This window comes from Thunnus thynnus, chromosome 21, assembly GCF_963924715.1.
Source record: "Thunnus thynnus chromosome 21, fThuThy2.1, whole genome shotgun sequence".
NCBI lineage: Eukaryota > Metazoa > Chordata > Actinopteri > Scombriformes > Scombridae > Thunnus > Thunnus thynnus.
The window spans coordinates 9,842,991-9,966,831 of NC_089537.1; the positions used below are offsets into that span (position 1 = coordinate 9,842,991).

Genomic DNA, 123,841 nt, shown 5'->3' on the forward strand with positions numbered 1-123,841 from the left:
AGCCTCCCGGTAGCTTGGATTACAGGCGCGCGCCACCGCACCCGGCGAGATACACCTGCATTCACCGGAGTTTTGGGATTTCACAATGGTGACGTCACCAAGAAACTGCAGTGTTGAAGGTTCATCAAGCAGGTCAACAGTTTCCCAAAGATCACTCACTGATAATGTTACAACTTGTCCTGGTTTTAGTCCTGTTCAGGAAGTAGGCTACATGTATGAGTCTCACATCATCCAGGTTTCTGATGGTCTGTGCCGGAGTGACAAGCTCTGTCATTTCTGCATTAAGGTGGCACCTATTCTTATCTGCTAATTAGTTGTCGATGCCCTGAACACGTTTATGTTATGTTATGTTATGTTATGTCAACTCGTTATGCCAAACCGATCTTTCCCACACTGTTTGAAAGCAGCATCACTCCGTTTGAAACTTTCAAAGACACCAGAGAGCGAAATAACCCAAATACTGTATTACTGTAGGCCTATCTACTTATTACTGCTCCAATATAAAGTAGTCCAAATGGCCTGTTGGGTTTGTTTGTCATTGTCATGGGTGTTAAAATGAGCCATTTTTAATGCACCTGTAGACCTCAAAGAATTACTAATCAATATCGTCTTAACATAACATACACTTTCCACTTAAAATCATTATTAAATAAATATGAATCTCTTAATTTAGACTGCAATTTGATTGTGCCATGATCTATGTGTTTCTTAACTAGAGCACAGTATGTCTGTGTCAGTCAGCTGAATCATGACCAAGATGTTTTTAGGGTAAAACAAATGTCTCACTTTCTCAGATTTATAATTAAATAATGTTAATATGATTTTAGATGAGAACATGCAGGTTATTGACAAATCATTGTGATCTATTGGTGTAATTATCACAATTTAATTTTTATAATGAAGAGTTTACCTATTCTTGTACAACTAAATAAAAATCTGTTGTGCACTAAAAAAAAAAAGTCAATCCAAATTTAGTTTGAAATACTCACCTAACAGATTCTGACCAATGGATCCAGTATATATGGGATTTTAATTTAATATTTGAAACACTAAAATGTATCAAATGATTAAATGCGGAACTCATTTTGCTGTAAGTTATCACTGTACTTACAGCTGCTTTTTGAGAATTTTAGGTAGGATTTTATTTTCATAAGAGGTTTATAATCAGTTGTTTGCATGTTCATTGAGAACTTTATCAATCATGCACCCAACATTACTCACTGTCCAACCCATATTCACTGTTTATATCTAATTGTTTAAACAGTGATGAAAGTGTGAAAACAGCATAGAGGTCAATATAAAACTAAATAACAGCAGAAACATGTGTATGCTGATCATGGTTTCAACTCTACTTGTTTAACTTGTTTCTTATTCAAGATAACTTCATCAAGGATTAACAAATCAATCCTCAAACTGCCCTCAAAGACTATTTTAGTCTGATAACAGCAGTCAGCCTCAATTTGTTTAACCACATTTGAAGAACAGGGACCAGGCGCCATAAAAGGTTGGAGACATTTAATCCTAAATAAAAAGTATTTAGGTGATCTCATCAGTATAAACTGTGAGCTCTTATCTCAGTTACTGCTCGTGAATCAACTCTAAACCTGAAGCTTTTATACAACGGGATTAACTTTATCATGCTCGTCTTGTCTCTGGTTCGACGCCCTGACATGCCTGTTAGATAAGGACCTGTATTACATAAGAACACTCCCTTTATGGGCAGAAATGCATCACTATGAGCAGTTTCCTCTTTCTCTATTATGAGGTTAAACTCTTGCACAGAAATATTCCTTTCAACTCTGTGTATTTGACCTTTTTAGACCTGAAAACAGAAGGAAAAAAAAAAACCTCCAGCGAGAGCTCGTCAGCACATGCTGAATGAATTAGAGAGAGAGGACTTGTCGAGACTTGCAAAGAACTCGAGGAATGAAAACTGGTGCACAGTTAAACCACTGGAAAAATAAAGACAAAATAATGCAACACTTATTTCAGTTGTCATTTATGCAAGGGAAACAGTCAGCAAACTACAACTTGATAGAGGGCTTTATTTAAAAAGTTTATATTATAAAATGTAAAAATTCAGCTGAACCCGATCATGATGATAATTGCAAAGACGTATCCCTTAAGAGCTTCCAATGTGCTGCCACTTCACATCTTTACATGACAGAAAAAAACATTAGACAACCGCTTAAAAAATTTTTTCTTCCCATTAGAGATGTTTAAGTCTAGCAAAACTGGAAGTTCACATCAAATACAGTGGATAGTTATTGCTTTGGTTTGCTTGACAACAGGGTTTTATACTGTAGAGTTGAGACATGCAGCACGGTGATCTAGCTGACAAAAGAGGGAGAGAAGGGGGAAAAGGAATATGCTGGTATGGCTCTTTAATCGTCCTTATCCTTGGCACCGTGCTTTAGGATGCGTGTGAACTCCACATAGTTGAAGTTACTCTTCTTGTCGATGGGGGCCTCCCTGAAAAGCTCGTCCACCTCCTCGTCTGTAAACCGGTCACCCATTGTTGTGAGCAGTTCTCTGAGGTAATCTTCCTGGATGAAACCTGCAAGGAACAGAGTCAAAATGAGACAAAAAGACACCGAATCAACATTAAAATCATCTCTTGCAGAAGTTTATTTTAAATAATTTACAATTATTGTCTCTGAGTATTTTGTGGTTTCTGTAACACTTTCTTTTCCAATCATCTGGTATCAGGATATACCACTTGAGCAACAAACCTTCACAGTTGGGAGGAGGACTTTTGTGCTGCTCGAAAGTAAAGAAATCACAAGCTCAAGTGCTTCTTACCTGTCCCCTCTTCATCAAAGCAAGCAAATGCATTTCTGATCACATCTTCGGGGTCTGTGCCATTGAGCTTCTCTCCAAACATGGTGAGGAACATGGTGAAGTTAATGGGTCCAGGAGCTTCCATCATCATGGCCTCCAGGTATTCATCAGTTGGGTTTTTTCCTAGAAAGACACACAATGAACGTTGAAAACCTGCTACATAACTACAGACGAATTAAAACTACAGTGACATTAACAGATGAAAAGTGCACACCCAGACCAACAAACTGCAGACCACATACAGAAAAGAATCTGCTCACTTTAACTGCCTCTGTCATTTGATTATCTAGTGTGACATTTTAGCACGCTATGCCTTCATATGTGAGAAAATATCAGAGCTTGTCCTGTACAAAAAAATGCTCCTACTCACCCAGGGAGGCGAGCATGTCGTGGAGGTCCTCTTTGTCGACGAAGCCATCACGGTTCTGGTCGATCATGTTGAAAGCCTCCTTGAACTCCTGAATCTGAGACTGGTCAAACATGGCGAAGACATTGGAGGTGGCGCGCTGAGGGCGCTTCTTTGTGGTCTTTCCCTTTGCTCTTTTGCTTGACATCTTGACTGTGTTTTGTTTCTGTTGGAAGTAAAACAACACAGTTAGATTATACATCCTGCAGCCAGGGACTTACTCCTTAAAGAAGACAAACATTGTCAGATGCTTTTATGTGTAACATTAAGACAGTTCTTCCTTAAATAGTGAAAAGACTAAGATGTACAACACTATAAGGTTTCTTATCAGTGTAAAACATCCTTCAATAGCAGGAAAAATACAGAGAAAAAAAGAGGAAACAGTCTTATCAGAGGTAAAGCGGCTGATGCTGAAACTCAAAATAAGATTTCGTCATTCGTGTCCGTAACTCAGTTGCAGGGCAGTTTAATTCTCTGGCAGTGAATCCCCAGTGTGGTGTCCCTTTCTGAGCTATAAATGGAAATGTTCCTCATCTTTCTAGGTTGATCAGCTCACTGCTCTCACTGACAGCAGGAAAATTACTGATGTGAGGATAGATTCCCTTTTCAGGAAATGTTTTAAATGTACTTATATGCTGTCCCACATTCACACCTTTGGCTTGACTGACACTTAGTGCTTTTGCTGCTTGCTGGTTATGGAAATTGGACAGTGACTACTAACTAGAGCTCGGACATACTGTATATTGAGACATTGTTCAATATGGTGATATGGTTAGATATCATCTGGGCCACTGGTTATTATAAAGGGCTCCATTTAAGTTCACTGATGATATAGGGCTGCATTTTTTTAAGAAGAAAATTTCCAAATTCTCTGATTCCACCTTCTCAGATGTGAATATATTCTGGCTTCTTTAGTCCTCTTTGTGATGAACTAAGTATCTTTAGGTTATGAACTGTTGCTCAGGACAAAACATTTGAGGACGTCATCTTTGGCTTTGGGAAACAGTTCGTTTTTTTCCTTCTTGTTCCTACAGTTGGACGTTAGAGCTTCACTGTGCAGATTGATGTAAAGTTTGACACTAGAAGGCTGTTTTCATCTTCATCTATTTAAAGTGGAAGTTATTTCTGTGCTCATTGAAAAATGCATTTTTTTAGGGCTGGGCCTACAAGCAGGATTTGTGACATCACAAATAGTTTGGAAGCCGATCCTGAGGATGGACTATACAGTGAAGTAGGAGACATCTTGTTTTCAGCAGGAAAACTTATGAAATAAAGTAAATTTGGATATTCATAGACTCTGGAATTTTTAATGAGGGAGAAGGAGTAGATACCATTTTGAGGATTTTAACAAGATAATTATACTTTTTTATGTGGGAAAACTATTGATTCAAGCATTTTATATGTCTTAATACATGACTGGAGGGGATCTTTAAACATTTTGGCTCACTGGTTATTTTAAAAGCTCAATTTCAATTATACAAGGTGCACTATTCTTAAATAAAAATTTCAGGTAGAAAATTGTTTTTCCACATAGGCAAATATTTTAATTTGAAAGTAAAGATCGTCATCGTAAATGAAAAAAATGTGATTCAAATATTTATTTTCGCTATCGTTACATTTGTTTTGCCAAGTGTTGCACACTTTGCAACTGAATTGACTTATTACAAAGTGGATTTTCCTCATATTAGTGTATTTTAAAGGTCTGTTTTTTTTTTTACCTTGCAGGTAACACTTAATATAAACTACGCACAGTATTTCAATGGTTGCGGCCTGGTTTCGGGCCACATTAACGGTTACTTAATTGTGTTCACACAGCTGTTAAATTAACTTACTTCAATTGAAACACCGAGCAGCTACTGAAATTACCCAGCTTCACAGTTCACATTTATATTTTGCATAGCTGAGAATTACACGTTAAAATTGCCCACAAGTTTGACAAATTTATCGTCAACATTACGTTAGCGTCACGGCTAACAGTTAGCCGTGTTTCGATGCAATAAAAGAAACAAAAATGGCTCGCTGGCATGTTAAACGCTTTAAATGTTGGTAGTGGCGGTGTGGTGTTATTATAAATGCTGAAGTAAACCATTAATATACATACAAATAGATCAAAAACACAGTCTTACCTGACGACAACCCGAAACTTATCAGCTAGCCCGTCGCTGCTCTTTTCTCAACCACCGCCCTTCACTTCCTGATGATAATGTTGGTTCCGTGCAGAACAACCGGAACAAACCAACTGTCAGGGAGGGGGGCGTTGTCAAGCGGGAAATCATTATTACTCGTTAGAAAACAACTCATATGTTAATTTCGACCTAATTACGTAACACTTATATTTTACTTTACTATTATACGCCCAAAATAGACGCCCAATGTTTTATTATTCTTGGTAATAAAATTAATACAGTGCTCTTACACCCCCGAAGGAGTAAACCTAATTTCACTCACAGTCCCTTGCCTGCGTTGAACATTCCTGGATATGTCCATTTAAGGGAAGAAAGGATACGCTCATCTTTTGCATTGTGCAATAAAGACAAAGTAAAGTTTAAATGATCCCTATGGGAATACATGGGTGTCATAATCAATATGGCAAACATATAAGGAAATTGTTATTGAGCATTTCGTTTCCCTTGTGTGATAAATGATGCTAAGGAGATACATATTGACTATTTGTAAGGGATTACTCAAATACCTGTATACGCATCTTAATTTCATGTTATGTTTTTTTGTAGTATGTGACAGTTGTCTTAACCTTTTTATGTTGTTTGTATTGCTTTTATTCTTGTCACAATGGTTTAAATTTTCAACTTCTTTGACAGGTCTCTCTTGAAGAAAAAAAAGTAAGGGATGGGTTCAGTACTTAAAACAATAGTCCAGTGCCCAAATGAACATTGAAATAAGGTTTTCTTGCCATAATCATTCCTCCTGTTCATACTGGCCATTAGAAGATCCCTTCATAATACACTTACAATGTAAGTGATGTAATTAAAAGTTTATCTGAAGCTAATGTGAGGCTTCAGACACCAAAATCAGTCAAATCAAGTAGATATCTTTCAACATTACAGTCTTTTTAGTGCCAAAGTCCCTCTTTTTGTTACTGTACTTCCACCGCAGCTCAACAGGGAAACATTGTCCGATGAAACACAAAGAGGGAATTTGATGCTAAAAATACTGTGATCTTCTAATGGTGGGTATGAACAGGAGGAATGATTACAGCAAGGATAACCTCTTTCAATGTTCATAAGGGTACCTAACTGTTGTTTTAAGACAGACTTAAAAAAAAACTGTGAACATATCCTTTAATCTCAATGAGACTTTTACCTGGTTAAAAAAAGGGAAAGGGATAAAAAGGAGAAGACGGCTATACAGTATAACCAAAACAATAAGTTGAAAAATGTTAGTAGGATGGATAATTATAGATACTGACAGACCAGCATGGGTCAGACAACAGTTGGTACACACAGTCAGTGCTGTAAAGGGGGGATTACAGCTGCAGGGATTCAAAGCAAGATGTGGAACTGATGAGTCACAGGTTAAAACGAGTAACCTTTGTCTTTTTCCGGGAGTCATATCACTTTCAAAGTAGATAACGAAATGAAATGGGCATCAATGTCATTTATAGTAAAACTATACTGTATCTAATCAAAACAGGCCACCAGTCTACATTGTCCAAAGTAAAAATCATCAAATCATCATCAAATGAGGAGACACAAACTGTACAGTGTTTGTTTTTAATGGGAGGCACAGTAAATACAGCTGGTGATAGGATGTTGATGAAGTAGAAATAATAGATAAAGATTAGTTGTTTCTTAGAACTCCGTAAGTTAAAACTGTTTACTTATTGTCAGGTACTATAAAAAGAGTGAGATGTCATTCCTTTCTTTTTTCAGGCCGCCTTGTTTTGTTATTCGACTCTCATTTCAAGCGAGAGCCTGTTCGTGTGGGTAAACTATATGTATATGAGGCCACAGAGGGTGAATCAACAGTGGTTTAATGTTTAATTTAGAGAGATAAAACTGTGTGATTGATGAAACACAGGATTTAATACAAAGGAAATGAATCATTCGGTAAACTGGGAGCATTTGCAAACAAGTAACAGAATGATATCAGGTCTGAGCCTGATGTATTTAAATTTAAACCTTTCATGCTCAAGCAAATTTACTCAGGATTTTGTCATCTTTGCCTTTACTCATATAAGGTCCTGCTGAAATCAATTCTGCATTACGTAAAGGTCCTCATCATCCAAGGCCAACCTACTCTGTTTTTTTCCCTTATTTGTCTGGTTAGACCCCTTTCTCAAGGCTCCATTGGCATGTAAGAACTGTGCTTGATTGACAGCTCCCTCCCTCTATTGTTGTACAAATGAAACTGGGGCAACACCTGTAAGTCTGAAGTTTAATTAACCAGAATAACTGAAAACACCTGTGTAGGTGTGCCTTTAAAACTAGTTTTGTTGTGTATTTTAGTGTCATTTTAACCACTAGAGTGTGCTAGTGTCATTGGAAACATTTCATTTGCCTTGTGATATTGTACAAGACTAATTCTTGAAGTAATGTTGGTTTGTCTTGTGTGAGCTCAGTAAATTTGTTCAACTGTTAACTTGAATGTTCATAGAGCATCAGTATGTGGAAGTGAAACAAAACAGGATATAAAAATAGTCCTAATGCATCCCATGAGACCAGCATATAGCTGGAATTTCCTGGACAGCTGAACTCATTGAGATGAACACTGTTCATTACAGCCATAAATGCAGACACAAACTGGAGACAAACCAACCAGTAATGTATGTAAACAGGATGGACAGAATATTAGAAACCTTTCAAACGTAGTCCAGTACATCACCAGTATAAGGCCTTCAAACTACCACAAAGTTTCAACAAAACTGAACATAACTGTGTCACAACTGCAGTGTGATTGTGTTTTATTGCATTAGATTATACAGATGTGCTGAGTATATGTCCAACTATTCCTGTTATAACCTTAAATGCAAAATTCACTGCTGACCATGGTAAAGCACTACTGCTAAAATAGATTTATGAGGTATATGATACTCTTGAATACCATGGGGTACAATGGGATAAAGTCGTCTGCTATCACGTTCCTTTAGATACGCAGTTGAGTTTTCATAATGAACTGGAAAGTTTCAAGGAAAAGACTCATCTATATGAGCTATGAGTGACAGCTGTTTGGTAATTGGGGTTTATGATCAGATTAGAGTAAAGCCCAGGATGTGTGCGATAAAAGCTACAGAGAAACTGTAGGCTATTCTTTGACTTTCAGTCATATTCACTAATCCTGTAGGTTACTGCACTTTAAGTGTCTGACAGGGTAATGATGGCCTTTGTGATATAAACATAGTGTCATATGAATATTATTGTTACACAGTATGCTCAGTGAACATTGTGTCACTTGGATGACCTCTCAGGGAGACCATCTTTTTACAGTAGATGAAAGGGTTTAATGCCCAGTTGTGCTAAAATTAAATCAATCAATAACATAAGAAGACATTTTCCTTGCCAGTGGTTGACTGAAATATGCTGATTCATTTTATTGCTACAAGTAAGATGAGAGGATTGATATCACTCTCATGTCTGTATGATGAAAATGAAGCTACCGCCAACAGCCAGTTAGCTTAGCTTAGCACAAAGACTGGAGACAGGGGGAAACAGCTAGCCTGGCTCCATCTAAATGCATACAAAATCCATATACCAGTGCCATTAAAGTTCACCAATTAACACATTTTAACTTGTTTGTTTAATCCACACCAAAAATAAAGGCATAAAAAATATTATCTTATGGTTTTTTGGTGGTTATGTGCCACCAAATGACACCAGTGACTCCAGAAACTCACTGCGTGTATGTGGCCAAGAAAAAGTTCCTGTAACCCTCTCATAAAACCACAATGAGTCATTTTTACACATGAAGTGTCACTTTTTTGGACATATTAAACAAGCAAGATATATTGTATTGACTAGTGAGCATTAGTGGCGCTCCAAGGCAGATTTTGATGCATTAACACAGCCAGGCTAGCTATTTCCCCCTCCTGTGTCCAACCTTTATGCTAATTGCTAAGCCAATGTAGCTTCATACAGACATGAGAGTGGTATCCATCTTCTAATCTAACTCTCAGCAAAAAAGCATATGTCTCAAAATGTCAAACTGTTCTTTTTAGTAAATATACAGTTAAAGTGCACTTGAATTAGGCCACAGAAATAAAGGTTTTGGAGTCAACTGAACACAATATCATTGCTGCTTTTCTGACAATTGGTGTCAATTTCTTGCTTTTCAGTTAATCGTAACAGTTCAAAGCAGTCATGTTGGTAAATGATTTAGTGGCTTGTGACATGTTCCCATTGTAAATTTTATCCCGTATTCATTAGACAGCATGTTGACCTTGCTTCATCTTGTATTAGTTCCCCGCAGTGTTTAATGGTCACTGCCGTAACATTTTAGGTATGTTGTCATGCTGACTGCTGTGTCAGGTGGGATACAGTGATGGATGAGGGCCAAAAGGACGAATGTTCAAAACAACAGCCTCAGAAGTGTTCAGCGAAATGATATTTCTGCCATGGAAACTTATCAGGTGTTTGTGTGCTGTCAATTTCCAGAACAATGTCCAAACATCAGTGGCAGCCAAATGAAACATGCTGCCAAATAGCCTGTAACAAGCTTTATTTAAACAGGAATGTCCTTTCTATTCATAGTAACTTAAGTAAATTTATCTTTATTTGTCATAATATCTCGTTAGCTGCTGTCACTAGCTAAACTACATTGGAATGCGCTAGCTAACGTTTGCCTGCTAGGTTAGCTAGCTAGCATGAGCTCAGCATCTATCATTGACGTAAGCTAAGTTAGCTAGCTATATTAGCTAATAACATTGTCTTATATAATTTCAGATGCACTTTTAAACTATCTACAATCACCATCTGTCACAACTGGTGAGTGAGTGCAATGTCAATTTTGACATTCCAGATGGTAAATAATCTAATGTAAATACTACATATAATGCTATATACAATCTAATCAATGAACTTGTTGCTATTTCCTCTGTATATCTATAGAAACACTTAATAAACATCTCAACAGTTGGCTACATCCTCTGATGATGAGAGCACAGCACTGACAACTGATTACAACTTGTCACTTTTCTCAGATGTGTGAATACACGAATACAAGCATATGCACAACTTTAATTGTCATCTTGTTTAATTGCCACCTCACTGTACAGCTGTAATTGTCTACACACTCCACATTGTCTAAATCAGTCGATTCAAGTAAATTCCTTATAAAAGATTATATTATGACCTGTGTTCATGTGTGAAGCTTGTGTGGACATGAGGTGAGAATAAGTGTAATAAGTGTATTATATTCCCTGCAGAAGCACCAGATACAGCCTCCTCTGCCCAGCCTTTGGAGCCGCACACACCAGCTGCTGCTGAGACAGATGAGTGAGCCTGGAGTGAAGCTCGCCTAGGGCACTGAACGTGCTAGGGCCGGCCCTGACTTCCACGAATGAGAGTGAGACCGGGAGAGGCAGAAAGAGAGAGTGAAAACAGTAACTGGCATTTGTTTCACGTGAAGTAAGTAACAATAGCATAGCTAAAGTTAGCAACAGTCACAGCTGAGACTGCTGTGGTAAAAAGTCAAGATAAAAGCAGCTGGAGGTTAACAAGTGATGGCATACTGTACTGTGTAGGCCAACAAGAACACATTTAGTTGAAATAACATTATTATATTGAATTAAATATATGATTGTAAAACCACCACTTGACATATTTGGGGAAAAGTTGAACTGTGAGGTGCTTTTGTACTCTGACATTGATTTAAAGTATGTACAGTCGGCTTTGTCATTTTCATAACTAGTCAACTGTGAGTAGGCTGTAACAGAAATGCAAATAAACAGGCAAACGTATGAATAAATGTATACACGAATGAAGCAGTATGAAAAAACAAATACTAAAAAATATATGTTCATTCATTCATAAATACTGTACATTTTAAATATTTCATACATTAATAAATTGGATTTAAAAAAGCTGATAAGGCGCATTAACAGATAAAAGAGTGACATGAAATTAAAAACAAAACACAAACAGTTAAAAGACTTTTTACCTGTTTACCTGCATATCAGTCATCAATGCTCATTGGCAAAGACCTGCATCCATAAATGTGTTGCACTACTGGGAGTTGACTTCCACCCCCAACACTCTGCTCTCAGCTATATTTATCTCCACCCTCACCATACAAGGCTGTGACTGCTGCTTGGACACTCTGGCGAGGGCCAATATTATTTTTGTTGTGTAGACTGCAGCCCTGTAAGCACCTACCTGTAGGTTTTGCTGGGATCTCAAGCTTTAAGTGTGGAGTTGCACCATCTTTTCCTTTAAAGCTTGGAGTCTGAGGCTTTTTGTTGGGGGTAAGTAGCTAGCTTTTCTGCAGGGATACGATGTGAGAGATGTCAGGTTGTTGTCTAAGCATGCTGAGAAAGTGCCTGATTGCCTGAATATTATGTCATGTCTTGCCAGCTGATGTTGCAGGTTTCATGATGGTAAAAAGTTGTTTTCTTCTTCAATCAAGGAAATATGATGCAGTTTTTGGCTATAATATTTTTAATATACTTAGACTGGCATCATTTGGATTACAAGATTTCTCTACAATATAATTTTCTTATGAGCACAGTTGATTTTTTTCCATCTTGATAACTAGATTAACTATCCATGTTCAAGTTCAAAGAACATGTTGAAGTAAATGAAAGCATGGCCAGCTTGCCAATGCAGTAGATTATTGATTCTTAAATGAGTTTTAAAAACTTTTATTCAATGAAAGGCATTATGAACCTACAGTGTATCATGATAACAGTCAATCTACCTGCTCTTGAACACTAACTTACCAGACAGACAAACAGATAGGCAGGAAGAAACTTGGAAACTAAGACTTGGTACCGGGAGCGGCCTGCAGCATGTCTGGATCTATACCGTTCTACCAGAAGCACCATCTCCACTATGACCGTGGCTACCGTAGCAAGGAGACAGAGGCCACTTTGAGCCAGTACCAGTCCAGCAGCAGCAGATACTCTGCTAGCAGAAGCGCCTCCGCCACCAGCAGGAGCGCCTCTGCCACCAGCAGGAGCAGGGGGTAAGGGGGAGGAGGATGGAGGAGCATACCTTTATGAATCCACCTCTCTGTCACAGGAAAGCCCTGCTGTCCCCTTAACACCATCTCCTACCCCCCACCCAACCCCAACTGATCAAGTTCACCTCCATTTCCCTTGTTGGATCACTTCCCTATCGCAGCTTTGGGATCACTTTTCCTGCTCTGCTGCCTTATTGACAGTCCTCACCAAGTAACCATTCTCTCCCCGCCAAGTTGTCTTTTACTTTCATCAACCCTCACACACACCTGAGGATTATCGCTCTTTATACTGGTTGAAAACAGCTTTAAGTCCTGCATGTTGTTTCATGCATGTAGGCTAAAGAATGCCCTGCATGCATATATACAAACTCCTAACTTTAACACAACTATCCCTAAATAATTCAAGTGTTAATGTTGAACATTCTTTTGTTTTTTGCTCCTTTCATTTGTTGGATAAGCTGCTGTTATGTAATGGCAGAGTTATGGCACATAGACTGAAATAGAATATTGACCTGTGCATACCACGTTGGAGGGAAAGTGAGAAGTGACAGTGAAGTTTTTCTGTCTCATCGACTTGAAAACTGAACCCCTGTGTTATGGATTTAATGTGCATTGATTATTGCATTGTGGAAACTTGATTGCTTCTCATTATTTCCAATAGACGTGAGGAAAGATGTTGTTTATTAGTGGTCAGTTATGTTGCCCAGATTTATTGAAGGCATTGGTCAGCTGTCTAGTGTTTCTAATAGATACTATACATGGATCAAATTTGATTAAGAGAGTTTTAAGTTACAAAGTACACAGGGAGCCATAGTTTCATGCATAAAAATGGTATCAATTAATATGGTTGTATAGCTGATTTCCCAAACTCTGTGATGACATGGATGATTGGACAGTCTGGTAGCTTTCTACATGGTTTGTCATCAATTTAGGTTCTCCGATATTTACAGAAGGGACTCTAATGAGCTTTTATATCCCAGGAATAACAAAACACCCACTTTCCAGTGATCCTATCTTTTACAGTGCCTGTCGAATCTTTAAATACACCGGTCCGGTGAGTGTGAACAGGTCATGGGGCTTAAGTTTTACTAACACTATCTGATCTGTGCCTTTACACTCTCTGGCTGGTGCTTTGCTCGGCAGCCCATCAGCCACTGGATCTGTGCTGAGGCGAGGAGAGGATGATTGTGATGATGATTTAACAGTCAGGGTGGTTACAATAATGCCGTTACTGCAAAGATGCGGCTGCATTTATGTTTTATGTATCATAATCTTTACTGGAAGTCTCTCATATTATAAATCATCTTAATACAAGTTTTTTCAACCCCCGATCCTGCAAAGTCAAGAGGATATTAATGTCAGAGACAAAGGACATTGGCCCAGATAGATAGAGGAAAAATGAGGTCAGCTGCCCTGTCACCTCTCTTGCCCCTGCCTCCTTATCAGGTCCTTGTTATCTCATACCGTGAACCCCCAGCCCCAACCCTTCAGTGCTGCAGATAGCGTTGTCACAAACAAACCGTGTGGCGTCTGGCCTAAAAGCTACAATTGACATCCTGGAGGGAGATCTCACATTGAGCAAATATTTTCTTTTCTTTAAAGAGAGTCCATAGAAGAGGTAGATATAGTAAGATTTAAGATTGTTGTATGTGGTGAATTTGGATTTGTAAGGGGTATGTGAGTTGTTTGGACTATAATTTTGGGTGTACTCTCATATTTATGACTCTGGTGTGTGCTACCGGTGCATCATATTGCATTGCAGCAAAAGTGTTGTTTGGGACTTTTAATGAGTGAATAGTTATTATTTCCAGTGGTATTCATATCATCTTCATCAACAGAATTCTTGTAGGGTTGCAAAAATGTTTACGACAAAACTAAACCGCTGCACTACTTTCCCATTGAACCCTAATCTACAGCTCATCTCCCCCTGACCTCAGCTTTATCCCCATATCATGATGTTATGTTATTAGTTGCACTGTCTGGCTGGGTGCCAGGCTGATGGTATTCTGTATGTCTCAGACTTAAACTGTCTTCACACTCTGGGCTGGATGAGAGCAGACTGAGCCCTGTAACCAAGAGAGCCAAGCCAACTTACTTGGCTTTGGATAAAGAGAACCAAATCATCGGCTATGTAGTGCCTATCTTCAGAGGCAGGTAATAAAATCTTTACCGTATAAATATAGAACTCCAAGAATGTTTTGCTTCATCTTGAAGTTATTTCAGTTTTAATGCTTTGCCTTACTCCCCAATTCCATCCCTGGCTCCGCTCCGCTGACTCCTAGTCAAGAGTTTGCTACAGGATTATCGGATACAGAGGAGAAAAGGGTGAGGGACACTGCTGCATACATGGCCCGCAGGGATCTGTTCACCAGTGGTCTGGAGATGGAGAGGTCAGAACAGACCTCCAGGAGGGAGACCATGCGCGAGTCGGCCGAACGCATCTCTCTGAGCAAAAGGGTCAGTGGGGCAATGCTAGCTACTTTAAGATCATACAGGAAGGCACAGTCTTTTATAACTATGTGGATAATTATTATTTCTGCATCACTAAATATCAATGACTGTTGTCTGCTGATTAGTGATACTACAAGTGTCTAGTTTAGACACTGGTGTTTGCTCTGATGTGTGCTTCACGACGTCACAGATTGGCATAACATCACTATAGAGCTTCTTCATAACATCAGGTTTTTCTGAGTAGTGACACCACAGTAGACATTGTCCTTCATGACGTCACATGTTGACTTTCGCCACTTGTGACACCACAGAAAAACCATCACATGGCATCACAGATCGGCTTTTCCTGTTTGTATACCATTCATGACATCACATATTGGTGCTTGTGGCATCACAGTAGGCATCATCATGAATGACATTTCTTATAGTTACATCACAGGGGACCGCTCTGCTTGATGACATCATAGATCGTTGTTTTTTTCCATTCTTGTTGACCTTCTCCTTCGATATCACAAACAGACTTTTTGGACTCGTGACATCACAGTAGACCATTTATTCTCCCTCATGACATTATAGATAGCTTTTTATGACTCGTGACATCACAATGAAAAACCTCCGTCTTTTAAACTTAATGTTAGGCCACAGAACACAAATATGTTATATGCATTCTGGTGTAACCGAGCATTATCAATTGGAGCAGTGTTTACGAATGCCAAGTGGTTGTGGCTAAGTGGTTGTTATTACTAACCCCTTACACAAGGGAGTTATTTATGTCCCTGGGTGATTATGTGAAGTAGTACCCGACCATTCATTGAGCATTATAAGAGCCACAAGTGACCCCCCCCCCCCACTGTATTTATCTGTCTTCACTCTGCCAGATAGCCATACTACTGGGTGATAAATTCCTCAGGAGATCGTGTTTCTTGAGACACAGAGTCCCATGGGTGTTGTCATATTATGTGTTGAGTGGCTCAATGCACAACTAGAAGGGACCTTAACGCTCCTTGCTATTCATAGGACATGATAAACAACACACACTCACACTGATAACACGTGTTACATCGAGAGGTGCATACAGCTTGCATGTGTGAAACAAATAAAAGAGTATTTAGGGATATTGCTCAACTTTTGTATGTTAAAGATCTGTTTTTGCCTCATGCATGTATTGTGGATTTATGGGGAATGTTTTGCATTTATTTGTCAAGGGTTAAACAGTTTACGGTTGGCTATAGTACGAGTGTCCCTGCTAAATTACTGTTCCGTCTCTAGATCCATGAACACGGGGAACACTTCAAGCGTATGAACGAAGACAGCCTAATGCACGCCCCGAACTTTGTGATTAAACCTCGCTCCCACACCGTGTGGGAGAATCAGTGTGTGCGGCTGCATTGCACTGTCAGCGGCTGGCCTGACCCACGGGTCGTCTGGTAGGTTGCAGACACACATTGCCTATAACATAAACTCATGTCTGTCCTTTCTGTCCTCTCAACATCCTGCTGATTCCTTTGAGCGCCATCTAGCTTCCATGGCTTTATTTCTCCCCTTGTGATTCTGTTTCATCCTTGTCAAGTTCTTTCTGCTTCCTTTCGTCTGTCTTCTTTCATGTTCTCTGCCTCCCACCACAAGGTACAAAAACAATGTGACAATTGACCCACTTGCCCACCCTGGCAAGTTTAAACTTCAGAGCAGTTACAACGTGCACTCACTGGAGATTAACAGGTAGGTGTAGCTTCTCCTATTCACAGTACTCAAAATAAAGTATTCTCAAAAAACCACTGCCATCTTGTGCCGTAGTTTATCATCGATATAATATCACTTCTTCATTGTCTGCACACAATTGCACACAATTTAGCTTGCATAGACTTCTTTAACTTGTCACTCCTCTGTCAGTCCTTTCCTTTCCAACCAGCTTTAACCTGAAAAATTGCAGTTCTCAGGCACTGTCACTTGAGTTGAACTCAGGCAATATGATTATTTACCTCAAGAAAAGAGGAAAAGCATGGGCAATGTAGTGTCCATGATGCCTCCCATAAGTTTCTGTAGGGACAATTTGAAGGTTATATTTATCTTTGACAGTAATTGAAGCCAAAAAATCAAAATTTTGGAGAAAGAAGGAAGCCTGGGAGGAGATGAGGTGGGATGAGCATGCAGCAACCACCACAGCTAACTCTAATAGGTTGAGACAACTGTCAGTTAAGCAAATACACCCCAAAACATACTTCTATTTAAGGTACTGTCACATTACATTTCTGTTCAACAGAAATGTTCCCACACTCAGCCCTAAAAAAGGAGTTGATGTTGGAAATAAAGAAAAACTGATCATAAACTATAAAGAGTGTACGAGATCTATGCCACTGTTTGTAGTCTGGTAGTGTGATAATGTACTGAAGTGGTGATGTAATACACTAGAATAAAAACTTTACCATTTCCAAACACACTACAGCAGTGTTTCTATCAGCTTAGCACATCCGCTCTGTCAAGGCTGAAAAAAAGGTGAACTCTGACCTGCAAATCTGCCAAATCCAGCTGGAGATGGCCCCACAACAGGAAACGCATGCTTGAATCTGTCTGTCCTCCAGGCTTCAATAGAAACAATGTGACCATATCTTTATGCCTTAGTCCTTAGTGGGACAATAATTCTTCAAATCAAAATGAATTAAGTATTGAGATACTGACATGGGAAAAAAAGAGACAGCATCTACCCACATTAGCATCAGCTTAGAGAACAAGTAGAGAACATATGTTTGTTGAACCAAAACTGTTGTCTTTATGTGTGATTTGTTGAATTTTGCCTCGGTCCCTGCCTGACCTGCTCAAACAGACTGACACTAGAGGCCTCTGAGCTGGACAAAGACCAAAATCATTTCCCAGGCTGCCGCACATAACTAAGAGCATGTCTACAGATAGTCTAGATCACATTTGAACTAGGGTACAAAATTAGCACCAGCCACCAGCCAAATGCTGGTAAAATATGCAAGTGGCTGGTAGATTTGTTTCGCTCACCAGCCAAAAAGACAATGGTAACCTATATATCCACTTGGCCGGTGGACAAAAAAGGTAATTTTGCACCCTTTCAACAAGCCATTTTTGACTATTTCAACAAGCAAGAGATAACAAACACTGTTATCTTGAATTTTGTTCACATTACAGTACAATACGCCTGTTAACTGTTGGTTTCCATAATGCATTTCTCACAACAGATGCTTTCATGTACAGAGGCCCACAGTACTTGGTTCAAATGACATCACCAGTGGAGTCTATTTATTGCCAGAGTATTCCTGGCCAGGAGTTAAGGAACGCTTTACAGTTGAGGCTCACATAGTTGGTATTATTTACATGGTTGAGAGGGCTGAGGTTGAGGTGGGGGAAGGGCACTGTACATGTGAATCCTGAAGAGATAGAATGTGCGTATCATGGACATTGATCATCTGACGTTCTCCTCTTTCAGATGTGATTTCGATGACACGGCGCAGTATCGCGTCTCTGCTATGAACTCCAAGGGAGAGCTGTCTGCATTTGCCTCCGTCGTCGTGAAGAGTAGGTTTCACCAAGTCTCGACGCCACACCACAAACCCAGTGCTCACATACAAATCCCCCACAAGCTCTCCCAACTGTTTTCTCATGACCACATGTTCATTTAAAGTCACAAAACAAAGCCTGTTATGTTGAGATTATCTTCTTCAGCTCACCAGTGTGTCAAGTGTCCAAATGCCTTTAAAGGTTTCAGAGATAGATACAGTTATTACAGACTATTTTATGGCATAACGTCACTGTCTTTTGTTTGTGTGCAATGCTCCTGTAAAGTTGTATGTAATGTCTCATTTGATTTTTATATTTTGTCAGTATAATGCTGCATATATAGTTTGTCATTATTCTATTATATATAATATTTTATGCTTTATTAATATGTATTTATAGCAAATGCTGCTATTCTTCACAGGGTTCAAAGGGGAAATTGATGAGTCCCTGCCAGCCCCTCGACGTAAGTGTGAATTTATTATATGCTTGCATTTATTTTTCATTATATCCTGCATTGTGTATTTAAAGCTGCATTAATCAGATGGCTGACAAACACCCTACTCGTGTTAAAATTGTTATGGCTAACTTGTTAGCAAACAGTTGCTTGTGTATCCAGCGGACACAGAGCATTGTTTAATTTAGTTTTTTTTCTGGTCATCCTCTGAATGTTCAACATTTCTTCTTTTTTTTTACCATGATTTGGTCTCCACCAAACTGCTAACTTTGTCGCTAAACAGCTAACCGCTAACTTTGTCTGCTGGCTAGGTACTGTACCATATGGGGTTAGCTGAGCTTGTTTGCTTGAGACAGCTACTGTATCTGCTTCTGCTGGAAATTTGGTGTTGAGACTGAACCAATAACATTACATGCACCATAAAGTTTAAAACAATTAGCTAAAAGATGCTTAAAAGAATAGAGCTGCAGAGTTTTAATGTAAAAATAATTCTCAGTGGGTTTGTCACTTACATTACATGCAGTCATTTGATTCAGTGGCAAAATAAAAATACTGATTGATGCAGCTTTAATTTTATCATCATGTATGTATTTATTTGTCAAAATTAATTCTACATCATTAACATTATCTATGCTGTGTTGTGCATTGACCTGGGGCGGGGTGGGGGCTGGGAAGACAGTGGGTGCTTCTGCGCTGACGACTTTTTTGTTTCCTTGATGCTGCGGCGGCAATGCAGGGGACGTTATTGAAGGTAACAGGGTCGCAGAGATCTGGTTTGAGAGAGTTTTGGTGTATCCACTGACTATGTGTCCGTGCATGATCACTCTTGTCTGTTCAGAAATGTAGAATTCACAGTTTTTCTCCTGGTTACTCTGGAAAAATCTCTAGATTTTTCAGCATTGTTAGGTTGAATACCAGCACTCTGTGTGCATAAACAATGTTGTATTAGTATACAACCTTGCAAAGGTATGTTGTCATGTAGTTTAGGAAGTTTACAAGGACTGTGCCAGATTTTTATGATCAACTGAGACATTTTTGAGATGAAAATGTTCTCAAAATGCATTTGTGTTATATGAGAATAGATACATTACCACTTGATAGTGTCTAACATAATTAATAGTGCTTTGGAAGTAGTACAAGTAGCACATTTTTACAAAGTATTTTTTAATTTCATTTCAGAGATTATTATATAATCCCGGCTATATGTTGATATTTCATATGTGTACATGATTAACAACACAATAAAGATCCTAATCACACTTTCACATCAAATTTAAACTAATTAAGCAGTTGAAATCAATGAATCTTGTTTTGTTTATCTTACTTCAACTGGGTTTTCATGTGTCTGTTGTGCTTCACTGTTGTGCATGATATCAAGTTGTCAGCACTGTAAAGTACTTTCAGTGTCACTCTTTTGGTTTGTTTCTGTTCCTGTTGTTCATCTTCACATGTGATACATCTGATCCACCTCCTCTGTCTGACTGCAAAGTTTTGATCTAGCATACTGTTCATGTTTCTTTTCTGGGTTTTTCTGTGGATATGAGTATTGATTGTGATCATGCTATGTCTCCATTTTTTCCAGTCCAGTGTGTCATTTTCCCACTCGATATGTCGTCGTCCCACTTGTCTGAATTTGCAAAATTAACTGCTGTGCGATTGCAAACTGACTCTGCTATCTCATGTTTTGTCTGTAGACGGCCCAGTGTCTGAGTATGGCATCACCTTCAAGACTCACATTGTTGATACGTTCGGCGTATCATTTGGAAGAGAGGGTGAGACCATGAGTCTTGGATGCACGGTCATCATCTACCCTCACCTGCACCGCTACCAGCCAGAGGTCCAGTGGTACAGAGACCGTAAGTAGATTGTTTGTCTCTTGTCTCAAACAGGAAGATCAGTGTGGGGTCTTTTGCTTTTGGACTTAATTCAGTTGAAAGGCAAACTGTTTTTGTCTGTCTCTGCTGCACCGTACTGTATATTTAACTGAGACAATGGGGATGTCATATATATATATAATATTGTTTGGGATAATTTCAGCTCTAAAAAGTATGTACTTCATGAAATCTGCAAAGTTATTATGTCTAAATTAAGATTTTATGGTTGCATATTTTCTTTTTATAAAAAAGGATTATATTAATGATTACCACTACTACCTTCTTTCTTTTTCCAGATGTTCTGCTAACTGAATCTAAATGGAGCCACATGCACTGGAGTGGAGACCGAGCCACACTGACGCTCACACACCTGAACAAAGAGGACGAGGGGCTCTACACCCTGCGTGTCACCACCAAGTCTGGATATGAAACCTACTCCGCCTACGTCTTTGTCAGAGGTGGGTTCACCTTCCCTAAAAGTTCTGTTGTCATTACAAAGTCCTGCAATATGTAATTTGAGTGGTTAAAGTTTTTACATTTTATTAACACAATATTTAATTCAGATTTATTTCTCTTTTTTGTATAATTTAGCTTTCATAAATTAGGAGCAACTCACTATAAATATGCCTCAACTCAACTTATATATGTTAACATATCTAAGACGACTACCTGCAGACATTTTCGCTGCAACTCTAGTCAGCGCAAGCTAAATTTGGCCTTGATTCCTCCAGCTTTGTTTTTGTTAAGTATGCCAAAGGTCAAAGACACAGCAGCGTGTCCTCTGGCACCTGATGACAATGCTACATTTAATAGTCAAGTGTTTAGTAGTCAAAGTTTTTGAATATGAGTGAGAGGTTTTAAATAGGGTATCTCTAATAGAGACGCTGTCGAGTGACAACTCCCCGGCATCCGTTTGAATACCATGGAAAAAATGGTCAGTGAAGCTTATCTTTGATACCTTGAGAGACAATCTGACCTTTCCAGCCTCGGCTTCTCCAGATGAACCACGTTGAGTATGAACATGCGAGAAAATAGACCCTGTTGTTCCACTGCTACAACTCAGGGACGCCCAGTAGAGAAGACGCCAGGTACAGCCAGCGTCTCCATAACAAAACGCTATATGAGCCGGGCTGAAGCCGGGCTATTCTCAGAGAGCTCAGCTATGGAATGGCTGGCTGTGAATACAGAAGATATATCTGCTTCAAGGAGAAACAATAGGCTGCCCAGTGTCCTTCCTGATCTTTCTAGCTATCTTTATGAGCCAACAAACTCTGCGATTCAACTTAAAAAAAAAAACAAGGTATAATTTAGTTAATAAGTTTGAATGTAAGTGAGATACTGCCTTTATGGTTGTAAATATAGGCTTCATATATGCACATCCTGTTTATATCCATTACTTTAGTGGAGCCTTTGCTAGGTGCCTTCGCTTTATCCACAGACTGAGCTATGTTTCTTTAAGGGTCACCTCTCTTATCCCCTTTCACTCTGGGGAGGGCTACTGCTAATTCTGTCCTCACGCCGCCGATTGCTGCGGGCTTGTGTTTGACTTGAGGTACCAGCGACATTCCTGGCATCGAGCCCTGCAGCTACACAGTTCACCAAGGGGCACAGCTCGCTTTAAAACAACCAGCTAGAATCAAACTGTTTTAGGTAAAACTTAGGTAAATAAATATGAAAAAAACCCCAATGGAGCACAGTTTATCTGTGTGTAAGACAGACAGAACAGAGTAAGTATATTGACCAAACTGATGGTTTCTTTACTGTATGTGTTAGATTCTGATGCTGAGGTGGAAGGAGCTCCAGGTGCCCCTCTGGACGTGTGCTGTCTGGATGCCAACAAGGATTACATTATTGTTAGCTGGAAGCAGCCAGCTGTGGATGGCGGAGAGTCCATCCTGGGTTACTTTGTGGACAGGTCAGTCATCATGTTACTGCCTGTTACTCCTTCTAAACATTTGAAATATGTATCTCAGCAGAGGTCATCTTGATAGAACCTGTCCAAGAGTGGAGGGAGTAGGAGAATCACAGATTTATAGTTATAGTCTGTGACATTTTGCTTTTCTCTCCTAAGTTTTTTACAGAAGTAATTTAATCTATATGCCCACTTCATAAAGAATTGATATTTGCTAGATTTTCCTGCAAGAAAAATGTTTTTGTCATTTGTTAAAAAAGCATAAACATAAACTGGATAAAGGAAAAAGGAAAGATGAAGGAAAAGTGATTGTCAAAAATCAAGTGGTATGAAAAAACAGCTTTACTTCAATTCAATTCAATTCAATTCAATTTCATAGAGCAGGTCTAGACCGTACTCAAGCCTCTGCCCCATTTGGCTGCACTTCTTACACATATTATTGCCCCACAGTGGCAATTATTTTAAAATAAATCAATAAAAACCTAACTATATTGTAATATGTGTACAGATGTGAGGTTGGAACCAACCACTGGTGCCAGTGCAATGACACTCCAATCAAGTTTGCCCGTTTCCCGGTCACTGGCTTGGTTGAAGGTCGTTCTTACATCTTCCGTGTGCGTGCGGTCAACAAGAGTGGCATGAGCCATCCGTCCCGCGTGTCTGAGCCGGTGGCTGCCATGGACCCTGCCGACCGCGCCCGCATGAGAGGTACCACACCCTGAGCTTTACCCTATGCCTCGCCACAAACACCTTACCAAACTCCTGTCCATATTTAAAAAGCTTAATGAACTGAAGTAAAGTAGTAGAACAGTAGTATTAAAAGTGGATTAACATGAGGGTTAAGGTACTGTATTTGTTGACAACAGCTCCATAAAACAGTGATGAAATTGTTGTTTCTTTACAGTTTTATTTAGTCTGTTTAATTGTTCAGTAATGCTATTTTACATACATATTTTTCCTCTTACTGAATAGGTTTGGTTGGTGTTTTTGACATTAAAATGGATCAAATAGAAATAGTGAATATTGGAACAAAATATAGAAATGTTAATACTTACAGATAATAAAAAGAATACCACTGATCATCATTTCCTTGCTGTCAGGTACTTCTGCTCCCTGGACCGGACAAATCATTGTGACAGAGGAGGAGCCTGCAGGTAGGAACTCCCAGAAACCCAGAAGCCCATTTTACTGTTGCTCAGCTGCTGTGTTAAGGTACTTAATCCTTAATCTTTCCACCATCAGAGGGCATTGTTCCCGGAAGACCTCGTGAGCTGCAGGTTACAGAGGCAACCAAGAACTATGTGGTGCTGAGCTGGAAACCACCTGGAGAGAAAGGCCTTGAGGGTGTCATGTACTACGTGGAAAAGGTAAATTTCATCTCCTTCACATCATATTTTTACATGTTACCTATTAAAGGAAAAATCCACCCTAAAACATCTTTTGTTGCAGTTGAATTTGTAACACGTCGTTTTGGTTTGGATGACTATTTGACCCTTTTTTTCTTTGTTTTTGTCAGTGTGTGTCTGGCTCAGACAGCTGGCAGAGGGTGAACACAGAGATCCCAGTCAGATCTCCTCGCTTTGCATTGTTTGATCTCGCCGAGGGAAAATCCTACAACTTCCGTGTCCGCTGCTGCAACTCCGCTGGCGTCGGCGAGCCCTCTGACCCAACTGAGGCCACTACAGTTGGTGACAAGCTTGGTCAGAAAACACACATACACACACACACACAATCACACACATACTGTGCAGCAATATTACAGTTAATGACCCAAAAAATGTAAAATGTTCTGGTCCACAGATATCCCCTCTGCCCCAAGCAAAGTTGTTCCAACAAGAAACACAGACACATCAGTCGTTGTGTCTTGGGAAGCGTCCCATGACGCTAAAGAGTTGGTGGGATATTACATTGAGGCCAGTCTTGTGGGCAGCAATGTCTGGGAGCCGTGCAACAACAAACCTGTAAATGCTACCAGGTAGAATTACCCTTCATTTTATTTACTGAGGATTATATTGACCCAAATACTGTCATATGTTAAAATTCTGCCCCCTTCTTGTAGGTTTATCTGCCACGGTCTGATGACAGAAGAGACGTACGTGTTGAGGGTGAGGGCCGTGAACGCCGCAGGGCTCAGCCAGTTCTCTGAAGAGTCTGAGCCTGTGAAGGTGAAGGCTGCAATTGGTGAGTAAAACGGAGGGTTCATGTCTGAATACAAAGAGTTTATGTAGAAGTTAGAGGATGCTCAGAATCATAGTTCATCCTGTTGTTTAAAGTCAGATTTATGGCTTAAAGTGAAAAATCGCCGTGAAGAAATCTCTTTATTTTAAAAACAGCTGTTGGTGTTGTAGCGGCATTTCTGAGTCCATTTTGTTGTATATTTGTTAAACTTCCATGGATTAACACAGATAATATTATGTTGAGATATGCTGTATATTATATTTTGCAGAAATATTTAAGTTTTCCGTTGTGTTAAAAGTGATATCAGTCTAAAATAACAGCAACAATTTTACAGTAAGTTTTAATAATCATCATTCAGATGCAGCAGATATCACTTTCTTCACTGTAGCATTTTCAGTAGATCGTGCAGAATGCAATGCAGGCAGAACAAAATTATTATTTTAATGAATGGACAGCTTTTCCAAATAATGACACACCCATTTTACTGTAACTTACGCCTGAAGTATAAATGGGTGAGGCAGTTTTTAATTAAAAACATGAAATTTAAACACAAAATGACTTGTGGAATGCACTGAACAGCACTATTCAGTGCTATTTAGTACTGGCCCTCAGGGTGGGATTTTCTTGGCTTAGTTTTTTTTAAATGTTATACAGGAATTGCCATTTTTCCTGATATGTTAACATTATGTTATGGATTACGTCTGTTCTCTTGAGACATGTCTTCAGCTCTTTATATCACCAGCATCTGCACTCCCACACTTTCTCCACCATGGTTCCACTCCGTCACCCTGTCACATTATTCTACACTGTTGTGTGCTCCACCTACCCACCACCCTGTCCAGCCACACCTATCCCCCCCCCCCCCACTCCTTCCCTCTCCTCCTCCCTGCACAGCCTATCAGGGTCAGGACTTGTAGACTTCCTCTAATTTGGGTCAGTGCGATCCAATTCAGTGGTCGTTACAAACCAGCCCAGTATCACACACCACCACCACAACCACAACCACCACCTCTCATTTCCCTCACCTATCCTGGGCACGAGACGTGTCGGCAACCCCATATGGTGCTAAAGGTACCACCACACAGACCTCTCCCACCCCACCGGTACCCTTAAACTGCACTGAGTCTCTCAACTTCTGTCTTGGCAACTAACCTCGCAGTAGTATCGTTCTGTTTGAAATGACTACACTATCCAAGGAGGGTTACACTCATTCACTACACTCATTTAGTCCTTAATAATCTTATCATTTTTTGAAATCTGAGTTACACACAGACTAAGGACACATAATGCACATACTAGGGCTGAAATCCGTATCATGATATTGATTGGAGAATTTTATGCAATATTGATTTATATAATTATATTGGAAATGTATACAAAAAAAAACACAAAAAAGCCAATGTAACATTTAAAGGAACAGTATGACAATTTGAGAAATATGCTTTGTTGCCCAGAATTAGATGAGAAGATTAAATGAAGTTACAGCTAGCAGCTGGTTAGCTTAGCTTAGCATAAATACTGCAAACAGCCCAAAGGTTAAAAAATATATATCTACCAGTGCATCTAAAGCTCACTAATCAACACATTATATCTTTTTTGTTTAATTCATACAAAAACCTAAGTCTAAAAATGACAAATTTGTGGTTAATCAGGGAGTTATGTACGAGACTATTTCGTGGCCAGGTGCAGTAACTTCCTGCAGTCTTGTTGTCACCGTTAGATTGACAGGCTTCCAGTTACGCTATGCTATGCTAAACTATGATAATAGCTCCTAGCTGTATGCTTTCTATTTACCAAACAGATATAAGAGTGGTATCAATCTTCCCCTATAACAATGGCAAGAAAGCGAATAAGCGTATTCCCCAAAATGTCAAGCTGTTCATGCAGTGAATTGTAGTTTACTGTTATCATTACATTAGAAAACACTTTTCAAAGACGTAAAGAAAAGTACAACTAATTTAGTTCAGACTAACATGTACTATACAGACAGACCAATACTGCTGCTATCATTTGTCAGAAATGCTCTTTATGATCTTATCTGTTCTTGTTCCCTAAAACCACTCTGCATTATTACTAACTCACAGCTTTGTGCTGAGCAGCATGCTCTCCTTATGAAACACACTTAGTAAAAATGCCAATCTATTTTTTCTACAGTCACATATTAGCAGGAAACACATTAACTTCTATTATGTTGAATTACAAAGAACAGAATATTTTGATAAATGTCTCGGACATCCATGCTGAGCACATTTCTACATTATTGTTACATTTATAATGAACTTTATTTCACATACCATATTTTGTACAGCAGCTAAAGCTCAAAAGGCTTTATATTAAGACGAAACAGAAAAAACTGAACACAAAAACTGAATTTTATGATATGATATGAATTAGATCACAAGGTAATGATATTAACACATCAATTATTTAATCTTTTGAGTTGAAATCTTAGAGGTAATGAAATCTGTTGGCATCATTACTAAAGCACGCTTGGTGCAAAGCCTGCACACCCACACTCACTCACTGGATGTTCTCTGTCACACGCCTGCATGCTTTCATAATCCCAAATGATGCCTGCTCGCCTCCTCACATGGATGTCACTTGTTGGTCATCTTGTCTTCATTTTTCACACCCAGTCAGATGAAGACATTTTACTGAATTTTAAAGGCTGATGAACTGAATATTTGTTTCTGTCTTTCTGTTTCTGCTTGTCTTCTCTTTGCGATTGAGATCAGAGACTTGTGAATGTATGTTTTGCCTGTTTTAAAAAGCCTCTTTTGCTTTTCTCTGCTAACTCCTGTAGGGGGCGGCATCCCTCATGGTGTGTTGCCGGAGATGGGGCCGGGGGGTAACGTGGGCCAACTAACTGAGCACAGGCCACGCTGGACGGGCAAGCATGAAACTGTCCAGTCCCCCCCTGACACAATGCAAAAGCGCAAAGCTCAGGCTGACACTGAAGCCAGGCAGGGGGCCAGGGCTACTAGCTCGGGCCTCGCAGACCCCACGGAGAGTAAAAACAAAGGGGGGAAGAGAGGCGGTGTGTCCTGGGCCCCTAACCTGGCAAAAGACCTGTCTGTGTCAGGCTCAGTTTCTGACTCACTTACTGACATAGTCACAGCTGCACACTTAGACCCCGTCAGTGCTGAGGTTCAGGATCAGGCTGTAAAGACAGCCGGTGAGCCTGAGGCCACGCAGGCACGTAAGTTCTCAGTAGATGCTTCTGCTAATCGGAAGACAGCGAGGCCCAGGAGAGAGTCGGCAGGTGAGCACCGGTGTGAGATGAAAACCTTTTTGTCAAGTCCAAAAAAAACCCCCCTCCACAAAATAAAACACTATTTCCCACCATCACTTAGGATCCATGATTTCATCTGAGAAGAAAGTATTGGTAACACTTTCTTTTACAGGTTCCTTAATTTAATGCTATTTTTGGAAAAGAGTCATTTACGGGTATTTCACAGTTAATTTTAGGTAATTTTACAGAAAGGGTGGTGCAATTTGGTAAAAATTATATGAAGAACAGAACTGAAAAAGTTAAGTGAGTTTAGTTGGTAAGTGTCCACTCATTGTGTTTGGGTTCATATGTAGTTGTTAATTTGCAAAAAAATGCGGAAAAATAGAAAATTGCAGAAAATACTCAGTTTTCAGTGTGTAGTTTTGTGTGTTAAAACAATATATTAGCATATTAGGTTGTTTCTAAAAAACAATTTTGGTAACACTTTATTTTACTTTTTTTTTTTTTTTTTTCAAAAATGTCCTGAAGCTGTGTAACTGTTAATTCTTATGATATTTCTTTGAAAGGGTTATGTATTTTGATAGTATATAGGAAATGCACTCATTATATAGTTTTTAAGAAATAATTTAATATGCTAATATATCATTCAAAATATATTTTCTGTCAGTTAAAGCACTGTTAAGATGATCAGTTATTGTTATTATCCGGTTTATTAAAAATCTAATTTATTACAAATTTTTGCAAATTAATAACTACATATGAACTCAATATAATGAATGGCTACTTACCAACCAAACCACCATAACACTCCCCCCCCCCCCCATTTTTCCCCCCATTTTTCTTAATATAAATAATATAATTTGTACCAAATAGCACCACCCTTTCTGTAAAATGTCCTAAAAATGAACCATTAAATGCCTGCGAATTACATTTAAAAAAAATCAGGAAAGTAGTATAAAATGAAGCAAAATAAAGTCTTAACAAAGTATTCTACCCCGATGTTGTCATGTAATGAAAGAAGGATTTCCTTTGATATATCAGTTCTACAAGGTTCAACTTTCACATTCACGGGCTTTTGACTTCAAACATTCAATAAACAGTAGGTGAATTGCTCTACTGGCATTCTTCTTGTAAAGGTAAGTCACTGTAACACACTTCCTAATTTAGATTTAACTCAACACAGTCACGCTTAGATGTTTCACTGGCCTCTACTTTCACACAACCTCCTCACTCGAGGCCTGGTATCAGTCACCTGGCACCTCAGGACCTGCCATCACTCGGAGTACCAAACAGCATATTAACACACAAACACAAGTATGTCATGGCAGGAGTCAGCTAATCACACACTGTGCTTGAGAAGTGGGTCATCCAACAAACACAAGAGCAGGACACTTTGTGACCTGAGACCTTTTTAGTAGCAGACTGTGTGCTTCTCCAGATGTCGCCCTCTTGGACACAGCTTCCCACCCCGAAATAGGGGAGGGTATCAAGTTCACGTGACTATTTGTGTTTGACGGCCTGATTTATTATTGCCATGTTACATGATCCTACATAAAAGCCCTTTGATTCCAAGTCTCAGAAATCACAGTGTCCTTCTTTGTTAGAATATTTTTACCACAAATACAATATGATGTATAACTGTTTTGCAGCTTTCTAATTAATGCTATAAGGGAACTGAATCGACATTTTAGGAGACACACTTGTTCGCTTTTTTGACAAGAGTGAGATCTAACTCTTGGCAAGAATGCAAATAAATGCTTTTCCCAAAACCTCTAACTGTTCCTTTAAACAAAACAATAATACAAAAACTTTATATGAAAGGTTAAAGGTGCAATTCTGTTACAGCAGACATTCACTTGCTTAACACACATACACAATCCAGTGGTGACAGGTTTTCAGTAATGGCGTACTGAAGCTCGACAGCATCTACAAAGCTACAGTAAATTTATGAAATACAATTTTATAGCAATTTCATATAACGAGGATTATGGGAATAATGGAAAGTATCACGTCATTACTTCAGAGCTTCAGTTTCCCATTACATCACAGTTTCCCTGCTGAGGCACTATGGTGTTAATTTGAGTTTTCTGTCATCTCAGCCTCCCCTACTCCACCCTATGGCATCAGTGTCCTGGAGTGTGTGCGCGACGCCATGGTGCTGGCCTGGAAACAGCCGACCTTCATCGGCGGCGCTGACATCACCGGATACTTTGTGGATTATCGTGAGGTCATCGATGGAGTGCCGGGAAAGTGGCACGAGGCCAACATCAAGTCTGTCAGTGAGAGGGCCTATAGGGTGAGTTGACATGAGATACCCTCCTTGACACACATGTAGGCGTCCATTGATTGTTTCGTCACTGAGCTGTTGTCTCCAGGTAACTGATCTGAAGGAGAACAAGAAGTATCAGTTCCAGGTGCGAGCAGCCAACATGGCGGGTGTCGGCATCCCGTCGCTGCCCAGTGACACCTTCCTGTGTGAGGAGTGGACCATTGCCGTACCAGGTGCAGTTAGACCACCGACTGAGAGCTCGTTTTCATGAACAGAAAGCCCTTTGTGAAACACATGTTGAAATATTTTAACATACAAAGTACTTTAATTTAATACTGATGTGACAGTTACAGTCAGAGGTGGGATGAAGTCATTATAAGTCTCAAGTCTTGGCTATGAAGTCCTGCCTGAAGTACCAAGTCAAGCTCAAGTCCTGACTTTTGAGTTTCAAGCCCTTAACGTACCTTTTCCTCCTGCTTGTGCAACGTGATTGGCTCCTATCAAAATTGTTGAAAGTACATCCATCACTGCACACTTTTATAATGAAGTCTAGACATTGATAGTAAACTCAAATCCCAGTTCCAAGTTTTTTATTGGGGTTTTTTTTTTTTATTCCTGACTAGAGTCTGTCTCAATTTGAAACCTCTGGTTACAAAGACATCGGGTGAATTTTAAGCAGTGGTGGAAGAAGTATTTAGATCCTTGACTTAAGTAAAAGTACCAATACAGCAAAAATACTCCATTACAAGTAAAAGTCCTGCATGAAAAATCCTACTTCAATAAAAGTACATAAGTATTATGAGCTTGATGTAGATAAGTATGGCAGTTTTGTAGTGGTTTGGTCCCTCTGACTGATATATTATTACATATGACATCATTAGATTATTAATACTGAAGCATCAGTGTTAGAGCAGCATGTTACTGTTGTAGCTGCTGGAGGTGGAGCTAGTTTCAACTACTTTATATACAGTTAGCTATTTTAGTCCAGTGGTTCCCAACCTAGGGGTCGGGCCCCTTCAAACGGTCACCAGATAAATCTGAGGGGTCATGAGATGATTAATGGGAGAGGAAAGAAGAAAAAACAAAGTTCTGATACACAAATGTGTTTTCAGTTTTTGAACTTTTTCTCTGATTTTTGATTTTTGGTGAAATATTGGAACATTTGAACATTTATTGAAATGAAACCATTTGAGAAGTTTAGAGGGAAAAATCACTATTTGGTGGAGCCGTTAACAACTCATAAACATCTGAAATGTGACCCCGACCACACACTGCTTTTTGTAAGACGTCAAAAGCCAAAAAGGTTTGAAACCACTGGTTTCATCTTTAACAATGTGTTATATTTTTAAAGCTTGTTATATTATCCATTGTGTCAAATCTTCATCTGAAAAATAACTAAAGCTGTCAAATAAATGTAGTGGAGTAGAAAGTACAATATTTTCCTCTGAAATGTAGTGAAGTGGAAGTATAGTAAAGGACAAGTACCTCAAAATTGTACTTAAGTAAATATACTTAGTTACTGCAACTGTGAGACATTTACTCTTTGGACCACAGGACCTCCTTATGATCTCGAGATTAGAGAGGTGCGAAGTGACTCTCTGGTGTTGCTATGGAGAGCACCCGTGTACCAGGGCCGTGATCCAGTCAACGGGTTCTACATTGACATCAAGGAAGCGGACGCACCAGAGGAGGCGTGGAGAGGCGTCAACACCAAGGCTACCGAGAAGACATTCTTCAAGGTTGCCATCATCCAAACACATTATTAAAATGTGGTGACGGCTGGTTTGTAATGTTGATTTTCTTTCATCTTGCAGATTAAGAATCTAAAAGAGGCAGAGACGTATGTGTTCCGTGTGCGTGCTCAGAATAAAGCTGGCGTTGGAAAAACCTCAGAGGTCACAGACCCCGTCCATGCTGTGACCAAACCAGGTAGGAGAACGTCTGAAGAGCTGATGAAGATAATGATGATGCAAATGAATGCTGTAACACCACTTTTTTCTGGTTTCAGGCACCACAGAGATCGTTGTGGATGTTGATGATGACGGTGTCATCTCCCTGAACTTTGAATGCTCTGACTTGAACGCCGACTCCAAATTTGTGTGGTCCAAGAATTACGAGGAAATCACAGATTCAACCCGCATGACTATGGAGACCAAGGGAAACATGTGAGATTATATTTGTTAAATTGAGACTCTGATTGATGCTCCGTGACGTAATTTATTAATCAAATAATGTGTTTTCTCTGCAGGTCCAAAGCCATTTTCAACACTCCTGGGGAGGAGGACATTGGTATTTACTCTTGTTTTGTCACCCACACTGATGGTGTTTCAGCCAGCTACACTCTCTCTGAGGAAGGTAAGTGATAAAGTCCAGAGAATGAACAATGAAAAACACATGTTTCAAGAAGTAAATACAATTTTCTTGCAATAAAATAACTTCAGTTATTGCTTTTTTTATCTAAAAATCAGTTTCCCCTTCCTCTCACAGAGTTGAAGAAGCTGCTGGAGATCAGTCACGACCACAAATTCCCTAGTGAGTGTGACTGCAGCACAAGTCATTCTAGCTTTTTAAAAAAAAAGTTTTTAAGTATGTCATGAACTGGACTGTTTTCTTGAGCTGGCTCTCTCTCTCTCTCTCTCTCTCTTCAAACTAGTTATTCCTCTGAAGTCAGAGTTGGCTGTGGAGCTGATGGAGAAGGGCAGAGTTCGCTTTTGGCTGCAGGCGGAGAAGATATCAGCTAACGGCAAAGTTGATTACGTGTTCAATGACAATCTTCTCTCACAGGGGGAGGTCAGTAAGAAACAAAGGAAATTAACCCTATAATTTCCATTCATAATATATCAAGGATCCCTTTTGTTTCAGCTCAACCCAGACTGAAAAGATCTCACCTAAGAGTTCAGAAGATGTTGTCCTTGTTTTACAGAAATACAAGATGCACTTTGACAAGGACACCGGCGTGATTGAGATGATCATGGAGTGTCTGAACCCGGAAGATGAGGGCACCTTCACCTTCCAGTTGCAGGATGGGAAAGCTAAAAACCAGTCCAGCTTGGTACTGATAGGGGATGGTATGTACAGTCGTACAAAAACATCCTGAAGATGCTCCTAATCCAAAAATCTATCTTCAGTGAGAGTTTAGTTTCCTTTAAATACTATTTTAGAGACTAAACCCATGGAGAATCAGTGGATTTTACTCACTTTTTAGCATAGAAATGGAAAATACTGAAAGTGCTGCAATATATCATCTGTTGACAATTTCACTGCAAAAATATTTGTATGATATCATCCTTCCAAAAGCTGTCAAGTTCAGTATGTACAAAAAACAGCACCTCTAAGTTCTGGACACTGGAGGGCAGTAAAACACATAAGAAAGCACATTGCAACAGGACATCCAAAACAAAATACATGTTAGCACATAATCTAACCAAAAAGTATCACATGTTCAGGTAACTTAATGTCTAGTTTTTAACCATAAAAGCTTTTTTTCCTGCAGTGTTCAAGCAGCTGCAGAAGGAATCAGAGTTCCAGAGGAAAGAATGGTTCAGAAAACAAGGTGTGTGACACTCAGTTAATAGACTTACATCTAAATTAGCATTATATGTTTTGATTCTTGTCTTTATAACTGCCACATCTTGTTCCAGGTCCTCACTTTATCGAATATCTGAGCTACGAGGTGACACCAGAATGCTGTGTTGTATTGAAGTGCAAGGTGAGACTGAGCTTTACAGGATTTTTCCCACACAGCTTGTAGTTTCCAAGAGATACTATTTAAGTATCTTAATTCTCAAAAAAACATCCTTCTGCTGTGTTGCTTTTCAGGTTGGCAACATGAAGAAGGAGACGGTCGCGCTGTGGTACAAAGACGGACGCGAGCTCAAAGCGGACGAGCACCTGAGCTTCGCTGAGGGAGTGCTGACTCTGGAAATAGCTCAGGTGAGGAAATTATGACGATACATATATAATATATATATATATATGTTTATATATATGTGTGTGTGTCAGTATATATTTCTGTACTGTATAACTGTCTCTGAATTCATTTGCATATATGACTGTAAACGGTGGAATCCTTATACAGCTCTGTTTATGTCAATACTCCAAAAATATATGGATCCTTCGTCCACAAGTTTTTTTAAGTAAGTTGTTGTGAAAAAAACAATCAAAAGGAGGTTGCCGGATCATTTACATTTTACTAATTTCATCAGTGACTCCTGATGAGCAGTGATCTTATTAACCAGCATTCATTTTCTTCAATGTACCAGTCAAAAGTTTGGACACATTTTCCCACTCCCTTGAATTTGGACACCCTTGTGTGTCCAAACTTTTAACTGTTAATGTAAATTTAACATATCATACGTTAAGACAACTAACAATATCATATGCTACACATGATTAAATCACTACATTTTTTAGATGCAGTTATCACTTCCTCTCTCTGTGTTCTGTCTCTTTGCTGTTTTAATCTGCTCTTTCTCTCTCAGATTTCTTATTAACCATCTCTTCGTTCTGTATCCCCTCACTCATTCTCATCCCACTGTATTGTCCCTAAACGTCTGTCCGAGTGGCGTACAGTGACATGCCATCCTCCCAGGTAAAATAACATATAAACATGATGTCACATGTGTCCCATTTCAGCGTGGCTCCACTGCAGACACAGACGACGACCAAGTTTGGAGAGCAGCAAAAGTCTGGATCAGTTATCTGTTGTCATCATAAGTGACCGTTTTTGCCGTTTTGCCTGAGAATGCTCATTTTAGATCGATGTTTGTTTGTTTGTTTGTCTGTTTGTTTGTTTGTTCGTTAGGGTTGCTTTTTTGCTTTTGCGTCATATATGTGTTTTCTGCAGCACCCTTAGCAGATGAGAAAAGCTTGCCCTTTTCACATGAATAGAAATCATATTCCTTTACAAAATAATAGTGATGATCTGTGTTGTTCACGGCTTTGAGTTTGACGTTACTCTTCATTCTGTCAGATTTCCAAGAAGGATGCCGGCATATATGAGGTTGTTCTGAAGGATGACAGAGGAAAGGACACGTCTACGTTGAATTTGACAGATCAAGGTAACCTTGCAGAGTCACCTATTAATAGTCTCTTAATGAATGTAATCAAATATTTCACTTAAGATGATCGAATCTGTCTTTCTTCAAGGTTTCAAGGACTTGATGAATCTAGTTTTCAGTGTTATCGGTGAGTATAAAAACTGTTGAATCATTGAACATTTCTCTCTCTCACACAGAATATAGTATTTCAATCATCTCTCTGTGGTTTTCTTTACTTGCAGCCAATTCCTCCACACCGCTGAAGATCACAAGCACAGATGAAGGCATAAGACTCTACACCTTTGTCAACTACTATAATGATTTGCTCCAAGTCACATGGCACTACAAGTATGTTCTCTTGTTTATATTTATATGTGTGCAAACGTGTGTACATTTGTGTTGAAATCAATTAGTAACATCTACTCAAACATCTCAACATTGCTCCATAATCTGTGGATTATGTGTGAGCATAGTAAACACAGTCCTACAGCAATCTTGTGCCATTTATTCATTCAAAAACAAATAATCAGGCCATGCAAGTGTGTTCAGACATGTTTCTTTGTCTCCGTGTCTGTATTTTCTCTCTTACAGGGACTCAGCCATCGCCTTCTCCGACCGTGTAAAGAGCGGTGTGGTGGGAGAGCAGCTGTGGCTGCAGATCACAGAGCCCACAGAGAAAGACATGGGCAAGTACGCCATTGAGTTCCACGATGGAAAGGACGGCTTGAAGAGGACTGTTGATCTGTCTGGTAAAGGTGAGAACATGTTTGAAACTTCTCGCTAAGTGACACTTTACCGTTATTTCTTAAGCAGCCAGGTTCCAGCATACATCAGAGATCTTTTAAGACATTTAATGACCTTTAATAGGCACATAGCGCACTTTTTTAAATCTTGTTTTGTGGTGTTTTACATTTTATTATCACCTACCTGTGTGTACAAACTCACTTTGTGAGTTAACTAGATTCTGTTTCTTACAACCTGTTTTTTGTTTTTCAGCATTTGACGATGCTTTTGCAGAATTCCAGAGACTCAAGTGAGTTACAAACTGTTTTTATTATTAATAACTGTTATTATTAGCTTTATGTAGCCACAAACACAGCATGCTTTACAACATTACTTCTGCTTTGTGTTACTGTTTCAAATAGACTGTTTTTAGATTTAGACCTTCTGTTTTTCTGGTTTGAGGAAATACATTGAGGATGTTAGAATGCAGATTAAACTTTAACATTCACTTCTGATTTTCAGCACCTTTAATCTAATTGTTGTTTCCTCTTTTTTTGTCTTCAGAGCTGCTGCTATTGCAGAAAGAAGTAAGTGATGAATGTTTTTACTGTGGTTTCAACATTCTCTCTATTGTTTGGCAGTTTTTAGGCCTGGATGACCTATTTTTTGTATACTGTTTATCAAAGCTGTAGTTTGTATTTGAACTAAAACTAAACACACAGCTCATATAAACCTCGTTCTTTCCAACTAATGTCGTCTTCCAGTAGATTTTACAGTTAATTTTAAGACTTTTATTGGTTACTTTTAAAACAAGAAATGTAAACTGTATATAAGAGCTTTTATCATTTATCATCTTCGATAAAGACTCAATTTTCCTGCCTCAAGTCTGGATTAAAATGCTTTTTATCCTCTTTAATGACATGAAAACACTGGAAACTAATTTTTATGAACTCTCTTCAAAATCAATAAGCTAAAATCATAATTTTGCAGTTTTGATTTCTTGCTTTTCGTCCAGTACAGTTGTTCACTTTGTGTTGTTGCTTTTTTGTACTTCTTTTTAACTTTATGTAAAGCCATTTTGTTTTTGAAAGCGCCATCGATACGTAGTTGGTTTATTGTTGTTATTGACGTTATTGTGTTTTTCAGACCGTGCTCGAGTAGCAGGAGGTCTGCCTGATGTGGTCACCATACAGGAGGGCAAGGTAAACCTTATAGAAAAACCTTGTCCTCAAGAAAAACACTAAACTTGTATCTGTCCTCTCATGCTGCCTAAATATTATTGCAGTTAATGTATAATATTATTGGTGTGTGTTGCGTGTTATCCTCCCCTCAGGCCCTCAACCTCACCTGCAACATTTCGGGCGACCCCGTGCCGGAGGTCACCTGGCTGAAGAACGACAGGGAGATCACGTCCGACGAACACATCATCCTCAAGTTCGAATCGGGCAAGTTCGCCAGCTTCACCATCACCGCCGTGAACACGTCGGACTCTGGCAAGTACAGCATCCTGGTGAAGAACAAGTACGGCACGGAGAGCGGGGACTTCACCGTAAGTGTCTTCATCCCTGAAGAACTGGGCGGCAAGAAAAAGTAAAAGCGGTCCAAATCTTGTCATAAATATGTATAAATGAAAAACGCTGGAAACAGTTTTAAAAAAAAAAAAGGGCTTGAGGATGTGTTAGATGTTTTGTGTAGAAATAAATTAACTTAAGAGGTGCTGAACAATCTGAACATGACAACAGTTCAGAGAGGAATCCAAACTGTGGTTTAGAGTTGTAACTTAAAGACACAAGTGGAAATCTATACCGTATGTACACATTTGGTCCAATAATGATGAATCTAATGTCAGCTGAACGTCATAAGACACTCAAAAATATTACTGGTGCAAATTTAGTTTGTGTTTGTGTAAAGCTATGGCATGCAAAGAGGCAAATGTTGGCATAAACTTCATTGTTTGCTTCAGGAAAAGAAATGAAACGTTACTTTCAACAAAAAAAAAAAAGCCAAAAGTAATAAAGTTATGTTGTGTTGATAGGATGCAACTCTCAGTCAAAGAAGAGAAAGATGTCTATAAAGAGCCATGTGGATGTATTTACACGTTCTACCTCATTTTCTACAAATTCTGTTGACTTCACTGCTAAAAATTCTCAAAAGCACTCAATAGTTTTAGATTTATAAATGTGTTGTTTTCCTGCATTTTCTGCAGCAATCGGTTTCATTTCATGTCATTAACATAAAGGAAACATTTTGGAGAGACTCAAAACATTCTTGAGACACAGAAGGTCATCATTAACAGTGATTAGTCATCTTAATCCCTTCGGTTAAGTCGGCATTGTTGCATGTAAATCCTCAGGACGGTGCGTTCAAGTGCTTGTGGGAATCTAGAGCATCGGGAGGTTTTTAGATTCTGTAGCTGAATTTTAATGCAACAATACCTGAAATCAAAGGAAGCAAAGTCTCTCTGGAAGTCACATGAACTGATCTAAATACCTGTGTTCTGCTTTTGGGAAATAAAACAGTAGAAGTGTTCAAAATTTGTAGAAAATGGGGTAAAACGTGTACCTTAAATGCAAATGTGCCATTTCATCAGGTTTTACATTGAGTCCTGTTTTATTGTTTGTTCCATTCACTTCACTTTTAATGTCGTGATCATGACATCACCTCCACTGTCTCCCTGTATGTAGTAAAGATCCCACTGTCTAGTCCTTATTATCGATGTAATTCACCATTGTTATGACCTCCCCTTCACAGTCATCCATTAATGATTATGATGTCCCCCTTTATTTATTTTGATGATAATGATGTCACTGCAACAAAGACTGTTAATCGGTTATTGCATCACTTCCTGTTCCCCTGTTTCTTGATGACACTAATAAAAACGAGCATGTACTTCCCCACTTCCTCCTCCTCCTCCTCCTCTTCCTCTTTGAGTTGTCTCACTTTGGTTTGAACCCTGTGCCCGTCCACCATTTCACCATTCACTCTCTCGTTTCAGTCGACTCTTCCCCTTTTTCACTCCCAGTCACGATTTCCCGTAGACTTGGAACTTCCCCCGAAGATCAACCATCAGCATGGAGAGAACCCCCCTCCGCTGTAATCCAACCCTGATCCACATATTTGTTGTTTTTTTTTTTAGATTACTTGAGGTGCGCTTGATTTATGGTGCCCCGAGTAAAAAAAAAAGATGGAGATAACGTGTTGCCTTAAAGGATAAATTCACAATTTCTCAAGTCTATGTTAAAACAATTATCAGGTGCCCATGTGAAGGAGCAGGTGCAGTCGAGGGATTGCAACAAAAAGAGGGAATTTGTCTTTCTTTGAGCTTCATATCATCTTCAGATAAACTTTTAAATACATTTTTTCACAGAAGGGGGACTGTGGATTTACACTGAAAAGTGCATTATGAAGGGATCTCTTAATGGTCAGTATGAACAGGATGAATGATTACAGCAAGAAAAACATATGTCATATGAGCACCTGACTGCAGTTTTAGGACAAACATAAAAAAAAATGTGATCCTTTAATCCTTTAAGAGCAACAAAATCAAGCTCTCCTTAATGTAATTGAGAGAAAACTAATGCTGTTTCCTCTTGTTGTGTGGTCACCAGCATCCAGTGGTACAATCATAGAGTAGAAATATATCAGGATTATTATATTCTTATCATTTTGGCTTCTTTTTCTCCTCTCAGGGCTGAGAAAGCCATGTAGTACTTGATGATTCTTAAAGACCATTTTACACTGTTAGACAACATGTGGATTAGCAGGTCCAGGTTTACTGACTGGAAAGTACGGATGACGTGGACCAAGAATGTTTTTAAAGTGTCTCTAGAGCACACAAAGAGTTAAAGGGGCTCACCGCTGATGTTACATGTCAAAGTCAATTTACTAGTGATGAGGAGTACTGGTCAGCCTGTGGAACCAGTTACATAATATCGTTTGCTAGATAGTCATGTGACACTACGTCAATAATCTCAGGCTTAGAGATTACAAACAGTAGACCTACGTTACAAACTGGGGGTGTTGAAGCAAGCAGGGTCTCACTAAAGATGCTATCGAGTTGCATAATGTGAAGTAAAGGATCGACCCATTAAAGCTGCTGTAATCAATATTTAGACATATTAACAATAGATCAGATGACTACATGTACGTGAAGGGTGTCACTCGCAGTGATGAAGCCAATGATGAGATTATTACATTACGTATCACGAGCATTTCTGCATCTTTCAGCTCATTGTTTTGGTTTTATGGCCCCAAACCTTACTGTTTTAGTCGACTCTCATCAGTGTTGTTTCCAGCTGCAGCCGACAGCTAAAGAGGCAGATATTTCCCTCAGGAGTTGGTGAAGACCTAAACAGAGCCATAAGGAGATTAAATACAGGATTTACAATCATTAAATGGATACAAACTGGATGACAAATGAATGTTTATGTTGCACAATACCTGCTGGATGTGTAAATAGGCGACTATTGGTAACAAGTTTGCAATATCAACGTAAAAATGTATAATAGAGGCCAAATAATTAGATAATCTAGGTATGGAGTCGAGATATCTTGGCCTCTGGTACATCAAAATTTTTATTATGTCTGTTTAAAAAACTGACTCTTGTAAGTCCCCCAACTTCAAATCAGCAGAATATACTCATCTCACTTCCTCCACCTCTTCACTTAAGTGTTAACGTGACAAATCTGGACTACTGTATGTGTGATAAGTCCTAATGGCTGCTGAGGAGAAGAAGAGAGAGAGTAGTTCAACCATGTACATAGCAATGCAGCAGGACATGTTCAGCTGGTCTCTATAGCTTAATTCAACACAATTATAAACAGAATAGATAAAAAATCATTGTACTGTATTTTGAGGGACACTTTAAAAATAATTTGTAAATCACATTTTGATATTTTCACTGCTTAATGTCATGTGAATTAATGAGTCTGCTCAATTTTATGAATATGAACATTATACAATACAGACTGTTGTCAGGTAAAACATATCGAATAATCTGATTGAAAATGGGAACGATATTTAATAAGCAGCAGTATCATGTTTGTACTGTAGTCAGGTGGATTACTTTGGCAGTTGTTGTGTCAGATCGATGGAAGACAGTTGAAGAAAAAAAAACACCAGATCAAAAAACTACCTTTTGAAGATAAAAATCAGGAGTCAGATTTCCAAGCAGCAAATTGTTCTTTAATGCGGGCAATAAAGGAGAGCAATTTAGCTAATATATTATGAACCAGGTCTCTCTGAAGGTTTTTTCCTTCAGGGCGTAGTTTTTATACCCTTTGGTCAGCATAGGTCACACCTATCGTCCATCCTCCTTAATTTTTGGCCAATTACTCTATTATTTTTTATCTCCATCACTCGTTGTTGGTCAAAACTCTTCAAGACAGGTTTTGAGCTGTCGTGGATATGTACTGGCATATTCAATTCTATCTGGTTATGTCCAATTGTTTTATATAAGTATTGGGGATCATTTTACACCATTATTGTCAAGTTATTCTAGTCAATTTACACCCTTATTTCTTGATCTCCTCCAGAGAGTATTTTTAAAAAATGCAGACCCAAGCAAAGTGACATGTAATACAAACGCACTCAATTTTCTCCAGTGTATGATTATGATTCTTTTACCGTGCTTCTATGCGTACATCGTGATTAAATGTGATTCATGAGATTACAAATACATCATCAATATAAATTTAACACACTGGCACTTATTGCTTATAAAACTTATAAAATCAATCTGCATAGCTTAATATTTTCTTTAAGCACACCGATGACATTTAATGAAAATACACCACACAGTCAGTGGTAGGTCTGACCTCTCTGAACTTCCTGGGTAAGTAGTGGGCATCATTATTTGGCTGTCGGTGTGCTGGTTGATTCTGATTTCAGATCTTTATGACATGGTGAGGTCTAACTCCTAACATGTCTCCTCTCAGCTGGAGATCACAGAGGGAACTCCTGACTTGGGGGTAACTTCATATTGCACTGATGCAGACGGAAATGTGGTGTTCGGCCCAAACACCCCAAAGGAAAAGATGAAAAGTTCAATAACTGGAACGAAAACGAAGAAGAGAAAGGGTGAGAAGGCCGAAATGTAATATGTGTTTGTGTGACGTCTGAGATATCACAGTAACGATGCCGCTTTTTGTTGCCTTTGCAGAATCTGTAACTAAAACACCTCCTGCGGAAAAGATGGAAGACAACAAGGAAAGCAAAAACAAGGAGTCGGGAAAGAAGAAAGAAGAGAAGATTACAGCCGCTGTGTCTGTTCAACCAAAAGGTTCAGATTCAGAACAAAAAGTCGCTGAACAGCCTGCAGGCACAGCAAAGGACCCTGAACCAGCAGCTGAGACACAGCCAGAGAACACTAAGAAGTAAAACTGAGCAAGTGTAGAGAAAAATATACTCAAATATTGATATCCACAATGTTTGAAGTGGACTTTTGTGTCTAATGTGTCAGTTTTTATAACCTAGATCTTGTATTTTCTATAAATGATAACAATATTCCACATTTGTAGTAATGTATTTATATTGGAATAAGTAGGGGAGAACCGGGTCGAAAGTAACACAGCGATTTTTCTCCGAGCCCATACAAGTGTGGTATGCCTAATTGCGTCAGCACATACAGAACACACCACTTAACAGAACTGCGAAAGATTGTGCGGATACGTCGTACTTTTGCAGAATTTTACCCGAAAAAGCTGTTTTCAATCACGGTAAGTAAATTCACGAGTCTGTCCTCTCACAAAAAAAAACACCCTGTAGGTCGTAAAATTCAGTCACCACAAAAGGACCTTCAGTTACATTTGAGTGACAGACGCCAACTAGTGGACGTAGTAATTATGACCTGGGGAAGTGATGCAGTTCAGATGACGTTTATATAAAGGTGAGTTCCTTATCAGGAGGAGGCGGGTCGGGTTTATGGATAGGTAAGTGTTAGATGGCAAAAAGTGGCAGAAAAAATCCAAATGTGCATCATTGACTGTATGCTCCAAAAATGAAATTTAATATTTTTTTTATTAAGATGAAGGACATAATTTGCCATTACATATTAACGAGGACATTGTCAGACATTTTTAATAAAAACAAGAAGAATATAAACAATTCAAGTTTATATTGTTGCGTTACTTTCTTCTTACATCCCAACTGACGGGGTTGAAAGAAACAATGCACAAAGTCAAATTATACCAAAGTTGTTCCTCATTTGTGCAAAATAGCACTTGGTATTGGTCTGGTATTGATCCGATATTGATGGAACATGCATGTGATCACAATGAAAATGAGTTTCTGTCTGTAACATTATCTTTTAAAATGAAAAGTGTTACTTTCGCCCCGGTTCTCCCCTATATATCTTACAATGAAACTATATTTTGTACTTTATCCAAGTCTGTTACAGTAATAACACCACAAATATTAGATTGTTTCTATTCTTTGTATGTTATTGTTTTGAGTATTTTGTTTACTGTGTGTATCTTTTTCATCACATTTGCTTGAATAAAAGAGCGGGTGACATATTCATTGGTTTAATTAAATTGTCGCACTAATTGGGGTAAAATGCAGGTGGATTCAGGCCGAGGAGGACGAGGCGGTCACTAGTTGGGGGGCAGAACAAAGCAAACAGGAGAAATTCTTGGGATGAAACAAAGCAGAAATAATTCAATTCAACAAGAGAAAGTTGTAGAGTGAACAAGATCTCCTAAAAATCAAACAAAATAAATTAAATTGAAAGTGAATAAACAATCATTTGAAACCAAAAAAAGTGACCCGAAAGACAACATTTGTTTACAGAATTATTCACTTTTCTTTCACTGAGTTTCACTTTTCAGTTTCGTACCACTTGTTGCTTGTCCAGACCGCTGACCTGTTTCTCCAAAAGTAACTGACCAATAGGGATGCAGCCCTGCAACACAAAAAATATAAGAGAAATCCTTATATTTCAGTGAAAGAAAAGTAATGTCTTGTTTAGTTTTATTGTCAGTTTTTGCCTTTGAGGTCATTTTGTGGTTTTAGATTAATCTTACTTACTTTTTTGGTTTGATTCGTGGGAGAGTCATTTTGAAACAAATCTAATCCCACACGTTTATTGAGGTAATTCTTGCAAAACATTTCATTGGGAAATAAGGCCTAATAAGTAGGCTTGGCAGCAAATACTTGCAGCGTACTGAGAAGTGACAGATTGAAAGACAAAGTATATACAAATGGACAAACAGAAACATTATACAGACCTTTCAACATGTTTTAATGCCAAATACTTCAAAATATTAAACAATCATGCAGATTGTGTGAAGATAGATTCTTCTTCCGCTCCAGAGCCGGAGGACGGTCGACTCGCTCTGTTCTTCCTTACATCCGTTTATTAGGGAAGCCTGGCAGCACAGTGTCACAGTGTCCTTTAGAGCAGAGCATTCAGGTTCAGTGCAGTGACCGAACCTATGAAAATCCTCCACCACCCGCAGGGCTGCTGCTCTGTAGCTGACAGTGACCTCTGACCTCCAGATGGAGAACACTGAGAATTCATTTCATCACTGGGACGAATGAAGGGCCACTTTAACTGGCTGGACTCGATTTCAGGGTATAAACAATGGAAATATTTAGTTAATAATTATGCTCTAATAGACAATGTCTTATTGTGCTTTTTGTTTTACTGTATCTACACCAATCAGATGTTTGCTTTTGTTAGTCTTGTAGCCTCTGGAGAGCAGATTTAGTATCAGAACCAGTCCCTGCAAGTTAAATAGATAAAACATGAGGGGAAAAAAACGGCTCATGAGATCTTATCAGGTGATATTTCTGACTGGAGGGAACACTTCCTGATTTCTCTACAGCACAAAATAACACCAAAAATTCCTGAATTTTCACTGAGTTTTCTTTTGAGGTTTAGAAACATAATACAGTTCATAAGGGTACTTTCAAAAGACACATTTACAACTTCGTATCTCATAACTTTACTTTAAACAACAGAGAAAAGTTCAGAAACCTGGATCAAGTTTTCTGTTACCACAGTATCCTGGTTTCTATTGGAGGACTCTCCATGTAGCATCCAGGTCTCTGACACCAGGATATGATGTTTACATGTGCAACATATAACCGGGATCCTCCAAAAACCTGATCATAACAGATACTCATGTAAACACACCATTGATAAGTTAAACCTTTCATACAGCATGTCTTAGTAGTAACTGCAGGCAAAAGTGATAATTTCCAATAACTAAATAAATAATTATGATTCTATCACATTATTTTGGCTCCTTACTGAGGCTGTGTTTAAAAATAAGTCACAAGATTGGACTACTATCTATTTTTCTTTTACTTATAAAGTGATTCTGTTATATTATAAGTAACAATTAAAGATACTAACTCATAATTTGAACCTGCATTGTTGTCATTGAGCAGGAAATCATTCCTCATAAATCCCTAATAACTTTTTTGATGAACTTTTATTTAACAACAGTTTATGGTGGTACAATATACCATAACTCCTGAAACAGGATAACCACTACAAAGAATGTATTTATACACATATTTATACCTGCATGTGTCCACAGACAACAACTAAAGTCATAAGTATTATAAAATTAAATGAATAAAATAAAAATGAGGTCTATTCAGGAGTTCAAACAAGTAATTTTTGTAAATATTATATCATATATATCTATTATATCATAGCCTGTTACAGCTGTATGTATTCCCTCTCCTCTTCTTCTCAGGTCTTCTACACTTGATCAGTCCTCGCTGAGCTGCACCTGGCTCAGGATAGGAAGTGGTTAAATGTTTCAGGTTCCGGTTGCAGGGAGATGCTTCTGGTTTGTGGACTGCTGGTCTTTCTGCCTCTCAGTCTGGGATTTTATTTAGTGTTGCTGTTGTCTTTTGACTGTCGTTTGTGCTCTTTATTTAGTGTCTTGGTTGTTTTGTGTGTCTTTATGTTAATAAATCTCATGGTTTGGGTGTTTTAAAAGGTGTTAGAGTTTTACTTTGAGCTGACGAAGGGTGGAGCGTAACATAGTCTACACTTCAGCATGCTTTCTTAAAGTCAAATAACTCCCTCTAAAAAAGCTGAAAACAGAGGACTGCTACCATGACTCGACATCTAAACTTGGCCAACATAGTTAAAGTCCTCCTCCACTCAAAAATGTTTTCTTCTTGTTCCTACAGTCGGATGTCTGTGCTTCACTGTGCAGAATGATGTTTATGCAGAGTTTGTTTTCACTTTCATCTGCTGAAAGTGGAAAATTTCTCTGTGCTCGTTGAAAATCAGATTTTAAGGGGTGTAAGCCTGCGAGCATGATTTGTGACATCAAAACTAGTCTGGAAGCCAGTTTTGGTCCAATATTTAACTAACACAAGTGTGATGTGGAAACTTGAATCCTCCAGGGCATAAACACTGAGAATAGACCTCACAGTTAACTAGGAGACTGAATGAAATATATTTGTATATTCATAGAGTCTGGATTTTTTAACGAGGGAGAAGGAGTGGATGCAATTTTAACAAAATAATTGAACTTGTGTGTGTGTGTGTGTGTGTGGAAAAAACATATCAAACACAAACTATTATTCTAAGTTGAGTATTTTATAAGCATCTTAAAATATGTCTGGAGGGAATCTTTAGACATTTCCACATCAAAAAACCCCCCCAAAACAATCAAAACCTTCATAATTAACCTGAATAATTAACTTGGTCATCTGTCCTCCTGCTGTAATCACGCGCAGCCTCGGAGCTGCAGGTCACGTGATGACGGCTGCCTGCACACAGCAGCAGCAGCAGCAGCGGACTGACTGAAGGTGTGACAGCCTGCGGATGAGCCTCAACTCCGGCAGGTAGGAGGATTTAATCAGCTAGTCTGCTCTCTGTCCGCATTTAACGGTTCTCGAAAACATAAAATGTGGCAGATTTCGTGTGAATGTGTCTTCATGTCGTCTCTCTGTGCTCTGCCGAGTCCTTGAAATGTTTCTGAGGAGTCATTTAGCTGCTTGTGCGGAACTCCTGAGTCCTGAATATCGATTTTGGAGTGCTGTGATAGCAGATATAATCAATAAGCACAATATGTGTCTTCTCGTCAAGGTAAACCGGCATTTATCAATGTTGTGACGCGTTATTGCTATTTATGAAATTGCAGTGCTTCTCATAAATGTCTGTTTTGTCAGCAGGGTCCCTAAACGCCTCACAGGTTTATGGGAAAAGAGTTTGCTTTACTGGAAGATTAAATGTCCAAATTTTAGATTTTTTTTTTATACCAGCATCACACAGTTGCATCTTTGACTACGTTCATGGCAATATCATGACTTTTATGACGTAATAGCGAATGTTTATTTACCCGTATGCCTCATGTTTTACCATCTGATTGTATTAAACAGCATTCTGTCAAATAGAGCTGCAAAGATAAGTTGATTAATCGATAAGTCGACTGACAGAAAATCAGTTGGCAACTATTTTGATAATTGAATAATCATTTTAGTAATTCTGGAAGAGGAAATGCCGGAAATTTGCTGGTTTCAGCTTCTCAAATGTTAAGATTTGATGCTTTTCTTTGTCATACATGATAATAAACTGAATATCTTTGGGTTTGACACTGTTGGTCTTACAGAAGAAGACATTTGAAGACGTCACCTGTGACTCTAGGAAAAATGTTTAGCCATTTTTTTTACTATTTACTTACATTTAATAGAGAAAACGACTAATCGATTCAATCAAGCAAATATTTGACAGATTAATTGATAATTAAAATAATCATTAGTTGCAGCCCTACTCTCAAATATAGAGACATTAGATCTGAGAGATATATGATTCATACTTTATCATATCATAATGAGAGTCAATATTCACTGAGATTTAAGCTGTTGTAAAATAGTGATATACTTGTCATCTCCCTTGTGAGTCTATTACCATTATCGATTCATCTGCCACTTATTTTCTTAATTAATTGTTTAGTCAATGAAATGCTAAGATAATCACAATGTCTAAGCTCACGATGATGTCGTCAATTCATCTGTCCAACAGTCTAACACCTGAAAATATTCAATTTTTTTGTCATATATGTCAAAGAAACACATTAAATCGTCACATTTGAGAAGCTGAAACCAAAGAACGTCTGGCGTTCTTGCTTTAAAAATGACTGAAATGTTTCCTAATAGATTTTCTTTGGATTGACTTAATCAATTAATTGACTAATCGTTGCAGCTCTAAAGTGAATGCTGTGATATACAAATTACTAATGAATGTTTTCATGTAGTGCTGAGATGAAAAGCTGAAGTTTTAATCGTTAATTGACAAAAAATTGATCGCACTGTGCTGATAAATGATCTTTTATCAAGCTAAACTACCAATGATACTCTGGTTCCAGTTCCTCAAATTTTAGGAACTGCTTGTTTTCTTTGTCTTTTATCATCGTCAACAAGATATCTTTGTGTTTTTGATTGTTGGTTGGACAAAAGAAGCCATTTTTATTTGCCATTTTACTCTAGAAGCATGTTTTTTTTCCAATTTTATAGACTAAATGATCAATTATGAATCAAAAAATATTAGATAAATTACTCAAATAAATATAATTGTTAGTTGCAGCCATAGCAGCATTATCAATATGCAGTTACTGAGTCAAAACATTGTGGTATGTGGTCTAAATTTTTCAGTATTGGTCACTTCAGTGGTTGTGGTTGAAATGAAAACCTGCAGTCTCGGTGGCACGGGGTTGGTCAAAACAACAACCTGCTGACGCAGAATCACGTTGGACACTTGGACGTAGTGAGCAGGAGAAACGTGCCGAGACAGGGAAAGCTAGATTCATCCTAATCTTGTAAACAGGATTAACACCTCTTAAGATCTCACCCCATACAGACGAGAGAGTGTCATGGCTGAACTGGGCTGTGGCTCATCAAGCAAGTATGGACAGTTTCTAGTGAAGCCCAGAGAGGATCTAAAAAAACAGAGCTTAAGGTTTTTAGTCCCCCTCATTCTAATCATATTATATCCAAGGAGATGGCTGCATTATTGTGTTAATATGAAGCTGTAGAGTTGATGTCAGTACATCCTCATTCCTGTCAATGAGGAAGAAGCACAGTAAACAAGTATTGTTTAAAAATGAAAATGAAAGTAAAACAGCGTCTTGTAATAGCATCCTTCCTTCCTTTTGTTTGTGCAACATGTTTGAAATGCAGCTCAAAGAAAAATATCATACGTTTTGACCTTGACAGTCCATTCTTAACCTTGGAACAATAAACAGTCTTGACTCAAGATCTGCTTACTCACCGTTAGTGAACCTTTTCACCGCATCACATGGTCTTCATCAGCAGATGACGTTTAAAGATGTGTAAAGTTTAAATTTTTCTGAATAATTTTAGAATTTCTCTCGTTAAGTCAAGTCAATTTTATTTAAATAGCACCAAATCACAAGTTATCAAGTTCAACTTATCTAAGGGCACTTTTCACATAGAGCAGGTCTAGACTCTTTTTTTGTAGCGACTGTGGTTCAGGCGGTAGAGCAGGTCATCCACTAATTGGAAGATCAGTGGTTCGATTCCCGGCTCCTCCAGTCCGCATGTTGAAGTGTCCTTGGGCAAGCTACTGAACCCCAAATTGCTCCTGATGGGTGTGCCAGGACCCTGCGTGGTAGCTTGCCGCCATTGGTGTGTGAGTGTGTGAATGGGCGAATGTGGCTTGTAGTGTAAAAGCACTTTGAGTGGTCGGACGACTAGAAAGGTGCTATATAAGAGACCCAACATTCCTCCATGAGCAAGCACTAGGCGAAAGCGATGAGGAAAAACTCCCCTTTAACGGGAAGAAACCGGAGTGTAGGTGAGTGTCCGTCTGCCTTGATTGGTTGGGTTGAGAGAGACACAGAGAAGCACAGCAACAACAACAATAACAGCAATAATAATAGAAATATGACTAATAATAATAGTGGTAGCAGTGGGCAAAGATGACTAATAAATCGTAATTATCGTCCATGTTGGCTTAAAAATTTAGCTTGATAGTTCATCTGCTAATGAAGACTGGTTGAAAGCTCCAGAACAAGTGAGTAAATAGATCTTGAGATGAGATTGTTTTGTCAAATACATTTATCAAGGAACAAACTTGTATAATCAGTGTAGTTTTATGATACATGCATGATTTATCTTTTTCGACCCGCGTATTATGTCTTGATCATTTTTAGGGCTGCAACTAACGATTATTTTCTCGATTGTTTGTTTTAATAGTTCTATAAAAGGTCCGAAAATTGTGAAAAATATTGTTTCCCAAAAGCCGAAGGTGCAGCTCTGATTATTTTAATGCGTTTCAAGCCCTCACTTTGACTTACAATGGGAACAGAACATTATCACACCACCACATCTGTACTCAGACTTGGAGTTTTAGAGCAGAGAGGTCTGAATGAAGTGCTGTGGGAGTTGAAGCTCTTACTAAATTTGGTGTGGTGTCGTGTGTGTGTGTGTGTGTGTGCAGATCATGCAGACAGTGTGCAGTCAGCTCACTAGTGAGACCTGGCTATCACGGCTGATGGCCCTCATCTAGACACTTCTGCTTTGTCCATGTAATGAGCAATGCACTTTCACTCTACAATGTGCTGTGTTATACAAGGGGAAACATACAGTACATGAACACAGTGTGCACAATAGAACACTATTATCTGGTACCATAATACACAGTATGCCTGCAGTGAGTTAAGTCTGTTTGTACTTATAATTCAGTTACAGCTGTGACTTTATTATCGCATCACACTCTGTTGGTCCAGAGTGAAATATGGTGACAACTGTTAATTGAATTGCCAGGAAATTTTGTACAAACATTCATGGTCTCCAAAGGATGAATCCTACTGACTTTGGTGATCTACTGACTTTATAACGTAGCTCCGCCAATTGGCCAGATTTAGGTTCATGACCTCTAAAACAACTGACCTAATTCCTGTCAGCCTCAGCTGCACCTCAGCTCAGGTTCATGCCATGACATACTGCAGCATGCTTACATGCAAACAGGCTCTACTGTCATGCTAAATGTTAACATGTAAGTTTGAGTTTTGGCAACTGTTGATCTTCATATTTTTTCAGATTTTATAGTTTAAATGATTAATCTGTTAATCAAGGAAATAATTATATTAAAGGACAGGTTCACAATTTTTCAGGCGCTCATATGAAGATTGAAACAATTGCTGGCTATAATCATTCCTCCTGTTCATACTGACCAGTAGTACATCCCTTCATAATGCATTTACTATGTAAGTGACTGGGGACAAAATCCTCCTTCTGTGCAAAACTGTATTTAAAAGTTTATCTGAAGATGATATGAAGTTTCAGCCGTCTGAGTTACTCAAATAAAGTGGATATCCTCCACAGTTTCAGTCTTTTTAGTAAGAAAATTCCCTCCTCGTGTCTTGACAGTGTTTTCCTGTTTAGCTGCCGTGATCAGGGATCTTAACAAAAAGAGGGAATCTGGCTCTAAAATATGGCTGGGCAATATCAATATTATGTCTACATTGTGATATAGACTAGATAAAGGCTTCATTACAGTAAACTGATGTAATTTTCTGAACTTAACAGATTGCATTATGTCCACATTACTGATGATTATTTATCTAATTGTGTAAATATTTTGTGGAAGCACCACTAGTCATCCCGACAATATTATCGCAATATCGATATTGAGGTATTTGGTCAAAAATATAATTTGATTATAATTTGTCCATATTACCCAGCCTTACTCTAAAAAGACATCAATTCTGAAAGATATCTACTTGCTTTGACTAGTTTGGAAGGCTTGAGCTTTATATTAGCTTCAGATAAACCATTTTTTAACAAGAGACTTGTGGATTTTGGTCCCAATCACTTTTTGTGCATTATGAAGGGATCTTCTAATGATCAGTATGAACAGGAGGAATGATTACAGCAAGAAAAACATGTGTCAGTGTTCATTTGGGCACCCGACTGATGTTTTAGGACAGAGTTGAAAAATTGTGAACCTGTCCTTTTTAATATGTACGCTCAAGTTTTCTTCTTCTTTGAGTTCTGTATGGAGACTTTTCCAGCACAGGACGGCGGTGATGGCGGGGCCGGTGCTAAGAGAGGTTATGTAAGAGTTTTAGGGCTCAGGCTCGGTGTTATTTTTCCCTCAGAGAGTTTATGCTCAGTCAGAGGGGTTAGAAAGTTTGTAGGAGCGGTGGTGCATGGCACAGACAGGGAGGAGAGGAGGCCTTACATCTGCTCAGACCTGCTGCTCTTGTTTTGTCCTGCTGGGGTGTAATGGAGCTCTCAGGGAGGTTTCCCGTAGAGCAGCAGGGCTGGCGGCTGCACCTGAAGTCCTCCTGGACTCTGGTGAGTTAGGATGCTGGTTAGATTACATGGAGCTTTTCTTCCTTCTGTTATAACAAAAACAAAATTTATATGACCTGTTTTTTTTTTTGTTTTTTTTTTGGAAAGTGCAGTGTTGATCTCTAATGTTTAGGTGAGAAATGTGAATCTCTCTACTCTAGTAAACCTAACCCTGACCCCATCCTAACACAGACTCTATTTCTAACCCAAATACTGAACTAGAGCTGCAACGGTAAGTCCAATTAATCAATTAGTCGATCATCAGAAAATTAATCAGCAACTGCTTTGATAATCAGTTAATCGTCTTTATTTCAAGTGAAAATGCCAAATATTTGATTGTTCCAACTTCTCAAATGTGAAGATTTGCTGTTTTTCCTTTTTATATATAACAGTTAATGTTGAATATTTCAACATTTCAGACTGTGAGTCAGATAAAATGAGCAATTTGAAGACATCATCAACATGTGAATGCCATTTTTTCACATTTTTTTTAACATTTCATAGACCAAATGATTAATTGACTAGTTGAGGAAATAATTGTGAGTTGCAGCCCTACACTGAACGTCTGTAGATCACCACTAATTGAGGGGCGATATGAATTGAAAAAAAAAGCATGTGGTTAAATCGTACTGTATAATTTTATTTTTTGATATCAATATATATTGTAATAAATTAAATTCCCTAGAAATTCCAATATATGACCCAATGGAAATAGTTTTTTTATTTGAATCCAGTGAATTAAATACCTGACAAATGAATGCAACAATCCTGTAAATCCATATTAATATAAAGCTCATTGATTCGCAACATTATCCAAAATGCTCTAAGACAATCACACATGTTAAAGTAAAACAGAATATGAAAATGAAACCTTAGTACGACTGTACAATAAAATTTCAAATGGTATTGTGTCATGGCATTTATAGCCCAACCCTGCTTTATGGTGTAACATTGTTCCATTACACCATGTTGAGACTCAGTGTAGTCACATGATTGTCATGTGACTACAGTGTGCAACACTTTTTTGGTACAGTACGTTCTGTTTATTCACAGTTAGATTTTTTTTGTTATTCTCAATGAAAGATGATTTTCAGTGTTTTTTCCGTCAGTAGTTTTGCTGGTGCAGTAGCTGCCAGTTTTAGAGACCAAAAGGTTTCAAAGTCCATCTAGCTGGTATGCAGCTCTGATTCAGTCAGTGTAAACCATTGTCCTAAATACTGAGACGCATTGCTAAAGTGTCATTGTTCAGATTGTAAACACACACACATTAAGTCTTTGTCTGTAAGTCAAACATGCTCCAAGGTGCAAACGGTGATTACAGATGCTGTAGCCAAGGTGAGCACACACACAGTGACACTCTGATGATGGAATAAGAGTGAAAAACAAAGATTTAATCTCAGAAAATGTGGCTTTCATCTTTTTTTGTGTCCTGTAGAAATCCAGGAAACACTTAACTTTGATCATGGGCTGGTTTTGCATGAGGTGAAAAATAAGAAAAGCTATGTTCAAGTGTAATATGATACAGAAAACAATTTAAAATCCAGTTAAGCCAGATTTGGATAAACATTCAGCAACTGTTGATTGATTTTATCAGTCATCTCAATAGCAGTGTGTACGAAAGTATTGTGGTGTTCATGTGTGGTTGACACTAGACTCGAGAGCTAAACTTTGTTCCTCAATTTTGCATGAATCTTTTTCTTTTTTTTAGATTTACTTATTTTTGTGAATTTTATAATGGTCCTTTTGCACAAGAAATACTTTTTTTGTAATGAGTGAGTGACTTTCTAGAAAGGAGAGTAATAATGAGAAGAGTATCAGCTCATCATCATGACAGAATGAGGTCCTGCTTTCTATCTTTTCATCTTTGTGAAAATTGACGTGATTTTCTCGGTTCCTCTTCTCTCCTGTACGTGTTTTATATTAGTTTATGCACCAGCTGAGAATCTGTGAAATGATTTGAATGGTCAGAGGAGATAAATTCAACATGTAAGTAATTCATCAGTATGTTTTTCATAGTTGGAGATAAAAAAAAATTGGAAGGAAAAGATGTCAAGGCGAGCATGTTCAGAATCAGAAGGATACAGTCTGCTTGTAAAATCTTGGTGCATCAAACACATTTCAATATTTCCTGCTGTCACTGAAATGGTAACTAGTACACTCTTAAGTTCATCTGCATAAATCAATTGCTGATGAGACAGTTCAGAGTGAAGATCAGAAAGCTGAAAAATCAGTTTTAATTCTGACCTTTTAACATTTTCTGTTTACATATATAAACCATATGCTGCTTGAATGTGTTATCTGTCATGTTTTAGCTGTTTTCTGACTCCTCACATGTTGACCTGAAATCTTTCTGAATCATTCTGGTGTCTTATCTTAACATGAAGTAATAACAAAATTCACAGTCACCTAATGTGCAGTTTAGGAAAAAAGTATACTGTCACAATTGTGGCCACCTAAGTTCTTAATCTGCGCCATTTGTGCAGTGAAAGCTGTTTATTGTTTTGTAGTACTTTTGCAGCAAATGAAGCATGGTGTATTGTGCGGGATAATACTTTGAGCCGTATTTGGATTTTGGATAGATTTAGATATTAACTGTATGTGCTCTACTGTCCAGTTATGAAGCTCAAACTTTAGTTCATCTGCCCTTATTTCTGTCTTTATTGTTGATGGATCATATTGAGGAAACAGTCAGGTTAGACCTCTTCTACTTCAAATTTAAGTGTCTTCCTTTCACATGCTCTCATAAGAATTAAAGAGAGGACAAACCTGCTGGAAAACACACACTGTCCTCTCTGCTCTGGTCTGCTGCAGCCTTGTTGCTGCAATCGAGGGCCTGATTAAGTCTTGATCAGCTCAGGACTCTTTTCAGGAAAATGGGACAGAGCCGCTGTGTTTAGGGACCAGCATGCATTTCCGTTGCAGACTATTCTGAACAACAGGAGCGCTTACTACAGGGACAGTGGCCCAGTAAAAGCAAAAAAAAAAAGTAGTGTCTGGTTTTATTCTGCTGTTCTACTTAAAGATAACGCAGAACTTCTTGTGCATAGATTGCTGACGTTGCATATATGTGTTATTTTTGCCGGACAGGTGGACACCATGAACTACGTGGGGCAGCTGGCGGGCCAGGTGCTGGTGACAGTGAAGGAGCTCTATAAGGGGATTAATCAGGCCACTCTGTCTGGCTGCATCGACGTGATCGTGGTACGACAGCCTGATGGGACGTTCCAGTGCTCCCCTTTCCACGTCCGCTTTGGAAAACTGGGGGTTCTTCGCTCTAGAGAGAAAGTGGTCAGTGCACGAGAGCTAAAGCTGCACGTTTGTGTCTGTAATGACAATCTGATGTTATGAATAGTGTTTACATTTTTTTGTTAAGGTTCAGTTTTCCAGTCCTTTCAACATTTTAAGTGAAGTGTGTGTTCTGAAAGAAATATTTTAGTGGAAAGCAATGTCACAGATAGTTATGAAGGATTAAATTATAATATAACAATGTTTGATTAATTAAGCAACCCTAGTAAACCTAAAAATACAAGGAAAACTCTCTTACTTTATTGAAATATCATCATTATATTGAATTCCTACTACAAACATGAACAACAACATGAAATAAAATTTGGTTGCACTTTCTAATAAGGCATAAACCATTTATAAAAATACATTTTTGGGTTGCCAGGTTGTGAAAGATCCCTCTAGCTCTTCAGTTTATCTGTGATTGACCAGGAAAAGGGATTTTCCACAACCTGGCAACCCAAAAGTGTTAATTAATGGCTTATAACTGATCTATAAAGCATTATTAAAGTATATATTAACCTTTAATAAAGGCATTAGTGACAGATTGTAACCCTTATTTTGAACGGTGACTTGTTAGAAGGTGGTACCAGGATATTTTCTTCTCTTTTCCTCTGAAGCACTATGAGCACCACCAACTAATCCACTCTCTGCTTCTCACAAGAGCAGATTGCCCTTTCTCTCTATTTATAGGCACAGTGTAGTTGTCACCAGAGGAGGACTAAAGGTGGGGAGCTCAGATTTAGCGTCTTACTCCCAACATGTAAAGATTCATCCCATTCAAAAAAAGTGTCTTAGAGAAAAGGTTTAGCTTACAGGAAAGCCGAGCAGTGCAGGAAGTAGAGTCTGTGGTTTCAGTGATTCTGTAAATCATTTTGACACTGTTGAGAAACCAAGCAAAACCTTATCTTGACCTCATATCAAATGTCAACGTCTTGCACACACTTCCAGTAGATTTTGTCTTAACTTCCTTTCCATTCTGATAATTTAAAGGTGGAAGAAAGCTTTTTTTTTGTGCGCACAGCTCACATATTTGTACTTGTGTTGTTGACTTTTTGTCCTTTTTAACAACCTAATTCCACCCGGTTTTGAGTTAAAGCTGTTTGTTTAATTCAGGGATAAGAGCTGTGGCATATACAAGCCTTCACACAAGCTGCTCACTGTTTTTCTGTGGATTAACTCTAATTCTTCAGGTAAATCTGTGACAAACATGAACAATAAGTACATTAAGTGCTTTTTGTTGTAAACAAACCTCATTAATGCCTGTTAAAGGTGAGGTGCAGTGTGTAGAATTTAGTGGCATCTAGCTGAACAGACTTGACAGAAATGGAATATAATATTCATAAGGATGTTTTAATTAGTGTATAAGCACCTGAAAACAAGAATCATGGTATTTTTGTGAGCTTAAAATGAGCCCTTTATATCTACATAGAGAGCAGGTCAGGTCCTCTTCCATGGAGCCCACCATGTTGCACCGCCATGTTTCTGCAGTAGCTCAAAACAGACAAAGCAAACACTGGCTGTAGAGAGGGCCTGCCATGTTTTTTGTGAGATTTGCAGCCACCAATCTGCAACCTCACTACTAGATGCCACTAAATCTTATACACTGCGCCTTTAAAACTTGAGGCCCACTGAGGAGAGCGTGGTGACCTGGTACATAGTTAAGTGTTGTACAGAGTGTGTATCTCACAGAAACGTGTTGTCTTGATTCTGCAGATTGACATAGAAATCAATGGGGAACCTGTTGAGTTGCACATGAAGCTTGGAGACAACGGAGAAGCCTTTTTTGTCCAGGAGACAGAACAGCACAATGTGAGTTTTGCACACTGTGATGGATGTGACAAGGAATTTAATTTTGCTTTTAATATTTCTTGGACCTTTCTTGCTTAGCTTAGCTTTCTTTTTTTTTTTTAATATATATAACACCAACACAGGAGATCATCCCAGCCCACCTGGTGACCTCGCCCATCACCACAGAAGAACCATTGTTCAGGAGCAGAGAGCCCAGAAATGGGGGATCATCAGCGGAGAGCAGTCAGCCTCTCAGTCCAGAAGAACCAGCCTCTGGAAACCTGCAGCCCTGCTCCAACACAGCCGGCAAGAAGAAGAAGAGACGCAGGAGGAAGCACAAGGCCGAACACCGGAAGGAGGAGCAAACCACACCTGCAGGCGGGGAGCTGGAGTTGTGTGAACTCAGTTCAGACGAGGAGCACAACACACACAATGGACGGTAAGTAGACATGTTTAGTTCGTTAGCTGGATTCTGATGTGTTGTGATTTTCTGTAAACTTTAATTTCATCGTGTCATGTCTTAAGGGCATCTTCACTCGCCACGATGAAGGACAATACGGACCACAGGCAACATTCCCCCCCCACCGCCCTCGAATGGGACAGCTACCCGTTCTCAGACGGAGACTGGTCGCCCTGCACGGCGTATGGCCCACTCACTCTGTCCACTCAAATATTTACACAGCTCATACAAGCAGAGAGTTACAACAAGAAATAATTTTCTCCTTTATCAAAACAAACAGGACAAGGTTGTAAAACAAAGCACTCCCACAGCGCCGTTACAGCTGACTCAGTGGAAATGTGGTTTTTGCTTACAGCAGGGAGATGTCTGGGCCCATGTCGCCAAAGAGTGATTCCGAGTTGATGGTGAATCCTGCAGAGAGCATGCTCAGGGCCGACTCGCACATGCAGTGGAGCTGGGGAGAGTTTCCAGAATCCACCAGGGTATGACTCATATCTAGCATCTCAGAATCTGGCTTTAAATTTTCTTATTGAAAGTCCCCCAAACACAAGCAAAGAATTGCCAGGCTGCAATGAGAAAAGAGACATTTGTGAAGATTGTATCTTCAATGAGGATATGAACAAATCTAACTAATACACATATATTGAAGGATAATCTTGTGTTGTTTTGTTTTTGTTATCTAGGTCAACAAAAAGGACAAGTCGAAGACGTTGACCATCACTCCCTCAGAGAATACACATTTCAGGGTTATCTTGAGTTCAGAAGCCATGGAGGCAGAGTCAACGGAGAGAGAGAGAACAACGGATCCAATCTGCAGCATCGTCAAACCAGAGCCCCGGACCGTCAAACCCGATCAGTGCAGCTGCAAACCGCAGCCCCCTGAAGCTTCATCACAGCCCAGTTGTTCTGGGCACGACACAAGCATTACTCAGCACAAGCCAGACCTTTCAAATTTAAGCTTTTCATCTGAGCCATGTCCCAGTAACTCCGACCTCAGCACGAAAAACGTGCGGAAGACCAGGTGGACGTCTTCGCCGCCCAGCCGCAGGGACAGCAACTCTGCTGCCAGCGGAGTCAGTGATGTGGCCGGAGACTCAGCAGCTGTGTGTCCAGACGCAAGAGCCTCCACCAAACCCACCGACTCCCCCACCAAGAGGAGAGGTAACACTACTTCCTTCATACCTCGCTCTGAAAATGTGATTTGTAGTAACGATTCATTGCAGCGCAATTGCAAATAACTTCAGAATGTCTGACAAACAGGAAGCTGCTAGTCATTTCTAATGGTCAGTTTTGCTTTCTGTGGAAAAAAAAAAGACTTCTTATGAGATTAATTGGACTTCAAAATAGGTTAAAATGTTTTATTCTGTGTCATAAAATGTTTAAAAACTGTATAGAAGTGTCTGATGATTTCAGTAGTTGAGTGATTCTTATTTTGCATCTTAAATGACGGGAAGGTCTTAGAATAAAACTCCAGATCACTATAAGTGATGACAATCTACACCCAACCATGTAAGTGAATGTTAACAGGAAGGATGTGGTTTTTTATGTGGGCCTAAGTTCACGCTCTCTGTCTGGGGCTGCTCTGCATTCACATGAGAAGTTAAAAGTACAGGAAGTGAAAAAAAGTCAGTCGTTTCTGAATAGACTTCTCTTCTCTTTCTAAAAAGGTGTGAGAAAGAGGAGCCAACATCAGGGACCTGAAGATATTTACCTGGATGATCTGAATGCACTCGAGCCTGATGTTGTTGCTCGGTACTTCCCGAAAAGGTGGGATGCCTTAAAGAGTGAAGTCATATTACCTCTCCAAACCCTTTATCTCAATTATGTACAGTCTTCAATACTCACACCTCGCCCTAGCTGTAAATAGAAGCATGGACTGGCATTAATGTGCATTTTTGAAACAAATAAAAGTGGCTGCATATGTTTATACACCTCAGTAATTCTGCTTTGTGAAATGGGACTAATGTACCTTCCTGTCTGTGTTTCAGTGAGTCTGAGCAGGTTCCTAAGCACTGGGTCGAGACGGGGAGGCGCTCTGGATCCCAGTCGCCTCAGTCGGTGGGGAGCGCAGCAGCAGACAGCGGCACAGAGTGTCTGTCCGACTCTGCCGGTGACCTACCTGACGTCACCCTGTCACTCTGTGGTGGAGTTAGTGAGAATTCAGAGATTGCTAAAGGTAGCTATTACCTGTTTGCAAAAGTGGTGAAAGTGTTTTCTTCTTAAAACAAAATGCATAATGGAAAGTACATATTGAAAGACAGTAGCAGCACCTGAGTGAACTATATTACTCATACAGGATGTTAATGGTTTGTATTATGGGGATGTTGTTCATTTTAACAAGAAGTGTGCATCACATATTTTGAGTTTCCTGCTTCACTTCTCCTGATACGGGCCTTTTTATGTTCAATTTGTTCCAGAAAAATTCATGGAGCACATCATTACCTACAACGAATTTGCAGAGAATCCAGCAATTATTGACAATCCCAATTTGGTGGTTAGAATTGCAAACAGGTAAGGTTTCATACTCACATATACAGTGTTGTGCAAAAGTTTGAGGCACTAAAAGTAAAGTGAGGATGCTTCCAAAAATAATGCTATGAGTAGTTTTCATACAAAGTGAAGGATGTTCTTCTGTGGATTTAGGCTGTCCCAGTTGACTGACTCAGATGTTGAGATCAGGGCTCTGTGGGGGCCGTACCATCTGTTCTGGGAGTCCTTGTTCTTCTTGTAGGTGAAAGTAGTTCTTTATGACTCCGGCTGTATTTTTTGGGGTCATTGTCGAGCTGCAGAATAAATTTGGGACTGATCAGATGCCTCCCTGCTGGTATTGCATATTGGATAATAATCTAAAGTGCCTAAAACTTTTGCACAGTCCTGTATATGATAAAATACTCCCATCATAGTTTTACAGTTGATTCATTAATATGCCGTAACCTTTGCAATATGATCACATTATATTCAAAACAAACTTATTTTCCAGATATTACAACTGGACACTGGCAGCACCGTTGATCCTTTGTATGCAGGCTTTTCAGAAGAACCTGCCAAAGGTATCTGCTGATCTATTGTGTTTATAGTGCACCATGTAATCCTGTACTGTATGTGCACATTGTGTCTATTCACACATGGACCGTTTATCTGAATGGCAGGCTACAGAAGAGGCCTGGGTGAAGGACAAAATGCCGAAGAAGTCTGGGCGCTGGTGGTTCTGGAGAAAGAGCAGCGTGAAGCAGGTAGTGAAACTGTGTGACTCAGACAACAGTCTTTAAGTAATCTAGTGAGTCACACTTCCATCTGTGTGTTTACAGCGTAGTGGAGGTCAGTGGGAATCCTGTACTGTTTGACTAACTACAAAACATCTCTGTTTTGCATTATTGTGTAAAGACTTTAGTTATGAAACAACCTTTACATCATACCTTTTCAGTGTTCTTTGCTTTTTAATCTTAAAGATCTATGTCAGGTCATAGATGGCCAATATGTCATGTGCTTCCTCCTCTCCTCAGTCATCATCAGAGACCAAGTTAGAGAGACAGGAGTCCCTGACCAGAGAGAGCCCTGCCCTCCACCAGGCCCCAGAAACACAGTGAGTCAGCAACAACGCTCTGGCTTCCTCACAACACTACAGTCACACACCAACACAAGCAGTGTTGGGTAAACATGTCCCACAGAGGCCGGATTAGCATGTTAGTCAGCGAGCAGTGCTGTCATTTCATGTCTCATAGACTCATCCATTAAGAGTCCAGGACAAAGACTTTAAATATTGTTTGAGAGCTTCTTTGGGAGCTTCTACATAAAAATCTGTGTCATACACTGTTGAGGATGCTTTCAATTTCAGCCTAAAAGAAGTCTAAAACATAAAGTATATTTACTGCTGCCCTCTTGTGGCTGTAAATGATTTTGCATGGGGGGTTTTTGTCCTACAGTTGACACACATACTGTAATCTAATAACAACATGCACATTAAAATAGAAGTCCTTATCTTTTCATTCTCATTATTTTGATGTAGATTTTGATGTAGATCAAACTGGTCTCAGTTGCTAAACATGTTGACTCATGATCCCATCCATATGTGCAAGCATGCAGTTTGATCCTGTATCTTCTTTCAGACTGTCCTGCAGGCAGAAAACAGCTGAGTGGTCCAGCGACGACGAGACTAAAGAGCTGAACGCTGAGGCGCCTGCTCTGACGCCTACTGAGCGTGTGCAGACAGAAGGCCCGGCACCGGCCCTGTGTCCCTCTTACAAGAAGTCCCTGCGCCTGTCGTCCGACCAGATAGTAAGACCACTGAGCACTGACATTGGTAGTGTGATTAAAATGAACTAAAGACAGAAATGGTCTCATCAGTCAGCTATTTTTGCGATGATGTAACGTTACACTGAAGCCCAGTGAAAAGGTTGACCTGAGGGGAAAAAGGAAACAGCTTTTCTCTTTATTTGTGTATTTTTTTGTGTGTGCAAACAAACAGTGAGATCATATCTTGGACTCCCGGCTAGATATATGATATTTCTTAGCGCTCTATAATGCTGATAGTTGTGAAATCTTATCCAGATGAATTACAGGAAGATCAGACACAGAAATAGATGACAAATGGCAAATATAGTAACTCACACTTGTACATTATTTTTACTTTACTTTGGTCTGTAGTAAGATATCTTGAAAATTAAATGAATGGCCAGATTTCTATGAAACTTGCAGCTCCACAGTATGAATCCTAGTGTCTTTGGTGAAAATATTAAAGTCCAATGGGCACATTGCTATCAAAATGACTGATCACATTAATACTACCTAGAGGAGGAACCTTTTACATCTTGGACAAATCGATGAACTTTAATTTTCCTTTTATCCTCTGGTCTCACCTCCAGGATAAAATAAAAAGGCTGATCATTTTCTGTCTCTTTCAGGCCAGCCTGAAGCTGAGGGAGGGGCCGAACGATGTCACCTTCAGCATAACCACTCAGTACCAGGGGACGTGTCGGTGCGAGGGCACCATCTACCTGTGGAACTGGGACGACAAGGTCATAATCTCTGACATCGACGGCACCATCACCAAGTACGGAAAATATTTTCACCTCCTCAGTATTATGTGTTTATTCTCAGGCAGCTACTGCACTGTCCTCTTCTCAGGCTTGTCAGTTGCTGGTAGACTAAGTCTCAATAGAAATCATGTTTATTTTCTAACGAGGTTGATAATTCTCTTCCTGCAGATCAGATGTGTTTGGTCACATCCTGCCTCAGCTTGGGAAAGACTGGACTCATCGAGGAATTGCAAAGCTTTACCACTCAGTACACGAGTAAGTCTACATGATCGCTGTCCTGTTGGCATAAAACACGACAAACATCGGAGAGACTCAAGTGAAGTGAAAGATTTAATCTGTTTAATGAATATCTGACCACCACAGGAATGGGTACAAGTTCTTGTACTGTTCGGCCCGAGCAATCGGCATGGCTGACATGACACGAGGATATTTGCACTGGGTGAACGACCGGGGGACTCTCCTGCCTCAAGGACCCCTCATGCTCTCCCCGAGCAGCCTCTTCTCTGCCTTTCACAGGTACAGTAGGAGATCTGTTCCCCGAGCAGATGCTGTGTGCTGTTTGAAGCTCTGCTTTTTTCGTCAGTCAGTATCATAATTAAGATGTTGACAGGTCTTTGGCTCACATGGCAGCATTTTTACTGACTTCAAGCAGAAATGTCTAGAGGTAATTTATCACGGTGCAGATTACTGTAAATCCATCCTTTGCTTGTCTGGCTTGTCACATCATCCACTGTTGAACAGCTGCAAACTACACTGCTGAAGAGCAGTTTTGAAGCCAAAAATCTCAGCACACCGGTTGCATCATTTGAGTCACTGATAATGATGAATAACCACATCAGAGACCTGCAGTTTTTATGGTCCTTTTGTTTTACAGAGCAGTAAACATTTAACTAATTTAAATCCATTCTAAGCTTGTTTTAAAGGCAACTCTAGCACCAGCAGCAGGTCAGAGGTTAAGTCTGTAATCCTTTCTTTGTAATTCTCCTGTTAGAGAGATCATAGAAAAAAAGCCTGAGAAGTTCAAGATCGAATGCCTCACAGACATCAAGAACCTGTTCTTCCCAAACAAACATCCCTTCTACGCAGCCTTTGGAAACAGAGAGAGTGTAAGTAGAACTGTTTTGCTTATTTGTTGCCATTTTCAGTTTGCGGTTTTACCATCACATGCTTTTACGTTCGTATTTCATCACAGCTAGTTATATATAACTTGCAACAACAAGTTAAATGTATTTTTTTTCTGTGATTAAGGATGTTTTTGCCTACAAGCAAGTGGGTGTGCCAGTGTGCCGGATCTTCACAGTGAACCCTAAGGGGGAGTTAATCCTCGAGCAAGCCAAAGGCAATAAAACATCGTAAGTATTAAAGCATCAGTGGAGTCTTTTGTTTTTTGTTTTTTTGTCTGTCCGCTGTTTCTCTCAGACAAATGTTTATTGTTCCCGTTTTGCTGGTTTTTATTTTGCAGATACAGCCGGCTGAGTGAGCTGGTGGAGCATGTTTTTCCTTTACGAAGCACGCAACACAACGCCACCTTCAGCTGCCCAGAGTTCAGCTCCTTCTGTTACTGGAGACAACCGATCGCTGAGGTGTGTTTTGAGGAGCTGCTTTAACTCACACTGACAAAAAGAAATTACTTGAAATCAACATAATCCAGAGCAACAGATTTTTTTTTTTTTTTGCATAAATGACTGTATGCACTGACTTAAAACTGTTGATAATAATTCATTGTTAGTTTTGTAGGCTACTGATGTATTTTGATATTGCTTTAGACACATTCCACTTTAGTGAAATGTTTGGGATAATACTGTATCCCATATAGGGTTAGGGTTAAGTGCATCATCATCATCTTCTCATTTAGGGATTCATGTACTTGGAAAGTATCCTTGCTGCTTGAGCTACACATAACAGGTGTATTTGAAGGCTGTCTGAGCACTTTTAAAAGGTATTTGGTGTGAAAAAAAATAGTGACTTGAGAACTATTATCGTCATCAAACAAACAGTACAAAGTAATATTTAGTGCAGCTATGTAGTCGTCTCTTTAAGGCCTTATTCACTGTATGGTCTTATTTAATGTATGGAACGCTTACATCTTTACTCCAAAGCGTAAGGATTTTGCACTATTTTGCTCTGGAAAAAAATGTGAAATGATTTAGCTTAATTAATAATGATATCACTGCAATATGAAAATGTAAAAAAAAAAAAAAAAGCACTTTCTGAACTGTAGATACTGCTGCTATTTATACCTGCACCAAGCATTAAGCATTTTTTCCAAAAACAAGATTTAGTTAGTTAGACTTAGAAAACTATTTTTGATGTGTTTTGAAACTTATCTTTGCAGATGTTTTTTTTGCCAATTGTGAGAACTACAGTATCTTAATCTGTTTTTGCCTCATCTTGCTTTTCTTCTGCTCAAACTCATTAACAGCTGCTAGTAAAAAACATTTATGCATTCTTTCTATGAAAGTGATATACTGTGTGAAGAGATCACACATCCAAATATAGTGTTTTGCAGTATCTTCCTAGTTTTGCATAGTTAAATTTCACTTTTCGATGAACATTTGCTGCTGATTTACTTGTTTTCTGCAGATTGTTGTAAATAAACTGTTTATATAAACAGTATAAGCACAAATATGTTTCAGATGACTGTTTGCAAAAACAGTTTTGTTAAACAGTGTGAGCAGTGAGCTCAAAACGACTTATTTATCATTTTATAGTGTACGAAAATTGTAGCTCAACTGTAAATGAACTGTATACATGGTATATTTACAATATGTATTGTATTAATAAACTGTCCAATCAAATATCTTTTGTTGGATGATGCTTTAATAAAAGCATAAACTATTTCAAAGTACAATCCAAGATCCTGTTGCATATTATTTTTAGCACCAACAAGAAGAGGAATGTGTGTGCGTGTGTGTGTGTGTGTGTGTGTGTGTGTGTGTGTGTGTGGTAGGCGGATCAGATGATTTTATTGCAAAATATGGATTTGTAAGATCGAGGTCATAAACAAAACTTTAAAGTAAAAAATATACAATAATTGTAATGTAAACACACTATTAGTACCGATGACAGAAATAATCTCACTTATTGTTTGGAGACGGTGTGTTTTTTTTCTTCTTCTCTGATAATACAACGTTTTACCTTAGCAAAGGCCCGATGAGGTTCACCATACTCCACTTATGGCTTTATATGAGATCTCAGTTGTCTTTGAGAGGAGCTGGGCTACCGTTTTGACGGGCTGGAGTAAAGAAGGACGGCGCTGAAAGACGACAGGATCTCAGAGGAGGCGGAGATGGCGAGCTGTCCGGCGGTCATGACCAGTCCTACTCGGTCTCCTCGCCTCAGTGAGAGAACCAGACTCAGCGAGGTCGAACTGCTGCAGTTACATCGTTCATGTGACATCGGTGCTGCCGCAGCTCCAGACAGGAAACCCGTTGAGTCCAACCTCTGGATGCTGCGGTTTGACACCGAGAGGACCGCCTCGACCTTCTCACCTCGCTGCGCTGCGAGCACTGCGGTCACCAGGTAGCGGCCGTCTGTGGGAACTGTGAAGATACCTGAGATCACAGAGTCAACTTAGGTTAGACTTATTTAAACCTACTTTATGAAACAGAACCTGAAAATGAGCCCAACTTACTGGAATAAGGCTGGTTTAACTGTTAATCTGCCTTTATAAGACGCTCCCCAGAGAACGACTGGCCAATCAGGTCTGAGTATTCAATATTATATTAGATGGCAGCCACAAATTGCGAGTTAAGACTTTCAGTTACCTGTGGTAGGATCATAGTGTCCTCCATCATTGACCAGCACCTTGTTGAATCGAATTATTCCAACCTCTCCATAAAACGGTGGAAGAGTCAGACCAGCTGAGAACGACACTTTGTCCCCTAAACACAGGAAATGCAACAATAACCACTGGCAAACATTACAGTGATCGAGAGAACAGCTTGAAACATGAATAAATTCTGACCTGAAGCTGTGTTGGGTTTCTGTGGTGATAGTCTCTGGGGCATGTTCACATCTGCTGAGCAAAAGAGAATTGTTTCATCCATTCTTGAAACACTTGGTTGCAATATGGCATTTAAAAAAAAGGAGCATTTACCTGGCATGAGAGGCTTTCTGGTTTTCAGAGGTTCAGTGGGTTTTACTGGGGAAGCTATGAGATACAACAAAAAGATGAGAAGATTGAAACCCCTCTTGAAGACATGCAGAACAGTGTGTCTAAATGTCAGCGTGTCTCACCTGGAGCTCCAGCAAAACCTTTAACGGGCATCATGCTGCCGTCCATCCCTTTAGGCAACTTGGACGAGGTCATCTTGCCGGGGGGACCCGCCTCTCCGGTCTCCATCACAGGCGGCGGTGAGAGGGAGGCTTCCCCGGGGCCAGCCGGCACTGCGAGGCCCTTACTTGAACCCTGAGGATGTCCCGTGTCCTCCACACCACCCTGAACACCTGAAAAAAAGGCAGACAAGGAGTGAGCGATGGGGGTGAGGCTGCAGGTCAGAGAGAGACAGATGCACGGACAGATGTTTTGAGGTCAGATGTGTTAACAAACCAGCTGGTTACACAGAGACTCTTAAACTTCACCCCCTATCAATCTGTGAAAAATATCTCCCACATAAACCCAGTCGAAAACCTTTAAAGTATGACTAGAAGAGGCAAGCCATGAACAGAAGTCCTCTTTACATGCAGGTCAAATTGTGACCAGTTTTCATTAAGATAATTTTCTATTTTTAGGCATCTCCACTTTACTAAAATCTACTATAATTATATAGGTTTTTTTCAGTAATGGATGTTTGACAGAGCATGTTAAAAAGAGGTATAAAGTATATCATTCACAATGGCTGATTACCATTAATGTGTGTCAGTACGAGGGTCCCAGTATTGTACATGCTGGTTCACATGAATCATTTACTGATCTGTCAAAAGTCTGTTGAATTATTTTCAACTGATGATAGAAACTATATTTTAATTATCCTGAGAAAATGAGGATGAGTCGATCAAAAGCACAATTTGGCAACTATTTTGATAATCAATTAATCGTGTCAGTTTTTTGTTTTTTTTAAGTAAAAATAGTGGAAAGGTCAAAATGTAACATGTTTTCACGCTTTCCAATGTGAGGATTTGCTGCTTTTCTCTGTTTTATGTTATTTTAAACTGAATATATTTGGTTTCTGTACTGTCGGTTGGACAAAACAAAATATTTAAAGACATCAGCTTTGGCTCTGTGAAGTTATGATTGACATTTTTTCACTATTTTTTTGACATTTCATAGACTAAACAAACAATAATCATCAACTTAACCAATAGTGAAGATACTTGTTGACTAGCAAATGAAAAATTGAAAAGCTGCGACTCAGAGAAAAAAAATGACGATAAATCTTAAATTAAAACCTCAACAGAAACAGAAACTTTAAACTAACCTTCAAAGTAGCAGAATTTTCTGGAGGGAATTTTTTATATCATTTAAATTATACTACCAGGTGCTACTGGTTTTGTTTTCCACCTCCTGTATTTCCCATGAAGCAGCTCCACACTAATTTTTTCTCATCTCAAACTGAAGTCTTCACTCAACATGCTTCAAAGTCTAAAACCGACTTGTTAGCACCGACAAATATTGACCAACCTCAACGGAATAACACGTAATTATATTATATTGTATGTTTTACTTTCACTTTAAAATTACCAATGAAGAAACATGTAATTGAGTTTATGTTTACGGGTTGAGTTACTGGCAACTCTCATTAACAGCTAAACAATGAATGATCACCTGAACCATAAACTGGGAAAATGACAGGCTGCTGCCCGCTCTAACATCATATGTCGACCAGCTCTGAATTACATGTGCAGCTGCATTCCTGAGAACCGCAGCTGAGACAAACCCTGGAGTTTATCAACAAATCAACCCTCCTGGCTGGGGGCACATAGCCGGCGTTACTCTCCGGGCTGCAGCAAGACAACAGGCCCTGACTCTGCTGCTCCAGAGGGAAAACCAGCAACATTTAAAAGGCATACCAGCATACCAAGGCATGGCCACATGTTCAATCACCAGACAGTTTGTCCCCTCACCCCAGGGAAAAGGGTCATTTACTACTGAAGCCAGAGAAAACATGTGGCGGGGGGGGGGGCGGGGGACCTGAGTGTAACCGTAAAACAACGCAGGGGGTATTTTCTGCGTCTGCGTGCACATGTGCGGATGTTTTACTGGTCTGCGTTTGTTAGCCGTGTCGCTCCTCATATAAAGCGAGGTATGTGCCGCAGTGAACGCAGCTTTGATGATTCAAAACTGATTTCAGACCGAGTGCCACAAGCAGAAAAGAGGCAAGCGCAGGGTGGATGTATGCATGAGAGAGTGTTTGACATAATGAAAGAAGTGAGCTGTAAACAAATGCAGCTGGATCTGCCCACAAATTTACATCGTTCCACCAAAAGCAGCATGGGAAACCCTCGCTTTGTTATTAGTCACTCACCCCTCCACAGTTCCAGGATAACACACTCCCTTGTGTCACTTTCAACATTACAAACCACATCATAATGACTACACAGCAATGTGGTGTGTGTTGACTTTATGAGTCACTGTTAGCCCAAAACACACCGGGCTCCTTAAAATTTTTGTTTTAGGAATCAATAAATCAAGTCTCAGAGTTCAGAGCTCATGGGACAAAATAAAGATTGCAAACTTGTCACAAATCATGTAACACCTACTCTGTCAGGACAACAGAGTATAAGATGAGCAGCCACGGTTACAGCGTTGGAGAAACACTACCGGCTTCATTGTTCTCGAGGGCTTTCTGTCAGGTCCCGTCTTGTTTTTGGTTCACGGGGGTTATCGTGTTTGACCACTGACCAGAGATTGTCACCCTACAAGTAGCTTTATCTCTCAGGGGTCATCAACCCACCAGTTTAACCACTGAGCAATGTCAGAGGCAGGAAAGCTTTCTTATCTCACAACGTTCCCGTAATAGAGCTCTATGATGCTGTTTGAAGTACGCTGAGTAAGTCTGAGTAGTCGTGTGCAAATCCATAAAACCTCAGTGGGAGAGGCGCTGGATACAAAAATCAATTAAACTGGGTTACAAGCAGTTCCCTCATACTACATCAAACCTCCCTTTAAATTTATTTGCAACATTTTGGACCAACCACAGGTCTTCCTCAGGCAAATATTGATGATTTCTAAAAAATGTTATTTATTTGCCTGAGGAAGACTTGTAGTTGGTCCAAAATGTGGTTAATAAAAATTAAAGGGAGCTTTGATTTGGTGTGCGGGTTATATTTGTAAGGCTGTGTAAGTTGATGCCATGTTGTCAAACACAATGAGAAGGATGCGCTTTAACACGAAGGGATTAGGAGACATTTTACATTTGCACTCTAACAAACTGACTACGTGCTATCGATATACATCAATTGAAACAGGCCAACTCTCTATCTGGACACAAACAACAGCTTATAATTATTACTTAAAGGAGCCTTATGGAGTTGTGTTTACACTCTGTGTTTCTCACAATAATGAACTGTGTGTATCCTTGAAGTCTCACCAATGTGCTGAATGTATTTCCTTCAACATAAAAAATGAGCAAATCTGATTTTTTGTATATTTTAGATTGTGCATTGTTTACATCCATGCCTGCTAGCTTGAAGTCTTCTTCATAGGACCACTGCTACATGTGCAACTGTCGATCAGTGGAGTATCGTGAAACTGGCAGCAGGAATTTGTATCACGTCGTTTCTTGCCCTTGTACGTGTGTATGAATCCTCATAAACAAATTGGGGACCTACTGGTAAAAACATTGCTTCATAGTGCCACTAGTGGTCCAAAAAATCCCCAGGGTACTTTCAAATTAATTGGGAAATTGCTTCATTTAGACTAGAAACAAATGTTTATAGCCAAGTTTGACAAAAAATTTCAGAACATCTAGCTTTTTCAGGAGCTTTCAACAGCATCTCACGGTCATCGTTAGCTCAGTTTGCTCAGTTTCATGGATGGTTGAAAATTTTGATATAAAGCCAGTAAACGGACCTCCTGTTAAAGTTCTCTCATTGCCAAACTGCTGTTCCCAAAGTCAGGAAATAACTTTAATGCTCAGCTGTAATGTACATCTGCACAGCTGTAATGTACATCCACTCAAAATATCCGGGAAAGAACGAATGACGTAAATAGTTTTAATGCAAAATCTAGGAGTGGCGTATGTATTTCTTTCATGACTTGTCAACAAGCTAAAATATATTGAAAGATCATGCCAGAATGTCATTGTTAGTGTGCACTGAAAGCAACAAAATCCTCTAGTGAATGACAAATCACATCCCTCTCCGTCCCTTTCCTGACCCACTCATTTAAGGTTAACAACTGGGATGACATCATGGCAAACACATTGACAAATGGCCTTTAGGACCCTCTGAGCGTTCACAATGTTTATTTCAAGAGAAGAAGAGTTCATCCGTGGAAGCTCAAGCGTGTGAGAGAACCACGATTGGTTTGGAGAGGAGAGAGTGAAATAATACTGAAGAGGGTGAGAGGCAAAGGAGCAATATAAAAATAAATGTCGATTCAGTAGCACCTAATATGAACACACTGGAGGTCTTGGCTCTAAAATAAAGACGCCCACGAGTGGTCCCATGTGATCATTGATAAGCTGTGTGCACATCTCTCTGTAATGGACTCCTCTGAGCAGCATTTTCCAGTCTCTTCAGATAAGCATGGAGGGAGACAATAGGATGAGGCAGCTGGCAGCGTAAAGACAAACATGGAGCCAAGCAAGTGGTCAACTTGGCTGCTGGTAACATCACTGAGCGCGAGTGGAAATCATGAATAACTGTGCTTGCACTTGCAAAACCTCCCAATGACAGAATGATGAATTAAATGCCATATTACGACAACAACCATGGGGTTGGGTGGCACCATTTTCCCGTCATTGCAGACACACGTATTTGGCAAAAATTAGAAAAACGACATCTCAGAACTACACGCATGAATAATAGAACATAGAAACACACTTTACTTGATGCAAAGTCTCTGGTGCGACCCCAAGAGCTGTGGCTATTTTATTCCAAGCTGGACTGGATCATATGCTGCATCACCTGCCCCATAAACCAGCAACTGAAAACCAGTTGGCCCCAGAGGAAGAGACCCAGAGGAAGGCTTGTAAACATTATGGGTGTGCTTCTAGTTCACATTTACAACTGTGAGACTCGGTGAAGTCCAGCTGGATCTCATAGGCGTCATTAAGGAGCAGGCTCATATGAGGAGTATGCAATGGTATGAAAATCCATACTCTCAAATATGCTTACAGCAAAAAAAGCTAAATTACAATAACATGCAGCATTAGTGATAAACAGCAACAGATCCATATCAGGTGGATAAGATCACTTTGTACACCCAAGAAACCACACATACACTTGTATGTATATGGACAAACAGACATAAATACACACTTGGATGCACAAAAAAGCCTGATGAGCAATATTTGTTAAAGCCAAAGTATTGCTCAACACACAAATGGGGTCTATTAAATCAAGCATGTGTCTTCAATCAGCCCTGCCTATTTTAATTGAGTACAAGGTTAAATGAAAATCCAACTTCCTCTCACTCTCACACTGAAATGCAATCCATTATGGACATTTCTCTTACACAGCCAGACTCTGAGAAACAAATGGGATCCAGTCCAGATGATGATCTAAAGAGAAATATCGCAGTTACTTCATTGCTATCTCAAGCTTCTACTATTGAAACTCGTGTGGATAATAAATCAAGTTTAACCTGATATAAAACTGGGAAAAATGGTTTAAATCACTGTATCATGGGATCAAGTAATCATTCACATCTTAAAGAAATAAAAGGGTCAGTTTATGCTGATATTAACTCTCCTACAGATTACCTGTCTTCCCAGGAGAGCTGTTCGTTAGCAGCTGGAGGTCTCCGGTGACATCAGAGATATGGTTCTGGAGCTTCTGACAAGTTCCCTTCAGTCCGCCAATATCTCGTGCATGAGCTCTCACTGTGCTGTTCAGCTGGTTGACACAGGTCCACAATCCAGTCACATGTTTATTCAGACCTTCTTTGATCCTTTGGAGGCTACCTGAGATGGGATCCAGCTTGCCGCACAAACTTTCGACGCTAACAACCCGGCTGTCGATGTGGGCGATCTCCTTCTCGACATCCTCCGTTTTCTCCCTGCAGTGGTCGGCCTCTGCTTTCACCTCCCGGCCCAGCTCGTCCAGCTGCCGTCTCAGCTCTTGATGCTGAGTCCTGTGATGCTCCAAAAGGTCCTTGGCCTCCTGCTCGGCTCCTGTGTTGACTTGAGCCCGGGTGTAGTTGAGGCTCTGGTGGACTACATCTGATAGCGAGTCTTCCAACCTGCCAACACGCCCTCTCAAGGAGCTCAGCTTGCTATGTACGTTCTCAATGCTGGTGCTATAATTGAGGAGTTGACCCTCCATGGCTCCAAGGCCATTTAACTGGGCTTTTAGACCAGTCTCCATAGCATCGACAGCAGTTTTGCAGCTCTGGAAGTCTTGTTGAAGGTTTTCTATGACAGTCAAATTAGCCTTACACTCCTTTGAGCACAGCTGATCCAAGACTTTGAATCTATTCTCCAGAGTCTGAAAAGAGCCCTTAAGAGAGGTTACTTCCCTCTGCAGAGCTTGCTGGCTGTCAGATGGGGAGTTGGTGCTTGTATCTACCAACAAGGTGGTGAATCTGTTTTCCAATAAGCCCAGCTTGTCCTCCAGAGTCTCCCTCAGGTCTTTGATGGCCTCTGCCCGTTCTCTCTTCAGCTTTTCCTCCACAGAGAGGCACTGCGCCGCCACTGTCCCCTCAGATAAGTTCATACGGCTCTCTAAGTTCTCCACACGAGCCAGAACAGAGTCAGACACTCGGGTGTTTTCAGGTAGAGCTTTGTTTCCGTTTCCTGGATCAACTAGCTTGCTCTTGAGGTCCTGGATCTCGTTGCGGAGGTCAGTTTCTTTGGAGTCCATGAGCTCGGCCAGGCTGAGGTAGTTGGCTTCTTGTCCCTCACACTGCTCCCGAACAGACAGGATTTTATAATCACAGGAGTTCTTCAGATCTGCCAGTTTGATGTCCATGCCCTCCATCATCTCGTCCCTCAAAGCACTGATCTTCTCATCCAAGTAGGCACGTAGGTCAGCATCACTGGCCGGGGGAGCAGGAGGCGACGTGGCCATCGGGGTCTGAGCAGCCTCCATTAACAGATGAATTTGTCCATCATGTCTGTTGACACGACCCAGCAGGTCATTCAGGGTGTTACCCTTGGACTCCAGAGCGTCTGTGACCTGGCTGATCTTGTTCATGACCTCATCCATCTGCGTTCTCTCGCGCTCCAGAGAGAAGTCCTGAAGGTCAATGGTTTGGGTCTCTGCGCCCCGAGCGCTGGCCGGCTGTCTGACGTTATTCAGAAGTGTAACCAGCATTTTACTGGCATCCTCCTGGAAATCCAGTCTCAGATTTGAAGACATGTCTGTCATTCTTGCCTGCATGTCAAGGACCATCTGGGAGAGTCGCTGCACCTCCTCCTCCAGGTGTTGTGCACTTTGAGATCGTCCATGACCCCCATGTGGCCTGTGACCTGTCTGACCTCCAAACTGCCCTTCTCTCCCCCATGGATGGTTTCTTCGGCTGTCTGTCCGCTCCTCTGGACCTACAGCAAATTATAACAGAGAGACAGAAACATAAATGCCTTTTGAATGACATCTTTCCAGCAGTTAAATAATTGTTTAATTTGTTTAACATATTTTTGTGCAAGATTTCAACAGTTAGAATCATCTCTTTCACCTTGTGGGACTGGAATATGTCCAGAAGCGGGAGAAGGTGTTTGGGGCAAACGCTCCACTTGGAGCAGTTTAATGTCTTTCACCTCCATGCAGTCGTGGCCCTGGTACCCCGGGCAGCACCTCCACTCAAGCTCTGTCACAGTCTTGTAGGCAATCTTGTACATTGGCCTGAAGTGTGTGCGGTATCTGGAAACATATACACATGAATAAATTCTGATTTCAATAATTCACAGCACAATGACATGGTTTAAAGTGTAATATTATACTAGAAATGTTAATTCTGTTCATTAGATGCTTGATAAAAGATTATCAGGACTGTAATCTACTCATATTTTCAAGTGAATATTACATTTTAACCTTTCAATGGTCCCTCTCAGGAATACAATGTAAACTTGGACTCACAGCACAATAAAATCTGTTTGTTGACAGCTAAGTCTAGATAAAAAAACGGTCTTTCGCAATTAATTAATCATGCAGTTGGCAGGAGGCAGCTCTAGGTTTTTTCTTCCATTCATGAGGACACAGTTGACCCACAGGGCCCCTGCTACACGATGATTAACTACATGTCACAAGTGTGTTTGTTGCTCAACGAATACTGAAGTAAAACAAAGACAGTTCATGTCTGTCCATGTTTGCTATACATGAAGATTCAACACAGATGCCTGAATAATCTCACCCAGTGCTTAAAAGTCACGCTTTTAAGATTTGTCAAATTTAAATTTGTAGTCCTCATTAAGAGCCATTCAGCACAAAAAGACTACAAAGAAGGGAAAATAACTGCACTTTAATAATGGACATTCACTAATGGTATACACGACAATATGTTGAGAGTTTTCACCCTGAAAGTTTAGTTGTTTTTGGCTTAAGAGAAGAAAAAAATAGGATCTCTCTATACAATGACAGTAGACCATACTACTTCATAACAAAACTGTAAAGAACCTATACTAGAGCACAGAGGAATGTTTTATGTATTTGATACCCCTCACTATTATAAAAAAATACTACATACATGAGACGCAAACCTTTCCCAGCCCAAGAAAGATTATATATCACAACTGCACCAATTCAAACTGTATGACAATAGCTAATGAGTCACATGTTTAAAGATACTTCAAAAGCAAAGAATATTCGTTCTCCACCCAGTTCTCTAGCCTCCTGGGAACTTACATCACTTGTTGCGCACAGTTTGGCAGCTCCGGTGGACACGGTAAAGCCTCCGGTTGCACGAAACTCTCTGTGCCTCCCACGACGGCACAGCTCACGTTTTTGTGCACAACGTAGGCGCACCAGTTCCTGCAGAAAACCACTGGTTAATCACTACTAATGAGGAAAAAAAAGATGTGCGTGCGTATAGCCCACACATCATAGATTACTTTACTCAGAAATTATTCAATTTACGCACAGGAGATGAGGATAAATGACAGCTTACTCACTTATTTCTTTGTCGTGTTTCGGTGCCAGAATACGCGTTGCCCTGAAACATGCTATACTGGAAGGGTGATCCACTGATGAGAGGAAAAGTTATTAGAAAAATAAGAAATGGCAATCCGCAGCTCTCCATGGTTAAAATAATTTTAAAAAATTAAGATTGTAATAAGTAGTAAAGTTCTGTGGTCCAGTGATCAGTGAAGGCACCGCCGGTTGTTCTCTCTCTTTGTGGTTCTCAGACCTCAACAGGCTCCTTCCAGCGTCTTTGGATGTGACGTTTCAGGACTCCCTCCAATACTGACAGATGCTTTTTTTTTTCCCCCTCCCGATTTCTCAGATCCTACACACTGAAGCCCTCATCCAGCTCATTTCCAGGCAACATACAAAAACACAACGTCGTTGTCCTACATAATTTCCGGACACCCACATTTGGATAATGATTGTTTCGAAAAGGCACCATAATTATCCTGTGCGTAAAATGTGCACGCCTGCCAGTTTCTGTGGGTTTAAGGTTTGACATTTTCACGTTTTATTTCACTGAAGTCGTCATGGAGTGGAAATAAGGACACAGTCAAAGAGATAACTTGACAAATATATATTTTTTATACAGAAAAAATCCAGACATTTTTGGAGATATACCATGCTATTACAAATTTGTTAATCCTGCACATATAAAATTAAATAGAACCACCTAGTTAACTCTGAAGTAAAAAAAATAAAATAAAATAAATTTTGAGACTTATGCTCAAACAATCAGGTTCAATTAAGCCATGTTCATCTGGGGCTCTGCTTTGCTCTCTTTGTAATGATGCCAGATGGCTCACCAGCATTCCCATGACCCCTTTTCGTTGGTCTCACTGGCGTTGACCCTGGAAGGAGAAGACAGACCAGTAAGAAATGAACAATACAAAAAAAGTACAAATAAAAAAGTGTCAAATGTGTTCTCTGCCCTTAGTCCCGGGTCAACAAACCTACCAAGATGTCTCTCAATCTCCTGTAGCTGCATCTTTTTCTCCTCCATTTCTTGTTGCTTTTTTTTCATCATAGGAGATTTCAGCTCTTTCATGTGATCATCTCGCTCCTTTTGTGCATCTTCCTTTTTCTTCAGAGCAGATCTGTACTTGTTGAGCAGTTCTGATAAACAACCAACAAAAAAAAAAGAAGAGAAATTAACGTACAAACTCACTCAATCGAAACCAGAAAAATGAACGTTAAAGTATAACTGAGAGATGTCACCTATTTGATCTTTCAGGTTGTGGTAGTCCTGTGGGAGGGGAGCTGCAAACACTTTTAATGCTTGAATTGGCGGGGCTTTGTTCTGTGTGCCTCCGAACTTGCCCATGCTACTTATCCTTTCCCCCTGTCTGGTCAGGATGGTGGGACACCGTGTCTTGTTCTGTACCACCTGTAAGCAACAGCGCATTTAGAGTAGAAACAACAGCAGGCCAGTTAATTTACTGCACGGCTCCAGCAGTGAGCGTCACTCACCGCCCTTCTGTAGTTGTTTGCAGAGTCCAGGTCATCAATCAGGATGGTATCTCCAAGGATATTTCTAAACACTGCAAAGGAAGGATAAACAGGAAAATTTCAGACTGTTGTAATACATCTAAATTTATGTATCTGACTCTTTACAACTTCTAAAACCATACAGAGGAGATTAAAGCGCTTATTTGAGGTAGCCATTGATATATTTTATAAATAAATTTTTCACTATAAATGAGATTGACAAAGGAAGACAATATAAATTTGATGCCTGAAACTGTTAACAGTCTAAATCTAAAAAATATAGAAGGAACCAACTTTTATCCCTGAAAGTTAAAAAAAGAAAATCAGAAATTGAAGAAAATCACCAAATCTAAAGTAATTTTAAGAGGATATGACCGGCCATTTTCTATATTTATCTTATTGTCAACCAACAATAAACTTATCTACTTACAAGTATTGTGCGTATCCAGAGCTTAATAGATTGTATTCCTCTGTGCCGTAGAGCTCCGCTGTTGGCCAAAAACTATTAATAACACACACCGATGAGCCACACCAGTACACTGGGTGATATTACAAAGAGTATGGGCACTTTAGTTTGTTTAGAAACAGCTCTGCGTTCCCACGCAGGCACAGTGACCTCTGTTTCACATGGAACTACTCTCTGGAGACTGAAAACATGATCACTTTAAACAAACTAAGGTGCCCTAACTCTTTGTCGTAAAGGAACATGTGACCCCGTGCAGCGGCGTGGCTCATTGACATGTTTTAATAGTTTCTGATCAACAACGGCTATATCAGGCTTCAGATACACATACACACAATACTTGTGAATTAGGATACACTCATTGTTGGTTTGGCGAAAATAAGAAAAATACAGAAAATCGCCAGCCTTGTCCTTTTATATGGTGAAAGAGGTCTAACTTCTGCTCCAACGAAAGGGCCCCCACAGAGGAAACCCTCCACCCTTGTGTGGTTGGATCCCAGGTGGAACCATTTACCCAAAACCCCGACAGGAGCGGCGGGGGCATGGAGCAAAGACCCCAACAACAGTAAACACAAAGAGCTGGGAAGCTTCCGGGAAAAACCACAACAGTCTTGGACTTCTACAGTAAATCTGCAATAAATCATCAAATAAACAACGTTATGCTAAGAAAAAAGGAAAACCATTGAAGGAAGCTCACCGATGTCACAGCTTTCCTTGTTTTGGGAGTAAATCAGGAGGTCTCTGGCGTACACTGGGTTCCCAGGGGGATTAAAGACCATGCGGCCATTGTATATGTGTGGCAGTGGCCTGCAAGCAATTCAAATCTTAGCAGAGAGACTGGAGAGATGATCTGAGACTTTGCTCAGAGAGCAGTAGAGTCATGCTACACCTTGCTCACAACTTTGATGTCCAGGATTATATCAGTGTTTTTGGAGGATTTAGTTCTTAATCTAAAAATCACGTATACTTGACATTTTTTTCTGAGCTGTTTCAAATTCACGCCATAAATTTTTTTTAGTGTGTTTTCATGTTGCTTGAAGCTGTCACTGACTTTCATTCATTTCTTTACAGTGTGGAAATCAATTAGCCAATAGACTCTCAAAGCTACATTTACATTTTTCTCATAGCTACATTATTGTTGCACAGTAAAGCAGAGCAGCATCAATCAATGTGCACTTAAATTGCATTTTTATACAACAATACTGTAACAACAACAAAAATAAGTGCATGAAACAGTGGGAAAAATCCATTAAAATATCTAAAACTGCACAGCATGGTTGCAATATGCGCTGTGATCATATACAATAATTATCACCTTTTTATAAAGTAAACCAAACTGAAAGCAAACAACATTATGAACTGTTAATGATAAAACATGAAATCACAAATTGTGGCTTTCATTTTTTATTGTCCAAGTTTCAAAGCATGCATTGATTTGCATTTCCTTTGAACTGAAATGTATCTAATTTGATGACTGAAAGCAGGACTTGTTGCTTAGTTTTAAACAGCCTGCGTTAAGAAGGAGCTGCCACGAGATCTTTAAATTACTGTTGTTGCTTAGGAGTCTTAAAAATTGGAGAAGGCCTAAAAATTAAAGACTATAATCAAGGACACACAGGAATCTTATCAGGAAAGCTATTCAGGCGCCAACAGTTATACTGAAATGAATGGTGGTGTGTAAAATAAGAGCAGAGGTGTTTGACTTACAGCTTCAAACTGTAGGTATCAAACTTTTTATTAGTCACAAACACATCTTGAGTTTCATTTTTAAAAATCCTCTCTAACACAGAAGACGTAGGTACCTGATGCCCGGTGGCACATACACACTGTCAAGTGCCATGACCTGCTGCCTGCCCTGCGTATCGTCGTAGATCCTCCGTGCTGCTGCCGTCGTTCTGGTAATGACACAGTCCATGTCACCCCTGATATGCCAGGAAATAACCCGGGCGGCATCTTCATCCTGCACGAAGGCCAGGTGGCCAACCTGCATTCAAAAACACACAGCAGTCTCCTCTAGTTTAAACTGTTTAAATTGCAATTTGCAAAGATACTTTTGTTTCGTCAGTCCTTTCCCCACTTAAATCTATCACACACTTTAGCCCAAAACATTGACACTCTTTCCTGAAATTACACACTGGGCTTTTAAGGCACTAAACAATCAGAAAAGTCCTTTTTTTCCCCTGTGACATTACCATTCCTAATACATCCTGCTGCCCCCTGAACTGGTCGTGAATGGAGCAGATTCTTCTGGGCATACTCAGAATCCTTCTGGTTTCAGTGTTCATCTCTGCAAGGAGTCTGTCAATACTTGGGATCTACAAAGAAGGATAAATATGCACATGTCATCTCCCAAGAAATATATATAGATTAGATTGTAATTTCCATTTATACAGGAGTAAACTGTGGATATATTTAATAACTTACAGATTCACATTGTGCCATGTTCATGTTGCTCTTGATCAGCTCATTTTTAATGAGAGCTTCTCTATTACTTGCATCCAGGTGTTGAGCTGGTAGGGAGGAATCAGTTCAAATCAGAGATCATTTCAAACAAACTCTGACAATTAGGAGCATGGTGTCACACCTAAAGACTTTTTTTTGGTACCAGCCAAAATATGTCATGCAGACATCAAATGTCTGGTTAGATCTGTAATCTTGTTTACTTGTTTTTATAAACCAGAAACTCCCTAATTTAGAATCAAACATTTGCCAATTTAAGACTGTTTTATGTAGGTGAAGTTCTTGTATGGCTGCTTCTGTTGAGACTTAAACGTTTGAGAACTTTAGCTTCTTTTGTTAAAACAATAAGAGGATTTTGTAGAAAAACATGATTATTCCTCAATGTAAAAACAAAATATTTTAAACAACCAGCCTTTGATACAAGCAAACATTGTGGCACACAGCACATGCGAATGACATGCAAACATTAAATATCAACTTTTTTGTTTTTTTAAAAAGGAGATGAAATCCTACAGGTCAGCTCAGTGAGGAGTTCAGTGTACGTCTTGAAGAAGGCGTTACGGGTAGCAACTTCTTCCGCTAGCTTATGTTTCTCCTTGGACAGCTCAGATATCTTCCGCTGGTTTGCTACATCTAAAAAAAGAAGATAAATAATAGACAGTTACCAGACAGAAGTTTAAAGGGTTGCGTCACACAAATCTGAAACCAATTTTCTGACTTACCCCTTGTCACATCTATTGTACCTGTGAAGATTTGGTTTTAGTTGCTCAGGTTGTGAGATATACATCTCTGAAAGTTCTGCCACCAACCCAATACGATGGAGGCGAACTGTATTTTGTTTGTAGTGCTCAAAGCATAAACAAAGGACATCAAGAAAATGTAACAGGATTGCAACTTTCCAGAAACCTCAGACATCTATCTCTGAATCTGAGCAAATAAAACCAAAACTACCTGCACGGCTGGGTACCACGAAGGGTAAGTGAGAACGTACGAATTTGTAATTTCAGCAAACTGACCCTTTAAATAGTCATACGTGAAATACACACACATTCATGCACTAATTTTATCCAAGCAGCTGCGTGAATGAAAACATGTTATATCACACCGTTGTAAAAATGGAAGGGGAGCTCAAAAGAAGCCAGGGGCGTTCGAATCACTGAGACTTCAGGTTTGAAGACCAGGATGTATGAACTGCCATCGTCGCCGGGGCTGTTCTCCATGATGGCCAACCTCTGTGGACAATAAATACACAGTCATCATGTGTATGATGTGCATGGAGACCTTAAACAGAGTCTATGATATGCCATAGATGTAATAGTTACTCACGGTGATGTGGGCATTTCCCTTAATCAAGTTAAATTGAGTCCTGTTGGTTTTGCCATCAAACAGAGGGAGACTTTTGTTCCTGTCGTCACCAGAGTTCTTTATAGAAACCACCACCTTCCCGTCCAGGTTCTGCCCCGCTGGGTTACCATATGAATCCTGGAATCAATCAAGGCAACTCAGTCAGTCAGGCTATATATCAGCTGGTAAAGAGCCACACTTCAAATTTAAAATGAACTTATTTAATTGGAAATTTAAGACTGTTTTTGCTCTTTCTCAATAAGTAAACATTCATGATGAAAGCTCACCATTATCCTCAGAGTCATATTCTCCACCAAGGTTCGGTTGGCAATGTCCTTAGTGTAGGAAACAACTGGGGTTGGACGCTGAGAGTCAGGTCCCAGTTTGAAAGGTTGATTGGCCACCACATTTATAGTAATCTAGGCGACAGGAAACAGAACTGTGGTTAGTCGTTTCTCTCAGTGAGTCAGGGTTTTGACCCACAGCTCTGCTACAACTCAACAAAAAACTACTTTCTACTAATGAAGGAAAACAACATGGAGATCATCTCCATATTATGTGGCAATGTCGGTTGGTCCACCACTTTGGTCCAGACTGAAATACCTCAACATCTATTGGATGTATTGCTAGAGAAATTTTATACAAATATTCTTGGTCCCAAAAAGATGAATCCTACTGACTTTGGAGATCCTCTGACTTTTCCTCTAGTGCCACCAAGAGGTTAAAATTTGTGGTTTTGAGTGAAATGTTATTAGATGGATTGCCATGAAATTTGATTCACATTCATGTTCCCCTCTGGATGAAATGTTCTCACTTTGCTGTACTTTGTTTTGTGCTGATTAGCAGCATCAGCATGTTCCTGGTGAGCATGTTAGCATCACATTTGAGTATTTAGCTCAAATCACCACTATACCTTATTCTAATCTCACAAAGCCACTAGTATGGCTGCAGTCTTTATTTTGTCTGGTGGTAACTTGTCAAGTAACTCGCTGTGATGTTTGTAGATTTTATGTTCAGCCAACCTGATCACTGAACAGGACTTCTGTTCTGTCTACAAGCAGAGAAAACTGGATGATGTGCTTTCCAACTTGTTCCGGGATCTCTTTGTCTCTGCAATATAGCACACAAAAACAATATTTAGAATTTCTTAAATCATGCAGTGACTCAGACAGAACAGAAACAGGATGTTAAAGTTTGTTTTTTTTTACCTGAAGTGAAAACAGTCATTCTTTTCACCCACCCTGGGTTTACTACATTTCAGCTCAGTAGCCTAGAAAAGAGAATAGTACAAAACTAACAGTAAATAAACATAAAAAGTTTTTTTTCTTCTTCAGTTTTTAGACACAAGCTGAAAAAACACAATATCCTCTCTGTCTATCAACTAGAAACTAGAAACTCACTGTTTCTGGAGGCCTTTGTCCTGATTGCGTATCCTTCCATAGAAACATGGACGCAGCAGCAGGGTTAAAAGTCGTAATCGGGCTGCCTTCATCAGACACCACTGTCATAGAGAACGCTGCACAGAGAGAAAGACACAGATGTCCTCCGTTTGCTGAGACACAAAACTGAGACAAAACTGGGTGCATATAGTGAAGGAAGAGTCCCACAAACAGAGAAAAACAGAGATACAAACCAGGGAAGATGCTTCCAGCAGGAAACCTGACACTGGTGTCGTACTCCACTTGCAGGCTGACAGGTTTGTTGGGATTAGGGATGACAGTGAGATTCACAGAGGGACCGTGGATGGGCCTGTTGTTGAAGGAACCTCTAAACGCCAGCTGATAGCACCCCCTAGTGGAACAACAGAGTATCAACATCCCCAGTGATGAATGGTGGGCCATTGGCTGACCCCTAAATCATGGATCAACTCACTCATATGAGATTCAGCTATTCTTGTATTGCAATATTATGAAGTTTATTATTATTTTAAGGTGACACTCACTTTGGTCCGCTCACACTTTTAACAGTGAAAGCAGCTTTTCCCTCTGCGTTCACCGGTTGTGAAGTAACAGTTGTCTTCAGCTAAAACAACAAGATTTCATTACATTTCTCCAACAACATTTCAGATGTGTAAAAAAAAAAAGGTATAAATGGATGCAGTTAGCAGTCTGTTTCTTTTCCCTCTATTCTAACCTTCAGTAGTGAGGATGAAGACCTTAACTCCACCACAACCCTCTGGTCTGGGGAGAGGTTTCCCCACTCGTCACACAGCTGGATGACGAACGCTGTGGGGAGGCCGTGGTCATTCAACACCTGCAAAGGCTTATACATAAAAAAACATGGGCTTAACAGTAAGTCTGGCCTTCTGAACATTAAAAAATCTAACAATTAAAGTATCTTAATTGTGCATTTATGTGTTTATTTTGATAGTGGGTAGTAGAGAAGAGAAGGGAAGTGAGGAGAGAGAGAGGAGGAATGATTTGCAACAAAAGTTCACGATCGGATTCAAACCAGGGAGGTTGCGATTACACAGTAAAAACTCTTTCTTACCTGCGCTGGTCCGCTGACGAGTTTAAGCTGCGCAGGAACTCCGGCAGTCACTTCGACGTTGACGCGCTCCACATAACCCTTGTAGGTGAAGCACATCTCCCTGGGGCCAGGAGTCCCAGACTGGAACCGTACCCCTTTCACTACCACAGAACTGCTGCTCCCCTGATTTCAACAAACACAGTAACAATGTTTACATCAACTATCAGTGCGTTTACATGCTCTCAAAAAAAAGAAAGATTAAACAGGTAACCAGACAACAAGCACTGTAGTAACCCGGTAAATCTACATATACATGCAGCAGTTCTCTGACAGCTGACCTGATTTTAACTGTATTATTGATAGAAGACACTCCTTCCTGACTTTTTTGGTGGGGGTTGTGTGTGTTGTAGTAGACTCGACGGGGCAGTGAGAGGACAGGCAGACAGACAAAGCACAACTTGTGTGTCTGAATGTCAAAATATAGTGAAATCTTCAGTGGCGGAAACTGACTTATTTAGATTTTATAGAAGCTTTTTTGTGTTAGTTTCAGTTTTGCCAGAATTTGGATGGAACTACAATATGAGGATGTATCGCTATGTAAACTCCTTTTATCCTGTTGCCCAGCTGGCACAGCAACACCTTAAAGCTCTAAACCTCTAAAGTTGTCATGCACATTGTGATCGGAAACCTAATTAAACTTACACATAGGCAAGAAATCAGCTTTCTCCTGAAGAGATCTACCTGTGGAAATCAGGTTTCTCTTATCCTCCTACCCTGATCACTGATTTTCTCGTTTACATGATGTTTAAGAAATGAGCTTAATGAACAAAGCTGACTGTGAACACACTGTATGATGTGAGACTCGAAGGAAAATTTTATTATAAAATCTTTTTTAGTTAACCACAAACATCTCAGTTACAGCGTCTAAACATATACATAACATGTCTAAGGAGTGCGCTCATTACTCTCAACTGCTGGAATCTGACAACAAAGCTCTCGCGGAGCCTGTAAATTTATTAGGGATGAAAATTTCCAGGCAATAAATCAAAGCACTCCCAGTTCTTAGCACCACAGTGACCTCTGACCCCAAAGACAAAGACACCTTTGTCCAGGAATGCATCAGGTGCAGAGATCAGAGAAGCTGTTTTTCAGTAGGTGTTCCTTATCAGTCCTTACCCTTATCAGTGTATCGGTGTTATTAAAATTTTATTGACTGCTTCACTCTCTAATGTGTGTGATTTTTATGGTGTGAAAGTGGAAAAAGGACAGATGAAGGTAAGGAGGTCAGGGTGACATATACAGTAATATGCAGGAGAAAGCAGAACTAATAAGTCTCATGCCACACATCGTTATACAGGAAAATATGAGACGGTGATTGGCTACTAAACATCTGAATACTATTAGTGAGCTATTTAATAGACATAACTGTCTTTTTGAAGCTAAACATGTATGACTGAAGGACTGAATTTAAGTTTTGGGTCTAACAATTCTTTCATTCTCTAAATTTCCCGGTTTCCATTTAGGTTCTTGTATCTTCGTTCTCACCTGCCACGTGAAGGCGAGGGCCGATTTGTCCAGACCCTCAGCGTCCACGGTGATGTGGTTCACGCAGGAGGAGGTTAGCGTCTTTGTTACATTATCATACTGGTCCACAAGCTCCAAGTCTGTATAATGAAAACATTGTGTGTAATCTTTTATGTGCAACCGTATCCTCAACGGTGAGATTTTTGGGAGATTAGGTTCATACTCACTGATGTGTCCGAGCAGCGTTTCCCCCAGCTTCACTGTGCTTTGGAGCAGTGTTGCTTTTAGCCGTGTTGGTTCATCTGGGCGAGGCCTAAAGGCAAAACGTTGATTGATACCACTCTCATATCTGCACAGTAAGTCCAAAGTAACATCCTGCAGCATTTGGCTTAGTCATAGAGATTGGAAACAGGGGGAAACTACAGCTCTGTTTGGAAAAAATCCACCTACCAGCACCTCTAAAGCTTACCCATTAACACATTGTATCTCGTTTGTTTAATTTGCACAAACACCACAGTGTGAAAATGCTGGGTTGTGAGTTAGTTGTTTCCCATGTTTTTAATCTTTGTGCTGTGCTAAGCTAATTGGCTGCAGCTTCATATTTAATGTATAAACATGTGAGCGGTATCGCTCTTCTCATCTAACTCTGTAATAAAATGAATAGGCGTATTTTCCAAAATGTTGAGCTATTCCTTTGAGCTTGCAAACACTGAATCACAGCTTTGAGCTGGCTATGTGACTTACGTTATAGTAAAGGAGACAGACACACTCTGGTCTTTGTAGGACACCTGGTAGAAGCGCTGTTCCTGCACCTGAGTAGGCACCTGTACATCGGGCAGCTTCCCCTGGAGCAGATCTTCACGATTTACATCTCCTGTCCAGTTAACCTTAAACACAGTTAAAGGCCACAATGAAAATAGCGCTCAAATACAATAACACCTAAATGTCTGATTTGTTTTAAAATTTTTCCAGATGACAAAAAGGAAATAGCTCTGATATTCACAAAACAAACATCTACAAAGGCAGACAATGCATGATATATGACAGACACACCTTGATCGTGGCGGCTATTTCAGCAGTGAGTGGTACCTCTCTGCCAGCCTCATCAAACAGCTTAAAGAAGAGATTCTCTAGTAAGCCTCCAGCCAGCCATTCGATCTTTTCCTTGTTCCTCAGAACCAGATTCTCATCATCCTGGCTGCAGAGCTCCATCCGGCATACTCTCGTGCTGGGCAGCACCTTCAGCTCTCTCACGACCAACGGTACGTTCTTCCAAAGCTTGTGGTAAAAATTCAGAAAAGATGAAGCCATTATGACCGATGCTTTAATCACAGAACCTTATTGTAGGGAGAAACTTAAAAGCAGTTGGTCATGTTTTACTTACTTGCATGTCAAATTGAACTTTGAGTAGTTGTGGTTCTCCCTTGATAATTTTCAGGTTTATGGGCTTTGTCATAACCTGTCCAGCTCCAGTGCTGCTGCAGTCAGTTGTCACTGGTGGAAGCGACTGCACCTGGATAAATCAACCAGCACAGACTTTGTTATTTATTCACAAACATACACTGACATATCAATAAAAAAACAGAGAGGAGTGTGGAGGTTTGAGCATAAATTACATCAGTTCCTAACATGTCTCAGCTCATTAAAACAAAATGTGTCTCACAAAAACAAGGCGCAGCAAAGTGTCTTCTGTTGTGGATTGTTGCTTTTATTTGTGAGATTTATACTCCAATGACAGCAATTCTGACCACAAGTGTGTTTTCTGTCTAGAAATGAAAGGCCCTTCTAATAAGATGATACTTAACAATGCAATGCCTTTCACTGAGATTTTTAATGGTTCCTGCTGGGAAATTTACTTGCTGGCGAACATACAGGATAATTTGTGGCTACTGAAGACCACTGATACTCTCAGGAGACACATGCTCTTGCTGAACAAATTGGGTTGCAATACTGCTGTAAAAACAGACACATTTTCCTGTGTCAAGCATGTCTGCTCAGGCAGAATTTAGACTTTTTGTGAGAAAAAGGCTCTAGAAAGTGGACAGACGCCACAGATATCCCTGTGTTAGTGAGTCCTACCTGGCAGCGGACAGTCTGTTTGGGGTTAGCAGTGATGTTTCCAGCCTCATCGTGAACTTCAACATTAAAACTGGCAGGGTTTCCGTTCTCTACCTTAACGTCTTTTGGTGTTACATGGAGGTATTGTGGATTACCTGAAAAACATTATCATGCAGTTGACAAAACAACTGTCACAGCTTTTTTCAGAATGATTATGTACACATTGAAAACTGAGATGCTAAAGAAGAGCTTTACGTTGGTCTTATTCTACCTGAATGTTAGTGGCCAACAGATTAACACGTCAACCACAGCTGGAGGAAAATAATCACATCGTGTGAGGAAGATGTAATTGTCTTGTTTTCTTTTAATTAATTTATCTTGTGCTCACTCTTGTTCCTCTGCCACTACTTTGCTCTAAAATACACCATATTTTATTTGAACCACACGTAAAATCCATCACTAAGTCTGCCTTCACCTCCTGATTCTGTTGCAGAGACCCTCATCCGTGCATTTGTTTCATCTCGTCTGGATTACTGTAACGGCATCTTAATTGGACCGCCCAATAAAGCCCTGGACAGACTCCAGTATGTCCAGAATTTGGCTGCCAGGGTTCTCACTCACAGAAAACCCTGGCGACACATCACCCCCAACCCTACGGCACCCATCTAAGCTTCAAGTCCCACATTAACGAGCTGCATTTCTTGTATGAAAAGTGCTACACAAATAAAGTTTTTTTATTATTATCACTTAATATTATTACAACATCTCCATTTTTTTGTGTGACATTTAAAGTTCTCCTCACGCACAAATGTCTTCTTCATCTGGCTGTGAGAGGGGGTGTAGATGAGGAGAAGATCTACACTCCCTCTTGCTCCTCAGACAATGGACTCCTTATCACGCCTCGCACCAGGCTGCGCTCTGTGCGGGACCGAGCCTTCAGTGCTGCAGCTCCTCCTGGTTACTCCTACTCCTACTGGAAGGCTCCCTCTGCCTCAATCCACAATGCTGAGTCCATATCTTTTTTTAAATCTAGACTGGAGAACTGTATGTTGAGAGCTATATGTAAAGTGCTCTTGGCTTACTAGAAAAAATTGAATGTATTATTATTATTATTACTATTTTGAGGCAAACTCCAAAGGTCTTTCTGACCTGCCATGTCCTTTCCTTGAACCCCCAGTAAAAGCCCCCACATGACATCAATCATGTTGATCCTCTTCATTGTACAATATGTGGTTTTCCCCTTGCTGCAGCATAATATACACGACTCTCCTGCTGAAGAAGAGATCTGTCTGAGACACTAATCGACTTATCTACAACAGCTGCTGTCTGAAACTGTTACTGTGTCTGACAGTTCACTGGAGGCTCCTTCCTCTGCACTTAGATCCACACAAAAGGATTTGTTTGTTTTAAAACCGAACCCCTGACACAACGATCAGTGAGGAATAAGCTGCGTTTCAACCAAAATAGCATCAATAACCACAATTCAACAGCCCTTTAGGTGTAAAACTAGTATAACTGTTGCTTTTTTTTGATTAATCGATTAATCTTTTATTCTATAAAATGTGAGAAAATTGAGAAAAATGTCACATTTTTTTTGAAAAATTGCATAAACAATCACTATTATTGATGAAGTGCTACAAAATCTGCTTATTGTCTATGAACTAATATTATTTCCAGCATAAAATAAAACCCAATCACTCACACAGGTTACTGAATAAAAGTTTCACATCTCACTTATTGTTCTAAATAAATAAATAAATCAGACTTACCGGGCAGGAGGCTGATCTTTAAAGTCTGAGAGTCTTTTTTAAGGCCAGGTAGGGTCACTTTCAGGTCATATGTCTACAAAATAAAATATAGGATGGAAAGAAACATGAATTTACAACAACAATGTTCCTGCTCAAGAAGAAAAGATCTATGACATGTTCTGACAAGTGAGTTATGATTCGTTACATTTAGGTTCAGCTGGAAAATCCTTTGTGTAAACACTATTATTACCATTATTACACATTTTCCATCATCCTCTTTTGCAAACAGGCAAACTTATGAAAATTTAAGAGAGAAAGTATATTGTCTCTGACCTTGGATTGTTGGTAATTCTGAACTTTTCCTCTTGCTTTGACATTTCTGATGGTGTATGTGGTTCCAGTGTAGTCCACTGTCCCGTAACTCAGCTCCAGGCCACTAAATAATAAAAATAATAATAATAATATTGATAGTGACAATAGGCATTATGAAATGTATGGTAAACAGTTTCATGTAGTAGCTGGAAAAGATTCAAACACTTTGTTACCCTGCCAAGATAACAACATACAACCGACAACAAAACTGAAGTAATGTTTTTACCCACCAGCAGATGTTTTTTGCTGATGGAGTTAATACGTAAACACTGCATCACAAGTAAGCTCTCAAGTCAACCTGAAACACGGGAGTGACCCACCTGCATTTGAGTACAGGTTCGAGATCGGGAGGAGGCGTTGTTAAGTGGTCGTAACGGTCTTTTATCTGCAGAGGAATGTCGAACGGCACTCCTACACGAAGAGTGGTGCTCACTGCACCCACAGTGAAACTCTCAGCGCTACCCTCTGAAACAAAAGTAGCACAAGTGTTTGATTAATGCATGCAAAAGGGATCATGAATATGAGAGTGAGACACTTCATTGCTGTGGTTCTTACCTTTGATGGTGAAATTGAGTTTGTAGCTTGGGAGCGCTTTGTCTCCAAAGACTGTGGCCTTGGCCTTGGCCTTAGGGTCATCTATCGTAATGATAGTGGTCAGCGACAGGGTATATTTCCCCAGGCAGCTCAGATTCTCTGGCATGGATGACACATTTTCAAAATTGACAAATGATCTTTCAGTGGACCAAAAATCAGGGCATCCAAACAAATAACAGATACAGAAATAGATATGTACCAATTTTTTTGAACCAGAAGCCATGCTTTGGTAAAGGTTGGTCATTCTTAATTGTCAACACAGTTTGATCTTCTTTAGGACCTGCGTATGAAGGACAAACACAGTTTACTACTACATACATAAGACAAATGCTGTGTCTCAAATTGCAATACTTCTGTACTTACACTTAACATTTTGAGTGCATAAGTGCGTTCACACTGAGAAGTATGGAAAAATGCAGTGCACTGTGAGTACCCGGATTGTGCACTCAAAACAGTCAAAAAGTTGAGTGTGGAACTATGGACACTTCTCGCCCTCAATGGTCGCCATCTTGGCTACTTAGCGTACTTTTCAAACTGGAAATGGTGGCCGGGTACATTGTAACTATGGTGAACATCGCCACATTATACAAATGTAAGTTATACATGTGTTTTTAGCACTAAGCACCATTATACTGTTGTCGGATATAAGCCATCAGTATGTTTTTTGGGTTAATTTAGCAGTCTGCAATGATTTGATAGTGCGAATGCTAATGCTAGCTAATGCTAATTTGCGATCGTTATTTCCAGTAAGTGCACAATGGCTGTGTTTGATTTGACACTAACCTGTCAAAATTTGCACACTACGCCAGTATGTACATTGTGTGCACAGTGTACTACATGAAAGTGTACTGACAGAAGTATGTGATTTGAGACACAGCTAAAGACACGATTACAAACTGTACACCAAGGAGCTGAAGAGAACAGTAAACAAATTTAATAGTTAAAGTGAATCATTTTCTAGTTAGTTGACTGATGACTTTTATCTTTAAAAGAAAAATACCACATCTCACTTCTATAAATCAAACCATCTGATTTTACTTCAAGCAAAAATAAAGAAGTTTAGAAGAATGTGGGGTTATTTTATGACACAGATGATCTTACCGTGCTGGATTATTTCAAGCTGGACACTCAGTTTTTTCACTGTTCCCTGGCCCACTGATGGCATCTTGGATAATGACTCTTCTTTCCTGTTTAGGATTTCAACTGTGAACGGCCCTAAAATAATACAAAGGCGAAAACACAAAACAAGAAGTATAACATTAAAACATTCTTCAACATTATCACATTTCACTGCACATGGGATACTGGAATGTGTGAACTGTGGTGTGAAAACATTGCAAAATTTTACCTAACAGAGTCCCAGCTGGACGCACAGCATTCTGTGGCCAAGGGCGACCTTCAGGCCAATCCACTTTCAGCTTCTCTGGAAGCCTGGAACAAAGAAAATAAAATTTACTTGACTTGATAAAGTCTCAGAGGGTTAAAAGGGGACGTATCATGCACATTTGCGGGTCTATCTTTGTATTCTGGGGCTCTACTGTAATATCTTTGCTTAATTTACAGTTAAAAAACCTCCTTGTTTATCTTATACTGACCCTTTATGGCTGATTTAGCTCCTGTCTCTTTAAGGCCTCCCTCCAAATGAGCCCACTCAAATAGAAATGAAATCTTGGTATCCGAATCTGAAAATCTTGGTCGACTGAAATCCGACATAATCTTCAACTAATTTGTTTGTTGGGGTCTCTGTTTTGCGTCTTCAGGTTAGGCTAACTTGTTGTTGCTAACTTTGGAGCTAACCCCCTTCACTTTTCCAGCACTTGGGGAAACAACAGACGTGACTTTTTAGCATTTGTTAACTGTTACACTGGAGTCTGTACTGTACATTTACCGCCAGACTGACAACTTACCGCTAACCTTTTCCTCTGCTCCGCTCGCATCCACCGTCACTTTCCTGCCGCTCGCTCTTTCCCACTCACTACGCAAACATATTACGCAATGCCGTATTCCTAAACCGAATTACACTACCTATAGTTTCCTAGGTAACGACGCAGAGGTTGACTCACTTTTTTTGGCCTGGCGGGGGTTCTCGTTGTAATTATTATCATAGGAGAAACACTGACTCAGTAATCGTTCAGTAAACGTTGAGTACAGTTAGACCCAGCAGTCTCCGTTAGGTTGGGCGAATTCAAAGTTGTGAAAACAACGGGGTGTTTTGAATACACCCCCGTTTTCACAGGTAATTTGTTAGTCTGTCCCTCCCGCCGCAGGAAATAATGGATTAATCCTGGAAGGCAACTGATGTAGCACTTTTCTCCTTTTGAAAGTAGCACGGCAATTATTCCACCAATGAGAATTTGGTCAGATGAGAGCATATGGACCAGTCGACCAGGAGACTACAGCCCTATCTCAAATACATTCGTACATGTTCAAGCCGACATCTGATCTGAGACATGCGGGTGAACAGCGTGAACAACCTTAGCAACAAAGACTACAGAATGGACAGTCGTATACTTGTTTTTGACTTGCAGGGAGCATTTTACAAACGTTAACCTTACGTTTTGGACCTTTGACCATGTTTAACATAGACATCCAAGATTATAACAATATTAAAAAAAATGACAGAAAATCAAAAAAGCATGATATGTCCCCTTTACACTAACATGGCTTAGTCAGGACAAAGAGATAAGGTAAAGGAAAATAACCTTTTGCATTATTTCCACCACACTCATAACCAAATCAGTCAGAATAGGTGCTACTGGTCACATACATTTGTTATTAGCTTCAGAGCATTCCTGATAGTAACTGTTCACTCACTTGGCAAGGTCATTGTCGATGTTTTTCTTGATTGCATCATCAGTGGCGTTCCTGTCAATCTTGGATATGGGTATGATCTTGGTTGTGCCGTAAAGTGCTTTGGGTTCCTAGGAAACATTTATCAATCTTATGCTCCATTCAAGTAAAATCAAAGACAATTGTTAACAAACAGAAAAGTCTGCAATAGTCTTCATTTCTGCAATCTAAAAACCCCTTAACTTGTTCAATATTTTGTTGTATTAGACTTAATTTAAAATGAATCTTGTCTATTTTTACTATTATTAATTTACAGACAAACAAAATACTGTTAATGAAAAGTGTTTTAATTAAACAACTGAATTATAATTTTCACGTTTTAAAAACTAACATGAGACATATTATTTATATAGAGATCAGTTCTTTATAGAAGCACTATGAGCAGTGAAAGTCTCTACCTCGCTCTGTACATCTGGATTTGAGTCTTGTCTTTCTTCCCTACAGATACTCTACAACTCTGTTTGATTAGATGAAGAGGATCAATGTACTGCGGTCAGATCTGTCCAAAGATTTTCGAGGTTGAACAACTCTGAACATTGGCTCACGCACTTAAAGGATTTGACTGGCGTTTTTTTGTTTTTTTCTAATTTCCAATTAGAAATTAATTACCCAGAAAACTTTTACTTTAGCGTCGCATCAGGAAGCTGCACACTCCATTTACCTAAACATGGAAGAGTTGGCGAGGGGCAGAAACCGTGAAACGTAAACATGGGGCGGCTGTGGCTCAGGAGGTAGAGCTAGTCGTCTTCTAATCGGAAAGTTGGCGGTTCGATTCCCGGCTCCTCCAGTCCGCCTGTCGATGTGTCCTTGGGTAAGATACTTAACCCCAAATTGTGCCATCAGTGTGTGAATAATTAGATTTCTTCTGATGGGCAAGATGGGACTTTGCATGGAAGCCCCTGTACCCATTCAGCGTATGAATGTGATTCGTAGTGTAAGTAACTATAATAACTAGTAAGTATAATAACTACTGTATTTTAATTCTATTGTTGTGTGTGTGCTGGACGATGCTGTTGTGACACCTCAATTTCACTCAGGATTAATAGAGTATTTCTTATTTTTATTTCTTTGTGCTGTAGAACTCCATTGTTGTCCAAAAAACTGTTCAAAACGTGTGAATAAGCCACGCCATTGCACTAGTTGCTGCACTAAGGAAGGCAATTTTGTATTTGGACATTTGTATAATTGTTACTGACTGTAATTGATTGTACACTGTCTATAACTGCTTCAACAAGTAACAATGTTTAATGCTTTCTTTATGTCTCTGTGTGGTTTTTGAGCAAAGATGCAACGACATTTCCACGATACTCTAAAGACTAATAACAGTTGTGAGATAGTGACCCTTACTGTACTGAAGATTTTTGAGAAATTTTACAATGTAGCACAAAGTAAAGAGGTTGTAATATGTAGCACAACAAGCTAGCGATGCCATAAACAGTAGCATCTGCCTACTGCCTTTGGAGTTGTTGTTTAACAAACTACAGTAACTACCGTCTTCGTGGTGAAGGAGAATGTCACCCAGTGCAGCGGTGTGGCTCACTGAAGTGTTTTTAATGGTTTTTGGACAACATTGGAGGTCCACAGTGCAGAGGAATATGATATGTCAGGCTTTGGATACACACAATGCTTGTAAGTAGAATGAGATTTGTTGACAATAAGAAGAATATAGAAAATCGCCAGCCTTATCCAGTAAACCTGTAAAGACGTAGGTTTCATGGTTTCCACATCTCGCCAACTCTTCCATGTTTAGGTCTGTCGAATGTGCAGCCTCCTGATGCCATGCTTAAGTTAAAGTTTTCTGGGTAATAAAAGTCTTAATTGAAACAGTTATGTTCATTTTTAGGTTTTTTTCTGCAGATGATTTGGCATTAAGTTCAGACACTGACGGGGGAGGGATGACAAGCAACACAGACTCCTGAGTCAGACTTATCTTATCACTTCTTCAAATACAAACTCCATAAAAACTTCCTTACCAGAGTCAGTTCAACCAGTCCTCCTGTGGCAAAGACGTCTCTGTCATGATTTCCATACAGCAAAAACCTAATCACCGTTCCGTATATGATGGGCACCGTTTTCTGAGACTTCACCTGTATGAGGAAGTGCAGCGTATGTATGCGTATCAATAAGCGGTACCAGTCCAAAGTTTGGACACACCTCCCCATTCATTTGAATGAGAAAGCGTATCCAAACTTTTTACTGGTACTGTAGATGGACTCACTGATCAGAATGTACGCTCAAACAAAACACAATAAACAAATAGATGCTTACACATTGGCCTGCTTTGTATTTTTTGCCGTCCCATTCGATGGAGGAGAAAGTCGCCCAGGGATGCTGCATTTTCTTAGCGGACACATCTGTTCGTGCTATGATCTCCTTAAAGTGCACAAACTTGACTTGCTTGTCCAACTTCTCGTGACAGTTTTGCAGCCACTTGGTAAACTCCGACTGAATGTTTCTTTGTTTCTGTGGACACCGAAAGAAACAAGTTCAGCAACACTTGGTCAGAATTTAGCTGTTTAATATATACAACCAGCTTAAAGCTACAATAAGATATTTTTGACCACTAGGAGACGGAAAGCCTACAAAACTGGCATCTGACTGATTATTTCTGGCTTATCAAATTGTTATGGCTAAGTTCAGATAAGTCAGATATTCATTGGCCTTTTAGCTCTATTTCTACTTCCACAGCTCCTGAGAAAAAACATCTGGCAGGGTTTTTACTTTGCTCATCCATACAGTCTATGACTGAGACAAAATAAAAGGTTAAGAGAGCTGCAGAGTTGTGTGTTAATTCTTGTTATAAAAATTATGATGCTTAAGGTGCTACTATTTTACAGAAGTCATGATGAATTGTTCCTGTTTTGTACTGCAACATCAGCAGACTCATCAGATAAGATTAAAGGGAGTTCAGTATTATATTCGTAATAGGAAGATAGAGGAAATAAAGGTCGGAGACAGGTCAAGAGCATGTCATCTAGGGGTCAGTTTTGCAGGTTGGCTCCTCAACAGGAGAACCTAAAACTGTCATGACATTATCGATGAAGTCTATAATTGACAGATTAGGAGAAGAACTGAAACGCCCACCTATACTGTATAAAAACTTGTTGTAAGCGCTCCTCAAGGAGCCTTTTTCTTTAAAACCTCATCTTGTGTGTTGCACTGTGAAACGCTCCTTCTTGTACAAGAAAATAAATTCTATTAAACTTTGATACTTTGGCTCCGGTCTCTATTGTGTTAAAGGTCATTACGAAGATATTATTTTGACAATTCTCAGTAGGTTCAACACTTACGCCAAGTCACTTGACTAATCCATAGTCTTTCAACATATGCTGAATTCTTTTCTTTCGATTTGTTTAAGCACCTTGTTTGGGGACAGATGTAGCAACAAACCTGCTGTCTTTGACTGATCTTTTATCCCTATCACACACTTACTCACTATGGAAATTAGACATATAAAGAACATCACTGACAGGCTTGCTTACAGTATGGACTCTATACTCTACCACAAACCCTTGCTGAACATTTTCTGTATCCTGGTTTTTGCTATAGTTAGGCACCTTGATCGGGGGGGAGGGACTTGCGGAGCTGTTCTTTCCCTGTGAACACTTCCAATAATAAATATCAACAACATTGACAGCAATAAAAGAATCATCATGTAACTTTTATGGCTTTATCAATCTTAAATTGATTCAAATACACTGTATTCTGTGAGGGGCTGTAATTTGCTCTAGTAATCAAAGAGCTTAGGAAGAAAAAAAAAGTGTTTGACCACCTGTCCATTCACAACGCGTGTGAAGATGGCTTCCTTGTTCTTCAGTTTCACCTCCAGGTCCACGAAGGTCAGCTTGTTCGTGGTGACCTTAAAGGTGTCATTAGTGAAAAGCACCCCTGACAACCGACCGTAACACTCCGCAGGCAGCTTTGATTTTCCTTTAGGCCAAGTGCACCAGTCAAACCTGTAACAAACGGATAGAAAAAAACGTCGACAACAAATAAACCAACAAACTGCAAATTGTTTAATAAATTGTGCTAAAGGAATAGTTAGACATTTTGGGAACACACAATTAACACATTATAGCTCATTTGTTTAATTTGTGCAAAAAACTGAAAATGTGAAATGACAATTTATGGTTTTATAGAGATTTAAGTGCTGTAACTATTTCTTGGCCCAGCCACAGCCTCCCTGCGGTCTCTGCTGGTTGCCCTGCCGGTTCTGGCTTCACATTTACCATAAAGACATGAGGCAAGATGAGAGCTATCAATCTTTTCATCTACAGTAACTCTTATCTAGCAAGCAAATAAGAATAGCAAAGCAACTTTTACGACAAAGAATTAAGTTACCTCTATCTTTTAAAGTTTTAGTGATAAAAGAGATGTAAAAAAAAAAAAAAAAATAGTTAAAAGTATTACTCTGAAACTGTGGTGTAAGGTATAAGTCGTCCATTCCAGAAACATTCAAATATGGGCCTCTTCCCTCTTGCTAGATGAACGTCTTCAGACTCGTTTTCGTCAATCTCGTCAACAGGAAGCGCTGATGAAGAAAGAACCATAATAAAATCCAAAGTTGTGATCCAAAGCCAGTCAGATGTCACATACATATATGTGTATATTTCAATAAGTTATAATACCCTGCACAGTGTTTTGCTCTTCAGGGTACGTCTCCTTGTCATAGAGGAAGGGATGATACCGAACGACTCCCTCCACTGTCCCGGTGCCGGCATCAGTGGAGACCCTAAACTCAAACGTGTCTGCAGCAGCATTTATGTACAGAGTCTGCATGTCGTCCTCGACTTCCTTGAGATTCATCATACGAGGACATCTGGGAGGCTTTTCCCGCAAAGTGACCTGATTACAGAGATTACAATCAGCTGTCAAACGGTTGTATTATAAACTGCAAGTAACTGTGATCATCAATTAAACCTTTTAAGACCAGCAGACTCACCTGAATGTCAATTTTAGACTGATCCAAGTTGTTAGGGCTGCTTCTCGAGTCATTTCCATTGACTCCGTGAACGTAATAGTGATATACGTGACTGAAATATGGACAAAACAATGCATTTTAATTTGGGACCTGGTAAGAGTCTGGATTACCAGTGGGAGGGTGCGGGGGAATGAACTCACGCAAGCTCTCGGGTCCACATATCAAAATCCTGTTTCAGAAAAGTGATATGCTCGGGCAAGACTCCCGTGATGACCACGGCGGTGAAGCTTTCCTTCCCAGCTTCCTCAGCGATGAGGGCACGGAGGAAGCGCTCATCATTTTTATTCACATGTGATGAGTCACCGGGCTGCAGGAGCACAATAAACCATCACACAGAGGAGAGACAGCAGAGATGTTAAATCAGGGAACCCCCAAATGACAAATCATGATCAGCTTGTTTTGAAGTTACAAAAAGTGCATTTACTCAGCATTTACCTTTCTGTTTTTGATAAATCCGCTGTAAATGTCCTCTTTATTCCTCTCTTTTTTCTGAAAGTCCTCTTTTGACAGAACCAGCTCATGAACATCTGGGGAGCCTATTGACTTGGTGATCATCTAAATAAAAAAACAAACAAATATATGATTATATTTAGGGTTACAGCTAATGATTATTTTCATTATCAATTAAAATGTCAAAATGCCTGTTACAACTTCTTAAGACTTTTTTTTTAATGTACTACAGTTCACCATAATTTACTATAATCTATGACACAGAAAAGCTTCAAATCCTCACATTTGAGAAACAACAACCAGTGAATATTTGACATTTTTGCTTAAAAATGACTAAAAGGATTATTTGATTATCAAAATAGTTGCTGATTAATTTTCTGTCGATCCATTAATCGACAGCTGTAGTTATCTTTTTGCACATGCTATAATGCCATATCCAGACAGACTGCTTGAAAATTACAGCTCCCTCATTCATCTGAATGGGACATCCAGCAGACATGGAGCAACATCAGCATTTAATCAGAGACATGTTTCTGGCCACCTGGTGATATGCAAGTCCGATATTCACTCTCCTTTTAGCTCTGTTTTGGTCTTCACCAACTCCTGAGGGAAATATCTGGCTCTTTAGCTGCTAAATCTTTAACTTTGTCTTTGTTTAAAGCTTTTTTGCTGAAAACAAAAACAAAACAATGCTGCGAGAGTAATGAACAATGAGCTGAAAGTTGCTATGAAGCTCCACAGAGCTGAGGGAAACTGTCTGTTGGTCTCTGTGGGTTTGTCACTATGAGTGACGCCTTTTACGAAGCCTGCTGTACAGTCATGTGATTCATAGTTAACATAAAATACTGATAATAAACACTATTTTCTCTGAAGACTTACCCTGGTTGAGTCTCCGATGTAGAAAACGGCCTGTTTTCCTCCAACTCCAAAGTAGGATATATCACTGTTGAGACTACGAGGGACAGGATCAGGCCGAACATATCCCTCTTCCTTACTGTAGTGAAGAAAAAAAAACAAAAAAACAGACAGATAATTGCTCGTTTTAAACCATTTTTATTTTAAACTAAAATATATAACATTAATAGCACACCTTGGATAAAACATGGGTCATCTGAAGCTTCAATGCAAAGCACACCAACCTTGCAAACTTGCCGTTTTCCCTGACAAATTTAGAGCCTCTGTACACCGCCCAGTTATTGAGCTGCTTGGAGGTCATCCCGCACCCATTATCTAAGACAATCACTGCAGGTTTCCCAAGAGTTTCATCAAACAGCTGGACAATAACACAGAGAGCGAAATATCATTAAGTTACCATTCAGATACTAAAACTAATTCACAGACTAATTCTAATTCACAGACCGACATTAATGATAAATCAATATGCAAAAATACATAAAGTTTTGGTTATAATTTATATGCAACTGCAGGACCAACCATTCGGATCTCTATTGTCCTCACACCTGTGTTTTTAGCTGTGGCTGACAGAGCATTGTCAATCAACTCAGCAAGTGCATAGGCTGGAAAAAACAAAAACATTTGAAGTTAATGATTTAAAGTTATGAGCGATTGTATGCAACGTAACATGTATTGCTTTGACTGGTTATTGACTTCTGTTGAAATCATGTAAGCACTTACGTAATGCATTGTGTCCCTTACTGGCGTAGTACTCATACATGCCACTCTGAACCAACGTATCATAATGAGGCGCAAACATGATGTGCTCCTCCACCGCCTCTGACAGAGCTTGATCCTCCCGTTGCAACAAGTAGAGCGTGGTGGCATCCTGAAGCATCGCTGCAATAAAACAAAAGACGGCAAACGACTTTCTCATCTCTCTTGTTTACACAGACATAAATAGACTTATAGCATTATCTAACAGTCAAGTTTAAACATTCAAAACAGACATAATCACAGCGAATTCAAATCAGAAAAAAAATTATTTGGTTCATTTTCTCATCTATAATTCATGGCAGCACTTTTGCTCCAACGAGAACTGAGTCACTCACCAAATTTGTCAAAATCCAGGACTGTTCTGTCTGTCGTGACCAACACATATGTTTCATGCGGACGGATGGAAAATTTCTGTAAAACAAAAATAACCAGAGTGAGTGTTCGGTTCTTCGCTAGTAAGTTTTATGATCATATTTTAATATTGCCAGATAACACGCAAGCTTTATAGACAAATCACAGAGATAACGCATCGATGAATGATATAACCATTACTTGCAACCCTTAAAAGGTGTTATTCTGTTTTACTGTATCACAACATTTGATTACACATGACATAAAATCAGTTGCTTCCAAACAACAATATATTCCTGTTAGTCATTAATGAAGTGGTGACAATTTAGAGATGTCATGACATGTTATCTTGGTGAGGTAGGTAGCGATGTGCATACTTTGACTGAGTGTAACTATGCAAAGTCCTGTTGCATACCTCTACCTACCTTGCCAAGATGACACGTCACAACATCTATAAACTATCACGACTTCAGTACTGATTAACAGAAATATACTGTTGTCTGGAGGCAACTCATTTTATGTCCCGTGTGTGTGAATAGTACCTTTAAGGGTTGTAAGTAATGGTTATACCATTTATCGATAAATCTGCTGATTATTTTCTCACTTTTCTCACACAATTGATTGTAATTGATTAGTTTGTTTTCTTGGAGTAGCCAAAACCTACTCAGTGCCAACGGTTGACATCAGCTTTTAAAAATCTACACCAGTATTGGACAATCTCACTGTAAAATTCTTTCTAGTTGTAACACTTAAAACAATTTTTGAGGTTTTTTTTTCCTCACTTAATCGCCTTAAAGGTCAAATATAGAGGCTTGTCTGTAAAGAACAAACTTGCTGCATGTCAGCATGTCATGTATTAGCATATAAGGATAAAACATAAAGGGAGTGGCACACCGAGACATCGATGTGCAAGTGGCGGAATGCAATGTGCCCTGACAGGGTCATTTCATCTTGCCAGTTTCGTTTCCTTTAGGCAAATACAAGAAGTCTAAATTAGGCTATATCCTCCCAGTTGCCAGTTCAATAGACACACCTCGCTAACGGTAAGGGCGTTTTATTACATCACACCTGCAGTTAATCCTATCACTTTGAAAGTTACCAGTTCTTTCAGTTTCATTTCATATGAAAAGTGAGGAGAGACTAAATATTACAGAAGCAGTTTCAATGGAAACTGCATCATTTTGACCTTTGCGAGGCTGAATTTGATTGCAGAGTGTCTTTACTTTCTTTGTATTTTCAACAACAACCACAAACTATGGTAATAAAGCTGAGTCAACAAGGTGTAGTCACACATCAGTTATATTAGGGCCGCAGCTAATGATAATTTTCATGATTGTTTGGTCTATATAACACCCTCAAATGTCTTGTTTTGTGTCATCCAAAACTAAGTCGGGGCCAGAGAATTTGGGCTTCCTTAAACAATGACTATAAACGATTAATCACTTATCAAAATAGTTAATTGCTGCAGCTCTAATAGATTTTTAGGAAACCAAATACAAGGAAATTGAAGACACTTTTTTTTTTTTTCAAATGATGCAGGAAGTGTTGTGTAACAATTATCAGGGACAGGATTTTCTGACATACTTACAACACATATTGTTGTTCTGCTGCACAAACAGCTAAAATAATGACATTTAAAAAATAACAAAAAATATATATATTTGGACAAATGTGTTACTTTTTGAACACTGTGCAGCTTTTAGACAGAAATAAATGGTTGAATAAATGTGATGACATGTCAAGGCTGAAATGGAAACCTCATATATGCAAATTTAACCTTTTAAAGTCTGGTATTTTGAATTTAAGACACTCTAAAACTTGTTACCTCACTATTTGACCTGCCGCCCCCCCCCCCCCCCCCCCCCCCCTCCAAAACCAAAGTAAAGTTAGCAAACATTGCCTTGTGTAGCTCTCGAAGGAAGCCGTTAAAGTCCAAACGAGTTGTTTCAAACAGTTCCCCCTTAGGCTGAATATTTTCGAAGCGACAGTCGAAAACTTTGATCCTTTTGACATATCTTCTGTCCTGCAGGAAGGATGCAGAGAGACCCTGGACGCTGGAGTTCAACATCTTCTCCACTTCAACGCGTAAAGTAACTTACAAACGCAGTTAAGTTTCACAGTCGTCTTTAACGTAAACACGAGTTCTCACAAATCCGGACGTTTGTCAGGCTGTGTGGTATGGAAAGTAGTCCCTTTTGCAAATTTTAAGTCTGGTACGTTTCCTCCCGTCTCCTCCTCCTCCTCCTCCTCCTCCTTTACCTCCTCACTCGGGTCTGACTGGGCAGTGTGGTTAGTCGTGCCTGGGTCATAGTGCATCCCCTAGATTTGCCAAACTCTCGCGAGATTTGTTGTTTCATCATTGTGCGCGTTGTACAAAATAATTATGTTTTTATGATGTGACATCGCTGGGGTTAAGGTTTGGTCAGGTTTAAGCACAAATAACACTGGTTTACGGTTAGGAAAAGATCATGATTTGGGTTAAAATTATCACTCTCGCGAGGGTTACCACGCCGCAACCCTCTACGGAATCATACTACGGACAAACATCTCTTATTTCCGCGAAAAGACACACCACCAACTCGACGCTGAAGTCAGCTTCTGATCCGTAGTTAAGGGAAAAGTAAAGAGAAGCATAAATAATAATATTTAGCAGTTGATTCTCCGTTTTTTCACCACTTACACGTATGAAAAAGTTTTAGATATTGTAGCAAAAAGCTTTAATGCTGTTTAAACACTTACAGATTTGTGAAAACACAAAAATGATGATTTCACTGCTTTCATCTTTTTCTCTTTCTTTTTCTTATAACTTCTCTTTTCATCTTTTCACAGAATCACCATTTTTGTTTTATGTGAATTTAATGAACTTGCTTTGAAACTGTTTTTGTTCTGATTTAATAGCATGAACAAGATTTCCTCTTTTAGCTATGTCTGATTGTTTATATATATTATGATACTTCATAGTTAAGAGTGTCTATTTGTGATTTCAAAATAAATACAATTTTAAAACAAATACAATTTAAATTGCTTTTTCCCCATCCAGGCCACATTAGGCCAGGTCCAGATCAAAAACCATTATACTTAGACTTGTCAAATCTGGACTATTATTATTATTATTATTATTATTATTATTATTATTATTATTGAAATGTATTGGACATGTTCTAGTACAGGATACAAATCCTCCACACCAGACTCTACAACTCAAAACAAACAAACCAAACAAAACCCATCCTAACCCACAATGACAATAATTCCGCAAATAATCACAAATCAACTTTATAATTACATAAAATATCACATATCTCATTCCATGCATTTATAACACAAAGTGTGAAGAAGTGTTTTTTCTTTTCAGAGAAAGACTTTAATGGGTACAATTTTTAAATATGAATATAAGTATAATAAGTATTAAATATGAATAAGTATAGTGATTTTTGTTCTGGTCTAATGTGGCCTGGATAGGAAAAAAACAGTGAAATCGCCCTTTTTTCTGTTTTCACAAATAAAATAAAGGTGTCACAAATCTGAAAGTGGGTTTAAACTGTCAAGGTTTTTTTTGCTACTTTTTCATGAGTGTAAATGGTGAAAAAACGGAGAATCAGACTCTAAATGTCATTATTTATGTTTCCCTTTTCTTTTCCCTTAACCACCAATAGGAAACTAACTTCAGCTTCGTTCTTCCTACTTTCGGTATCGTTTTCCGGGGAAACACTGTTGACAAACTTTGCTGCTGTTGGGCGGGACATGACTGCTTCATTCAAAACAGTTCCCAGCTAGTCAATCCCACCTATGGCAACACAGAGTCCCACATGATGTCCGTGGTGGCTCAAAGCACGCAGGGATGTGTTTTGAATGCTCGCGCACTTATCGATCGGGGTTATTCGCGATGCACGCGATGGAAAGGAGAGAAAAACACACATGTCACGTGTTGTTTCAAGAGACAGTGCTTTCAGATTTCAAAGAGCCATTACAACCTGAATGCCAGTGCTGCTGTGGATGCAGGAAACACGGAGATGTTACAGAAAGCAGACAAAACGTCAAAGGTAAATCTGCTCCAGGAGCTGCACGGGGTTCACAACACAACAACACCAGTCCCAGCAGGCTGTATTCACCTTCAGTTCCTGCTTTCCAGTGCTGGAAAGTAACTAGGTGCATTTGCTCAAGTACTATACTTAAGTACAATTTTAGGTACTTGTACTTTACTTTAGTATTTCTATTTGATGTTACTTGATACGTCCACTAAACTAAGTTTCAGTGGGAAATATTGTACTTTCTACTCCACTACATTTATTTGACAGTTTTAGTTACTTTTCACATGAAGATTTGATACAATGGATAATATAACAAGCTTTTTAAATACAACACATTGTTAAAGATGAAACCAGTGGTTTCAATTCTGTTAAATTTTGATACTTCGGCTCTTATTGTTTAATGGTCATTATGAAGAAATTCTTTTAACAGTTTCATTTCAATAAATGTTCAAATGTTCCAATATTTCACCAAAAATCAAAGATTATAGAAAAAGTTCAAAAACTGAAAACAGATTTGTGTATCAGAACTTTGTTTTTTCTTCTTTCCTCTCCCATTAATCATCTCATGACCCCTCAGATTTATCTGGTGACCTTTTGGAGGGGCCCAACCCCTAGGCTGAGAACCACTGGACTAAACTAGCTAACTGTATATGAAGAAGTTCAAACCAGCTGCACCTCCAGCAGCTACAACAGTAACATGCTGCTCTAACACTGATGCTTCAGTATTAATAATCTAATGATGTCATATATAATAATATATCAGTCAGAGGGACCAAACCACTACTTTTACTGCGATACTTTAACTACATCAAGCTCATAATACTTAATTACTTTTACTTAAGTAGGACTGCTGTATTGGTACTTTTACGTAAGTAAAAGATCTAAATACTTCTTCCACCACTGCTGCTGTCAGCACACACGGCACACAACGGCTTTATTCAACATCAAATCGGTTTTGAATCTCAAAGCAAAATTTAAATTCATTGAAAAATGCAGTTAACACTAACAAACATCTATTATCTGTTATCTTCCAAAATTTAGATCTACACATCCAAATTGTCAAACATTACTAAACTATTTTGGTCAACAGCAACATCGCTACAGGTTAAACCAAAATATGGTTTAAATACATTTATTTTCAAGGTCAGCCTCAGTCAACAACAGCTCAGCTTAATGCAAATATGATTTCATCAGTCAGTACTGGAAACATCCTCCAGGGATGTTTTTTTTTGCAGCCCTGCACCACCATTACAACCCTTTTTTGAAAACTGTTTCTCTTTATTTGTGCTCGACTCACAACAGTGTTCAATATCAATTTGACTTTCAGAAAAGGAAACGAAAACACAGCGAACTCAACCAGGGAGAAATCGATTCACAGGCCTTTCATGAGAAGGTAGGTGAAGGTATCGGCCATGATGTGTTTGATACACTTCAATATCAGAGTTGTAAAATTCAGTTATGTTCTTTCAGTCATGGCGAGGCGTTGACTTAATTCTTAGTGCCACAACGATAAATATGATTATTATGATTATGATACAACGATTTTCATACAGCGAGGTAAAGTTTTGTAAGAAGAAAATACTGATACTGGAAGACTAGATCGGTTCTTGGTATCAACACGTATCTTGAGTTTAGCTGCTGTATAGTGAGAGAAAAACTTTATTTGGTGCAACAAATAGTCGATTAATTGATTAGTTGATCGACAGAAAATTAAACACCAACCTTTTTGATCATCTATTAATAATTTTGAGTCATTTTTTAAAGAAAAACTGCTAAAATTCTATTGTTCCAATTTCTTAAATGTAAATATTCTCTGGTTTCTTTAGTCTTCTATGATAGTTAACTGAATGTCTTTGAGTAGTAGAGTGTTAGACAAAACAAGACATTTTAGGATGCTTCTTGGTCTTTGGGAAACAGTGATCAACACAACTAACCGACTAATCAATGAATTGAGAAAACAATTGACAGATTAATAGCTCAGATGATGAAAATAATCATTAGTTGTTGCCCTAATCCCTACTTTAAGTCTCTGTTGTATATTATATTGACTTTAGAAAGAGAATCATACCAGCAGAGAATATAACAATTTGTAACAGACAGCGTAATCTGATCGAGGAAAATGTGATTTAACATTTCAATTATAATTTATGGTTTAATCCCAGAATTATCACAATCAATTTCCTGCCTTCACATTTTATGTAAAGCTCATTTCAAATTTTCAGTTTAGCACACATCCCCATGACAAAAAAAATCTCTGCAATGTGTGCTGATGCAGATCAGATCTGTCGTTCTGGAGGGAACAAAGTCCTTGGTGGATTCTGCCAGATCCCTGGGATACCTGAACGGAACGACAGTCACGGTGGAAGAGCCGCTTCCCTCCCAGGAGTGCAGCCTCGCCGCTCTGTGTGAAATGGCTAAAGAGCTTCCTCTAGTGGACGACGAGGAGCAGGACGACTGTGTTCAGTCACTTGTGCTTGAGGACGGCTGCACGTCACATCTCGACTTGTTCTCACGGGTGACGGAGAACACGGCGGACTGGGCCACGGTGGTCACACTGATGGGAGAGGAATATGTAATACCACCACACACGGCGTTCCTGCTCTCTGATTTCACAAGACTACAACCACTAGTCCACTGTGAGTACGGAGTTGTGAAAAGTGAATCAGAAAGTTGCATGAACTGAAAAAAAGTGTGTAAATATTTTTCAGGCCATCTGGAACAGAATTGACACAATGTCTTAAGTCACTGCATGCTTGTGTTTGAGGATAAAAGCTGTCAAATAATTGAAAAATGTCCATTGTTGCATAAACATGCCCCTGAATTAACCACTGTAAATAATTTTAATATGACTCAGTGTCTCGCTGTATTAAGTGAGACCATAGTAGTTGTTTTCCAGCCTGATATTGTTTGCTAAAGCTGCTTGTTTTTCACCCAGATGGAAGGAGGTTTGAGCTAATAGTTATGGATCCGCCGTGGGAAAACAAGTCCGTTAAGAGGAGTCGCAGGTAATTTGGCATGCAGGCTTTTAGAAGGTGTGAAAACAGGAGACAAGATGAGACTTAATTGAGCACCAGATTAATTCACGTGTTATAACAGCACAGAAAACAGGCTAAGAAATGAAATTCAAAAGCTATATATATATCAGTGGTGGAAAGTAATTAAGTACATTTACTTAAGTACAATTCTGAGGTCCTTGCACTTGAGTAACTCCATTTATATTTCTGCTCAACTACATTTCTGAGGGAAACATACTTTTTACTCCATTATATTGGAAAGATTCCCAATTTTTTGTCTTGTGACTCCTTACAAGAAAGCAGTGTGTTGATGGGGCCTTCATATGTCTTTGAGTTGTTAGCAGTTTCACCAAAGAGTGATATCCCACTGAATCAAGATGAAGCAGTTGTATTGAAAATGGTTCAAAGCATTTGATACAGACACAATAACTCCATCTGTCGAGCAACTATTGGTACTGCATTTCTACAGACTGATTAAATATGAGACGGAGATGAAACAGTTCATCAGATTATAAGTGGTTTTACTACCTTCATTGTTATTTTGCTGAATAAGGTCTATACTATTAAAACTGATCACTTTTAAACAGAGTCTACAGATCTGCTTGTAGATATTGTGACAGATTGAGAAACTCACCCCAAATCCAAGACCTCTCTGATACGAGTGTGACATAACGAGGCCTCATTCGGGGTGGTCACATGGAAACATCTCGCCACGATACGTTTGGCTTTGTCGAGTAGTCTGCTTTAAGTGTAACATCAGTAGATATCCCCTTTAAACTTCTCACAGGGTTTCATTTAAATAACTGATTTAGGCCCAAACAGGTGAAATTATCCAATATTTTACAAAAAAAGAAAAATGAATACAAATTTGTATCGCAGAACTTTGTTTTTTCTTCTTTCCTCGCCATTAATCACCTCAGATTTATCTTTTGACCCCTTTGAGGGGTCCGACCCCTCGGTTGGGAACCACTGGATTAAACTACCAAGATCTAGCTCCACCTAGATCAGCTACAACATTAGTAAAAATCTAATAATGTCATGTATAATAACATATCACTCACACAGGAACATTGTTTTCTGCAGAACCAGTACTGTTACTTTTGATACTTTATGTACATTTTGCTGATAATACGTCTGTACTTAAGGAGGATTTTGAATGCTGGACTTCTACTTATAATGGAGTATTTTTACATTGTTGTATTGGTATTTTTACTTCAGTAAAGGATCTGATTACTTCTTACAGCGCATTACAACACCTTAAAACCAGTGGTTCCTAACCTTTTTGGCATGTGACCACTTAAAGTAAAGCAACGTCTACTTGAGACCCTTCATCACAGGTTAGCTTAGTGTGATCATGAAGCACAGATATGTCCATCCCAGTTTCTAATTTAAAGACTTTTAGAGGCCAGTGGAGGTGAAACTATTCACTATTTTAAAAGAAAAGAAGAAAAATTTGGGACAGAATATTTCTTTTTTATCCTTTAATCACCTGATTACCCCTCAAATTTATCATGAGACCCCTCGAGAACCACTCCCATAGACCATACACATTAACTTTACAGTCAATAGTACTTCAATAAGGCCGTATTGTAACCTTTTAAAGAGTTATACTGAAGTAGAGAAGGTTATAGGGGTTGCACTGACACTTAACATAACCTTTTCTAAAAATGTACTTTCTCTTCAAAGATACAGTTCTTTGCCTTCATCCCAACTGAAACGACTCCCCATTCCCCTCCTGGCGTCCCCGAACTGTTTAGTTGTCACCTGGGTTACGAACCGGCCGAGCCATCTGCGTTTCGTCTGTGACGAGCTGTATCCTCACTGGGGGGTTGAGGTCGTGGCTGAATGGTACTGGGTTAAGGTATAATAACTCTGAATTGATAGAGCTGTTTAAGCACGAAAGTCTGACCTGCTGGTGCCGTTCCAGATGTTTGAAGGGTTTGCTCTTTTCCTTCAGGTTACCACATCTGGAGAGTTTGTGTTTCCACTGGATTCACAGCACAAGAAGCCATATGAAGTGTTGATCCTCGGCCGATATCGGTCCTCTGCGAGTACCTCCTCAAGGTGTAAAACACTTGACTTTTCTGTGTCTCAGTTTTCATAAAGTTTAATCTTGTAACCTATAGATGGAATATGTCCAAATTATATTAATTCTCTGACTTTTTAAACCACTTTCAGCCTTTCAGAGACGTCTGAGGTCCCTGTGGAGGATCAGCGTTTGATTGTCAGTGTCCCATCAGCTCTGCACTCCCAGAAACCCTCACTTTCAGGTAAATATTTTCAACATTTTTCTGAACCATAGCCTGACATTCCCACTAAGTAAAGTTATTACACTTAAAAAAAAAACATGTTTTACTACACCACCAGAGGGCAATGCAGCAACATCAATGATTGTTATCCTGCTATGCAGCTTCAGCAATGTGCTGCAAGTCCTACTACAGCCTGCTATCACACATCCACATCATGGATCCACAACTCAGTCAGTTATGGTTTGTATGGCGTAAATTTAAAATGTACCTTTTTGATTTTCTTACATGTCAGAAGACGACAACAGCTGCTTCGTGCAAAAAATATCTACTTATTTATGAGAAATAAACACACATAAGTAATAGATTATATAGGTTATAAGTAGTAAAATTATGCTTTTATGTATTACTTGTTTTTCCACTCCAGAAAGCTGACATCTCCTTTTTGAAAGTGGTTATCAGTGGTTGCAGATGGCCATGTTGGAGGAGCACAAACATTACTTTCATGGCCTTTATTGTAGTTATAATAAATGGAGTGTTTGAATCCTAAACTCGTGACAGGTTTGATTTGTCACAACGCAAACTTCTGCTGCACAGATTTATCTTTTTCCTCTCCTATCTGCACTGATTATTTGACTTCAACATGGACTCTGATACTTAGAATCAATGTAAGACCTTGACAATGAATATGCAGAGGCTATGAATAAGAGAGGCTTGACGTCATTTCCCTCAGTCTCAGGGGAATGCGATTTATTGTGCAGTATGGAGAGCGAAACACAGCCAGTGTTCGCCGGTGCCCTTTCAGTCGCACAGAAAAGCTGGATATTGTTAAAATACATTGATTTAAATCATAATGATGCCATTGCAGAGCTGTGATACCATAGAGATTAAGTAGATTAGGATACGGATTGTCTTCAATCTCCATGTGTGATTCTTTGTTCCTGGCAAAGCCTCATAGCCTGTTTAATCAGAGCTGGTTTATTTATTACTTTTTTCTTGTTTTTGCTCCTGTGGAGTTTTTTTTTTTCATAGCTTGTAACACACACACAACATCTTTATTTAGATGCACTTGGCAAGACTCAGTTCCAGTACTGACCAAAAAAATAAATCATAGAAAAATGGCGCTTTGACATTTTATTCTAAATTATATAAATACCACTAAACAGCCAGAGAAAGCAGCATTCATTTCAATTCTAGTTACTATGCCCCTTTTGTTATTCTGCATGAGGTGAGAAAGCTCTGTTGGCTGTGGGTGTGGCTCAAATCTGTGGGTGTAATAGTTGTAAATTGCAGTGTGTCATGACATCTAAGAAGGGTTTGACTCAACTCTTGCAGCGATGCCAACAAAAGCGGAACGGTTTATTTATTTAACAATTTTGAGAGCTTAACACCTAGGGGTAAATTCCTCCTCCTTTTGTTCACACCTTCAGTAGATTTTGCAACTGCTGGAAATTTCAAGTCTGTTCCCAGACCTGAGGCTTTATTACTCTCATCCCTGTAAGTCCGCTGCACTTTGTGTTCGTGTTGTGCATGTCAGGTCTGCTGGAGCCAGTGGGCAGCCTCGATGGTGTGAAGCCACAACCCTTGAGCCCGCAGCGTCGAGAAACCCTGACCCATTTCTCCTCCCCTCTCAGATGGGGCTACTGTCACTGACATTCTCGGTTGCTATGGAGAGATAAGGGACACCATTACTCTGTTACGGATACAACACATCCTTGCCAGATGGTCAAGCTGCAGAAAAAAAAAAAGAAGTGTTTGCGCTTCTCTGAATACGAATGACAAGACGTGTGGTTTTTATTAATTAGGACCCCCCTACAACTTTCAAAATTCTGAAAAATGCAGTCCCTTCCCAACTTGCGATTATAATTAGTGGTTAAGTCGCTGTTCCTAATACCCATCTCATTCAGAGGAACACTGCCAGTTATGTGAGTTGCAGTACTGGTGATTGAGGGTTAGATCTATGACAGTGATCTATGCACCAATATGTTTCTTTGGCAACTATAATATTAAGTTTTCTTTGTCAACTTTGATCATTTTTTAAAAAAGTCTTTTCAGTGTATTTGAAAAATTAAACATTACTCAGATTTATGGAGCTGTTCAGGATGGTTGTCTCAGAGTCTTGAAAGCCAAAGGTCTGATTGGCTTTTGCTTTTAGCTCTGCTGTGGCACCGGATGTCTGGGGTTTCAAATCACTTCTGCTTGAAAACAGGAAACAGGCTGCTTGTGAAGCATTTGAATTCTCAATCATATTGATCAACGTTTTTGGGATCCTGTGAGGTTAAAATGAAGATATAATTAATGCCATGTCCTCTCTGTGTCCCAAAATGTGTCTGTTAAATCTATAAAGAAACTGTGAAAAATTCAAAATGTTCTGAAACAGCTAAACAGTGTAAGGATGCCAAAATCGGGATGCTGTGCTTGTATATTTTTGTTCTAGGAATAATCTGATCTCCTGTGTTTTTTAAACCTGCAGTAATTGATTTTTTTTTTTTTTTGGCCACTTGCAGGCAGAGCAACAAGCTTAAAACATAACATTGGCGTATCACCTTATACAATTGATTTGGCAAGCGTGGTAGCAAACAGTTGGATTTTTACAGATCCAGCAGAAACAGAGCAACAGAAGCATTCACTTGGAGCTGTGTTTCTGTCCACCTAGCAACTTTTATGCCAATATTCACTCTCCTTTTAGCTCTGTTTTGCTCATTTTTAAATTTTTTGGCTCTTAAGCTGCTAAATGCTCCACTGTGTTCATCAACTAGTTGCTATTTTTGTCTGCTTTTTGATGCTGATCAGGGAGTTTACAGCGGGCTGAAAACAGCTGGAAACATCACTGAGAATGAATTAAAGCTGTAAAGTTTTGGGCTATAAAACCAAGACAGTGAGCTGAAAGACACTAAAATGATCCATAGAGCTGATGGGAACTGCAGAGTAAGGAAACTGCTTTCACATTATATCATTTCATCCACTTAAAAAATAAAAAAATTGATTAGAGCAGCTTTAAAGAATAACACTACCCCAGCCTGACAATCTTGCTGCTGCTGCCATCTCTCGTTGGCTCCAACACAACATGTGCAGGGCAGCACTTCACAATGCATTATTGTGCAGCACTACATCTCAGTTTGGTGTGGTAAGAAGTGTAATTGACTTGAGTTGCTCTTTATTAAAGTGAGCTGGAGATGAGAAGGATTTTTGATGATATCCGATCATCCTGCTGCTGGCTTTATATACAGTAAATACTGTGCCTATGTAATTTGGAATTAGTGTAATGGAGTTTGGTATGCTAGTAACCATTTAACATCAGTGAAGCAGCTTCTGATAGTTGATGGTTAACGTTATATCTATGTCCATAAGGTAAAGTATAGAGATTTAGGTGAGGCCCAAAACCAGACCGAGTGGGACTCCACATGAGTGCCTATATTGACTGAAAACACTGGAAAGATAGGACTGACATCTAAAAGAATCAAAAATCATGGTATCTTCAACTACAAAAGGCCAAAATCAAAATTTGTAATAAGGATTAACACTATGCAGATATTTAATATAGCTGAAGGTGCAGAAATGAGATGAGACGTCAATCCAAGAAAAGCATAGTAAAGATTAGTTATTTTGATTGAACTAATGGAGCAATCCTGTACTACATAATTAGTTTGCTCTTTACTTGGTTAATCCTGGATGAACCCTATGAGGACACTGCGAGGCAGCGCTATCTGAGACTGAATACGTTATTATCGAGAGAGTAGTTAAGTAACACCTTCATTGGCCTCAGGCTTTCCTTGGCAGAAGTTTCATACATTGTCCCATCTCAGAGTTAAAAGGATAATTAGACCTTTTATTCTCTGTTCAACTTTGAGAGCTGAGTCACGGGTCGGGGCTGAATTAGTCGGAGAGGTGCATGTTTGGCCTTTCCACTCTGTGACTCTGTCTCTCTGACGTGCATAGGAAGAGAAAACCGGAGGCAGGACACCACATTGTGCAGGTTGGATCGGTTTGGGGATCAGGCTTTTGAGCTCATTAACTCGCTGAGTTATGGCTGAGGCGAGTGTCGGGGTGGTTTGAGCATTCACAGGAGCAGCAAGAGAAGCACCGGGGCAGAGGAAGTGAAACGTATCTGTCAGGTGTGCCGCTCCTGGAATATCATCACTTATAGACTCAAGGTCACTGTCAGTCTCCGTGTAGAAAAATCTGTGCGGCGGTGAGAAGGAGCTGGGCAGTTGCCAGTGCTGTCCTCTGCCTGTGAGTAACAAGCAAAGTGCCCCCATCAGACATGGATGCAGTGCAATAATCTTACAACTTCACTTTTAAGTATCAAAACATCTAATTTTCTTGTGACCAACTTATTAGTTCACACAAAGCAGAGCATGCATATATTTATACAAATGACTGACATGTAAAAGCAAGATGATATAATTACGTTAGAAGAAAAAAAGAAGTTGATATGTCCGTTTAAATGTGTGATTGAATTTGTCATCTCAAGGCAACTTCCCCAGGCTCATGACCCTGGAAAGCCACAATGTTCACTCCTTGTCAATGTTCATTAATTTATAGTAAATTAATAAATTGTTTTTTTCCCCCAATTTTGGTATATGTACCACTAAAGGACTGTATTAACTGAAATGTGAAGTGCCTTAGAGTGCTGCTATAAGTATTCACATGATGGTTGCCTATCCTGGTTTCCTTTAGAGCATCGGTTGTGTGTGTTCTCAGAAAGTATGTGATACTTAAAATGCAATTAAGCACACAAATTAGCGTACAGGAGCAGCAGACTCTGAATACAGAACAATTGCACAAAGTTTTGAGAGACAGAAATAGGGATTTTTCTGCAGAGATCTTAATATTAACCATATAATATGTTTATGCAAGTTCTCAGTAAAGTTCAAAGCTCCTTTCTTTCTCCTTGTGGACACTTTTTAATCCTCAAGATACACACAAAGTTTGCAGGCAAGTTTGTAAAAAAAATTTTAAAAAAGTACTTGCAGCTGCTTGTCTAAACATACATTTTGGTATAAAAGCAAACACATATATCACAAGTCTTAAAACAAGACCATTACCTCATCCTGAGGCCCTGTCTTGTTTAGGTGGGCCTGGGTCAAAATCAAGTTTTTGGAACTTTCATTTTTAAGTTTATGTTGTGCTTACATGGTGCATATTCTTAATTAAAATTGTACTTTTCCTTTAAAGAAGCAACCTAACAGCGTTTTGGCTGACCTCCTGAGGTTTAGTCATGCTTTCAGCCAGAGAGGGCAGTAAAACACTGCTTTTTAACTTATTAAGTTACACAAAACTAATTGAAACAGCAGTCCTATGGCAGGCGGTGCTGATTATTTACTGGGTCTCTGGGCAAAACATAATGACGGTGTGTGTAGTGTGCAGTTTTCAATAAATGAAAGGTTTTAGGTGACAGTACATACACAAACCTCTGAGAGCAAGACAAACAGGGGGTCAATGGGAGCCAAATAATTTATAACACTTTAGCAGGTTAATCTGGCCATGCTCATTCCTCTTCCTCATTTTTTTCCTTTTTACAGAGGTGTTGAAGCCGTACGTAGGAGCTGAAGCTAAGTGCCTGGAGTTGTTCGCCCGAAGTCTGCAACCTGGATGGACCAGCTGGGGCAATGAGGTGCTCAAATTTCAGCATACGAGCTATTTCACTCTGACACCTGCAGATGATCGAGCAGCCGTTCCTGAAGATGAACCCACAGACACACCAGCGTCCAGCTCACCTGGGAAACCCTCTCCTCCCCACCACTGTCCCACCACTGTGGACTAATAACTGGACTTCAACACTTGCAACATTAGTATTTTAGTTTGTTTTTTAATAAAGATTCAGCATCAAAACATTTCCAAACCTGTCTTTTGATCCGTACTTCTAATGCATGTGGGACCAAATATTATTTTTTTTTGGGCCTGGGTACATTTTTAAGGTAGTGAATCACAGGCCTGATGATGCAGTTGGAGAGATGAAAGTGCATTTCTGTGGAGCTATGTCTGCAATCAGATAAACACTCAAGGTTTTAGTTTTTTGCTTTTTGAGTAATCTTTAGCACAATATGTGCCTTGATGATGATCAAAGTGTCACTATTTTTACTTACTTTATGCTGTTTTGAACTGAATTTTGAAATGTTTCAGAATGTAATGAAGAGAAACGGTTAAAGTTTTTTAGCTTGAACAACACACTGCTGTATCCTACTCAGTCCTGTTACTGTCAAGGACACCCAGTTCTATCCTCAGGTAATTTGTTTGTGGATTTTCCGTGTTTCCGCTGAAACACCTGTGTCACACCTACAACCATCAGCATAGCCTCGTAACCTTTTTCCTATTGGGCGGGGCCTCTCTAATGAGTCGGTGGTCTCCAGAGAGGGAGAGGACAGGTGGTGTGGTGTTGTAGGGATGAGCAGGGCTGTCTGTAGGCAGATGAGGATGAGATACGGCCACTGCAGCAGAGCTAATGAAGCCGGTGTGACCCCAGCAGGATCATTTACACATTACCTTGTCATGCTCTCACAAACACACACACAGGGTTGTGTTTCCATCACTTCAGAGGACATTACATTGACTTACATTCATTTCTTGGAGACTTATCCTAACCTTAACATAACCCTAAACTTACCTTAACTTTAAATGGAGGCCAGTCCCCACAACTTGACTGTGTAAACAGATTTACGTCCCCACAGCATGAGGAATACCTGCTTCAGGTGACTTTATTTTAAAATCTTGAGGGTCAGTTAATTAGCTTTTTTTCCCACCCCTCAGTTTCCCCTGATGTTGTCATTTTTTGAAAGGTTGAGTGTATTTCTTTCATTAATCTTGAGGTTTTAGAAAAGGATACCCACCAAAGCTATGGATATGCAGTAATACAAGAAACAACAACAAAAAAACAATTTTAAGATGAAATTAACTTTAGTCTAATTATGTATACAGCAACACTGGGGAAAAGATGCTACTGTGAAATACCAGTATATTCTATACAGTGTGTTACACATTAAAGATGCCTTATAGAGTTTTCATTGTAGGCCAACATGGTTTCATTAGCATTTAGAGTTTCCCACCAAAACCCATTTTATCGTCTTTAAAGGTGCAGCGTGTGGAATTTATTGGCATCTAGCAGAACGGTGGAATGGACAGAAATAGAATATAATATTCATTCAGTATGTTTTAATTAGTGTATAAACACCTGAAAATAATGTTTTAGAATGAGCCTTTATATCTGCAGCGGGTTCTCTTCCACGGAGCCCGCCATGTTGCACCGCCATGTCTTTACAGAAGCCCAGAACAGACAAACCAACACTGGCTCTAGAGAAGGCCTTTCATGTTTTTCGCGAGCTTCACAGCCACCGTAGGTTTTCCTACATGCCTGGAAGGGGAGGGTATTCAGTTGGTTGCAATCCGTAACCTCACTGCTAGATGCCACTAAATACTACACACTGGTCCTTAAAGGACTAACAAACACGTTGAAGGGATTTTTTTGTCTCAAAACATTTGTTAAACTTGTCATGAATGTTTTTCATGACACAACGCTACCCTTTACAGCACAGTACTGCAATTCAACAGGTGGCAGTAAAGCACAGTCAGCATCACCCCTATTCTCATGGTGTGTATGGTCGTCCTTGTGCATGTGCTGGTAGAGCATTGGATGCAAAAAAATGCTTTGCTCTACAGCACCACTAGTGGTCAAAAACTCCACCTGGTGCCTTTAATAGCAATCTTGTGTATAAGGTAAAGAATGGAGGTCTTACAAACGTGCTATGATGACGTCCTTACAGATGGACTTTACACTTCTCTTGTAAAACCCTCTGAGGCAAATTTGTGAATTGTGATTTTGGACTATATAAACAAAATGACTTGTCGTGTGTATACCTTTTGTTTTTCAGAAGTATCAGTAGTTGTTAGGTCTCAGGATGTGTTAAGAGATCAATGATATAGAAAACTTGTGGCTTACTATCTAAGCAATTCATTGATCACTCCATATTGCTGTCATTTAATTTATAACTTTGAATATATCTCTCTTTCAACCTATCAAACTTTAAACAGAACAAGGTGCATAAAATACATAACCATACATGGTGACACGTTTGCAGTAATAACTGTGTTTTGCGAGGTGTAGAGGTACTCAACAGTGCCAATCAGGTCGTCAAAGATTTGTTGTTATTGTCTGTGTTCCCACGGAAACGAAAGGCAAATCAAAGAAACATTCATCACTCATCCTTGAAACCCTCTCTTTATGAAATACGCCATAAATGAATACATTCGGGCATATGACACATACAAAGGTATGCGCATTATGCATTTCATTTCTATTGTCGTCGACTTTTCATTGACATTTTCTAGCCTTCCACTTTTTCAAACCTTATTTATTATCCCTCAAGCTAAATGGTCAAGGCTCACAAGCTTTGGAGACATTTCATTTGCAGAGATAAGTGTCTCTGAATGTGTTTTAGTGTTTTTATGTAATTTCTCTTAACTTAATTCTGACAGTTACAGTATGTTGTGTTGAAGTCTGGACAGATGCTACATGGCTTTTATCACACTGTCCCAACTATCTGTTGGTTATTTTCGTCCTCCTTTGTTCTCCTTCCTCTTCACAGGCTTTTTTGCTCAGTAGTCATCATCTCTGACTACGCAACCACCCTCTAATAGCCTTCAATGCACTGCAGAATGATGTCACCACAGTCATCAAGGCCTTTCTTCTAGGCGCCAGCAGATGAAGCGTGTCCTGTCAAACTCAAGATGAAACACCGGAGTGAAGACCTGATCACCTTTCTTCTTCCGACTCCCCCACTCCCCACCCTTCTACTCCGTTAAAACTGGAGTGCGTAAGTTGTCTTTGTGTTTGAATTCATGAAAAAGAGTCCCCATTTTAAATAAGCATATAGATGTATTGATAGCTGATTGGCTGCATTGTCAATACTGAGGCACACACCAGCAGCAGGACAGCTTCACCTCAAACTATCAGTTGTCAATCAGCTGAGCACTGATTGATGTTGGAGGAGATGGTGGACAAAGAGCATTCATACATGTGGTTTTCATCAAATATGCCTACCACAGTTCCACCTAATGCACTGTATGAATGATCTGAACCTCCACCACAACCACAGAACATCAGCAGCACTCTGTCTGACAGCCTGTAACTGACACAAGCAATGAAATCAATTATCATAATCGACACTTCAGTAGACTAATGAGTGCAGAGCCCCAACAACATCTTTGAGTGTCTTGAAAAGTGCTCTATAAATAAAATCTATTATTATTATCAACAGAAACATCTGGTGGGGAGGTGACAAATGCAAAACATGAGTTATAATTCTGCTTTATAATTTCCTTTTTAAGTCAACAATGAGCTGAGAGGGATTTCAGGGATTTGTAAGGATCTATTGGGTGCTTTAACAATAACAGGGAGTGTCACTTTGAAGAGTAACTTAACACCCTTTGAGAATCTTGTTTTTGCTGACCTCCAGTTGTTAAACATCTAAGTATAAGTTTCTTTTTAAGGCTCTATAATCCATGTTTTTTTTTTTTATAACAGCTAGTTAAGTGACATTGTGTAATGTCAGAGGTGTTGCTCGTAGTGATGAACCTACAGAGAATTATCACTCAACTCTGCAGCTCCCTGCAGCTTTATGGAGCTTTAAAGTGAGTTTCAGCTCATTGTGTAGCTGTCCGGCTTCAACTTTACTGTTTTTATTCATTCTCAACACTCTCAGCAGGCAGCTGATTTCAGAGAAGAAGTTCTAAAAACCCACTGTACACTACCTGTACCCAATTAGCTACACAGTTAGCGACTAGCTGGTGAACATAGTGGAACATTTAACAGCTGAAAAGCCAGATATTTCCCTCAGGAGCTGGTAGAGAGCAAAAACAGAGGGAATATTGGATTAACATTCATCACATGGTGAGAAACACGACTCCAAATGAATGATAATGTTGCTCCTTAACTAGTGGATGTGTAAATAATCAACATATTTCCACTAGTGATGGGCAAAAATGAACGAACAAATCTTTTTGAACGAATCTTTTTAGTGTCCGGTATGTGCCGGGTCAGCACTCGTTATGTTGAACATAACGAGTGCTCATGAATCCTGGACTTTTCATACCGCCCACACCCACTCACTGTTATCGTAGGGTACTGCTCACACTGCCTGCCTGCATGCTATGGTGGTGCAGTTGCTCAAAAACATGAATGAGCACCAGTGAATGAGCTGGAATCATTGTCTCGAACAAGAACGTCAATGAGTGACTCGAGTCGAGACAGCCTGGCAGCTACTCACTGAATGAGGTCAAATGAACCGTTCTCTTGAACTGGGAAGTCTGCTACTTGCCGAGGAAGAACGACAAATCGATGCAGTCAAATCACATTACTTAACATTGTGTTGGGCTTACATAGCCTACCTACCTACAAGTGGGATGCTGAATCAATGCATTTAAATTAATATTTTATCTTTATTCATGTAAACTTATACATGATGATGACTTATGCACTAAAGAGAAATTTTGTACTATAACGGAGTGTCACGGAGAAACTGACGGCATATTTTGCAAAAACTATCAAAACTCGAAAGGTTCGATACATTTACATGTATTAACTCGAAGGAACCGATACTGTGAAAGGAAGCGGTCCGCCCATTACTAATTTCCACCGCCCCCAAGTGGCCAAAAAATTAGTTAACGCAGGTTTAAAGTTTTATTCAAGCTGTATTTAGAGATCCCCTCCAAACATGTTTCAAGACATATAAAATACTCTGCTTCAACTAATACTTTGTGTCTCACATGGTTTTTCCACAAATAAAGTTCCTTAAACCTTAAAATTGACATATCTATGCAAATATTTTTCATTTCAAAAGTCTAACTTCTGGACACAAGATGTCTCCTACTTCACAGAAAAGTCCATTCTTATTGCGTATGAACTGGAGGCTTCAAGTTTCTACATTTGTGTAAGTTGCATACTGGACCATAACGATTTTCTCCAAAATGGTTGTGTGTGTCACAAATCATGCTTGCAAGTATACACCTTAAACTCAGATTTCCAGTGAGCACAGAGAAACTTTCCTCCCTCAGCAGATGGATGTGTAAACATGCTTCAAGTGTCAAACTCTGCACAGTGAAGCGCAAACATCCAACTGAAGGAACACGAAGAAAAACACATTTTCAACCGGAGAGGGACTTGAACAACATTTTTGTTTTTTTGCCGTAGTGTTTGACATCGCACTCTCCTCTTACAATCAAAGGCTCACTTATTATGTTTTTCACTCTAGTTTCTATTCAGTTTGGGATGAAAAGCATTTATGCAAAGAATATGTGGAACAAGTTGAAGGATCTTTTGTCTGTATATGGCCTGGCCTTCACAAAGAATTGATCAAATCCACTGATTTATCTGCTCTGGAGTATGCGTCTCAAATTATCAGAATATTCCTTAATTAAAAGACTTTATTGTACTTCCATGAAGTTGGGGGACATGTGGGAGTTTAAAAGTCTGACATCCTTTTGATCAGATCAGAGACTTTGCTAATTGTAAGTGTGGTAATCATGTTTTTTTGCTCCAGTGTGTAAACTATCACAAGAGAATATCCCATATTGCCAAGAATGAACTGCCAGACACATTTCCCATGTAATCCTGAGTATGTGAGAGTTGGAGAAAATGTTACTGTAAATAGTCAGAAGCTTTGTCAACAACTCTGCTCACAGAGGGAAATAACAAAGCCTTTGGTTTTTAGAGACAGCCGTGCAGCATACTGGCAGTCATCACAGCTAGATCTCCCACAGGAGGCTGCGGGGGGATGAGAGAGATAATTATTTCCTAAGAGGTGCTGCTTTTCCCCCGTCTGTCTCAATCCCAAGGCCCCGTCCTCTGTGCTGTCTCTGCTAGACACTAACACACACACACACACACACACGCAGCTCAAACTTCTAAAAAGTAGAAACTACAATGAACGAGCTGTAAGTAGTTTCGTCAGCCGTTTCAGTCAGCATCATCAAAGAGAATATAAAATCTAAAGTGCACGTTGGAAGATGTATAAACCACTACGGTTCTATTCTTACATTTCTGTGAGAGAGTTTTGTGTTTAAACAAAACACCACAGCTGGATATTTTTAACTGAGTGGGCTCTTTTTTACTCTTCTATAAGGTAGACAGTATAGCAAAACAGGCAATTATAAAACATTAAAATGCTGATTTCTTCACTCCTTCATATTGTTATTTAGTCCGACACTTACTACATATGTTGTTCCGTATGAATCAGCAAAAAAAAATCCTGATATTAAACTATGCAGATCATATTTTTACATGCAGTTCCTTATTCAGGCAGTGTGATGTACTTTGATTTCCTTTCTGATACACATTCAAATGATAATTTCATCTCCTCGAAGGATTCATTTACCTCTAAATTTGAGACGAGAGGAATCAAAGCAAACGCTTCCCTGAATATCTTAAATGTATTTATGAGGATGTAGACTCTGGTAATATAATCTGATTTAACGTGGTGCCATATACTTTATGAAATGTTTCAAAGTCACCCAAGGGACAAGATATATCTGGCTGTCATTAAATATACATATGAACAGAGGGAGAGAAGGAGAGATGAGCGTGTTTCAGGGCTAAATTGAGCCAAGCTGTGGAGCTCGTAATTTTCCAAGAACATACTGTAGCTCACAGATTTCACACTTACAACTTGAAGACAGCAATTTTTCGGGGACTTATGTGTAATAGATACACAATGACTTCATCAGTTGTTCTACTAAAAATGATTGCACTCTATAAAAGCACAAAAAACGCTTGGATAGATTAAAGTTTTATTTCAAAAAATGTTTTCCTTACATTATGCTTACTATCAGATTCCTCTAAATGTAAATGAGTAAAGAGTAAACAGTAAATGTAAGAGCCTCTGCATGCTTTTTCCTCCAAACCTTCGGTACATGACCCGGCACATGCCTCTCCAAATTAGACACGTTGCAGAGGTTGAGTCGAACTGTGCGTGGCTGCTTGTCGATGATTGGTTCCTGGTCTCAGTGACCACACGTTTAGCATTCTTATCACACAGAAAAATATTATTTTGTCCAGGAAACATTACATCGATATTGCCTTATCCGCCTCTCAGTGTGTCACTATAGTAAATATGTAAAGCAAATGTCAAGGTGCATGCTAATATGATAGAGTATATAAATAATAGAGTCTTATTGTTCCATCTCTGGGAATGCCATACTGTCAAGATATGTGAAGCCTGTATTTAAAATTTTTCAGATTTCTTTATTTAAACAGCCCCAAATGAACAGGATTGTAAAAAAAAAAAAAAAAAAAGGAATATGCACATTCACCTGGTTTGATCTTGACCTTCGACCTTCCCAGTGGCTCTCTGGTCCACAGAGCAAACTACAGTGTTGGACTGCAAATATAACTCCTGTAAGGACATGAGTGCTGTAGTATGTACACATTATTTTTAGATGAGAGATGAGAGAGGAGATGGTGCACGGAGGGGCACAACAGGCTTGTTAGATCATTAAAGTTGCAGTAATTAATATTTTTATATTAACAATGACTGAAATGACTTTGTGTAATGTGATAGGAGTTGATGAACCTACAGAGAATTATCACCCGACTCTGCTGTTCTCCTTAGCTTCACA

General features: G+C 39.4%; 6 protein-coding genes across 18 annotated transcripts; 3 read left to right on the plus strand and 3 right to left on the minus strand.

Annotated features, from left to right (window-relative positions):
- Positions 1 to 1,982: 1,982 nt before the first annotated feature.
- Positions 1,983 to 5,486, minus strand: myl12.1 (myosin, light chain 12, genome duplicate 1). Its single transcript, XM_067577840.1, has 4 exons — positions 5,374 to 5,486; positions 3,212 to 3,413; positions 2,803 to 2,964; positions 1,983 to 2,557 (listed from the first exon to the last, which is right to left on the minus strand). The coding sequence occupies exons 2-4, from the start codon at positions 3,393 to 3,395 to the stop codon at positions 2,385 to 2,387; spliced, it is 519 nt and encodes a 172-aa protein (XP_067433941.1). The 5' UTR covers positions 3,396 to 3,413; positions 5,374 to 5,486; the 3' UTR covers positions 1,983 to 2,384.
- A 6,018-nt stretch (positions 5,487 to 11,504) lies between these two features.
- Positions 11,505 to 43,544, plus strand: myom1b (myomesin 1b). Of its 9 annotated transcripts, XM_067577831.1 has the most exons (42): positions 11,505 to 11,663; positions 12,141 to 12,382; positions 14,399 to 14,533; positions 14,662 to 14,836; positions 16,100 to 16,257; positions 16,457 to 16,549; positions 18,279 to 18,367; positions 18,771 to 18,812; positions 19,540 to 19,554; positions 20,498 to 20,659; positions 20,974 to 21,135; positions 22,451 to 22,592; positions 23,098 to 23,297; positions 23,690 to 23,743; positions 23,832 to 23,956; positions 24,106 to 24,289; positions 24,390 to 24,564; positions 24,649 to 24,770; positions 27,571 to 27,588; positions 30,099 to 30,295; positions 30,375 to 30,501; positions 31,823 to 32,007; positions 32,083 to 32,197; positions 32,277 to 32,433; positions 32,517 to 32,623; positions 32,756 to 32,800; positions 32,922 to 33,058; positions 33,192 to 33,336; positions 33,762 to 33,821; positions 33,910 to 33,977; positions 34,088 to 34,201; positions 34,904 to 34,954; positions 35,241 to 35,328; positions 35,417 to 35,455; positions 35,550 to 35,655; positions 35,899 to 36,062; positions 36,304 to 36,340; positions 36,595 to 36,617; positions 37,177 to 37,232; positions 37,364 to 37,579; positions 41,967 to 42,108; positions 42,191 to 43,544. In XM_067577831.1, exons 2-42 carry the CDS (start codon positions 12,207 to 12,209, stop codon positions 42,406 to 42,408), a joined length of 4,824 nt encoding a protein of 1,607 aa, XP_067433932.1. In that variant the 5' UTR covers positions 11,505 to 11,663; positions 12,141 to 12,206; the 3' UTR covers positions 42,409 to 43,544. The 9 variants fall into 9 exon arrangements, with proteins under 9 accessions (XP_067433932.1, XP_067433935.1, XP_067433934.1 ...); XM_067577834.1 differs by lacking the exon at positions 34,904 to 34,954; XM_067577833.1 differs by lacking the exon at positions 27,571 to 27,588.
- A 3,194-nt stretch (positions 43,545 to 46,738) lies between these two features.
- On the plus strand, positions 46,739 to 65,137 carry LOC137173659 (phosphatidate phosphatase LPIN2-like). Its single transcript, XM_067578587.1, has 20 exons — positions 46,739 to 46,845; positions 55,408 to 55,608; positions 57,322 to 57,417; positions 57,540 to 57,835; positions 57,922 to 58,038; positions 58,212 to 58,338; positions 58,540 to 59,017; positions 59,524 to 59,623; positions 59,845 to 60,032; positions 60,274 to 60,367; positions 60,837 to 60,906; positions 61,006 to 61,089; positions 61,360 to 61,439; positions 61,963 to 62,131; positions 62,758 to 62,906; positions 63,061 to 63,147; positions 63,256 to 63,408; positions 63,884 to 63,998; positions 64,141 to 64,244; positions 64,355 to 65,137. The coding sequence occupies exons 2-20, from the start codon at positions 55,417 to 55,419 to the stop codon at positions 64,497 to 64,499; spliced, it is 2,844 nt and encodes a 947-aa protein (XP_067434688.1). The 5' UTR covers positions 46,739 to 46,845; positions 55,408 to 55,416; the 3' UTR covers positions 64,500 to 65,137.
- A 549-nt stretch (positions 65,138 to 65,686) lies between these two features.
- emilin2b (elastin microfibril interfacer 2b) lies at positions 65,687 to 76,588 on the minus strand. The gene is made up of 9 exons (XM_067578585.1): positions 76,107 to 76,588; positions 75,841 to 75,966; positions 74,675 to 74,859; positions 72,762 to 74,540; positions 67,132 to 67,341; positions 66,992 to 67,045; positions 66,860 to 66,910; positions 66,660 to 66,776; positions 65,687 to 66,446 (listed from the first exon to the last, which is right to left on the minus strand). The coding sequence occupies exons 1-9, from the start codon at positions 76,232 to 76,234 to the stop codon at positions 66,112 to 66,114; spliced, it is 2,985 nt and encodes a 994-aa protein (XP_067434686.1). The 5' UTR covers positions 76,235 to 76,588; the 3' UTR covers positions 65,687 to 66,111.
- A 93-nt stretch (positions 76,589 to 76,681) lies between these two features.
- smchd1 (structural maintenance of chromosomes flexible hinge domain containing 1) lies at positions 76,682 to 103,405 on the minus strand. Of its 2 annotated transcripts, XM_067578583.1 has the most exons (48): positions 102,843 to 103,405; positions 100,927 to 101,002; positions 100,556 to 100,714; positions 100,355 to 100,437; positions 100,060 to 100,193; positions 99,800 to 99,914; positions 98,906 to 99,025; positions 98,611 to 98,777; positions 98,432 to 98,522; positions 98,118 to 98,334; positions 97,900 to 98,020; positions 97,262 to 97,445; positions 97,047 to 97,085; positions 95,758 to 95,952; positions 95,463 to 95,576; positions 93,454 to 93,560; positions 91,988 to 92,070; positions 91,741 to 91,854; positions 90,839 to 90,919; positions 90,601 to 90,738; positions 90,366 to 90,510; positions 90,007 to 90,109; positions 89,695 to 89,767; positions 87,947 to 88,080; positions 87,252 to 87,380; positions 86,921 to 87,145; positions 86,612 to 86,754; positions 86,095 to 86,180; positions 85,889 to 86,007; positions 84,365 to 84,526; positions 84,008 to 84,136; positions 83,817 to 83,896; positions 83,508 to 83,665; positions 83,275 to 83,390; positions 83,083 to 83,144; positions 82,897 to 82,984; positions 82,162 to 82,293; positions 81,857 to 82,012; positions 81,636 to 81,762; positions 81,044 to 81,163; positions 80,495 to 80,580; positions 80,263 to 80,385; positions 79,873 to 80,054; positions 78,768 to 78,877; positions 77,590 to 77,660; positions 77,338 to 77,506; positions 77,077 to 77,235; positions 76,682 to 76,970 (listed from the first exon to the last, which is right to left on the minus strand). In XM_067578583.1, the coding sequence occupies exons 1-48, from the start codon at positions 103,008 to 103,010 to the stop codon at positions 76,876 to 76,878; spliced, it is 5,988 nt and encodes a 1,995-aa protein (XP_067434684.1). In that variant the 5' UTR covers positions 103,011 to 103,405; the 3' UTR covers positions 76,682 to 76,875. The 2 variants fall into 2 exon arrangements, with proteins under 2 accessions (XP_067434684.1, XP_067434685.1); XM_067578584.1 differs by lacking the exon at positions 97,047 to 97,085 and having other exon boundaries at positions 102,843 to 103,404.
- A 975-nt stretch (positions 103,406 to 104,380) lies between these two features.
- mettl4 (methyltransferase 4, N6-adenosine) lies at positions 104,381 to 116,070 on the plus strand. 4 transcript variants are annotated; one of them, XM_067578588.1, is made up of 9 exons: positions 104,381 to 104,985; positions 106,301 to 106,366; positions 107,249 to 107,609; positions 107,909 to 107,978; positions 109,674 to 109,848; positions 109,945 to 110,051; positions 110,166 to 110,257; positions 110,355 to 110,476; positions 110,661 to 110,798. In XM_067578588.1, the coding sequence occupies exons 1-9, from the start codon at positions 104,752 to 104,754 to the stop codon at positions 110,781 to 110,783; spliced, it is 1,350 nt and encodes a 449-aa protein (XP_067434689.1). In that variant the 5' UTR covers positions 104,381 to 104,751; the 3' UTR covers positions 110,784 to 110,798. The 4 variants fall into 4 exon arrangements, with proteins under 4 accessions (XP_067434689.1, XP_067434691.1, XP_067434692.1 ...); XM_067578590.1 differs by lacking the exon at positions 110,661 to 110,798 and adding an exon at positions 115,759 to 115,901 and having other exon boundaries at positions 104,388 to 104,985; XM_067578591.1 differs by lacking the exons at positions 110,355 to 110,476; positions 110,661 to 110,798 and adding an exon at positions 111,771 to 115,748 and having other exon boundaries at positions 104,388 to 104,985.
- The last annotated feature ends 7,771 nt before the right edge of the window (positions 116,071 to 123,841 follow it).

Coding starts and splice junctions, on each gene's coding strand:
- smchd1 (XM_067578583.1), bottom strand. CDS start 103,010: ATGTTGAACTCCAGCGTCCAGGGTCTCTCTGCATCCTTCCTGCAGGAC. Junction 90,920..91,740: donor GCTTGAAATAATCCAGCACG/GTAAGATCATCT, acceptor CTTCATACGCAG/GTCCTAAAGAAGATCAAACT. Junction 86,008..86,094: donor AACGCTGCTCGGACACATCA/GTGAGTATGAAC, acceptor TTCATTATACAG/ACTTGGAGCTTGTGGACCAG.
- mettl4 (XM_067578588.1), top strand. CDS start 104,752: ATGATGTCCGTGGTGGCTCAAAGCACGCAGGGATGTGTTTTGAATGCT. Junction 104,986..106,300: donor AAGCAGACAAAACGTCAAAG/GTAAATCTGCTC, acceptor TTTGACTTTCAG/AAAAGGAAACGAAAACACAG. Junction 109,849..109,944: donor CTGAATGGTACTGGGTTAAG/GTATAATAACTC, acceptor CTTTTCCTTCAG/GTTACCACATCTGGAGAGTT.
- myl12.1 (XM_067577840.1), bottom strand. CDS start 3,395: ATGTCAAGCAAAAGAGCAAAGGGAAAGACCACAAAGAAGCGCCCTCAG. Junction 2,965..3,211: donor CGACATGCTCGCCTCCCTGG/GTGAGTAGGAGC, acceptor GTGTCTTTCTAG/GAAAAAACCCAACTGATGAA. Junction 2,558..2,802: donor CTTTGATGAAGAGGGGACAG/GTAAGAAGCACT, acceptor TGTTCCTTGCAG/GTTTCATCCAGGAAGATTAC.
- emilin2b (XM_067578585.1), bottom strand. CDS start 76,234: ATGGAGAGCTGCGGATTGCCATTTCTTATTTTTCTAATAACTTTTCCT. Junction 74,860..75,840: donor AACTGTGCGCAACAAGTGAT/GTAAGTTCCCAG, acceptor ATATGTTTCCAG/ATACCGCACACACTTCAGGC. Junction 66,777..66,859: donor GAAACCCAACACAGCTTCAG/GTCAGAATTTAT, acceptor TCCTGTGTTTAG/GGGACAAAGTGTCGTTCTCA.
- LOC137173659 (XM_067578587.1), top strand. CDS start 55,417: ATGAACTACGTGGGGCAGCTGGCGGGCCAGGTGCTGGTGACAGTGAAG. Junction 57,418..57,539: donor AGGAGACAGAACAGCACAAT/GTGAGTTTTGCA, acceptor ACACCAACACAG/GAGATCATCCCAGCCCACCT. Junction 57,836..57,921: donor CACAACACACACAATGGACG/GTAAGTAGACAT, acceptor TCATGTCTTAAG/GGCATCTTCACTCGCCACGA.
- myom1b (XM_067577831.1), top strand. CDS start 12,207: ATGTCTGGATCTATACCGTTCTACCAGAAGCACCATCTCCACTATGAC. Junction 32,624..32,755: donor CTACACTCTCTCTGAGGAAG/GTAAGTGATAAA, acceptor TTCCTCTCACAG/AGTTGAAGAAGCTGCTGGAG. Junction 35,456..35,549: donor TCTAGTTTTCAGTGTTATCG/GTGAGTATAAAA, acceptor CTTTACTTGCAG/CCAATTCCTCCACACCGCTG.